General features: G+C 53.9%; 1 protein-coding gene across 4 annotated transcripts; it reads right to left on the reverse strand.

The window, feature by feature from the left end:
• Positions 1–284: 284 nt before the first annotated feature.
• Positions 285–90,484, reverse strand: ANO1 (anoctamin 1). Of its 4 annotated transcripts, XM_089914365.1 has the most exons (27): positions 90,012–90,184; positions 83,113–83,445; positions 68,412–68,510; positions 67,506–67,657; positions 65,932–65,986; positions 62,684–62,735; positions 60,319–60,384; positions 59,776–59,831; positions 56,204–56,245; positions 50,080–50,144; positions 49,144–49,278; positions 44,776–44,936; positions 34,044–34,126; positions 32,087–32,098; positions 31,390–31,461; positions 29,242–29,319; positions 28,250–28,324; positions 24,832–25,033; positions 24,547–24,658; positions 23,338–23,395; positions 21,495–21,595; positions 20,792–20,937; positions 17,852–18,004; positions 10,555–10,607; positions 8,327–8,511; positions 3,991–4,096; positions 285–2,226 (listed from the first exon to the last, which is right to left on the reverse strand). In XM_089914365.1, the coding sequence occupies exons 1-27, from the start codon at positions 90,117–90,119 to the stop codon at positions 1,978–1,980; spliced, it is 3,009 nt and encodes a 1,002-aa protein (XP_089770491.1). In that variant the 5' UTR covers positions 90,120–90,184; the 3' UTR covers positions 285–1,977. The 4 variants fall into 4 exon arrangements, with proteins under 4 accessions (XP_089770491.1, XP_022446855.2, XP_089770492.1 ...); XM_022591147.2 differs by lacking the exon at positions 60,319–60,384 and having other exon boundaries at positions 90,012–90,211; XM_089914366.1 differs by lacking the exons at positions 29,242–29,319; positions 32,087–32,098 and having other exon boundaries at positions 90,012–90,484.
• Between the last annotated feature and the right edge of the window lie 51,519 nt (positions 90,485–142,003).

The following is a 142,003-nucleotide window of genomic DNA, read 5'->3' on the forward strand; positions in this document are numbered from 1 at the left end:
ATAGGTAATGAATTAAAGAAAAAGTGCCCCCACTGGCCCAAATGAAAGCACTGGCAACCCTGGGATGGTCCCAAAAAGGTTTGGGGGAAATTTTAGGTCCACAAAATCCAAAATACTAAGAACTCTGTCGGGTTGCAGGCACCAGGGGTTGGGATCTGGGTATCGTGGAAGAGGCTGCTGGGAAGGTGTGACCACAATTCCCCCCTCCCCGGCGCACATACGGGTACAGGCATGCACACACACAGACAGAACAACACAGAAACGCACATGCACGCAAACCACACACGTGTGCACACACACACAACCCATGCACATAATCGTGGACAGACAACGTCCCAGGAACATCCTGAAGAGCCATGTGTCTGGGGCTGAGGGTGTGGAGGTTTATGGGTCCCTCCACATGTGCAGGTCCAACCACGGGGCTCTGGGCTTGGCCCCTCGAGTTTCCGGGGGCAGAAGTCACGTGGACAGGCTTTGAGAGGAAGGTGTCATGTATGCAAATTTATTCAGACGAGCGTTCAGCCACGGTCCTCTGTGGATCTGTGTACACTCACTTTTTTTAAAAAAAGAATGGTTTCCATAAAAGGTTTTTTGGTAATCACCTCATTTTTAATACAATGTTTATATACAAAAAACCCCATTTCAAACCACTTACTGTACAAGAGAAAGTAGAAGCATCAGATTGCATGACTTTAGCAAATAACAAAAATCTGCTACGCCTGCGGACTTCCCCCCTAGTTGACAGCTCACAGGAATGTCAGCGTCTCACTGACCACACGTTCAAGACAGACACGTTTATCTTTTCGTCCCTCCCTTTGGTGAAACATTTCTTTTATGTTTCTCTGGGTGCTTGAGAAATTTCAGATCATTGGTTAGTATAATGGCTGCAAATTGAGATCATTCTTATCGGCTATGAGATTTGTTTTCACAAGCTTTTAAAATGATAATAGTCCAACAGTAACATTCCTGTAAGTAAAAATATAGAGAAGTGTTACCAAAATAGAAGCCTTTATTAATAAAAATCTTTGGTATTAACAGTATTTTAAATTCCTCTCAGTGATATTTGGTTAGCTAATAAAATAAAAGCCTACCGCCTTTGAGCTACAGAGAAAAAACCCTTACATCCACTGTAGAATTGATTTTTAAAAAAGCCCAATAAATATTCTGAAGCTGCAAAAGTACCCCCCAGAAGCCTTAAGACTTCTTGCAACTCTGAAGCCGTCTGCAGAAATGCCTCGGAGGTCATAATCCCTCACCGCCCGTTTTTCTGTCACCCTGAGGTGGGGGAGGCACGTGGCTGCTGGTGGGGACCCCAGAGGTGCCGGTCACTGCTCATTCAGGACACCTGCACCCCGCTAGTTCTCCAAGAGTAAATTCAGAGCTTCCTGGCCCTCTGAGTGGACAGAGCCAGGGCACCTCTCTTTCTGACCAGTGTCTCGGTTTCTGAATCCAGGGAAGGAAAAGGTGATGAAAAATCTCACTTTTCCAACCTAGAGACAGGTGATGTCTTTTGGAACTGATGTCAGCATCGTTTATTCCTTATCCACTTCTCTGTTTGCCCTCAAATCTCGCACCAGCTTTTGTCTAATGCCTTGGAATACCACCTCGCCTCTCTCTTAAGGCATCAGGAGGATTAAAGAAGATGTCTTCTGGGAGCTGCTTCTCACCGCTAACGGCCAAGGAGACCCCAGGCTCCAAGCATCGCTTCCGCAACGCGCCTGCATCCGCTGTGTATCACCCTGTCCCCAGCAATCATTCTGATTAACCTTGAATCCTAAAGATAACAGAATTCCCTGCCTAAAGGTTTTGTGCAAAAACAAGAAAAAAACAAACAGAAAAAGATGGGGAAATGTTGTCCTATCAGAAGAAAGTGGTCTTCCAGGCCTGCCACAAACCCAGGAGCCACTGGGCCAGGGGGCTGTGAGAAGTCGCCTGCCCCGGGAGAGGGCGCGCATCGTCGATGGGGATGCCCGGCAGCTACGGGGCGCCCCCGGGGAAGTCGGGGCTGTCCGGAGGGGCAGGAGGGGTGGGGCTGTGGTTGTTGAAGGGCTCCGCCTTCTTCCGGTCCTTCTCCATCCACGTGTCCAGCAGCTGCTGTTTGCCCTGCTCCTCCCTCATGAACAGCTCCACCATGAGCACCTTCTCCTTGTGCATCTGCTGGCTGATGTCCTTGGGGATGTCAGGGATGACCCAGTCCACAAAGTCGCTCATGAACATGACCAGGTTCTGGAAGGAGAGTCGGCATCAGGCGGTGGGAAGGAGGACCTGGGAGGCACTGCCACTTCCACCTGCACCCCAGCTGGCAGTGCCTTGCCCCGTCACACCCCGGCCCTGGGACCTCAGACACACCTGGACTTCCCAGGCCTCGGTTTCCCGGAAGGTATAAATGAAACAGGAAACCAGCCAGGGGGGACCTCTGGTGGCCGACTTTCTTGAAAGAATCTGAGCTCAGTAAATAGGAAACGTCTCTGAGTGATTCTGAATCTCTTGGCTGGGAGGCTTGAGAAATGATCTGATTGGTTACCCATCACCAAATATAACAAGTGTTAAGGCTTTAAGGGAGAATAGTCAAAATACAAAGAGGCCAGAAACGCAGGGAGCTTAAACTGTCTCTGATGATTCCGCAGGCCCTTCGGCCATTTGTCAGGTCTCCCGGGATCACCCTGAACGTCTGCCGCTTCCCTGGATGCATTTCTGGTCCATAGGGTGCAAATGAGTTGGCTTTTGTGGAAAAACGGAAATCTCTGGTTTTTAAACTTCCGTCTGACCGGCACTTGTTAGTACGTATGGCTGAGTTAGTCACCTTGTCACGGAAGGTGCTGGTGCCCCCCCATCCACCATCACCTTTCTGGGTTGACGCTCCCCAGCTGTGGTGGGTGCTGGCCTCTAAAGCTCACAGAGGCTCGTCTCCAGGGAACCGTCCCCCCAGTCTCCCTGTTCCCAGCCTGGATGGTTGCAGCCAATGACTGGCCAGGTGGGCAGACTAAAGGCCCTCTTTTGCGTCAAGGTGGGCCCACGTGTGTGGTGGGATCCATGCTCCAGCCCAGACACCCTCCCAGCTGAGCTCCGTGCCCCCTGCCCCTTGCAGGCCCTTCCCTCAATGACCGGCTTGCACCAGAATCCTTGACTCAGGCTCTGCTTCTGGGGAACTGGGCCCCAGACACTAGTTCTGGCTCCAGAGGGTTATGGAAAGCTGGCGGACAAGGCAGTGGGGCCTCGGGGGCCGGAAGCCCTGCCAGGGGCCACACTGTGTAGAAGGGGCAGGGCTGGGGCTTGAACCCAGTTCCTGGATTCCAGGTTCTGGGGGCCACACAGGAGGGCAACCCCAGCATGGCCTCCCCGGCTGGGACCTCAGGGCCGCGTGCATCATCTACTCCCCAGCCTGGGGTCCTGTCCACTGGGGATCGCTCGGGCCTCAGAGTTAGCCCCACTCCCCAGAGACTGGGCCAGGCGGGGCCAGGTCCCCCGCCTGCTGTGGGGGGGCAGGGGGGCGCTGGTATCAGCTGGGAGCCCACTGCCCTCCCGTCCCTCCCTGCCAGCCCAGAGACTGGGCCAGGTGGGGCCAGGTCCCCCGCCTGCTGTGCGGGGGCAGGGGGGCGCTGGTATCAGCTGGGAGCCCACTGCCCTCCCGTCCCTCCCTGCCAGCCCTGTCCACTGGGGCGCGTCTCCTGCTGCACAGTGACAGGGGAGACTGAGGTCTCCTTCAATAAAGACGCCTTGCATTTAACTAAACCTGCGTTCCCTGAACGACCCCAGTCCTTCTGGAACCCCCCTCCCGCCTTCCTTTAACTGAGGAGGGGCTGGGACCTGTCCTTGCCCAGGGCCTGGGGTCACCAGTACTCCCCACCCTTGGGTGCCCAGGGCAAGTCCTCCAGCCCCCGAGCCCCCGATGCCGGCCAGCTCCTGTCCTCCTGACCCTGTTCTGGGCATAGAGCACCTCCTCGGTGCCTCAATTCCCAAACCTTCTGGAAGGAGACAGGACCCTCGCACCTGGAAGACGATGACAAAGGCCAGCCGGGCGGCCAGGACGGCCCAGAAGTCCTTGGAGACGTCGTACTTGTGTTCCGACCATGGTGGCTCCCGGTAGTCTTTGTACCTGCAAAATGGAGTTGGGTCTCTGAGAGGAACTGGGGTCTGGCCGCACAGAGGGGCTTGTGAGTGTCAGGAAAGCCTGAGTCGGACCCTGGGCCAACTGTAGGACAGCACCCTCCCTGGAGGAAGAGGCCCCTCTCCAGCCCACTCACACGCCCAGGGAGTCTCCCCATGTTGGAGGGGGTGCCAGCACCCACGTGGGCTGGGCAGGCCAGAGCGGCGTCCCCATAAGTCCAGCCGTGGGCCCACAGAAAGAGGCTCCGGGACCATCTGGTCCAGGGGTTCCAAACTTTTGAAGGCAGTGGAGCCCATTTTCTAAACAGAAATCCCACCTGAGACTCTGGTAGGTCACACAAAGCAAGTGGGGCCTCCCTGGTTGAAGAGGGGTGGGGTCCCTAAGCCTAGAGACTCAACCCAACCCCCATCATCCACAAAACTCCAGGCAGGGCTCCCTGAAATCCAGTTCTCCAGTCTCGACCTTCTCTGTAGGGGAAACTATTGGAAAAAATGAAACGTTTTCTCAAAGTAGCCCTTGTACGACGTTAACCATGCAGTTAGTGTGGTCGGGGCACCAGGGAACTGTCCCCAGGCCCGCCCTGCCCCACGGGGCCCAGCGCCCGAGGGGCATGTCTCTCCCTCTCCCAACTGTTAGCTCCTTATCTCCGTGTAATAAATACCAGCCCGGCCCTCTTCTCATCACTTCCAGACATTGCCCATGAGCGCCTGCTGGGAGACAAGGTTGCTTACTTCCCTGGCCCCCAAGGTCCCACCCCTGTCCCTTGTGCAGCGGGCGTGGTGGGTGCCTCCGGGGCTTTAGGTCTGCCGTTTTCTCCGAGGCCCAGAGATGCCTGATGTGGGGCAGAGTGAGGATGAGAACCCGGGTTCTGTCCCCACCAACCGCCCCAAAATTTGGGAGGTGCTTGGTTTTAACGGGGCTGACCCCCTCTGTGTGCGAAAAGCTTCCCTAAAGCCGTGTGAGGAAGCCATGGCCGGGGCGGTTTCTAGGTGCTGGGTTGCAGCTGTGCCCTGCTGGTTACTGAAAAGCTGAGGCCCAGGTGGGGAGACCAGGAGAGGAGGCACCTAGCTCTGTGGGCACAGGCCTCGCATAGACCCAGAGCCGGCTCCCGCCTTGCTGTGCATCCCTGCTCCATCGCTTGGCCTCTCTGGGCCTCGGTCTGGCATTCCCTCACTTAGTCATGTCGCAAGTATTTATTGAGCAGCTACTGCATGCCCCTGCATTCCAGGGGCAGAGCTTGCTGGGGGCACAGACAGGGCCCCTCACCCACAGAGCTTTGTGTCTGAGGGAGCTGGATGGGAGCCTCGGAGGGCCTGTTCAGAGCTAAGCTGCCAACCCCAGAGACGGGATTGGGCTGGGAACACACCCTCTGGTGCCAGCTGCTGAGCCACGCAGAAGATGCACCACCTGATCTCCGATGGGAACAGGCATCCCCTGTTCTCCCAGCGTCAGAAGCCACACACATTTTCTCTTCCCTCTTCTTTCTGTTCTCAAGGCCAGTTGCACCAGGATGCTGGGAAATGTGTTTGGGTCACCTGGCAAACTCCTATGCATCCCTCAAAGCCCACTTACATAAGAACCGTCCAGATGCCAACCCCCACCACCTGCACTGGCCTCTATCAGAGATGATCTTACAGCTTTCCTTGCTTTGCTCTTGTGCTAAGCCTGCCAGCTCTCCCTGGGGAGAATAATAATGCCCTCTCTGGGGCTGCTGTGAGCATTCAATGAGACCACGTCTGTTTCAGTGCAGGAATAAATGGTAGCCAGCAGGGGTCACAGCGCTCAGCTCTGCTAAGCTGCCTCTCCCATTCCTGCTGCCCCAGGCTGGGCTGGGTGCTGCTCCTTTGGGAGGCAGCTTGACAGGGGAGCGGCCGGCAGCACGGAGCTCACGGCACCTACAGCACTTAATAGTGGGCAACGGTCGGGTGGGCCTGGCTAAAGCCCGAATCCCAGGGAGCAGAGTGGACTGGCCCATGGCCTTCCTTCTCTGTGGGGGTAAAAGTAACAAGGTTCTCACTTAAAAACCAGGTCTCTGCTCTGTCTCCTTGGCCTCCCCCTCATGGCCAGGACTCCTGACCGATGCATGGATGGGGAGGTGCTTCCGGGGGCTGGATGCCCGATGCCCGATTCTTACCCAGGAAACACCAATACTGACATTTCTGAGGGAATTTATAATAAAATGACCACCTCTATCCCTGCCTTCTTTGTTCTAAATCATTCTTCCTCTAAAATTCATTTTGAGTTAAATAGGTCAGCCTGAGTGTGTTCTTGGCGTGGGATGTTCAAACAAAACGGGAGTAGTGCAGCGCTGGCTGAGAAGCGGCAGGGGTCCTGGACCGGAAGCTCGGGGGTCTCTGGGGCCCGTGCCTGCGGAGGATGGCGAGGAAGGGACCTTGAGTCCCTGCCCTTGACCCCCAGCTCTCCAGGCAGACCCTGCCCGAGGCGACCACGCAGGGGGTTGAAGCAGCTCACCTGGGCCTTTCCTGTGATGTACGTGCTCACGTACATGTGCCTTGAAACATGCGGTGGGTGGGATTCTGAAAAGCGGGAAGCATGTCGTGTTGCCTGTTTGTGTGTCACCTGCCCTTTCTCGTTGGCAGGCCTGGCTGTACTGGGTCCCAGAGTAGGTGTGGTCCCTGCCCTAACACAGAACACACGGCACGTCGTGTAATTTCTCTTTAAGCACTCGGGGTCAGCCGGGCACATCTGCTGTTGCAAAGCCCTCAGTAGCACCTATGCCGGACACGTCTGCCTGCCTGTTCCAACGACCGCACGCGGTGCTGGTTTTCCATTTCTTGGGCCAGTTTTTTTTTTTTTTTTTGCAAGCAGCCACATGTCACCGCTTGTTGCTGTCAGCACCCTGGACCCTGGCTCTAGTCTCCTCCGCTTCCTGCTACTAGGGCAAGGGTACGAAGACAGACAGGTAAGCTTGACAGAATATGGGCAAAGTAAGAGTAAACAGCCTTGGGGTAGATTATCCACCCTACGCAGAAAGGGCTGCGCATCGCGTGGGCTTTGTGACACGCGCTCTGGCCCTTGCAGTCTTTCGTGTTTTGAATCTCAGCGGGGCTGGAGGCGGCGCGGACTGCCCACAGATGCCGGGTGTGCCCCACTCTGCCTCCCCGGTCTCAGCCTCATGGCAAAGCCCGTGGCCAGTCGCTCCACAGTCCTCTGTTTCTTGACCCGGGATGCCGTGCCCCTGCCCGCACCTTCAGTCCTACCGTCCACGTTTCCCTTTACGCTCCAGAACAGGCTGTAGTTTCCCACCCACAGGCGCCCCTGCTCACCACTCTTCTTTTACCCGCTTTGCCCCTCCCCTTGGAGTGAGCCCTACTGCCTACACCCTCTACCCGGGCTTCCTGCTACTATCACCGCTTTAACTCGATCTGTTTATGCTTCTGTTGTCCCTGCACAAAGTCCCTGGGCAGCAGGGATCATGTGGCCCATTCCCGAGCCCCAGCCCTGAGCCCCCGGCCCCTAACCCAGCCAGGCTGGCACGTGGAAGATGCACAGCGAATAGCCAGGCCTGGCTCTGCCCCTCACTCGTGCCCCCACCCTCTTCCCCGCCTCCGTCTTTCCTGGGGTGCTACCTGCCCGCCCTGAGTGTCTGGCCGGCTGATGGGGCCCCGCAGGTTGGACCCTCTCAGACATCTGTTGCTTTTGCCTGCCCAGCACCCAGCACCCCAGTTTTCCTTCGGGTGCCCCCAAATCTATGGCTATGACTCCATACCCTGGCACACGACCCAGACCTAGCCAACAAGATCCCCGCACACTCTGGCAACAGTGATTGGTTCAGGGATGGGCCTCTGACCCGAGACAGGTCATTGAGACTCAATCCTAGGACTTCTGCTGACGAGTGGGAAAGAAAGCCCCCCTACTGGGACTGCTGAGCAGAGAGGACTGCTGGGGGACGCTTACTGCCTGTCAGGAAATGACGCCCACATGCAGGAATGTATAGAATTGGGAGGCAGTGTCAGAATGGGGCCGGATGACAAACGGCAGCCCCTGGATCCAGCCATGCCGGAAGCCTCTCATGGGCTTCTTAGTTAAAGAACTAATAAATCACATCCTACCCCTACCCCAGGGATATTTTTTTTTCCCCCTTGAAGCAAGACTGAGCTGTTCTGTGATTTGCCCTGAAAGAATCCTGGCTTGAACTGGGGTTTTCGCAGAAGCCCACCAAATGGGGCTCTTTAAAGAGAGCTGCCTGGGCGGTACCTGCAGATCTGCACTTCGTAGCCCAGGTCTAGGGGGTCGTTGGGGGCCGTGCCATTCTGGAAGTCGCTGACATTGAAGGAGGAGAGGGTGTGGTTGACGAAGCCGTGCATGGTCCTGTTCTCACTGTACATGTAGAGGTACACCAGGCGAGGGATGAAGTCCGACGTGAAGGAGATCACGAACGCCTGGGGCGGGAACAGAGCAGTGAGTGCGGATGCCAGCTGCGAGGGGGAGGGCACGCACCCCACCTGAGCCAGGGCAGCGCTGGCCCTGGGGCCCGGCCACGTGACCCAAGTTGGCAAACATGACCCCATGGCCTCGGCTTGTCGAGTGACAAACGAAGGGTTGGGGGCATTCCTGTCAGCCCCTCCAGCACCTTGAGGAGAGGGCCCGGGGGCTGGGAACAGGCCGCCCCGAACGAGAAGGCTTGGGGACAATGCTGGCTGCCTCTCACTGGCTGTGTGGCCCTGGACAAATCGCCTGACCTCTCTGTGCCTCCATTTTCTCTTGTCAAACAGGGCTAACAGCGCCCGCTCTAGGTGCTTCTCCTTCCTGGCTTGTTTGAAAGAGAGTGAGGCAGGGAGGGAAAGTGCTTTGTGGATTGTGAAGTTCAGACCCAGCTCACCCTATTCTAGAGCAGTCCCCGGGGCAGTGCAGTGTAAGGCCAGTATCAGAGCATGGACCCGACGGCCTGGGGTAAAGTCCAGCTCTGCCTCTTGTTGGCTGTGTGACCTTGGGCAAGTCACCTGACCTCTCTGTGCCTCGGCTGTATCGCCTGCAAGATGGGGCAATAACCCTCTGCCTCCGTGGGCCGTGTGTGCACTAGTGGGTGGGTGCACTGAATGGGCTTAGAAGGGCCCGGAGCATTCTAGATGCTCAATAAATGTTAGCTGCTATTATTATTATTGTTGCTGCTGGCTGCCCTCACGAGACGTCCAGCTTGTTCCTAGCTGCTCTGCTCTCAGCGCCCCCATGCTCATGCCCCACAGGGGCTGTACCTTGGTGTTTCCAGCCTCTCCCCATCAAAATGTGCCCCCCAGCTCAGCCCGGGTCGGGGTGTGGAGCTGTCACTGTCCAGTGTGCAAGCTCAGCCCACGGCCTCCCTTTATAAGTGGGGTTTCAAAGCCTTAACCCAGCGGGACTGGGTGGCTGACAGGGAGCTGTCGGCCAGCAGGGAAAGCAGGTCCAGGGCTCTGAGGGTCCCTTCTCCTGGGCCGAGCATCACTTCCTGTGCCGTGGGGACTGAGTGTCAGGGCCTCACTGTGACCCTGACCCAGCACTGTGACCATCTGCTCCAGGGAGCTGCCTGCCCGCCCCCCGCTCCATCCCCGACCCTACAAGGCGCAAGGTGGCAGCTTCTGGGGGGCTCAGGCTTGGCCGGCTGGTGGAGGGGTTAGGGTCACAGGGCTGAGGCGTTGCAGACCCCCCTGGGGTTCTCGTGTCAGGAAGGCGTGGACCAGATGCTGGGGCAGGGCCATGGAGCGCGGGGCACTGTCCTCAGCGAGCTCGTGTGTCTGTGCGTGCCTGTGTGCGTGTGTGTGCGACTGGCAGGTTCCTCTTCTCTCCGTGTTTCAGTATTTCTCAAACTTTCTTTGAAGAGCGGGCATGAGTTTCACATAAAGGGGGAAAGTTAACTTTTTTTCTTTGGCCGTGTCGCGTGGCCTGCGGGGTCTTAGTTCCCCGACCAGGGATCGAACCCGTGTCCCCTGCAGTGGAAGCACGGAGTCTTAACCACTGGACCTCCAGGGACGTCCCAAAATTAACTTTTTAAAAAAAGAGCAGAAGAGTTGCTAATGAGGTATCTCCGTGTCTCTCTCTGTCCCTGTGTCTCTGTGTGTCTCTCTCTCCCGCCCTCCCTGTCTCTGTCTCTCTCCCTCTCCCGCCCTCCCTGTCTCTGTCTCTCTCCCTCCCTGTCTGCCTGTATCTCCTTCTCTTGTTTGTTCTCAGGACTTGGGAGAGAGGGGACTTAGGGCCCAAGGTGGGTACAGTGGAGGGTTTTGCCCCCGGTTTCAGAGAAAGGTCGAGGAGATTTTGTCATTCCCACCAGAGCCCGCCCCACCCCTCAACAGGACGAAGGGATGCTTCTGAAGAGGAGATGCTCCTGCCAGCTGGGAACCGCTCCGAGGCTGGAGGTACGGACCAGCTCCCTGGAAGGGGAAGGGGTGCCCGGCCGCATGGCAGCTCGGCCGGGCTTCCTGGCCGAGGTCCTGACGTCACCGGTCACTTACGTTGATTATGACGGCAAGCTTCCCGATGCCTCTGAGGATATCGTACCAGATTCCTGCGGGGAAGGGAAGCACAGGTTTAAAGACCCCCCTGCCCTGGATCTCAGTAACTCGGGCTAGCAGGCAGCAGCCCGGCCTTCGCAGGGGCCGGTCTGGTCCTTTTCTGGGGCAGGTCAGACACGTGGTAACAGGGAATTGTTTGGGGAGGACCTGGGGGAGCCTGGCTGACAACAGAGCCCATGGCTTATAGTGGCTCGTCAGCTGTTTTTAAGCAAACTGTGTAGCTTCTCAAAGAGATGCTTAGAAACATCTGGTCCCTGGTTCTGAACAGTCTCCCGCGAAGCTGTGTAAACTACTGATCGGCTTGGATGGAGCCTTTTTCTAGAGAGACAAAGATTCAATTTGGACGCAGCTCCTGCCCCAAAGAGCCCACGCAGCAGTAACTGGAGACTGAAACCACGAAGTTTGATGTCCTATGAATTTTCCGTAGCTCTAGTGCCAGGAAAACTGAATTTAGGGACAGGCCAGATGCAGGGCGAGTGTCAAGGAGCAAAGCCAGGGCCCCCGGCTGGTGAGGCTGGGACCATGGCCTGGGTATAATGACTGAACAGCAGTGCGGTACAAACCATTTCCCGTCTGGATGCTCCCTTGTTCCCATCACCCCAAGGTGGAGCACTGTACCTAATTGCAGGTGGACAGAAGGACGATTACACAGCACCTGGAGAATCACGCGCTGCTCCACTGGCCTCCCTCCCAGCAGAGACAAGAACCAGAAAGCCCGGGACGGAAGCACTTTACCCAGGGCTAGCCCCACTCCTTAGGGCCTCAATGCTGCGACTCCTGGAAGGGCGCCCAGTGCCCCTGCCCCCAACCTGACCGCGCTCCTATGAGGCTAGGCACACATCATCGAAAGCTGGGGCTGGAATCCTGTCCCAGGCACTCTCTCTCCCTGCCCGGAGCCAGATCTGAGTGATGACAACGGCACTTCTCGGGAAGGGCTGGAGGGGACAGTGGCCGGTGGTTGGGGGTCTCTACCCAGGGCACATAGAACTGCTCATGGGCGTTCCTGCCCTCGCAGCGAGTGCCCGTCTCGGGGGTGTATGCTGGGGGTCTGCAGAGACAGCAGGAGTTCAGGCCCATGTAGCCCAGAAGCTGGAAGCCGCAGGCTGGGACCCAGCACCCGAGGTCTGCCGTGAGGGGGCTCCCCAGCCGGCGCCGGGGACCCCACTCCATGAAGCAAGCATTTACGCTGCCCGCTGCAGACCCTTCTGCGGGGCCTCGTGGGAGTAACGCTCACCTCCCTGCCCATCAGCCACCCGTGCAGGCTATCACCGAAACGGAGATGCGAAGTTCGTCCCGGTTCTGTTGGGTCTTCCCACGAGGGCAGCGGTGTTTGATTCACTTCCGCGCTGGAGCAGTGGCAGGGCGGTCACGGGGCCTGCACTCCTCGGGGCGCTAGATCCACCACCCTTCCTGTCTCTCACGAAGGAAGCACTCGAGGTGCAAGTGAGCAAGAGGCATCTCCTCGGACGACGCATCTGTACAAAGTCAGCGCTGTGCAGGGCCCACCCTCACGGCTGGCCGCCTCGGGGGCTGGGAGCCCTTCTGGAGACTCCACGCTCCCAGGGAGCACATCCTTCATCCCTCCTGGGTCTAGCACGCAGCCTGGCACGTGGGGCTGGGTGCTGTTGGCTAAGTGTTGGCTGAGTGACTGTATGAACGTAGAAAGCCCTTCCAACTAGGCTTCACGCCCGAGCAGAGGTTGCCACATCCAGGTGCGTGGGTGTTTCCTCGAGCTTGCCCGCTACTTAAAAAATGCTGGTGGGAATGTAAATTGATACAGCCACTATGGAGAACAGTATGGAGGTTCCTTAAAAAACTAAAAATAGGGCTTCCCTGGTGGCGCAGTGGTTGAGAGTCCGCCTGCCGATGCAGGGGACACGGGTTCGTGCCCCGGTCCGGGAAGATCCCACATGCCGCGGAGCAGCTGGGCCCATGAGCCATGGCCGCTGAGCCTGCGCGTCCGGAGCCTGTGCTCCGCAACGGGAGAGGCCACAACAGTGAGAGGCCTGCGTACCGCAAAACAAAACAAACTAAAAAATAGAACTACCATATGACCCAGCAATCCCACTACCGGGCATCTACCCTGAGAAAACCATAATTCAAAAAGAGACATGTACCAAAATGTTCACTGCAGCTGTGTTTACAATAGACAGGACATGGAAGGCAGGATATGGAAGTGTCCATCCTCGGATGAATGGATAAAGATGTGGCACATATATACAATGGAATATTACTCAGCCATAAAAAGAAACGAAATTGAGTTATCTGTAGTGAGGTGGATGGACCTAGAGTCTGTCATACAGAGTGAAGTAAGTCAGAAAGAGAAAAACAAATACCGTGTGCTAACACATATATATGGAATCTACGGAAAAAAAAAAAAGGGTCATGAAGAACCTAGGGGTAAGACGGGAATAAAGACACAGACCTACTAGAGAATGGACTTGAGGGTATGAGGAGGGGGAAGGGTGAGCCGGGACAAAGTGAAAGAGTGGCATGGACACATATACACTACCAAACGTAAGGTAGATAGCTAGTGGGAAGCAGCCGCATAGCACAGGGAGATCAGCTCGGTGCTTTGTGACCGCCTAGAGGGGTGGGATAGGGAGGGTGGGAGGGAGGGAGACGCAAGAGGGAGGAGATATGGGAACATATGTGTATGTATAACTGATTCACTTTTTTATAAAGCAGAAACTAACACACCATTGTAAAGCAATTATACTCCAATAAAGATGTTAAAAAGAAAGATACAATGCAAATAGAAAAAAAAATGTTGATGGATGTTCACAGACCGGGATGACGTATTTTTAAAAAGCGAAACTTGCTGCTTCTAAAGGAGCCTCAGCTCTGGGTCAGCATCGGGCTGGCATCTCCATGACAACAGTTGGCCGTGGCTGGCAGTGGTGCCTCCTTCAGGCCACAAAATGCACTGCAGGTCTCTCTGTACCAAGGCAACTCCCTTTGTCACCACCAGTCGCTTAGAGAGACATTTAACCAAACCCAGACCTGACTAAAGTGGGGAGACAAAAAAACCCCGAGGGTTGGGTGTTTCATGGGAACAAGCACGCCTGCTGTATATGTTTCGTCCACTCCTTCTTGCGGCCCTGCCTGGCCCCGAGGGCTCTGAGCTTGAGAACTCCGAGTGGGGGGCCGGGGTGCCGATGAGCCGGGCAAGTTGAGGTTTCCGGGCAGGGGGCTGCCTCGGGAGGCGGCTCCTGAGCACAGCAGGAGGAAACGAGTCTGCGGTGGCCCAGGCAGCGGCCCAACGGGCTGAGACAGGTGACAACAGAAAACGGGGCTGCTGAGGTGGGAGACGGATGGGCCAGCGAGGGCTTTCCACGGCCCGGGGCTGAGCCGGGCTTCCAGGTCCTGCAGTGCCTTTATGTCCGGGCCGACGGTCCTCTGTGTGATCCCCACCCCAGAACCGTGGGCTCCTGTTGCAAAAGTGCAGAACCCGGACGCCGCCCCGGCCCGCAGGATCAGCCTCTTCTGGAGCCTTGACCCTCCAAGTTATTCAGACACACACTCTGCACTCCAGGATAAGAATCATTGCTCTGACGACCTCGAGGTACAAGGGGCTGATGCTGTTTGGGACAAATCTTGGCTTCGCTTATGAAAATCTCGCGGGGGGAGATGCCTCATTTCCATCGGCCTTCTTCAAGGCATCACTGCTGTCCCAGGAGACGCTAAGCCCCGTTTCCAAGCACACGTCAGGGAGGTGTTTAGACACGCTTGTCAACTCTCAGCACCCGGGAGCTGAGCTCAGGCAGAGTTCCTCACTCGGAAGGCTCTGAAGAATGAGCATGAGGGCAGGAAGCATGCTGGTCTGGAGTCAAAGGTCCAGGACTGCGATGCTGGAGCCGGTTCCCACGTGCGCACGCGGCTGGGTCACTGCAGCCACTCGCCACGCCCCCCCTCTCCAGGGCCAAGCAGGGCAGTCGCGGCGCCTGTGCTTTGTGGCAGAGCTTCCTCCAGACACCCCTGGCACCGTGGGTGCAGGTCATGGGGGCCACTGGGGCCCTCTGTCCTCTCAGGGCCCTGAACGGATCACAGGAGGAATACAAAAGCCTCTTCAAGGAAAGGTTACCGTGGAGGAGGCCATAAACAAACCCAGATTATGCTCCAGCTGACCAGGCAGGAACCAGGAAGGGAGCAGCCAGTCCGTAAGGACTGGGAATAATCGAGGAGCCGCGATCAGAAACCCTGAGGATATGATCCAAGCCCTGCTCGTGGTGGGAACGACAACACCCACCAGGGCTGCGGAGGGCCGGTGGCAGCGTGGCGCCCTGGTGCTCCCTTCCACCCTGGGGGGGCTGCAGGCTCTCGGTGCTGCTACAGGACATGGCCATGGCTCTGCCAGGCACAGATGCCAAAGCAAACTCTGGCCACCGTGGACACGCCTGGGGCCTCCGGGCGCCTGAGAATCGGGCCTTTGTAAGCAACAAGTGGTGGGAGGCGACGCTCTTTTCTTCACGGCCGCTGGGCACGGGCTCAGGATTCCCAAGGACTGTCCAGGGAGCGCCTGGCGGGATGACCATCTGCCCCATGCAGGCCTCAGGCGTGCACCTCACAGAGGTGTGCCAGGAGGGGCCGAGGGCTTGAGTGCTCCGCTTCCAGCTCAACTCCGCTAACCACCTGGCCTCAGTCTCCCCATCTGGAAAGTGGGACCGAGGATTTGCCCCAGCTTCCCCACGAGGCTCCTGGGGGGACTCGACAGCTGAAAGCCCCAGAGAAAGTTCAATGCCAGGCACAGCTCTCTGGGGTCGTCCTCAGAGCAGGGCGGGGTACGCTTCCGAGAGCCCTGGGTTCCACGTCACCTTGATCTCGAGGCGGGGATTTGCAAACACGGCCTGTGGCTCAAATCAGTGCATGGCTGGTGTTGTTGGATGACCCACGAGCAAAGAATAGCTCTTGCATTTTCAAGCGTGAGTGAAAAAAGCGTGAGAAACTTAGCCTTTCGGTGAGAATTCTGCACATCACCTCAGTCCACAGAGACAAAAACGTTTACTCTCCGGCCATTCATGGAAACGTGAGCCGGGCTCTGACTCAGTGCAGCAGCAAACCCACTGCTTTGGGCTGCTGTCCCCCCCGGCCCTGTGGCCACAGCCCTCCCGGCTACGTAGGGGTGTGGTGTGAGGGGCGAAGGCTCGCTCCAAGGCCACAGATGAGGCAGAATCAGGGACCCTGGGGGCCAGAAGGGACTTCACAGGGCCAGTGAGTTCTGGGGCCTTAAAATCTTTTAAAATCATCAACGAAGTCTAGGAGGGAGGACATCTGTTTGCCGGGTCTTTGCTGATTGTCTGGGTCGTCCAGATAGGAAGGAGAGACTAAAGTGTCAAAACACAGGGCGATGACCTCTGTACTGCAGCTGGGCTTAGACGTCCCTCCTGGTGGAACAGCGAGCGTGCCCGGACCCTCTCTAAGCCTGGGGCCGGCAGGTCACATCACGAAGCCCAGAGCACAAATGTGAACCAGGTGAAATCACCGATATCTGAGCGCATCTGAATCGTGAAAATGGTAATTTCATCCGGTTCAACCTGAGAGGCTGCACCGTGTAAAGCCGGACTCCAGGCTTCTCGGGGGGCGGGGGTGGATGGTGGAGAATCAGTGGGCCTGGCATCATCAGTGGGTGGGGGCCGCACCATGGGGCCCAGCACGGGCCGAGGAGCCCCTGGCTGGGGATGCAATGGCCTCAGGGGCGTTTTCAACAAGGGCGACCCAATGCCAAGGGTGAGAGAAGGTTTTGGAAGGAGTGATGAAGCATAATCTTGCATTTTTGCAAGATTATATTTGGGCTACAAAAGCCCAACCCAGACTTCTCTGGTGGCGCAGTGGTTAAGAATCTGCCTGCCAATGCAGGGCACACGGGTTCGAGCCCTGGTCCGGGAAGATCCCACGTGCCGCGGAGCAACTAAGCCTGTGCGCCACAACTACAGAGCCTGTGCTCTGGAGCCCGCGAGCCACAACTACTGAGCCTGCGCACCTAGAGCCCGTGCTCTGCAACAAGAAAAGCCACCACGAGGAGAAACCCATGCACCGCAACGAAGAGTAGCCCCCGCTCGCCACACCTAGAGAAAGCCCGTGCGCAGCAACGAAGACCCAACGTAGCAAAAAATAAATAAAAATAAATAAATTTATTAAAAAAAAAAAAAGCCCAACCCAAAGATCTATCTCGCTGGTGTGCAAACCTTATTTTGGTAAAATGACAGGTAACATCCCTAACACACAATTCAATCTTGTTTGTTCTAGGGACCACCACAGAACTAGCACAGGTGCTGCGGTAACTAAAATTGCGTTCAATAGGAGATAAAACGAATATATTTTGTAATTTTCCATCTCATTTCAAGATAAAATCCCAATAAAGACTTTTTTGTTTTCACCCTGAAAATTGGGTCCCGGATTAAGCTGATTCCCTTTAAGATACGATGAGCATCGTCCTTGCTGGTGTGGGCCAGCTGCGGCCAAGGCGTGCATGGGGCTCTGAGCCCTGCCTGCTAGATCCCCCCACTCCTGGACAGACGGGCACCCACATATGCTTAAATGCCTCTGGTGACGGGGAGCTCACCACTCCACAAGGATGTCGGTTCCACTTTCGACACCTCTGACTATTCGAAAGTTAGTCCTTATGCTGGTGTTAAACGTCCCCCAGCCCCAAGCCTCTCTTCCACATGGATGAGGAGCCCCTTAGTGACTCGGGGTTAAAAAGCCCAGGCTGCTCTCGGCCCTGACCCAACAGGCAGGTGACACGATGCTCTTCCTTCATTGCTGGGAGGGGGCTCCCTCCTTCCTTTACTCTTCTGTGAACGTTAAATGACTAAATGATACACTCTGTAGGAAGGCACTGCTGAGCAGCTACTATTAGCTGGTCTGGCTCTGTGCTCTGGGGCCACGCAGACAGCCGGGGAGGGGCAGGGGTGCTGAGGGCCATCAGAGGGAATGTACCTTGTGGGCCTCCTGGAGCAGCACACCGGGGAGCAGCTCTGATATCCGAGACACGAGCTCTTTCCCAAGTGTTCTCCGTGGCCCACACATCTCAGGAGCTGGCTGTTCGGGGTCGGGTGGAGAGGGGCCTGGAGGCCCTGCATCCTCACCCCCCGCCCCATCTCTGACCCTGTCCCCAGGGCAGGCACAGTGAGGAGCCCGGGACCCCACTTTGCTAGCTCTGCCTCTGGCTTCCGGGGAGCAGCATGCTTTCCCCAAGCCCAGCATGTCCTCCAACCCCAGTGCCCAGGGCACTCACCGATGTCCTTGGCTCTGACGGCCACGGGTCTTCGGAGCTCGGTGATGAACTTCTTGGCGTCCAGGCGTATCTCAATGATGTTGTTCAGCAACGCAAAGAGCGGCGCCAGCGGGAAGGACGCAACGAACAGGGTGACAAAGCCGAACTGGATGACTGCGGAGAGGAGGGGGCGGTGGTCAGCATGCACTGTCCCTGTCCCGGGATGGCAGGACCCCCGCCCCACGCCCCCGGGTCGGACGGGGCCCTGCCTCCCATGTGTAAGAGGGGATCTGGGACACGCCCAGGCCGGGAGGGAGCTGTGGGCAAGGTTCCAAGTTTTGCTCTGGACCTGAGTCTTGTCTCTTGAATAAAGGTCGTGTACTCACTTATCATATGTCTGATCTTAAAAAATCACCAGTTAACGGGAAAAAGGTACCCGTGAGCACAAAGGCCCAGCCTCAGTCACCCTGTGTGCGGGCCGGGACGGTGCCCTAGTGCTTCCTAGGACCTGGCGGGCCCGCGAGCATCACTGCGCCTCCAACAGCCCCCAGCACCCCCCTCCGTCGGGCCCCGGGGAGCCGGTCGGGGACCGCCGCCCACTGTCTGGACAATCTCGCCCCTCTGCCTCCCTCCCTCACTGTCCCTCCTTCTGCTCATCATGGGCCGGCGGGGCAGGTCGGGGAGAGGGTGCTGAATGGAAGTGAGTGGAGGAAGCTGGCTCAGGAACTGCACGGCCGGACGTCGCCCAAGGGCGCTCGGTGCCAGGCGGGAAACAGGGAAGCCGGCAGAATGCGGCCCCGGGCCCAGCGGGCTGAGCGTGACCATTGTTAGCGCGGCGGGGTGCATGGAGGCTCTGTGTGATCCCTCGTCCCAGAGCCATGTCCCTGGCCCCTCACGTGCCCATGAGGGCTCCGCGGGATGCTTCTGTGGATGCTGGCCTCGCCTGAAGGCTCTGGAGATGATGGACGGGATGGAGGCCACTGGATAAGCTCGGCGTCGGGGCCAGGGGGCTGCTGAGCCCCGAGGCTGCGGGTTCCCCGACTCCCGAGTGACACTGCCTCCCCTTGCAGGGACAGCAGTGGGGAGGGCAGCAGGAGGCGCGGGTGGGTCACGCCCACTGGGCCTTTTCTTCCACCTACCCCATCCCAGCCCGAGTCGGCCTGGAGGAGACTGCCAGGCACAGGGTGGCTGCTCCTTGGGTGGGCAGGAGGGGCCTCCCCCAGGAATTTCATTTCACTAAACCCCAGAGGACCCAGGGCTCTCCAGCCACCATAAAAGTTAAAATCTGGGGACTTCCCTGGTGGCACAGCGGTTAAGAATCCGCCTGCCAATGCAGGGGACATGGGTTCGAGCCCTGGTCCGGGAAGATCCCACATGCCGCAGAGCAGCTAAGCCCGTGCGCCACAACTACTAAGCCCACGCGCTGCAACTACTGAAGCCCGCACATCTAGAGCCGGTGTTCCACAACAAGAGAAGCACCTGCTCGCCGCAACTAGAGAAAGCCTGCGCGCAGCAACGAAGGCCCAATGCAACCAAAAAAAAAAAAAAAAAAAATAGTAAACTTAAAAAAAAAATTAAAATCTGGGGAAATGACCAACTGCAGTCTCTCAGCAGATCATAGGCTGCTGTTCTCGGTGTCCATCCGCCCACGGGGTCAGGCAGTGGAGACCCTCCTCCCAGGCCCCACGATGAGCATAAACAGCCGGGCAGAGGGCAGGCCTGGGGAGGCGGCACCCACAGGGCGGGGAGCTGCCCGTCTGCCTCCGGTTCAGCCTGGATTTGATTCCGGGACAAAACAGAGGATGTCACCCAGACACCACACCATCTCCTTGTCTTAAGTCTCAGAGTGTTATGGCACCGGCGTCCGGGAAGCTGGGAGCGACTTACTGGAACCAACTCTGCCAACAGGGAGGGACGCGCCCGCGGTACAATTAAACAGAACTGCTTCTGAAACCCAAGGCCACCCCACTCCTGACCGGCCCACCCTGCAGACCAGTCCCTGGCTGGTTTGCCCAGGTGCCTGTTGAAACGCAGAGTCCTGGGTCCCACTCTGCACAGACCAGGATTGGGCCCGGGAACCAGCATTAAAATTTTTTTTTTTTTGCTGCACTGCGAGGCTTGAGGGATCTTAGTTCCCCGGCCAGGGATCAAACCTGGGGCCCCGGCTGTGGAAGCCCAGAGTCTTAACCACTGGACCGCCAGGGAAGTCCCCCAGCATTTAAGATAAGCTGTCCGTGGTGGTTAGGGGGCACGACACTGGGACCCCTCTGCGTGAGTCTCAGCCTTCACTCATCCATTCATTCAGGGAGCACATATTGAGCACCCACTGTATAGCTGGACCTGTGCTAGGGGCAGGGGGTACAGCAGTGAAGAAAAAAGACCTGCTTTCATGGAGCTTTGATTCTACAGGAGAGGCAGATGGTGGAGGAATGAGAAAGGGTTGGGGACTAAAGATATCAGCTGTGGTGAGAACCAGAGAGCAAGGGGAGGGGCTGCCCTTTTTAAACCCTGTGGTGGGGAAGACCCCTCTGGTGGGGGACATTCTGAGCAGAGCCCTGGAGGAAGGGAGAGAGGGAGTGACGCTCATACCAGGGGAAAGCGTTCCAGGCAGGGCACAGCCAGCGCAAAGGCCCCTCGGCAGGAGTGACCTCTGTGAGTTTGGGTAACAGCAAGGAGGCCAGCGTGGCCCAAGTGGAGGGAGAGGTCGGAGGTGGGGTCAGGGAGGCTCCAGGTGGCTGCCGTGCAGGCCACACCTGGCCTGTCCCCTCTCTCTCTCGCCCCACTCTTGGGAGTCATGTGCCGCCTCTGGGCATCCTCCCATCCAGCGGCACAGCTGCAGGTGACACGGCTGAGTCCTGGGTGTGTCCCGCTCCGTGCAGGGACCGCAGCGAGCCCCAGGCGGCCAGCTGGCCCTTTTCCGTCCTGCCCCGTCTCCCAGGACAGGATTCTCCCGTCACTCACTCATCTCCATGTACTCCGGAGTGAGGCCCGCGAAGGGTTCCAGCGTGTAATCCACCTCGTACCGCTGCTTCTTCTTTACGTACTCGTCGTGGTCAGAGGGGCTCTGGTGCTTCAGCCTCAGATAACGGATGAACTTCTTCATTTTCCTGAAAGACACATGACGTCACCTCGGTTAGGTTTCCAGGAAGGTGGGCTCGGGGGTCTGGCACCTCCAAGTTGTTTTTCCAATTCTCTGAGCCATCGAGCGTTCTCAATCCTGAACTAACATCTTGGTGATGACCCCTCTGTTGATGATTTCCTTGGCCGTTTTCCCCAGGGGCAGGGGGCAAGCATCACTGCTCTGTTTGTGACATGAGGAAACGGAGGCCAGGGAGGGCCCCTCAGGGGTCTGTCCATCCCCAAGCAGACTTGGCTGCCTTGGACCATGGAGGCTGGCACGTGGGTTTGGGGCCACCTGTGGGTACCCTGCATCCTCAGCCAGTTGGGAGCAGGGGTCATCCTGGCCTCGTCCCTGGCCTCGTCCACTAGGGGTGGCTACTGCCCATCTTCCTCCCGTGTCCTCACCACCTCCCTGTTTCCGGTGCCCCCACCCTGGTCCAGGCCCCGCATCACCTGTCACCCAGACTACTGCAGAGCCTCCCGAGCGCCCCAAGGCCCTGATCTCCCCCTTGCTCCGCCGTGACCTGAAGCTGATGCTACTCACGGGATGCCGATCTCAAACAGGTTGTTCTGGATCAGCTGCTTCCCCAGCATGATAATGCTCAGCTGGATACACAGCTCCATCAGGCAGCCCCCCGGGGCACACTGCGGCACAGAGAACGGGCGTCAGCCCCCGCCCCCGCCCTGCCTATCGGGAGAGACGACCCCAGCTCCCAGCGAGGGGAGGTCGGCCCTCGTGCTGAGGGTTGAATCGTGTCCTCCACGTCGAACCCCCGGAACCTTGGAATGGAACCTTATTTGGAAATAGGGTCTTTGCAGATGTGACCGGGTTAAGATGAGGTCGAGCTGGCATAGGGTGGACCCTGCTCCGATTGCCGGTGTCCTGATAAGAGGAGGAAACACACAGGCACACCGAGGGGAGGAGGCCCCGTGAAGACGAGGCAGAGGTTGGAGAGGCCCATCGATGAGCAGGGTGAGGCCAAGGATCGCCCGCGGCCGCCAGAGCTGGGAGAGAGGCCTGGAGGAACCCTCCCTAGAACCTTCGGAGCGAGCGTAGCCCTGCGGACACGTTGAGTTTGGACTTCTGGCCTCTGGACCCATAAGAGAATCAATCTCTGCTGTTTTAAGCGACCTGGTCTGTGGTATCTTGTTACAGCAGCTCCGGGAAGCTAGTACAACCTGGCCAACAGGCTCTCGGGGCTGCAGCAAGGCTCAGAGCGGAGCACACTGCCAGGGAGTAGGCAGCGGCGGGGGCTGGGTCTCAGGGCTGCTCCTGCCCCAGGGCCACGCAGGCTAGGGCCGTGCAGCTGGGCAGCCGCGGGGTGAGGGAGCCGGCCACCCCTCGGAGGCCGAATGCCTTGTGGGTTTGTACCGGGGGCCGGGCAGGCCGTCAGAAGCTTAACTTGTCCAAGTGAAGGGAACTCAAGGGACACTGGGTGACACTCTGGGGCACAGCTCACTCCTCTCTGAGTCCTGAGCAAAACTTTATATACCATTACCAAAGAATTTATCTGGGACAGCCATCAATCTCATTAAAAAAAACAAAGACGTCCTCCGCTTTATTCTACTCCACAAAGGCATTTCCCCAACTTCTCCAACCATTAAAGAGCTTAACAGGGTGTCTGTCATCCATGTAAATGATGTGTTGTATAGCGGGGGAGCACGTCGTGGGCTTCTTGCAAACATCCCTTACTGCGGATGAGGCTTATGTCTTGGGATGTTCAGGGGTCGGCATTTAGGTGGTTGAACTTCTAGACTGTGCCCCAGGCAGCCAGATGACCCTGTGCCTGATGCCCACCCCAATCCTCCCCACCCTGTTTCACAGAATCTTTATCAAGAAGACCCTGATAAAAAAGAGCCTTCTTTTCTGATATGCTGAACTATTCTGGAAGTTGGAAATTTGGACTGGTTTCCCTGAGACCTGAAGCCTGGCTTGGTCTGACGGAGCTGACGGAGCAAGTCTGGGGGCCAGGACTCAGCGGCAGAAGGCAGACCTGGAGTGGCCGGAATCACTGAGCAGAAGCCCAAGGTCACCAGCATTCCGCTTGGCGGGGAGAGAGGTGGGCATTTCAATGTTAAAGTAAAAGAAGCATAGCTGAGTCCTGTTTTTTCCTCACTAATTCATCTTAACCAAAGAGAAAAACATTCAAGGTCTTACAGAAAAAGAAAAAAAAAAAAAAAAAAAAAAGCGGGTGTAACTTTTTGGCTTCCATGACCCTGAAGAGACGTTCTCCTTTTAGGGTAATCCTATATGGACAGGCCAAAGGAGATCGAAGCCCCATCCCTGCAGCTGGAGAACAGAGCAGGGGTCTCTCAGGGCAGGGAACCGTCAGGTTTGCTGTGAGGACGGAACCAAGAAAGCGGAGCAGCGCGTACGATCTCGTTACCTCTTCCATCCGGAAAGAACGGAAAATGTACACGTAGTCGCCTGGGCGTCCGACAAACCTGCAACAATTGGGGGTCATTCAGAGAGGGGAGAGCGGGCTCGGGGAGACCCCCAGGTGGGGACTGGGCCGTGTCATGATTCCCCAGGTCAGAGCCTCCGGTGTCTCACAGGCTTTTCCCTCCGCCCACGTCACCGACTAAGAATCAGCCACAGGGCTTTTCTGTTGGTCGAATGCGCATGTGATTCCCAAACCAACAGGTGGGCAAGAAAACACAGCTTCAACAGGAAACCAAGAGGCTGAAGGGCAGATAGAGGGGAGGAGCCCAGGAAGGGAAGAAGGTACAGCAGCCTAAGGGCAGAGGGTGCCACCCGCCGTGGCAGGGTCACGGAACCACGCTGGGGACTGTGGACCGGCTGGGGTGCGGGTGGTCCCTGAGGCCGCCTCTCAGCCTCCTGTGGGATGAGGGAGTAGGGGGCCTCTGAGAGCCTGCTCCGATGTGGGTGTTCTCAGCGGGGCCTGGGCACCTCGGCCCAGCTCCAGGACCCCAGGGTGGAGTGGTACTTATAAATCACATCATGCCAAGGAAGGTGACTTCGGAAGGGGTTCTGGGATCAGCCCTGCCAGCCTCTAGGCGGAGGGGTGGTGGGGAGTCTTGGTGGGTGGGCCACAGGCCCCGATAAACCCAGGACGGCTCCAGAGGGTCAGGGCATGGGGTTCACCCCCCCCACCAGCCTGGAACACCAGCGGCTGCCCTTCCTATATCTTCTCCTGCAGCCCTCATCCCCCGCACTGTGGGAACCCCTGGAGCTTGCTGCCTGGGATCCCTGCTTCCCAGGGTTCTGTTCCCTGAGGTCCTCAATGTCTAGGGTCCCTGCTTCCCGGGTCCCTGCTGCTTGGGGTCCCTATTCCCTGGGGTCCCTGCTTCCCAGGGTCCTTATTCCCTGGGCTCCCCGATGTCTAGTGTTCCTGCTTCCCAGGGTCCCTGCTGCCTGGCGTCCCCAACGTCTAGGGTCCCTGCTTCCCAGGGGACCCTGCTCCCTGGGGGCCCAGCGGGAGCCAGGCCTCTCCCCAAACTCGGCGGCAGTGGGAGCCACAATGACTGCTCTGCCCTGGGCCCAGGTGCCTCCCACCTGAAGAGAGATGAGGGAGGGGAGCCTTCTACTGGACTGCGGAAAAGCAGTGTGTTTCAGTCACTGAAGAAGCCCCTACCGGCCTTTGAAGAACGCCACGTAAAAGATGGGGGTGTAGGAATTCACGAACTTCAGCAGGAAAGCCTTGAAGATCAGCCTCTCCTCGAAGCTCTTCTCCGTCTTTGGAACCTCTAGAAGGAGTGAGACATGCGCTGCTGAGCCACTGCCCCGGGCCAGGCTGACCACTTCCCTCAGCTGTCACAGCAGTGAGGCTCAGAGAGGGTGAGTGACCAGCCCAAGGCCCCACAGCCGGAGGGAGGCGACCTGGGGCCGCCTGGCTCCAGGGCTTGGCCAGGGCACTCACCGATCTTGGTGAGCCACCTGGCTATGCAGCCGTACACCTCGTCCAGGAGGATGATGACCACCAAGTTGATGATGACCGCCGTGGCCGTGACAGTGACCCGGATGTTGGACCGCACGGAGGGGGAGGAGTTCATGGCTAAGGCGGCGGCCGTAGAGATTCTGTAGATGATGACCCCGAGGACGATGGCGAAGGTCACTGCGATCTGCGGAGGGAGGAGGCGATGCTCTTGGCTGGGTCCCCTTGGGCCCATCGGAACCTCCCCCGGCTCCCTGGGCCCAGCTGTCCCCCCACCCAGGAGCACTTCCGCTGCAAAACCAAGATGGGTGTTTCTTGTCACCCACCAAATGCCATGGGTGTGCCTACCAAGCTTGGAGGGCAAGGTTCTGCCACTTGCTATGGGGCATCGTGACGTCTTGCCCACTGTCCCCGACACGACTTAGGGTCGCTGCAACCCCAGAAGCTGCCTGGCTTGTGTGACGGCAGGCTGACTACAGGGGGGGCTTCCCCCCAGCCTGGATGACCCTGAGTGGAAGCAGTGACGTTCTCCATGCTATTGCAAGAGGTGGGTGGGGCGTGGGATGGTCTGGTCCCACTGGCAACGCTGCAGGCCTGGCTGGGACAGATGGATGGGGTCCCTTCTCCCAACCTCGCCAGGAGCCACCCACACCCGTCGGCTTGTCCCTGGGAACGAGACCCTCATCTTGCCCAAACCACTGTGGGACCAGAACATTCCCTAAAACTTGGACTGGCGGTCGCTTGAGAGGCCGGGCTAGGCTAGGATGACAAGTCTGTTCTGTGTGGAGCCGTGTGTCTGCCTGGGCTCGTCTTCCTTATCCCCCAAGGCCCTGACTCGCCCTGGAAGACCTTGTCCTCACTCTGTCCTGTCCTAACAGTGAGGATGCCTGCAAATCCCAGTCCCGAGGGGACACTGAATGGAGGGCAGTTGTGCAGGGCTGTCACCCGAGCCCGACTACACTGCACCCTCTGTGTGTCCAGGGTCCTGGGCATGTCACTCCCGCTGAGGCTGTGCAGGGCGGCCCACCCCTGACAGAACGGCCCCTCGAGGCTCCCAGGACAGCCCTGGAGGGGCACTGAGCCATGCTGTGTGCCTCTGATTGCAGCTTGGAAGGGCTATGGCTGCTTCACCCCAGAGGGAGGCCACAGCGACGGGCATCTCCCAGGAAGCTCTTATTGTAAATTTCGGGCCAGTAACTCTGTAGCTGTCCATATCTGCGGGCGACTGAACGGTGACCACACACGCCCGGGGAACGTCCTGATGAAGTGGGGGGGCCCTGTGGTGAGGTGTGGGTACCTCTCCCCGCCAGCTCCCAGCTCCTGGAATGCAGGCTTTCCTGGGAAAATCCCTCGCTCCTGCCAAGAGGCCCCTCCCAGGGGAAGGCACCGCCCTGGGCTCTGGGACGTCCCTCCTGCCTGTGTGTGGAGGTGCAGACGGGGCGCCAGGCCTGCAGGGTGACTCAGCAAGCTGTCATGGGGGTGCACCGGCCTTTCCCTGTCAGAGGGCCGGTGCACCCCCATGACAAGCCCTATAGCTGTGTCCCCTCCTGGGTGCAACGCCCCCTCTGGAAGGAAAGGGCTGTGAGGGCCAGGGTTTGGCCACTGTGTTCATACCAGCATCTCCAGGGTCAGGAGCACGGGGGCACCTTGTAGGTGCTTGACTGCTATTTGTTCGGGGAAGGAAGCTCCCGAGTGCAGGACAAAACCGATTCATCTGTGATGGGGTCCCCAGGACCTCAAGGGCCAGCTAGTTCCCTAACCCACTGTCCCACATTTGCGGCAGTGACAACGTGCCCATTTCCCCGCCCCTCTGCAGACAGGGGGGGCCAGATGCAAGCAGAGGTGTGGGCAGGCCTTCTGGGAAAGCACATTCAAAGAGGGGCTGCCTCCGCTGGCCTCTGTCTCCTTCCCCTTCCTCCTGCCTGGAAAGTGGAGGTGATATTGGAGGTGGGGCAGCCACGTTGTGACCAAGAGGGACACAGGCACAGGACAGGTGTGCAGAAGGCCAGAGAAACCTGACGGAGGTGCCAGACCAGCCCTCCACTGCCCACCATCTTGATCCTTATTACGAGAGAAACTCAAAACCGCCTGAAGACTATTCAAGGAAGTGACCCGTAACACGAGGGCTCTTGCCCGAACTTGCCGTGGCGCAGAAGGGCCCACAGCCTCCCACCTCCTGTCACCCCCTCGCTGGACCTTCTGTGCTGACATTGCTTCTTCTCTGCCAGGAGGGGCTGAACCTTGGTGCCTGAGTCTTCTATTTCCCGCACCCCGTCCGCCGTCGGGTGAGCCCCGTGGATGCTCCAGGCAGGGACCACGTCATCCTACATTACCCCGCCAGCACTCCTGTGCTATTTGGGGAGTGTGCTCCAGGATCCTCAAAACACGGCTGGGCCCACTGCCACCCAGTCATCCTGACAGCCCAACGGCCCTCCCCCCACCCCCCAGTGGCTCCCAATCCGTGGTCTTGGGGGTCCCCACCACACATTTCTTTACATCAGAGAGGTCCTTCTTGCCGTGTGAGAGAGTGTTAGGGGAAACGGAGTCCTCCCTCTGCTTCCAACTATTCAGGTTAGGGGGCCTCAGATGCCACCCCCAGTGGAAAACCAAGGCAAGCCCACCTGTGTGTCTCCAAGTTCATACGGAAGGGCGGGGGGTGTCTCAGGGCAGACTGTCTGCCTGGCCTCTGGCCTGGGGAGGGGGTGAGACCTCTGGCCTCCGTTTCCTCAGCAGCAGGAGGGGGACAGGCAGGTGTGAGGCCCTCAGGCCACTGGGCACAGCCCAGCCCTTGGTCCACAGCGGCCATGCGGATGACCTTGATAGCAAGGTCATCGCTACAGTGACCACAGGTGGCCCTGACCCATTGTGGGGGGAATGAAAGCACGGCTAGCATGGGCCTGAGGCCTTCCAGGGATGCAGCCCAATTAACTGGGGATTAAAATCCCCCAATAGAGCCGGCCACAGTGTTGGCAATTCATTCAAATCAGCAGCGTCCGGATGAACCTGGCGTCACCGGCCCTCTGTCACCTGAGTGGCATCGTCCTGATTTTTGTCCTGTGTGTTCTTCACTTACTGGTTTTCTTTAAAAGCCCTCCGTTTTGTCTTAAATAATACCTGTGAACTCCTAGGTCTGAATGACTAGTTACTTATATGTGGCACTCTCAGAATGAAAGATGTGTGTCAGGGACGAAAGGAAACCACCGCACAGGCCCTAGGGCTTGGGAAGCCCCCTGGGGGGGTCACTGCAGAACCCTGGCCCCTCCCCAGTTTAGGGGGCTGGTGGAATCCCCCCACCACCCTGCCTAGCCTGGGATGAACACAACTGCCACGAGGATGGCTGGCCCCATCCAGGTGAGCACTGCACACCTTGGTACACCTCCCTCCTTTACCTCCCAGAGCTCACCATGAAGATGATGGAGACCAAATTGGTGAAGTAGGCTGGGAACCGGTCTTTCCAGGTCAGCTTCACCTTGTCTGTCTGCAACACGAACAGGGCTGGGTCAGCGGTGGGGACCATCCCAGTGGAAAGATGCGTGTGTGCACGTATGTATGGGCGTGAACAACTTGGACAACAGAAACACGGTTAAAAAATAATGATGAGCGAATGCAAACATCTGGCATCCGGGGCCTTATTCCCGATGAAATGATGCTACGAAATGATAGAAATAATAGTTGTCTAAAAAAGTGAGTCCTCTGTGTACGGGGCGTGATGGTGCCAGAGGCTTTTCTAAATTAGATGATCAGACCCCCGCCTGGGAGAAGCCTGGACTCCTTTTCGTGGCTGAAGGTCTCATTTCCAAGGTCAGAAGATCTAAGCTGTTTTCCTTCGCCACCCAGACCATAATAGTAATTTTCCTTTGCAGAGCAAGTTGAAACAAGCCACCAGCGCTCTAAGTTCAAAGGCTGCCCGCCACGTAGCAACGGCGGAGAGCGGGGACACGTGGTCGGAAGGCTCTGGCACAGGGACAGCAGGGTCTGGAGGGACCTGAAGTGGACGCTTGTTGCTAACCTGGGATGTTTCAAGAATGGGGTGGATTTTGAATGGGAAAAATGCATGGACGAGGTCAAAGAATGCTGGCAGGCATGACACCCGAGGCCACGCATTCCAGGGCAGGTGGCATGCGTGTTAATGAGACCAGGGACCACTGGCAGGCAGCTGTGACAGGCACGTTTCACAAGCTCCAGAGACAGCCGAGCTCCCCCCACAAACCCACCACAGCCATGCAGAGACACCTCAACACGCATCACAGCCCGTGGGTGCCGAAGGAAGGCAAAGCAACGTGGGTGTGAATGTTAAAAGGATAATACAGCAGTCAGAGTCGGTTGAGGAAAACACAGTGGACTTCGGTCATCTGCAAACACTCAAGCCTCGCGACGGCCCGACGTGACATGTACCAGTTTCACCCCCGCCATGGCTGTCTTAACCCTCTGCCTCCATTTGTTTGCTGGCTCCTCTGGAAGGTGCCGGCGCTTCTGGGGCGGGTGGAGGAAACAAGAGAGCACCGTGGGGTGAGACCGCCACCCAGGCTCCCATCGGCCCCCTGGGCAGCCAGCGCATCCCTGGCTGTGCCGGCTGCTGGGGCTGATTCAGGCTCTGGGCATCTTAAACCCATCAGAGGTGGCAGAGACCCACATTCTAAAAGAAAGGCTGCCACAAAGGTAATGGAAATGAAAACTCCAGCCTGGAAGCTCGGTGGGCTCCAGGGGGCCCCTCTCACCAGACGGTGGCCGTAATTCAGACGGTGCATCTTATGCAAAGGCGAGGATGACCCTGAGCATTTTACGCCAACGTGAAGGAAGCCACACTCAGAATCCTAACACGTCAATGAAGGGGTGGATCTTTTCTTTCCTAAACAAATTCGGTGCCATAGCTGGGGGAAGAATTAAAACCACAAAGTTGGGAGCCAGGGAAATGGAGGGGAAAATCAAGAGAGGGTGTGGCCCCACGGAGGCATTCAGGGCCTGGCGTCACCATCAGAGGCTGGCAGAAATGAACCCCGATCTTTGTTGCTCTTGTGATCAAAGAGCTCGGGTCAGTGACCGGGAATCTGGCATGGCTGCCCAGGCCCGGCACTCGGGCTTGGTCAAGCCCCTGACTTAAGTGGATGTGACATGGGCCACTGAGCCCTTTTTTCCTTAGGAAGGAATGAAATCCCATCCACGTTCATGCTACGAGGGGCCACCGTAAAGCCGTGGGGTGGATGGTCAGGGGGCAAGGATGCTGCACTGCACGCGGGTCGTGGTGGCTCATCATGGGGGCCTGGGGGCTTCAGAGCAGCGGCGACCACGCCTCTCCCTTTAGGAGAGGGGACGCAGCCCATGGGGGGCTGTTGGAGCCCTTGGTTCAAGGCCACAGGGCGGCCGCGCTGAAGGCAACGTGCTTGGGACATGCGTTCTGATGTGTTAAGTTAAAAGGCCAGTCTCCTCATTTGGGGTGGGGACTCACGCTTTTGTGGTTATTTTCTCTGCACCCTCGGTCCCTCTCAGACTCTGAGCTCAGGGAAGTGCACCCGCTTTCTGGCTGCAGGAGGACTGGGCTGGGCTTTTTGCTCTGTTACGGGAACTGGGGCCCGAGAGGGGGTTTTGCTGCACCCACTTTGCCCCCCAAGGAGGGGACTTTTGATAATTGGGACCCCCAGCCACTCTGTACCAGCAAACTCTGTCCATGGGACACAATGACAAGAAAAGATCGATGCAGGGGTTTGCTCCGGTCACTCCCAGAGGCTGAGGGTGCAGATGTGACGCAGCACACCGGGATCCGGGAAAGGTGTCCTACAATTGTTCCCCATCCCTTCAAGACCTGACTTTCCAGCCTCAGTGAGAGGTGGACAAGGGCCCGGGGGCTCTGTGCTTGTCCCATGTCATATAAAAAACCTCCGTTAAAAAAATAACCAAAGCACCCCCAGAGGTTTGTGAGAATTCAGGCTGCAAACATGACTGCCAATTTGAATGAGAGGTTTTGAGGAAAAAGAAAGGCATTTGTTATAAAAAAAAAAAAAAGGTGACGGCTTCAGGAACATCACAAAAGCACTTCTCTCTCTCATTCTCACGGTCTGTGGGTGAGACAAGGAACTGGCCAGCAGCTCAGGGACCCTGTTGGGGCAAACCCTTCCAACCATCATTCAGTGTAGAACTGGAGGGCTGGACATAATGACCACCCAGAGCAAAAAAGCTGCAAAGCTACTCGGTTCTTGATGTTGAAATGTTGGCTGAAGTTTGAGATCACCCTCAGGATAGATCAAAAAGGTAGATCTCTACTCTAGCAGGTTTGACAAATCGGCCCCTTGCTTGTTTTATAAATAAAGTTTTATTGGAACACAGCCAGACCCATTTGTTTACCTGTTGTCTATGGCTGTTTTTATCCTACAATGGCAGAGTTGAGTTGCTATGACAGAGGGCTGCAGGGTCTAAAATATTTACTATCTGGCCCTGTCTGGGGGCCGGCCCCCCAAATACACAGTGTTTGCCGATCCCTGGTCTGAAATGTTGATGCATGTAGAATGTTTTACTGCTGGGAAAGCCAACTGGCAGCGGCCACCGTACCTCTTTGCTTTTGGATTCTTTCCTAAGAGACTTCTCCAAAACTCTGGCCTCATATTCGGCTCTGGGATGGTCCTGCGAAAGAAACCAAGTCAGCGGGGAGTCTTTGTTAATTCTGTGAGTTTGAGACCCTCAACAGGAGCACGCATGGCAAAATCAGCCCAGACATTCCCTTGGACACCCTTTGGGGCCAGTTCCTAGCTGGCTGTTGGTACCATTTTCAATTTAGAACTCATTGTATGCAGTTCATCCAGGATTCTCCACCTTGTGGGGAACCCTAGCCCACTGGGAAGGCCACAGAATCGGGCTCTGTGTCCTGCAGGCAGGTCAGTCTGCACCAGGCTGCAGCCCATCCTGCAGGCCACTCACTCTGAACACCCAGCCATGAACTGGCCCCTGAGAATATCCTATCTGGAGCCGTGGGGGTCAGAAGAGATGGCAGGAAGTGTCAGCAAAGCGGGGGCAGACCAGAGGCACCAGACCTCGGGGGAGCCCAGAGCAGATCAGCGAAGGGCACTGGAACAGAAGAACAGGGGTTAAGAGAGACCCAGAGGTGGGGGAGGAAACGGAGACCCCTGCACGCCATGGAAGAGCTGCAGGGAACCGCTCAGCAGAAACAGACGGATCAGGTGTGTGAGAAGGTCCCTCTCCCAGGGAGACAGGCTACCGGAAGACAGAGGAGTGACAAAAAATTCCAAACCTTGACAGCCTCCTTCCGGGAACCAGAAACGTAAAACAAAAACAAAAAGATTTCATTACTTGCGTTGTTTTTTTAAGAAACAGGCTACGTCTGCTAAAGATGATCTACTTAAGAACCTGGATGAAGGTAGTTGGACGTGGGTGCATAAGGAGGGCTCACTAAAGGCTGATGCTACTTTAGGGTGACCGTGTGTGTTGCTGCTTCTGCAGGTCACATGGTCTAGGTAATTCCCGAGGGAGTGCTGGGCTGAACTGTCTTAGACTCAGGGAAGGAACACACAGGCCAGATGACTGGGTACAGGCTTCCTTCTGCTCCGAGAGCGGACATCTGGGGTCATGTCGTGGAGAGGCTGCCCCTTCGTGTCGGGTGATTAGCCCCAGAAGAGGCCCTGGCCAGCCGTGGGGGGCTTGCTTTCGGGGACTCATTCGGGGTCATTGGGGACCCGTGCCCAGTGGCTCTGATCGCCACCCCACCATCTAGGGTCTGAGCCCTCAGGTTGAAGAGTTCACGGGACGGGTCCCCAAGGGATCGAACTGCCCCAACCCCAGGGACATCATGAAAAGGGATGCTCTAAATCTACTTCCAAAATAACAAGACAACACTCTGCTTTTTATTCTATTTGAATCTTTAGAACACGCTCTGGCAGACAGGTGACCCAGGGCCTGTCATGGGGGATGGAGTTCCACGCCTGTCTCTGCCCCTAAGGAGCCGCGTGTCTCTCCTTGCATCAGCCTCGGTCCCGCCATTTGTGAAACAGGACGATGAGACCCACTGGGGAAGAGGTTGAACCCGGAGGTGGGAGACGGGTTAAGGGACACCCGCTGGTGCCAGGCCCTGCTTGAAGTGCTTTATATCTGCTGACCCAGGGAGACCCCCTCAAACCCTACTCCTGCACCCCTGTTTGAGAGGTGAGGACACTGAGGCACAGAAAGGTTAAGCAACTTGCCCCAGGTCACACAGCGAGGGCGGTGCAAGGACAGCCTGGTCCCAGAGGCCGTCTCGTCTCCACTAAGCTGGTGCCTCTTCCAGCAAACTAGCACCCTTGTCTGTTGACAATACTTTCAGCACAGAGCCTGCACAGGGGATTCTCAGCTACACATTTGGCTGAAAAGTGACCCAGTCTTCAAGGGAGTGCGTGTGCGGGGAAATACAATAATAGGGATGTTTAAAAAGATGATGGAAGAGATTTTCACATCACAGTGAAGATGGATGAGCAGTTTCTCTTTAAAAAAACTGAGCAAAAGATTTCATAACATGAAGCTGTGGTCGTTGTGGCCACACCTAATGGCTCTGCTATTTGGGAGGCCTTGTTCCTTTTTATTCCCACTCATATCACGGGGATTCTGGCTGAAGCTGGCAATTCGGGATGGGGCAGTGGCAAAGTTTCTCCTGAGCAACCCCGGGGAAGGGTGTCCACCCGCCATCGCAGTGGCCATTCGATCTCGAATGCCCCTCTCTTTGGTGCATGCAGATGCCCAGTACGTGGCTGCCCTCTATTAGTGAAGGATCTGCCCCACTTCTCAGCCATGTCCGACTGCAGGCCAAGAGCTGGCTCTGAGGATCGTGGGTTTGGCACCCGGGGCAAAGCCTCACGGCTGCCTTTGGGGACTCAGCCTCATGGGTGGCGGTGATCGCCTCCCCAGACCCGCGGTGCTGCCCGCAGACAGGATGAGGTCAGCATGGTGAGCCTTGGCCTGAGTCCCCAGCCACGCTGCTGGGTGGTGCGTCCATGTGAGCGTGGAGATCAAAAACACTAGAACAGACATCATACGGTTGCCCCGGCAACTGCGGGGGATTCAAACAGCAGGGATGGGAACTGAGAGGCAGGCAGGGAGCAGCCTCGCCTGGGCTTTAGGACCAGGGCTTCCGCGTGAGCCTCCCAGAAGCAACAGGGTGGGGGCCGGGGGGGGACACGCGGCGGGGGGGGGGCCGGGGCGCAGGTGCCAAGCCCACTCACCTCCTCCTCCTCGAAGCCTGTGAGGTCCCAGCGGTAATTGAGCCGCATCTGTTTCCGCTTCCAGTGCTCCATGAAGGTGGCGGCTGCGGGGAGGGAGGAAAGCCAGGAAGTTAGGGGCTCAGAGGCCCCACGACCTCAGATGCCATGAAAGCATTCTCCCCTTCTGCACCATCCGGTAAGTGAGGGCAACAAGTGCTGGACCAAGAACTTCACATGAATTAAACTGTTCAGCTCTCCCACTGACCCCGCGAGGCAGGGATCATCTATTGCTCATTTAAAAAAAAAAAAACTTATTTATTTGGTTTATTTATTTATCTGGGTCTTAGTTGCAGCAGGCGGGCTCCTTAGTTACAGCACGTGGGCTCCTTAGTTGCGGCTCGCCGGCTCCTTAGTTGTGGCATACGAACTCTTAGTTGCAGCCTGCCTGTGGGATCTAGTTCCCTGGGCAGGGATTGAACCCGGGCCCCCTACACTGGGGGCACAGAGTCTTATCCACTGCACCACCAGGGAAGTCCCTATTGCTTACTTTACAGTTGAAAAAACTGAGGCACAGGGAAACCGAGTCCCAGCCAAGGTTGTTCTGCCAGCCGGTGAGGGGCTGGGCAGGCTGGTCCCAGAGCTTTTGCTCTTAACCATCCTGCTCCATCCATCTTGGGGACCCCAAGTCACAGGTGGGGTCAGAAAGAGTGAAAGGGGAGCCAAGGTCACTCACTCAAGTTTCAAACCCCTGCAGGTGGCCTGACTTTAGAGCTGCAGTCTTAGCTGCTACATCCTGCTTTGTGTTCGCAACAGACGAAGCATAGCTCAAATGCCACCTCCTCCAGGAAGCCTCCAATCATCCCCCTCAGTGTCAGGGAAGAAACCAACTCGTCTTGGGACCTCTCCTGCTCATGCTGTTCATGCCACCTTCCATTATGGTCCCTGTCCCATGTCTCGCGGCCCTTCTGGGGTGTGGGGCAGGGATGGGGCCTTGTCATCTGGGTCCCCCATGGAGAGCCCAGTGTCAGGCACAAACAGGTGACTCAAGAGAACTCACTGAATGAATGAATGGCTTTTATGAGTAGACACTTGCAAATGGAGATACCACTGACTGAAACATTTATCATTAATTCTTCCCACCCACAAGGGAAAATCAGCAGAGACTGAGGGCTGGAGTAGCAATAAGGGTGGCCATAAAGTTAACCAGAGCTCCGGATTCTTGAGCTGCTATGTGCCAGGTACTGTTGAAAGAGCTATCACATGAAGTATTAATCTCATTTAAACCTCATAGTAATCATAGGAGGGAGCTGCTAGAATTTTCCTCATTTTACAGATGAGAAAACTGAGGCTCGGCGGAATTAAATGGCTTATCTGATAAGTGGCAGTGTCAAGATGGACATTCAATGAGGACTTTAGTGCAAATTCTCCAATGTCATCCTTCACCGGGAAAGAATACAGGCGTTGGACCTGGCAAGAGATGGGTCTGAATCTGACTCACCTCCTGGTTCAGAGAACATGCCCACCTCCCCATTAAGGTGAGGTGAGAACAGGGCCTCTGAGCTTGCACATATCTGCGCATAACGGGTACCTGCTCATCAAGTATTAGCTACGGTGCCAACCAGGTCCAGCCAGGAAACAGGAACCTCTTAGGTCTTCCGGACTGGGGTAATTTAATCCTGGGACTTGGCCACGTAGACAATGGAAGAGCTGAGAAGACAAGCAGTGGACGGTGAGACCACCCAGAGATTAGCGATAGCAGGAAGCTGCTGCCTATCTAGGGGCGGCGGGACCATGGGAGGTGGTGTCCCCAGAGCCAGAAACTGGAGCTGCCCAGAAGAAGCTAGGATCATGGAGGGAGGGCTTTCTGGAGGGAGGTAGAGCCAGGGAGAAGGCAAAACCGTTGCCAGAGGTGCCCCAGGAAGCACAGGAAGAGGAGGAGAAATACCCTGACTTCTCTCCCGCCTTCTGATCCCCCATCAGGGCTTCCCATTGGCTGAGCCTTCCAGGAAATGGTACAGCAAGGGAGCCTGGGAAATGTAGTTCCCTGTGATACAAATGTACTCTCGCAGACACATATGGCTGGTGGGTGTAGCCTGCACCGCCTCCTAAGAAGGAAGGTGTGAGGATGTTTCCTCCTGTCTCTCTCAACGTGTCCCTGGGTCACTGTAGTGGAGGCCCTTGGTTGGGGCCCATTCCCACACCACCAGCAGTTCTGGAAGGCCCGTCTCTCCTTCACTGTGTTCTGACAGCTGTCTCTCTCCGGCCTCCTCTACCTGCCCATGGCAAGGCCTCCTTTGAGACCTTGGGCTGAGTGGGGGAGGAGGGCTGGCTCCATGCACAGCAGGGAAGCTGGCCTGTTAACCTTCCCTGTCTCAGCCTCCCCATGTCTCCCCATTCCTAGGCTCACCGACCCACACCTCTACCTCCTGGACCTCCCCCTCCCTCCACTCACCAGCCTGCAGTGTGATAACTGTTACCTTTTAATGAGGACTCGGCCTGCACCAGGCTCTGTGCTAGTGATTTAGCGACACCAGTTATACGAACCCTCAAAACAACGCCATGCAGTAGGAGTGATTTCCACTCACTCTTTTACAAATGAGGACAGAGACTCAGAGGATTAAATGCTCTGCCCGAGGTCAACTTCAGGTTAGCAGCAGGAGTGGGATTTGAACCGAATTCTATTTGACCCGAGTCTACACTTAACCACCATACTTGACCGACGTCCTGCACAGATATTTGCTTTTCTTTACGGGAATAACAACTATAGTCGTCAGAAGCCTGAAGATGACAGCAAAACTTGTACTGCCATTTTATGGATGAGGAAATGCAGGCACAGAGAGGTTAAGTAACTTGTCCAAGGTCACACAGCTAGGCAGCTGGTATTTAAACCCAGGTATTCTTGCTCTAGAATTTTACTGTTAAATGTCTTAAGATAGATACAAGGGCCCTCTCCCAGCGGTATCTGTAGGTTGACCAGGACCGAGACGGGAAGCCAAGGAGTGGAGATGGTACATAGACAAGGCTTGTTGTGCTCGGCTATGTTTAAGAAATGCAGGCCTTTTATATAAAATCATGAGTTTCCTGCTTCTCCTTTAAAAATCAGAAACTCTGGCACCAGAAGGCTGGAGCCGAGGAGTGACAATCCATTTGTCAAGGTTTGGGCGTGCCTTCTCTGCTGGGCCACAGACCCCACTATGCCTATTGCCTGGGCTCTCGGGCTCCGAGTTTGCCACGCCTTTGCTCTGCAGCAAAGGGGCGGAGCTGTGACATTCAGGCTTGGCCAGTAGGACAGGCGATGGGAAGGCTCTTGCTGAGTTGGGGGCAGTCCTGAGGTCTCAGCTCAGAATCAGGCACCTTGAGCAGTGTGAAAACTCACCTGCTACTGGACTGGGCACAGGCAGGAAGAAAACCGAGGGCCCCTCCTTTGCAGCTGTGCTCCTGCAGCCCTCCCTCTCTATACCAGCCATGTGGACAGCAGCGGGTCCTGCCAGGCTCCCATCCCTTCCCTTCAAGGTACCCAATAATAGTTCTCCTGGCTGACGTGCCAACTACATCACACAGACGTAACACGGTGTCTACCTGGTGTCAGGTGCTGGGTATGCTTGGGGCATCTCCTTTCATCCCACCCGCAAGCCCTCAGCGCAGAGATAACGCACTCCTTCACACCGATGGGTAAACTGAGACCCTGAGGAGTCAGGTGACTGGTTAATATACAGCAGAAACCTCGATCCAGGACTTCTGACCCCAAGATCGACTGGGGTTAGGGGTGTGGCTTCCCGCCCACATGAGGACAAGCTGTGGGCCAAACCCGGTCCAGGGTACAAAAGACATGAAGAGATGGCCTTGACCCCAGCAGCCATACGAAGGGGCCAAGGAGACAAGACCATCCCCCCAAAATCCAGAACCCAGAGGGCAGTGCAGCAGGTAGTGAAGAGGGAACCCAGGCCAGGGTGCAAGCAGGTGTTTGAGCTTCTCGCAGCAGGAATCGCAGGTAGCGAAGAGGGAACCCAGGCCAGGGTGCAAGCAGGTGTTTGGGCTTCTCCCTTCAAACACTTGTTTTAATGACACAGTGTTAGACAAACACGTTCTTGTAGAGGAGCCCAGAGGCAGCAGGTGAGCGATGGACCCTGGATCTACCATGGCTCGAAGCAGGTATGAGCTTGGGCATGGGCCGCGCCCCCCCCCCCCACCTGCCTGCCAGACTCGGTCTCCACGTGTGTACAATGGGCTTGATAACAGTGCCCGCTGTGGGGCCTACGGTGAGGCACCCATAAGCCGATGCGCCGTGGAGCACAGGGCAGGGCCCACCCGTGGCAAGGGGCTCGACGGAGGAGCGGTCCCACGACCTGGCTGCACCTGAAGGATCTCCACCGCTTCTCATTAAGTGGCTGACGATAGAACAAAACATATGGTTGGTTCCATTTATAGAAAGCACCCAGAATACCTACAGATAAATCCATCATAGAGGCCGAAAGCAGACTGGTGGTTGCCAGGGGTGGGCACAGGGGGAAAGGGACAGACTGTTAAATGGGCACCAGGGTGCCACCTGGGAGGACGGTGGTAATGATGGCAGGACACGGTGAGTGTACTAAATGCCCCGAACTGTGCACTTAAGACAGTTAATTTATGTAAATTTCACGTGCATTAACAAAAAAAAGAATCACAGAACAATGGGTACAGATTGTGTTTATGGGCTTCAGTGCCCCTGCTGTAGGCCGGAGCTGCAGAGAAAACGGACCAGGACACACCCGCATGCTTCCGTGGGGAAGGGGCAGTCTGTCCATTCCCACCACCCCCCCGGATTTCTTAGAGTGTGGGCTGTACCGGAAGCCCCACCGCAGGGGGCTTGCTGAAATACAGACCCCTGGGCACCACGCTGAGCCGGAATCTCCGTTCTGGACGAGCGCTGCGCGTGGCGCTGTCCACACAGGCGTCTGGACGCACTGACCTACTCACCGTCTGTCCTTCCCTTCCGTCCGTCTCTGTCCACCAGGCGAGCTGCTGGTCTACCCCCCGCAGGACCCCGGGCCTCTGCTTCGGCTCTCCTCCCAGGCCGCACCCCACCCTACCTCCCTCGGGCCCAAACTACGTTCACTCCCGGTCCGAACCCCAATTTCCCCAATTCCGGTCGCTTCCTGGGCTGGCTGCTGACCCCCCCCCCCCTTTCTGAGCTTTCAGCCTCCCCTGAAACGCTGTTGCTGACCCTGTGGCACAATCTTGGACGTGTCATTAGACGCTCCCGGTTCGGCCGTCCCGTGGTCTTTTGTGCCCGTTGGAACCTCACAGGCTCTCAGGCCTGCCGTGGGAATCTCACAGGCCACGGAGGGAAGGCTCTGATGGATGCTGCGGCGCTTCTGCGGCTGCCCGGAGAACAGCCCCGTCTCCCTGGTGAGGTCCAAGCTCCTTATGGGCCGGGGTCTTGTCTCCCAAACCTGTACCAGGCACTCTTGAGCCGCGGAGGCCCCAGGGGTTAGGCAGGGCCGCACCCTCCTTAAAACAAGACCCCTGAGAGCAGAGACCAGCTTCTCAAACCTCTGGCTCTTGACAGTCCGACGTCTGCTCAGCACAGACTCCTTTCTCTGAATGTGGAGATCAGAGATGCATGGCCTCGGGCTGCAGGAACCGGACAAGAGAGTGACCTGAAACTGAGCGGGGCCCTGTGGGGCTCCCCGGCATGGAGGCCCTTTTGGTCCCCCATTTCTTATAGGCAAGACTGCAGCCCCCATGACCGTCCCTGAATTCCAAAGGGTGGATTCAAACAGCTGCTAATCAATGGAGAAGAAGCCAAGCAACCACCCGAAGCAAGATTAAAGGGACCAGAGAAACTCATCGAGATCAGGAGACGACCGCTGGCCTTCCCTGGTGGTCCAGTGGTTGAGAATCCGCCTGCCAATGCAGGGGACGTGGGTTCGAGCCCTGGTCGGGGAACTAAGATCCCACACGCGGTGGGGCAACTACTGAGCTCCGCGCCTCAACTAGAGAGAAGACGGCGCACCGCCACGAGGATCCCGCATGCCGCAACTAACGCCCGAGGCAGCCAAAACTAAAATAAATTAAAACATGGGGAGACGACCACCTGAGATGAGATTAAGGGACGGCAGGCCCTACTCGCCACACCCTAATCTTGTCAGAGAATCCCCCGCCCCCGCCCTTTGAACCGCTGCTATAAAGCCCTTCATCAAATCCTCTGGGGGGGGGGCACACACAGTTTTTCGAGGCAGAACCGGTGTGTCCCCCTTTGCCTGGCAAAGCAATAAAGCTCTCCTTTTCTACTTCACCCAAAACTCTGTCTCCGAGATTTGATTCGGCACCGGTGCACAGAGAGGCCGAGCTTTCGGTCACAAACCCACCTGTCGGCCCACAGGGGAGACAGGGCTCCCACACAAAGGCCCCCCGCCCTTCATTTTCTCACTGATTCTATTTATTTATCCCCTGAACAAGTGTTCGCTCACAAACCCGCTGCTGGCCTTTTAATTCCAGCAGAGACTCAGTCTCTCTCCCTCCGTCCGCACTGGGTGACTCAGCCGGTGACCTGCCCATTCCACTCAGAGTCTCGGGGGCAGAGCCCCCAGGAGAGATTTCAATCACACCTGTCACTCCACTAATGCCGGGACCATCTTTCTCCAGCTCCTTGCAGGCAGGCTCGAATCAAATAACCCCCTTTGTTCTGCCTGGAACTGACAAGGCTTTAAAACCCCATTATTATGCTATAATTTCAGAAAATTGATCCCGGCGGGAACAGCTAAATGGAGCTCAAAGTTTCTTCGTGTGACACCTTACTGAATGAAGGCTTTGCGTTGTCATAAATCCCGGGCAGGGGAGAGCTCAGCCAGAGCTCTCGGCTCCAGGACCAGCGGGTCAGCCTCTGGGCAAACCAGAGCCCACAGTGGAGCTGAAGCAACATGGAAACAGCGGCCAGAGGTGACTCCTGGGGCGGCAGAGCCCCGCTACTGTCAGTGTCAGGTTTGGGGTTGCTCTCTGTCACCATGCGAGCAGAAGCCTTCGCAGCTGGGGGACAGGAAAAGAAAGGACACAGTGGGATAAGAAACACCAGTGGGAAAATGATCCTTTAGAGGGTAATGAACAAGTAATTGAATAAGGGACTAAAAAAACCCCCTCAACAATGGCAAGCTCCTGCTAATAAGGCCTGACAGAGTAAAGTGTGAAAGAGCCCGGGGTCCATGGAGGGACTGAGGCTCCCTCCACCCTGGGGGCAGGGATGGATTGTCAACAGGCACCTCTCAGCCCAGCAGGCCCTTCCTGTTGCTTCTGTCTTGATTTATAACAAGCTCCTCTTTCCCTAACTGCTTCATGAGAGTGGTTTGGCTTTTTTGTTGTTGTTTTTTTCTCCCCCAAATGGGGGTGTGTAGACTGAACTTGCCCTTGACAGACAGGCACCTCTGTTGTCTCCTACGGTGGAAGTGGAGCTGGAGGATGTGGGGACACACAGATTTGCCCGTTTCGCTGCGTCTTGGATAGGGAAGGATGGGACCATCTGTTTTTCTCCCAAGGATGGGGCTGCTGGGAAGGGCTGGCCAACACCTTTGAGGCTGTGAAGTGGTACCCCTCTGCACACAGTAGGTGCTCAATAAAGAAGCATGATGTGACCAAGCTGGCTTCATTGAGGGGGTGCACAGAATTCAACCGACTCCCTGCCTCCTGGCGGGTTGAGTGGCATTGCTGCCTGTGTGCCCCTCACCGCCTGCTCATGGTGAATCTCTGCTCCCCCAGGAGGGCACAAAAGGGGGGTGGAGGATGTTTGGATGGAGAGGTGAAACCAGGGCACTAGCCTGGACCACGAAGGCCGATGGGCCAGGCACGGATCTATCATGTCTGCTACAAATCTGCTAGCTGTGTGATCTTGGGCAAGTCACTTAACCTCTCTGTGCTTCCCTGTCCACATCAGAATAACAGGGTTTCTCTCCAGGGTTGTTGTGGGGACCAGTGAGGTAGCCTGTGCAGAACTCTGTGCAGAGCTCTGGAGGGGGAAAGGGAGCCTGTTTGTTTGGAGGGAGCTGGGGAAAGTATTCCAGGTGAGAGAATGAATTTAAGGTAAGCCTGCCAGGAATAAGCACACACGTGAGCTAGACCTGATTAGTAACAGAGGGAGTAAAGCCCAGGGGTCAAGTATTTGGGGCTGGGGAGCCAGAACGCTGGGGTTCAAGTCTTGCCTCTGCCTCTTGTTAGCTGGTGTAACCCTGGGAAAGTTGCCTCAATTTTTTCATCTGCTAAATGGGGTAGTAAAGCCTGTTTCCCTCCTATAGTTACTGGGAGAATTAATGAGTCGCTCACATAAGATGCTCAGGACAGTGCCTGGCACACACTAGGAACCAGCCAACCAAAGCTAGCGTTCTTTTCTGAAGGAGATGAAGTGACATAATTCACAGAGGCCCCCAGGCACAAGGTGACAGGTTAGATCTGAGCTCCAGCCTCCAAGGGTCTAGGCTGTTTTCACGTTTTCAAGAAGCAAGGGCTCACTGATCCGAGGCAACAGCTAGCACGACATGACAACTAGCACCAGGTACAGCCCTAAGACATCACAAGACGTGACTCATTCGACATTCCCGACCACCGTCTGCATTTTACAAACGGGGAACCCAGGGCCCAGAGAGTTGAAGCAACTTTCCTGAAGTTGCACAGCTGGCAGGTGACAGAGCTGAGAGCTGGACCTGAGTCTGGCCCAGGGACTGGCACTATTACCTGCTGACTAGCCATCCTGGCTCGCAGCCAACGCGGCTGGGTATTGAAGTGGACCAAACCGTCAGGCCGGCAGCTGTGCAGCTGGGCTCCACCGTGGGCGTGAATGCTGCCGGGTGAGCCTCCCCTGCTCGGAGCGGGGGAACCGGGAGGCTGGGTGCCCAGCCAGGAGGTGTTCCAGCCTCAGCTTGGAGCTTCCTGGGCCCCGATCAGAGAGGAAGGAAGGGAGCCAACCAGAGATCTTGAGGAAGGCCAGGGAGGCTGGCAGGGAGAGCAGAGGGTGGTGGGAGGCAGGGGGGTGGTTCTGATAGACGCAGGGTCCAAAGAGACAGGGGTGGGCGGGGGAGGCGGAACAGGCTCAGGGCAGCGTGGGCTCCAGTCCTGGCCCTGCCAGTGGAGACCCACTTTCCTCATCTGTGAAATGGGGACAGTTTCTCAGCTGTGGGATAAGGTGGGATGAAGCGCAAGTAGCATCCAGCCCAATGTCAGACACATACACATCAGCTCAGTGAAGATGGCCATTGAGCCTAAATTTATAGTCAGGCTGATCCCAGAATTGATCATCCGAGCTAGAGTGTGGTGCGGGGAATCTTCTCATAAGCCACCATGAACCACACACAGACATCGCCTCCCCATGCTCTGTGGTAGCCCCGGCAAGGACTCCTCCAACCTCAGCTTGAATGCCTCCTGAAACAGGGTGCTCACCACCTGCCGGGCCAGCCCAGCCCAGCACTCACTGCTGGAAATCTCTCCCTTACGCTGAGCTGGTGACCTGTGACTCTCATTCTCAGCCTTGTTAGGAGGGCCATCACGTGCCCATCCCCAGGGTCCTCCTGTTCCCACCCCCACTTGCTCCCTGCACCCGCACCACAGGGCCTTTGCACATGCTGCGCCCTCCTGAATCTTGGACTAAGTCAGTGGATGCAGTGGTTTTCCCTCCCATGGTTTCCCCTGTGCCCAGCACAGGCACTTAGTAAATACTGGTTGGTACGCATGCTACACGCAAGGCACATCACCTTACTCAGTCTCAAACCCCCGCCGTGTGTCAGGCAGCCCTGCCTGTGGTTTGTGGTCACAAGGGCAGGACCGTTTACTGAGAGTCAGCCATGTACGTGCTAAGCATTGGCTGAGATTTTGTGCCCGCTGTCTCTGATCCTTATCACACCCTCAATTTACAGGCGAGGAAGCTGAGGGTTGAGTTATGTGGGGAAGGGCAGAGCTGACTTCCCTCCCCCAGGGTTCCTGTGTGCAGCTCCATCTCCTACTAGCTGGGAGCCTCTGAGGGCAAAGACTGGGGCTCTGGTGCCCAGGGGACGGCTCTGCACGCGGTTGCCCGAATCCTGAATGCCCTGCTGGCAAAGGCTGTGTCACGGGGCCACAGAAGAGGAAACAGGCTTATCTTCTGCTAATCCAGAAACGTCTGCGGAAACGCATCCAGCCACCACTTACCCACCTCCCATGCCCCCCAAGCCTGAGATGGGTACCAGGTAGGACCTGGATTCAGGAAGAATACTGGAGGAGGAGCCGTCTGCCCTGGACTCCAGGTAGCAGTGGAGTCCAGCAGTTAAGGGCACAGGCTCTGGAATCGTACGTTCACTCCTCACCTTGGCCGCTCAGGAGCTGGGTGATCCTGGGCCAGTCACATCAACTCTCCCTGGGCCTTGGCTTCCTTACTTGTAAAATGGGCATGTGACACCTGCAGGGGTGCTGGGGGATAATGAGAGCTGTGCCCCAGGGCCTGGGCCTGGTCGGGAGGAAGGCAGAACCCTCGGCACTCCTTGTTCTAAAGCAGCAACAAATCCCGGCCCCAGGAAAGAGGTCCCGGTTCCGGGAGCAAAGCACCTTCCTAGGCTTTTCATGCCGGGTCAGATGCATCTGTGGGTCGTGACCCAGTACAGACCCCAGTAACCTGCAGACAGAACGGGGGATTCTTTCTGCTGACCGTTCCTCCTGTGTGCATTCCTGGCAAACGGTCCTGAGGGTAGCCTCAAGGAGAGGGAGGGAATGTCGGGACCCACCCTCTGACCCACAGATGGGGTGGCGGCGCTCGTCTTACCCCAGAGGGCCATGAAGATGGAGAAGAACACAGTGGCGGGGTTGTCGAAGAGGTGGCTGGCGCGGGCCGTGGCGCACGCAGAGCTCATCTTCCAGTAGCTGCAGGTCTTGTCACACAGCGGGCACATGGTGATGTTGTGTCTCTGGTCACACATCTCCATGCTGGAAGAAAGGGAGCAGCCCAGAGTCCCCTGGCCGATGGGCAGCGTCCCTGCCGGCCCACGTGGACTGGAGCCTCCCGGAGCCATGTCGGGTGGGAGAAAGTGCTGGGGGTCCCCGCCGTTGTGGACATGGTCTGGCTCATCAGCCAGCTTCCGCCGGCGCCCACATCCCTCTTCTCCATCCCAGGTGGGCTTCAGGGATGTGTGACAGGTGCTGCCACACAGGGGCCCCAGCTCGGTTTCACACTCTGTCCCCCCTTAAAGCCTTAATGATTTTTGAACAGGGCCCTGCATTTTAATTTTGTACCCAGCCTGCAACTGGGCGTAGACCCATCGGACTTGGCTGTGTGGCCGGTGAGCGTTCATCTCTGAAGCCGAGGTCCCAGCCAGCCTCCCTCTGATAACCAGGCACCGTCAAGGTTGTGCTAAGAGTGAATGCTGTCCAGGTCCTGACTTGACAAGGCCCCGGAGACCCGAAGGAGGAATGGGATCGAGGCACGAGAACGCCACGCCTCTCCTGAGCCCTGGCCGTGAGCCTGGCACCTGCTAAGCGCCGTTCCTGCGGGCTTCAGTCCATCCCTGTGGGGACGCCGTGGGACAGCTGGCCCCGGGCAGGCCTGGGTACCAGCCTGTGGACATCGCTGGGCACTCTGGGCCCCTAAGAGGATGGAGGAATGGTTCTCCTGGACCTCCTCCCGGGAGACGGGTGGTTGGGTTGGAAGGAACACACCCACAAGCTGCCTGGGGTTGGGGACCCACCACGCCGGGCTCACCCCGAAAGTTAGGGGCAGCTCCTGCTCAGGATACTAGTCCGGCTCAGGGCAGGCTTTTATTCTGCTGAGTCTGGGGCTCGAGCCCAGGGGGCGTGGCTGGACAGGATGGGGAGCTGCGCGATGCCCAGTGGCCTGCCTCGTCCGCCCTGCCCAGCACGCAGGCTGTCTCCTGCTAATGCTGAAAAATGCAATAACGGCCATTAGCTGTGTGAGCAGAAGCTTGCGCCGAGCGTCCACCTGGCCTGGACCAGCTCTGGGGCCATTACAATCCCATCTTCATAGATGAGGAAGTGAGCCCAGAGAGGGCAAGTCACTTGCTCAGGGCCACACAGCAGAGTGGGGATTGAGGCCTGGGCTCTGTCTGTCAAGCCCGTGCCCTGCACTGCTCTCAGCTGATGCCCAGAGGCCACAGGAGGGCTCCCTGCCGAGACCAGGGGGCGTGGCCCAGGTCCTTGATGCCCTCTGTGCCCCCGACCCTGTCCTTTAGCCTCAGACTCAGTTTCTCCTTCTGGAAGATGAGAAGGGAGGCCAGAATTAGGCCCTGCCAACTCTGCCCTGCCCTGCCCTGCCCTTCTCCCTGCTAACTTGGACAAGATACTGAGCTATTATTAGACACCGGGCAGGAGTCTGATTCCCAAGGGTTAGGTGGCTATCGAGGAGGGGGCCGAATTGGGTGGTTGTTTTTGGCTTTTAAAAAAAATTTCTGGATGCACAGAATCGTGGCTGGGCCACAGCCATTGGTGTTGGAGAAACATTTGCTGAGAGGCTGTGGGGGACCCTCCTCTGCTAGCACTGTGGGCATTCAGCTCAATTCTCTTTCACAGTTACTCCTACCAAAGACTCATTAAAAGATTGTGTACATGCTGTATGTGCCAGGCATGGTGTCAGGCGTGGGAGAGGGAAAGATGGACCAGTTGGTGCCATGAAGCATCTGGGGGAGTGCGTGTGTGAGCACGCGTGCGTGTGCCTATGTGCACGTGTATGTGGGGCAGGGAGAGGCACACAGAGGCCGTAGGGCACCGTGGACTCGGGAGCCAGCCAGCTCTGGATTTGAATCTGAGCGCTACCGCTTGTGAGCTCTGTGGCCTTGGGCAGGTTGCTCCAACTCCTTGGGCCTCACTTTCCCCATCTATAGAATGGGGATGCTGAGAATAGAGAACCCATTTTTTTTTTAAATTGTTGTTTTTTTTTTTTGGCTGCGCTGTGCAGCACATGGGATTTTAGTTCCCTGACCAGGGATTGAATCCATGCTCTCGGCAGTGAAGGAGCGCAGCCCTAACCACTGGAACACCAGGGAATTCCCTGAGAACCCGTGTTACTGGGTTGTTAGGAGGATTAAACAGGGGAACGCACGTGAAGCCCTCGTAAGGGCCCTGGGACTCATCCTCCCGTTCACCATCATTATTGTGGGAATAATGGAGCCTTGTCCCTCCCTGAGCTTCCTCTCTTCTGGGGGCCTCTCCTGAAAGGCAGAGGGGCAGGACATCGCACCCGTGCAGGACCCCAGCCCCTCTCAGGGAACCTGTGGATGGAAGGCCCCCTCCACCATTGCCACGGTGCCGCCTGGGTCCCCGAGGATGGGAGGGGCCGGGGGGGCCAGAGCCCATGTCTCTGCCTGCCTGCCATGGCTGCCCAGCCCTCCTCCCTGCCAGTTTAAACAATATCAACCAGTCAAAAAGCCTGTTTCTGCTGGTTTTAAACCCTTAGCCTCTCCCTTCACTGCCTTCAGCCAAAATAAAGACAAGCCATGGGTGGGCCTGCTCTTTGGGGCAAATAGAGGGGCAGGGGCGGCAGGGCAGCATCGTGCGGGGCGCAGGGGGTGCGGGGGCACTGGCTATCCTACAAACTGGCTTGGGCCACATTCCAGGGGGAATGCACACTTCCTGCTTTGTTCACGGCACCAAGTGAGCAGAGGCCGAGGTCAGACGGGGCTCCAGGATTCCCAGTAAATGCTGTTTGCATCCCTGGCTGTGTGACAGCGCTGGCCTGGCCTGGCCTGGCCTGGGGATGTCGGCGTCCTTGTCAGGGAGCCCGCGCCTGCCTGGGCAGAGCATCCTGGACGAGGCCACCAGCCCAGCTTCCCCTCCAGGACCGGCAGGAAGGCGGACGGAGAAGTCTCCGTGGGGGGCCCCTCACCCTCCACTCAGTCCCCTCTGTGTCTGGGCTACTTTGATCTCTGCGTTCCTCAAACCCAAGCACAGTGAGCTCGTGTCATTAACAAACAAAAGGGACAAGCTTTCTCCTGCCTGTGCCCAAAATAACCCTAGAGGGACATAAGCCGGATTCCTTTAACGTTCTGATTCCGGGTGGGTGGAATAGTTTAGGTGTTATTCATGTATTCACAAATCGTTTGCACAAAATGACTGGATGTGGCCTTTCTGCACCGCTGAGTCCTAAGGAGTCAGTTTCTCCACCAAGTAAAAGACTCCTTCACTGGCTCTTTTCTGATCAGAACCACGGATGGATTGTCTAAACCACAGCTCTGCTTCAGAGACACTGGGCTGAGCCGTAAGAAACGTAAACTGCGCTGATGTACCGGGACTGTCCCTGACAGACCGCCAGCCCCCAAGAGGCAGGGCCAGGGGCGTCCACTTTTCTATCCAGCGTTTTGCCCATCGGCACACTGCTCCTGATGGAAGTTAGGCCTGAAATCCTGAACTCATAACACAATCAGTTATCCCTGGGTCGGTATTAGCAAGTCTAGGAAACCACTAGAAAAGAGGGGAGACGGTGTCCTCAAGCTCCCGCTGCTTGACTCACGCTCTGGCTGCCATTCTGGGAGAACCACACCCGGCACGAGGCCGGGCTGTCTCTGGGGTCCTGGCCTCCTTCCAAGAGCCCCCCACGCCTGGCCTACCCCTTGGTGAACAGTAGCAGTGCTATCAGCCCTGCGTTCAGAGACCAGGGCCTGTTGCACCCGGTCAGCTCTCATGATGGTCCTATTGTTGCAACATCTCCCAAAGCCGCGTGGCCAGGGGACGCGGCACGGACACAGGGCCTGGCTGGCTGAGTGCGCTGCCCCGAGGTCTCCAAATGGTCACATCCGTCTCATTTCCTGACCACACAGGGAAGTGGTCAATTTTCTTGTCACATAATGACCAAGAACTAAATGGGAAAAAAAGCTTCAAAGAACGAAAAGGAGTTGGATATTTATTTTATGTCTTCCTCTCGACAATAAAGCGTCTCCGGGGGCGATCGTGTCTGCAAAGGCCGCCCACACGCTCAGATGGCTATTACATACTTTGGACTGGGCGGCTCTCTTTCTGACACCGCCTGGCCTGGCCTGTGACTGCCCGGGGGCACTAAGCGGGTGCACGGCGGGGCAGGGGTTGGGGTGAGGGGCCCGAGTCCCAGGGAGTTCTGTTCCTGCAGCAATAGGAACGTGGCTCCTTAGTAACATGAGGATGTGTTCGGAGAGAGGGGCTGCCTGCCTACCTGGGGATGTTCTCGTCGACGGTGGCCCATCCGTAGAGGAAAACGATGATCCCGACCACGGAGGCGGGGATGAGCATCTGGGTGTAGACGCCCAGCCAGGCGAAGTACAGGCCAATCTTCTCCCCAAAATACTTCCTGCACCGCAGGGCAAAGCCAAACAGAGACACACTCTGAATCCACATCAGGGGGAATAAATTACACTGTACCCCCTCCCCCCGAGCGAGGAACAGCTCATAGGGGGGCCCCTGATTCTCTCAACCAAAGAAGCAGAGACTGGGGGCCCCCGAGCCAGGTCAGGTTTGGGGTGCTCTCTGCTTTCCCTATGCCAGCACTTCTCTACTGTGCCCCGAAGGTGGGCACATTTCCGCTTGTGATGCCCACGCTGAAGGACACGATGTCGCCCGGAGGCTGTCAGCTCTCTTCTAGCCCTGTTCAGCCTAAGAACAGGAAAACACTCCAGCCCCGAGGCACCAAGAGAACCAATCACGCTGTACGTTACGCGTTTCTGGCTCCTTGATGGGCTGAGTGCTGGTCTACGTGGCCCCATTGCCTGATCTGTTCGCCCCTTCCTGCCCCGGGATGGAGGTCCCCTCAGGAGAGGACGCATTGCCCAGAGGGGCAATTCTTACAAATTCCCAGGCAGCTCTTCCCTTCCTTTCACCACAGAAAGAAATCACACCAGATGCCTGGCTGGGTCAAGCTGGACCGTGAATTTAGGGGGAGACAGTGAATATGACAGATAAGAGCCCGTCCCGAAGTGAATTTGAATAAACTGTTATCTAAGGCTCAGCCAGGCTCCCGTCCTGCAGGGAGACCTTGGCTTTCCTACACAAGCTCTTCAAGTTCGAACAGGCCCCCATGCACTGCCCACTCAGCACAGTCGAAATGCACAGGGACATCTATCCGATCAGGCCTGCTCCCAGCGTCCCCTCTCACCTGACCAGGTCGATGGGCTGGTACTTGTAGAAGACCCCGTAACTCGCCCACTCTTCGTACAGGAGCTGGGAGAGAGGAAGTGGTGAAGGGCTGGGGAAAATGTAGCGCTCCCAGGTTACTCCCCAGAACACACAGCTGCTGGGCCCCCGCTGGACTGAGGTGTCTGCTCACAGCTACGTCATTCATTCATTCAACAAACACGTACAGAGGGTCAGCCCTGTGCTGGGTACCGTGGTGGACGCCGAGTTCTGAGCTGAGCACGGCAGACACAGCCCTGAGCCCTGGAGTTCCCGTTCTGGTCAGGGAGACGGACACGAGAAAACGGGTCAAAACTTTCAGCTCTGGTAAGGGCCTTGAAGAAGCCACGGGTGGTGGCGGGCTCTCCAAGGAGGAATAGGCTTATGTTTTTTTATTTTTATTTTTTTTTGCGGTAAGCGGGCCTCTCACTGTTGTGGCCTCTCCCGTTGCGGAGCACAGGCTCCGGATGCGCAGGCTCAGCGGCCACGGCTCACGGGCCCAGCCGCTCCGCGGCATGTGGGATCTTCCCGGACCGGGGCACGAACCCGCGTCCCCTGCATCGGCAGGCGGACTCTCAACCACTGCGCCACCAGGGAAGCCCTAGACTTATGTTTTTAGGTGACAGCGGGGATGGGAAAGAAACTTCTGGCATCATTATAGAGTCCTCACTGCTCACGATTTGATCTGGAATTGATCTCAAATGGCTGTCAGACACCTCACTTTCTTTGTAAAAGACAGACCCACCAGGCTTTGCAGCAGAGAAATACCAGTGGTACGATTTTTAAAAGTCTCACGGGACGCAAAGAGAGCCCGACGTGCGTCTCCTGAGATGGGCTATCTGATTAACACAGGTTAGTGAGGTCAATGAGCTCTACACACCCCATCACGCCCCAGGCTCCGGGCAGGACGGCAGTGAGCTTGGCGATTGGAAGCCTTGTATGAACGCGTGGGTATGGGGTGTCCTCGGGAAGACGCTGGGTTAGGACTGCTGGTTTTAATAAAGAAATCCCATGCATGTGGGTAATTAATGCTTTACCAACCTTAACTCAAAGCCTACGGTGACACTGCTGGCTGGAGGGGAGCTGGGCCCCAGCTGGGAATCCAGGGCCTCGGCTGCCCATCTCTGCTGGCAGGAAGCAGGGGTGGGGGACGCCCGTGAGAACTCACCATGGGCCCCAGGTCTCTCCTGTACACCGAAGCTTGGCTTGCATCCTTTTTCCTTTTCTTAATATTTGGACTTATAAACTTGGGGGGGTCTCCTATATACAGATTCTGCTGTGGCCCCCGAACACAGCCTTTTATATCATCGCCCAAAATACTCTAGACTATGGACTGAATGTGTCCCCCCAGATTCACAGGTTGAAGCCTTAGCCCCCAACATGACTGTATTTGGAGGTTGCGTCTTTCCGGAAATAATTAAGGTTAAATGAGGTCATGAGAGCAGGGTTTTGACCTGACAGGACTGGTGTCCTTATAAGAAGAGGAAGAGACACCAGAGCTTTCTTTTTTCACGTGCACACACGGAGGAAAGGCCGTGTGAGGACACAGTGAGAAGACGGCTGTCCGCAAGCCAGGAAGAGAGCCTGCACCAGAACCCAACCCTGCCGGCACCTTGATCTGGGACTTCCAGCCTCCAGAACTGTGAGACATAAATGTCTTCTGTTTAAGTCTGGTATTTTGTCATAGCAGCCTGAGCTAATATTACATTCTCCCCACTGACTTGGAAGATCCAGAGCTGATGGGATGGATTTCTATGCACAAAGATGCCTTCAACTGAGTCTCTGAAAATTAAAAATGTCTAAGAGGCTCACGGGGACGGGGCCAGCTTCCACAGACCAGAGAGTCAGGGGTCCCTAGAAATGACCTTCTAGCAAACTTTTCCATTTCCTCTCTCCTTCTGCAGCTCTGAAAATAATACCCAGGAGAACAGAGTTGCTGTGTTTCATCAAAAGTCAGCACACAGGGACAAAATAAGTAGGGAGGAAAAAACAGGGAGGAAAATAACATAGAAAAGCTAAAGCCATTCTTAATAAATTATAAGCGAAACTTGCTGTCAAAATCCTGGGTTTTGCCTGCTCTGATCTTTATAAGAGTAGCTTTCTTTAGATTTTAAGTCTCTCTGTAAGTGGCACAAGCAGGATGGGCTCAGCATGATTCCAAGTTCTGAAAGACTTAATGGCAAGTCTGGCTGCTGGTGGGGTAGCCTCTGTAGCTTCTGGGTAAGGAACTGGGATGCCCAGGGCCTCCCCCCATCTCAGAGGAGAAGGGGTCCAGGAATTGGAGCCGTGCTGCCCTGCTAGGACGGTGGCTCTGCTGGGTCTGGAGTCGGTGTCCTGGGCAGCGTCCCGAGTGGGTGATCTGAGCCAGGCCTTCCCCCTCTGAGCCCCACTGGGCATCCAGGGCAGACTCCCTCCCCTCTGAGCTCCATCACCTCCTTGATACTGAAAGAGTCTGTCCTTCCTCCCAGGTCATGGAGTGGACGCAGATGGGCTCATGCTTTGTGAAGCGAAGTGCTGGGGGCTTGTTATGTGCCATCTGTCTGATTACGCAGAAAAGGAGGAAAAGCCTACAGTTTTACTCTCTAAAGGAGAGGGCTGAGCCAGCAAACTCTGATGAGATCATGCAGCACCTCTGGAAAAGCAAAGCAGCCGTCACCAGTCACCAACCGGGCAGCTTCCTCCCTTCAGCTGAATGGATAAAGAAGATGTGGCACATATATACAATGGAATATTACTCAGCCATGAAAAGAAACGAAATTGAGCTATTTGTAATGAGGTGGATAGACCAAGAGTCTGTCATACAGAGTGAAGTAAGTCAGAAAGAGAAAGACAAATACCATATGCTAACACATATATATGGAACTTAAGAAAAAAAATGTCTTGAAGAACCTAGGGGTAAGACAGGAATAAAGACACAGACCTACTGGAGAACGGACTTGAGGACATGGGGAGGGGGAAGGGTGAGCTGTGACAGGGCGAGAGAGAGGCATGGACATATATACACTACCAAACGTAAGGTAGATAGCTACTGGGAAGCAGCCGCATGGCACAGGGAGATCAGCTCGGTGCTTTGTGACCGCCTGGAGGGGTGGGATGGGGAGGGTGGGAGGGAGGGAGATGCAGAGGGAAGAGATAGGGGGACATATGTATATGTTTAACTGATTCACTTTGTTATAGAGCAGAAACTAACACACCATTGTAAAGCAATTGTACTCCAATAAAGATGTAAAAAAAAAAAAAGAAAGCAAGCAAGCTGAAATTTACACCATAGACCAGCTGGGGGAGCATCAGAGCAGCGAGATGGGAGGGAGGGAGGGAGTGGGGAGGAATGAGGGCAGAGACCCTGGGATGGAAAGGGAGGGAGTGGAGGTTGCTGCGGGGGAGGGGAGGCACGGGACGGACGTTCTGGAAGGCTTGTCCTCGTCATGCTGGTCACCCTGTTCCCGGGCCTCCCCGCTGGGACTGGCCACAGCAGGCAAGCCACCATCCCCTGAGAGGTGTGGCAGATGGGGGCACACTTCAGCTTTCTACATAAACCACTTTACCTCGGTGGACTTTTCTTCCTGCCAAGAAGAGAACGTCAATCACCCTGTAGCTGTCAGCGTAAGGAAATGAAGCATCAGATTTCCCGGCTATGGTTGGCAGAACTCTGGGGGCCCCTCAGTCTGTGAGCAGGTGGGAGGTGTCGGGGGCCCTGGGGCAGGTCAGCTGGGCACCGGTGGCTCTGGTCACTGTGACCCTGGGAGCCTTCCAGCACCTGGACCTCAGAGGGATCCTGGTTCCCTCCACCAGCATCTCTCCTGCCCAGACCTCCCACCTGGGCCCATGTGGCTGGGCAGGTCCATCACAGCACTGACGCTGTCCTTAATTACTGTGTATGTACTCAACCCTTGCTGTCTCCCCCTAGGATGGAGGCACCAGGTTTGTCTGGTCTGTGTCATCCCCAGCTTCTCAAACAGGGCAGATAACAGGTTTCCAGTAAGTAATTGTTGAATGAATGAATGAATGCTGGGCCAGGGCCCCGTGGCTCTCAGTGCAGTACAGGAATGAGGTCACCTCAATCCACACCTGGAGTAACCCTCCCGCCCCCCAATCCTGGAGGAAGGAGCGCTTGGCCCCAAGGCCCCGAGCGTTTGTGGCCCGAAGATCAGGCCAATAGCTATGGCCTTGCTCAGCCCTGGCCCAGGCCTCCCTCTGCTGAGATATCCCTACTGTACCCCTGCTCTGCCAGCTCAGCACAGGACCAGGGCCTTGGCTTGGCTACGTCCCCCCTTCTCTCCTCAGGCACTTGGGGCTCCTGACACTGACGGGATGCCACAGATTTTGTCATTGTGAAAGCAAAATACTCAGAACCAGATCACTTTAGATGCGGCGGCCATGGGAGAAAGAGTCCTCTGAGTTAGATACAAACACGTATACAAACACGTTAGATACAAACACGTATCTGGGGCATTTCCCCTTCCCCCCTTCCTTCTCTCCTTCCTTCCATCCACCCACCACTACTCATCCATCCATCCCTCCCTCCCTCCATCCATCCATCCATCCACCCGTCCATCTATCTGTCAGTCCATCTGTCCACCCATCCACCCACCCATCCGTCCATCCACTCATCCAATACTCCCTGATCATGGACCAGTCTTTGTATTCATGGCTGGGACATAACGTTAAGTGAGGAGAGGGGGGGTGGAAAGTGGGCCGCATTCCAGGCAGAGAGCTTTTGGGTCTGGATAAACCTGGAGCTGTCTGCTGGGCCGGTACACTATAGTGGCCAGTAAATAGTTCCTGAGTAATGACTGAAGGAGACAGTCTTGGCACTGACGCGACCATCAGCCAAGTTGTCTTTAGATTAGAAAGGCGGCAGTGCGGCTGCAGCACGGGGAAGAGGGTGGGAGATTAGGGCGGAGGGGCCTGGGACCTGGAGGCTGAACGGCCAGAAGAGGGTCTCTGTGGAGGAAGTGCACCAGGCAGTGGCAGAGGGCTGCAGAGGGACGAAGGGGGCTGGGCTCTGAGGCCAGGCTTGGTGCAGGGCAGGCCCGTGGACGGGATGGAGGAGATCTGCAAGTCACGGGCTCTCAGACGAATGCCAGATGTTACACTAAAAATAACCAAATATGTAATTTTTGTGCTAAATCAGATAGCATCTTCAGCTGGATTCCCGGGCGGGCGGGCAGGCGAGTTGTATCAAGTACCGGAGGCTTAAAAACACATATGGGGGGCTGGAGGGAGGTGGGAACAGAGCATTCCACACGCAGAGTCTCCTGGGCCTTGCAATTTGGGACAAGGCCTCCATTGTGAGGTTCTCAGGGAAACATCCCTACCCAGCACCTTGGAAGGATCCGTTCTTGGGGAGCAAGAGATGGGACAAAGGGGGCTGAAAGGAACGCAGAGCCCAGGGAGGGCTGCTCCCTGAGGTGAGGGAGGGCAGGGCTTGCTGGGGAGCTGGGATAGGCTCATGTGGAGGCAGGGAGGCTGGGATCCGGGTGTGGGCACGCGAGGGAAGGAGAACTGGCTGTGGTGGCGTGGATGTGGGGTGGGTGCAGGACCAGAGCTTCCTGAGAGCCTGGGTGGGTGGAATTAGGGAGAACCATTGAAGAATAAAGGATCACTAGGCATTTCCCAAAGTGTGTCTCATGGGACACCAGCTCCATAACTTTCCCATTAAAAAGGGTTCCAGGTCAAGTGAGTTTGAGAAACTGGCTTGACCACCATCCATCGTGTTCCCGTGTGCTGCTGGGGGCCGGTGCACTCCAGGCGCTGGCCCCGTGGCTCCCAGAGTTATTCTCCCGGAAGCCAGGCAGGATTAGGCCAAAGGTCGGCAAAGAGCCCTGGAGGTTCTGACCGATCTGGTGAGACATGGGTTTTAAGCTGCCCAGGTCAGTGCAGGAAGGAAGGGCAGGCGGGGGGCACGTCCCTTCCCTTCACATGCTCGGACAACCTGCCAAGGATGCTTTTGAGAATCAGAGAGGAAAACAGTCCAACGAGGTGAGTTCACCAACCTTCTCACTCAGATGTGGGGCTGCAGTGCCGTGACCACCGAGCCCCTGTTCCCCGCTGGCCCCCAGACCCCCAGACCCCAAGGAGCGGTCTCCCGGCTCTGTAGCACCTACCTTCCTGTCGTTGAACTCCACGTTCTCCCCTTCATAGTCTCCCTGTAAAGAGAGAAAGGTGTCTTACTGTCCTGTAACCTTTCCAGACATGCACTCCAGCTGCCCCCACTACGCAGGTGAGCTAGTCCCAGGACAGAACTTCACACAGTGCGGAAGGGAGCCCAGGCCCCCTCCTCCTAGGATAAAAAGTGTCCCGGGAAAGCCCGAAGCGCCTTCCCCTCGACACAGAGACGACGTCCAGGATGGGAATGCGGTCAGGTCCTTGGAACTGGCGACACAGAGGAAAGGGGGCTTCAGGGGCTGGAGGGATTGTCAACAGGGTGAACATGCATCCCACTCTGCCAGGAGGGTCCTGGCGTCTCATCCCAGGTCCCACTAGGGTGGTGCCCCCTTTCCTCTCAAGTGTCCCAGGAGGGACCATGAGTTAGATGATCCCAGTGCATACAGATCGGTGAGTCCAATGCTCCCATTCTACAGATGGGAACACCGAGGCTCAGAGGAGCAAACTGACATTCCTGGGAGAGACAGAAAAATCCGGTCAGACCTGGGACTTGGATCTAGGTCTCCAAATCCAATGGAAGAGAAGGAGTGTCTAAAGGTCGAAAGCTAGCCCAGTATTCCAATGGGTGACACTGATGACTAGAAGACTGGCCAACTGGTCCTGAGGACTGCCAGGCAGATAAAGCTCTGAGGGCTCTGGGAGGTCTGCCTGGTGCCCGCTCCTCTCACCAGCTCCTTCCGTGACCCCCCTTCCGGCCCCGCCAGCCCCCTCCAGGCGGGGAGAACTTGACCACCAGGTGGGCAACCGATTCCTGTGGTCTTTGAATGAAGATGCTCTGGGAGCAGTTTAACCAAATTCCCCCCCGGGTCTTCAGGGGCCCTCTCCACCCAACCCAACCTATCCCCTTCCCAGAGTTGTCCCTCTTGTCTAAGATGGGCCCACGATTCCAGCAGCACCTCATTTCTGTAGAGGTCAGCTAGCCGGTGACCTTGAAGGAGGCAGTTGCCAACCAGGAAGGAAGCCAAAAAGCCACCCAGCAGTGGCTGAAATGCCAAGTCCTTCTCCAGATTCGAATGCTAGTTATGGAGTAGGAGGCTCTTCCTCTATGTGCAGTCCCAACAGGCTGCTGTCTGGTTGGCAACGACCCCGGCCCCTGGCCTGGCAGATGCTCTTGTGGAATGAATGAATGAGTGAGTGAACGCAGCAAGCAAGGCCCTGGAGAGGGTGGGATGCTCTGGGCCACGCACTGAGATGCGACCCAGGAGAGCTCAGGGGTGAGAAGCAGATGGTGAGAAGCGTACACGCGCGGGAGGGGCCTGCTGCCTGCCAGAGGCCGAGGTGCAGCCTCGCAACAGCCGGCATCCTCTGTTTAAGGCATGGGGTCCACAGGGCTAGCTTCAGAGGATTTATCTCCCCAAATATTTGAACATCAGCTCTGGTACTTAACGGGGTGTGTGTCCATCAGCTGTACGGAAAATTCATGGATGTAAAATCTCATATTCCCTCGAGATGACCGAGATCCATCATCCCGCTGGAAAGAACCCTGGAAGCAGAGCCAGAGGATCTGGGCTCCACTCCTTGGCTGTGTGCGTGTGGGCAAGTTGCTTGAGCAGTTGCAGCCTCAGTTTCCCCATCTGTAAAGTGGGAACAAACCCCACGTGGCAGGCTTCCCTACTGCTGTGTAAGGGACAAAGATGATGGTGCGCAAGGAGTTTCTAACATGAGGATCTTGGAGGTGCTTTTTGGGGGCTCAGTGGAAGTCTTGTACTCATCGGTTTAAACTGCTGCTAGAATTGATTCCTAAGACAAATGTGGCAGCGAAGCCTGAGAAGAGGGGTGCGTCGGCCTCCAGGGGAGGACGCAGTGGTGGTGCAGCCAGGGGTGGAGTAGCCTGTTGTCAGCCAGGGCTGGCTTCTGGCCCCAGCTCCTCCACAGGGGCTGTGTGAACTTGGGCGAGTCACTAAAGCTCTCTGAGCCTCCGTGTTTGCACCAGATTGAATGAGATAAAGCTCCTACTAGACACAGTTCTTCGCATACAGTAGGCGCTCAGAAATGTCGATCTTTCCCCTTTCCCTTTCAAGACTTAAAGGGCTGAATCAAACAGGCAGGGAGGCCCTGAAACGTTTCGGCTTCTGTCCCTGACATCTTGGCAGGAGTGACAGCTCAAAGGCCAAGTAGGGCTGAGCAAACCTGAGTGGCACAGATGGGACGGATGAGCGAGGCGCCTTCTAGGGAGAAGCCGGAAGCGCCAGCCGGGACCTGCGGGGTCTGAGTCCTCCCTCGAAGCATTCATCCCGCAACAGGTCAACCACCAAGACACCTCGACTTAACCCCACGCTGAATTTATTGAGCGCCTACTAGGTGCAGGGGCTTCCATGAGATGCACGCGTAATGAATGGCGGCCAAACAGTGTTGTCTTTGTGGGACAGGGAGCTTGGAGGTCCAGAGGGGAAGACTCAACCGTGCCGGGGAGGCGGGGAAAGGAAGGCTCCATGGGGATGCTTTGTTTGCCCTGGGGAGGGGTTGTGCAGGCAGAGGAGGAGGGAAGAGCACTGCAGACAGAAGGAACAGCATGAACGGAGGCACAGAGGTGGGAAAACGGGATCAGTTGAGCCCAAATCCTTACAGTGAGTGACGGGGGACAGCGGCAGTTCGGCTGAGCATCTTTCCCTCTGAGTCTATGGTCCGGGTGGACAGCCCTTTGCTGTCCGGCCCCACCCCCCGTTCATCCAACGTCTTACTGAAAGCCCTTCTGTTTCTGAATTCCTGCTAACACCCTCTGCAGCCCTGGCAACTGGACAGGGCAGGTATTATTTCTGACTTGCAGATGGGGGCACTGGGGCTCAGAGAGGACAGGGGCTGCCTCTACTCAAGGTCACAGAGGCGTGAGCAGCCAGGACTAGAATCTGGGTCCCCGGGCCCCCATGCCTGTCCTCTCTCTCTCCTAGCCTTTGCAGTAACGCACATTTGGAAAGTTCCAGAGATCCTCTGTCCGGAGTTCCCACACTGCTCAGGCCCCATGGCCCATCCCCAGTGCCCTGTTGAACTCTAGTCCTTGTTTCCATAGAGACAATAAGAAGAGAATCTTCTCTCTCTCTATCCCAAGCCAAGACAACGCGGCCGTGGCCACAGGCTATATTTGTCAGGGGGATACCAGTGGGATTTGGAGATTCGGCTCAGGAAACTGGCCACTTGCTCTGCAGAAATAGATACAAAACAGAGCTCTCTGGTCATTCTGCCAGAGCCCGGGCGGGGTGGGGTAGGGGAGACAGAGCCAGGGAAACTTCTTGTGGACCAGCTGGCCGTGAAGTTCAGATATGGCCGTGCAGAGTTTCTACCACAAGTGCCCCTGTCTTGGTGGAATGATTCAGTAAGAATAGATGGCTCTGTGTGTAACTCTGGTGCCCACCTGGGGAACCAGGAAAGGCCGGGAGCGGCTGACATTTACAGGAGCGCCAAAGCAGGAAGCCCCGACCACAGGCTAACGAGAGCTCCCTGGGGGGTGTGGCCCTCGGGGTTTGGAGAATCAAATGATGCGCAGAGATGAACTATGTTTGTCAAGGTTACTTACATCGTGCAGTGGGTAGGCTGCCGAGTAAACGCCATTGGCCAGCAGGCTCGTGATGCCTTGAAAACAAAGGCAGAGAGAGGATTACGGACCAGGCCGGTCTCCAACGGCTCCGTGTTCAATCAGAGCGGTCCCAGGGCTGTCTCAATCACCGAGAATTTTCTCAAAGCGAGCCACACCTGCTTGCACAGAGCCCGACCACCTTTCTGGGGTTTCCTCCCCGGGTTCGACTAGGAGATGATAAAGACATGCTCTATTGGCAGAATTAGGAAGACACAGAGGAAACCCCAAGAGGAAGTTACATCTGGGAGGAAGGAGGTACCCCCAAACCTGCGATTCACCAGCTACCCCCGCCTGCTGGAGGGCAAACCTGCAGGTGAGGAAGGGGGATTGTAAGTGGTTAGAAAAGCTGAATCATGAGAAAAATATGGATGGAAAAATTGATGGTGTCATAAAACACACATACAATTTGGAATTAGATTTTAGGTTGATTGGAAAAGCCAAAGAGGAGGCCTGCGTGCCCCACGCAGGGGCAGAGGCACTTACCGTATTTACCACATTTTCGCCTTTTACTTAAAAGGGCAGAGTCCTTCTTTCTTCCCTCTCCTTGCCCTGTTTATACATCCGGCTATTAGTTACACGCAAAAGGGCCTGAAAGGATCAAAGCTGCACTTGGGGGGCAAGGCGCTCACTCACAGTCCAGCACCCCTGGGGGCAGGGGAACGATGGCCGGGCCCCTTGTTTGCTGCCTGAAGCCCCGCGCTGGGAGCAGGATAAAAATAACCACACCTGCGCCTCCTAGAATTCAGAGGTGTGGGCTCGGGCACCCAGCCCCAGAAGACAGCGTCGTGAGGGGGTAAGGCAGAGCCCGGCCACGCATGGGTCTGGGGCTTCCCAGAGATCTGATCTTGCTTCGCACACATCCTTGGGGGCCAGGGCGGCCCAGGAGTTTCCACGAAGCCCTTTGCTGGTCACAGAACCCTCTGCCTGGATGAAGAGGCTTTCTAGGTGGTAAGGGGTCAGATTTTTCAGTGGCCTGGCCAGTCCACTCTTGAGCTGTGACACTGGTGGGAAAGGCACTCCCTGAAATCCACTTAAAAATAGACCACCTCCTCAGCTAGTGATCTGGAATGGTCAGGGCACCTAGGGACGCTTAGAAATCCAAACCGGAGCCAGGTGGGAGCTCGTGGCCAAAGCCCCATGAGTGGAAAGTTCAGCTGCAGTAAAAAATGAACAAGGGGCCGGATTCAGGTTCACTGGGCCCCCCACTGCCCCTAGAATGCTCTCAACTCCGTGCTGCCGCAGGTGCGCCCTCTATCCGGAAGCCTCACCCCTCCAATGTCATCTCATCAGAAGGACCTCTGATCACTGGCTCTACATCCCCCATCGCTCCCCATCTCCCTCAGCCTGCAAGATTGTCTTCTGGTTTACGTTGTCATCACTCGTCTGTTTCCATCCTCCGGAATGGAAACTCCCTGAGGGTAGGGACCTTCCTGGCACAGAGGCTGGTGGGGGACCGAACCCATCCATGAATCTGGAGGTCAGGAGGGCTCTCAGACAAGGCCAGTGTGAAATGGGGTGCAGAGAAGGCCCCTCCATCTCTCTGCTTCATCACTGGCTCTGGGAACCAGCGCTGCCAGGGAACTGGCCACAGCATGGCCCGGGGCGGGGATCAGCTCTAGCTGAGAAGCGCCAGACCCTGGACTCTCTGCAAACCTTCACAGCAACCGCACGAGTCTCCACCAGAACGGACCCTACAGGGACGCTAAAGGGAGACTGACTTCTGAGATGCATCGCTGGGACTAGACCCATGCTTCTCCCCACTTCTGGTGGCTGGGGCCCCCCTGGAGGACCTGCTCCATCGGGGACAGTTTTCCTGGCCTCCTCTCGACTCCTGAAAGTGTGTCCCCCGCCACGACTTAGTACACGGGCTTAGAAATTTCAGGCCCAGAGGGTGGGCCCGTGACTGACCACTGGCCACCCTGGGCAGCCTGGCTGAGCATGGAGGTGTCGTTCCCCCCTCCACCCCCCGCTGCATCCTGGGCCTGCCCCAGACTTCAGCTGCGAGCATCTGAGTCCTCCTGTACTTCGCTTCCTTCCCTCCCGGGAAGCCAACAGGCAGGGCATCTCTCCTGAACCACAGGCTCGGAGCTTCAGATGCTTCCAGAGCATGAAGGATTGTGCCGTGAGCTCCGCTCTCAGCGGGGCATAAAGCGGCTCAACAGGAAGGGGGGAAAGACCGGGAAAAGGCATCACTTTGCCCTGAAACGTTTTGCAAACGTTTAGCAAACTCAGCCTGCGGCGGTGGGCAAGGGACCTGCATGGCGGGGCGCGGGGTGGGGGGGATGGTTCCCTCCGCACGCTTTAATCGAGAAGGTTTTGCACCTGTGGTTGAGGTGTTCTGTAAACCAGTACCCGAGGAGCCCAGCGGGGCCAGTTTTGCGGCAGGTTCCGCCTAAGGGCACACGTCGAGGGGCACCCCTTCCAGCAAGGCCACGGCCCGGGTGGGGCACCTTCTAGACTGTGTGTGTGTCTGGCTGCTGCATCAGGCTGCTGCCCCGGCTGGAACCCTAACTACCTCCCCCTGGACTGTGAAGATCAAGAGAGGGTCAGAACCCCTTGGTCACCCTCCAGTTTCCAGCAGCCAGGATTTACCGCCTCTGCGTTGAGAGGCTCCACAGGCCACCACAGATGCCTCAAGCCAGAGAGGAGGATCCTTTTGTGCTTAAAAGGGTCGTAAAACCGCCCCTTGGTCCTGGAACGGCCCTCCTGCCTGAGACTGTTACACCAGCCTTAAATCAAAACCCTCTAAAAAACCCCAGGCCGGCCACCCGCCTCCCACGGAGAAGATGGAGAGGCAAGATTACACCGCGAGAGGAGCGCTGAGCTCAAGCCCCAAGCACGCCCTTACCCATGCTGTACTTGGCTTTGGTACACGTTGTTCTCTTCAGGATTTCGTAGACCTGTTGTGGAGACAAGGGGGGGACCAGAGCTACACCATCACGGGTCACCGGGAAGGGAGGTGGTGACCGTTACCGGCGCCAGCCTCCTGCGTGCCCCAAGGATGCGGTCAGGATTGGCGTTCTTGGGGACAAGGTCACCTCGAAGGGCCCACGCTGCGCTTGGGCTCAGGAGTACGGGGGTCCTGTGCACTCTGCTGGTGGGTTTCCGCCCCTTTTGGCTGAGAGGTGAGCTGGAATTCAGAGGCATGGGGACTCCGCTGATATGACCACTCTCGGGTGTGGCCCTGAATGTTCTAGAAACCTGTGCCCCTTTTACGAACAAAACACTTCGCCGCCTCAGGAACCCCGGCTTGGGGAGACCCCAAGCCTGGGTCTGCGTCCTTGTAGCCGTGTGGTCTTGCGCTAACTACCTCGTGCCCCGTGCCTCAGTTTCTCCACCCACAAAATGGGGTGAAAAGAAACGGCCCTGTGCCATAGACAGGTGGGTCAGGGCACTCTAGCCCCTCGAGACTCCCCCGAGGTTCCACCCTCCAGTTCCCCCCAGGCCCTGGGCCATCTGACCTTCTCTCCTCCTCTCCGTCCGCCCAGCCCTGTCCCAGCAACCTGGCCTCCTGGCTGCCCCCCTCACTCGCCAACCCTCTCCTGAGGCCACAGGGCCTTCACCATGGCTGTTTCTTTGGCCAGAAGTGCTTCTCCCCTGAGAGCTAAATGGCTACAGAGCCACCTTAACAAACAGGTCACCGAGCAGCCACCGCCCCTGTTGCTCTGCCTTCTAACTTTGCTCTCTCTCTCTCTCTCTCCTTTTTTTTTTTTTTTGCCGCCCCACTCGGCTTGAAGGATCTCAGTTCCCTGACCAGGGATGAACATGGGCCCTGGCGGTGAAAGTGTCCAGTCCTATAACCACTGGACCTCCAGGCAGTTCCCTAACTCTGCTCTCTTGTCCCGGATTACCCCACCCCTGCCATGTGCCTGTTGCCTCCCTCACCTCCTGCCGATCTTGGGCAGACACCATGTGCTCAGTAACTGACTGATGAATGAATGAATGGATGAATGACCCAGTTAGCTGGCTCTCTCCCTGGCACCTCTTGAATCAAATCAGTGACCTCATCCTGACCTTGCTGATTCTCCCATAACCACCTCCTCCCTTCCACGTGCAGCCACAGCCCCCCTTCACAACCACCCCTGTGATCCCACACCCACCCTCCATCTGCCCTTCCACGACCGGCCACTGGCAGTGATCTTTCTAGGACCTTGCTCCACAACCATCTATGGCTCCCTAGTGCCTACAGGCTGAAAATCCAAGTCCTAAGACCAGCACCTCAGGTCCTTCCCCATTGTTCCTTGCTGATCCCGACTCCTACCCGCCTGCACACAGGGCTGCCCCGATATGCTAGCAGCACAGGGAAGGAGACAGGAGGGGCTGTTATATCTTTGTCTAGAAGGACGTTGGGTCTCAAGACCACAGGGTCCAACTAACCAAGGGCAAAGTTTTGAGTCACCAAAGAGTTTCTCTGGAGCATTGGTGTTTTACAAACAGGCCTTCAGGGTCTCTGGGAGAGAATGCCCCCCACCTCAGAGGTAATCGGAGTCATGGATCGTTCAGCTAACACTTACTGGCTCAGATAGAATTGCCTTCTGTGACTTGGGGATCATGGTCTGAGCTCAATTTTAAAGTGGATTCTCCACGAGACGGGGCCTAGAGCTTCCATTCACATATGACCCCAACCCCAGGCCACCACCCCGACAGCAAGAGTGGATTTACGGGGACTTCCCTGGCAGTCCAGTGGTTAGGACTCCGCACTTCCACTGCCAGGGGCCCGGGTTCGATCCCTGGTCGGGGAACTAAGATCCCGCAAGCCACATGGTGTGGTCAAAAAAGTAAAATAAAATAAAACAATAAAGTAAAAAAAGTGAAAAAAAAGAATGAATTTACGAATCTGCACCCAGCCCTGTGCTTCCAGGAGCATCCTGGTGGCTCCAGATAATGTAAAAACTGGGGTGCACATACATATGGAAATACGGCGCGTGCCTCAGTTCCCCCAGCTGGCCATTCCAATTCTCTCCCATCCCAAAATGACAGAGAAAAAGAGAAACCGTTCAGGTTCAACTGCGTCTGGTTCTCCTGAGCGGTCGGTTTCCAAGAGGGAGAACTCAGCTCTCCTGGACCACATGTCAGCCTCGAGCTACATCGGCTGCTGACGTTTTTGCATAAACGAGTTCCTCATTGTTTATTATAAATTATGAGATTTAATTGCTAGCTTCATCAGTAACATGGTCAACACAGCAGCGGCTATGTTCCCGGCACTGCATCCAGGTTACCCTTGGTGTGGGCGCACGGCTGCCCTTTGGGCAGGACACCACCTCGTCCCGTTTGCGAGTCGCGAGGCTGGGAGGGGACACAGGGTTGATGGGACCGGGCTCTGTCTGTCCAGGCAGTGGCCTGAGCCCCCCACGCCAAGGCAGCCTACACCGCTCGCTGTCCTGTGCCTGGGTGCCCACCCGTCTCAGGATGTGGCTGTGAGGGGCAGTTATCTGCTCAAGGTCAAGCGGCCGCCTCCTGCCAGCCCCGCCCCTCTCCTCGCCAGGCTGGGCTTTCTGGGCCAGGAAGAGAGAGAAGCAGCAGCTTGGCTGAGAGGTTAATACTTGTTTAGACAGAAGTTGGGTCCTGAGCGGTGCACAGCCCAGCTTGGCTGGTGGACAACTTGGCGGCCGATGGATAAATATTAAACCAATACCTGGAGTAGGGCAGGGCGGCCTGGTCAGATTTCAAGCCACAGTTTGCTCGTCTGGCGAGGCTCTGGAAGTCTACCCAAACCCTCGTCCCTTTGCCTGCACCACCCCATCACTCCTGCCAGGCCTGTCTGCTCACAAACCCCCAGAGAGATGGGGACGTACAGATTCCACCAAGGGCAAGTGGCAAGGAGGCTGGAGAGGCGTGCTGGGAACTGCAAAGATGCGGGAACGTTTTGAAATAACCCAGTGGGTCTGGAATCCCTCTGCTTCTTCCCTGCTGCTCCACCCCCGCCTTCCCCTGGGCCCCTCGCAGCCCGCTGGTTTCATTATTCTAATTATTTCTGTCACAGACAATTACAGCCCCTTTCACCCAGAGGAGCTTGGCTGAAATGAAATTATCATCCCGTTTCCCGGGGCCACCTTGCTGGGGAGCTATGGATTCCCACGAGGGAGCGATACTTACTATCGTGCTCCGGGTTTTGCTGTCGAAAAAGGAATCCTTGTCAGACAGGTCAAATCTGTTGAAATTTTGGGAACAAAAAGAGACACAGCTCACTGGAGTCAGCGCTCCCGGTTTCCGAGGCCTTGGGGGACCACACTACCCCCGTGAGCGGTGACCATGAAATTGACGAAGCTCTGTCCGCACGCCGGGTGTGATCCGACCCTGGGCATTTGGAAGAGTCTGTACATCCTCTCACCCCTCGGGGAGGCTGGGAGACCCCCGTGGGTGGGAAGTGACCCCAGGGGCAACTGTGGTCAGACCTCCCTCGCCAAGGACCCCTTTTCCTTCCGATGACACCCTCGGGGGCAGATTTTAGTCTCAGCCGCCGCACTCCTGGGGTGATCCCACCATCGGACACTTTACTGTTTAAGGCAGCCTCCCTGTAATTTCCAAAGGGTTTCCGTCCTGAGGTCCTGGGCCACTCAGAGATTTCCTAAGGCTTCCTGAGGGCAGAGGGATGTCTCTGGAACACGTTATTCGATTCCCAACACACTCAGCGTACAGCCGGGGAGGGCGACTCGGGGTTGGGGGTGGCCCAGAGCCTGGAGGTGAGCCAAGCCTGGCAAGGCAGGGGGTGCCAAGGGAGGTGGCCAGGGCCCTGGGGGTCATGGAAAGAGGGCGTCTCCCTCTAATGCGCGGAGGCCCGGGTCCTGGCGCTGGTGGGAGGAGTTGGGCCGGAGCCACTTCCTTCTCTCTTATGTCTTATCCCCCGGAGGATCGGGAAACAGCAAGTGAAGCATGTGGCCCCGGCCCTGTGACTAATGCCCTGGCCAGGGCGGAAGCCCCAGTTCTGAGCGGAGGCTCTTCATGTCTTGTGGGACCAGGAGTGTCCAGGAGCCTCCCATCCCCTAGAGCTCGTCATCCTATCCCCACAGGATTCCCAGACTCCAAGCTTTCCATTCCCACCCCTGCCCTCGCTCCAGCTCTGCCCAGTGAGGCCCCACGGAGGCCTTGCAGCTGCCACTGACCCAGGTGGCTACGCCTCGCTGCCCCTCAGTAGCAGGGGAGGAGGGAAGTTTCCAGAATGGGTGCAGCCCTGCCAGGCAGCCGCGCTGGCTGCGAGTCTGGGGCCTCAGGACTCCAGCCAGGGCTGCTTCTCGGTTCCTGGCGCCCAGAGCTCGGCAGCCTTCAGGAGGTGCAGCTAACCAGACCCGACTCCTCGGGACACATCCCAAGAGGGACAGAGCGGGGCAGGGGGAGGGTACCCAGGCCACTGCTTTGGGGCTTTAATCCCAGGCCCAGGCCTTCCCTCACATGGGCTCAAGCTAGTTTTCCCAAGTGTCACCCAGCAGGACAAGACTTGTTGTCCCCTTAACTCCTCAGTTAATAATGACCTTGGAAATTATTTCCAGGGCCTCTTCTGTGCTCAAGAACCACAAGCTCTTATGAGAATATGCTCCAGGGGCTGAAATCCCCACTTCATTGGGGGTTGGAGAACTCCCTCTGGCCTCAGAGGACCAAGTCCAACACGGGGTGGAATCACCACACAGCGGGTGGCCCTCGGGAAGGGCAAGCAGAGGGGGGTCCCCACTCACAGGTGCTTCTTCTCCCGGGAGAAGGGATAGGAGAGCCTCTTTGTGGTCTGGGGTCTGTGCTCCGCCACCTTGGGCTGGATGGGGTCCGTCATCTTCTGGAGCACAGAGTTGATCTTTTTCAGGAGGCCACGGGTCTCATTAATGTGATACAGCTGCGGGCGAGGCAGGGAAGGGGGACGCATGTCATCTGCTGAGCCATGACTCTGGGAATCTATTCTGAGACGGGCAGGGAACTAGCCCCCTGCCACAGAGACGGCCCGGCCTGGGAACAGGGGGCGGGGATGGGCCACGATGCCCCCTCCACATCCGCGTTTCTAGATGAGCCTGAAAGCTCAGAGTTTCGGGAGATCCCAGCCAAAAGGGCAATTCTAGTACATTCCAGAGAACTTCCCCCAACTTCACTTTTGTTTAAAAAGAGGTAATCCAAAGGATTCTGGAGGCTTTGAGAAGCTGGGAGCTGACTCACTCCCGAGAACAGCTTCGTCCCCCCTGCTTTCCTCCCCAAGGACAAAAGTAAACCCCGACGCCTCGCTAAGCTCCTTGGACGCACTGGCAGACTGCTTCCCAGCCTGAAGTTGCCAGAGATTAAGAAGAAAAGCCCCAGCAAGCGAGGAAATGGAATTAAAATGAGTCTGATAAATTAGCTGAAATACTGGAAGTACGAACGGTCAGAGCGGGAAGTTTCACTGTGTTTGTATCTATGAGAAGTTCCCGGGCTCCTGTGGCATCTCTGGGGGAGCGGGTTATACTCTCCGCCCGCAGGACACGGGAGGCCTCCTGCCCTCCCGGGGCGGGGTGGGGCTGAAGCTCCCTTGGGCTTTCGTAACAACTCAGACCCTCCCGATGACGTTCTCCTGCCGGGCAGCCCTGAAACGACCCCTGTGGAGTAGGGACGTCACCACTCACCTTCTTCGTCGGCATCTTCAGTTTCAAAAACTCAGCCTCTCTGCACAGCACGTTCCAGGGTGCATGGATTTTTACAAATCCAACCCCGTGAATTTTCGTCTAGAAAGAGGGGAGAGGTCCTTGGTCAGCGTGGGTAGATGTTTGGGGCTGAAAACCATTTTCACCTTCGGGGACCAAACAGTTTACTGGGCAGCTGCTTCTGCCTGTCACCTCATGGCTCCTCTGACGACACTTTGAGGCACTGCTAGAATCCCCTCCTTCCAGATGATAGAAGAAAGCTGCGGGGCTGAGAGGGCTCCCCCAGGTCCCACGGGAATGATAAACAGCCGGGAGGGTGCCTGGAGGGAGGTCCCCGATACCACAACACCTGGGAAGTTCTCAGAGGGGTAGCCGAGGGGCCTCAGAGCAGCCTGAGCCACAGAAGACCTTGCATAACTGAGAGCCCAGGCCCTTCGACTGAGTGGACGTACTTGGTGTCCCCGGGGTGCCCAAGCAGAGATGAGGAGGTGATGGTGAAGATGATCCCCTCTGGACATCTCTGTGGGGTCAGGACACACCTCTGTCTGGACCCGGCCACCCTCTGGGTTCCCTGGGTCAGCACTGCCTTTATCCTAATGTGAGAGGACTCGAGGCAACCCTGCATTCGAGTCCAGCCCCCCGCCCCCACTAAGCTGCTGTGAACTTGGACAAGTCATTTCTGGTCCAGCGTGTCTGAATGACAGGACTGGGCAGCTGAGGGCCCCTGAGTGCTGCCCTACCAGGAACTGCACAAGCTAAGAGCTTCGAGAACTGACTCCAACGAACTCTATGGGAAAGGCAGGACCACTGCCCCCCTTTCACGGAGGGGAACACTGAGGCTTGAGAGATTAAGTCACCGCCTAGGTTCCTCAGAAAATTAAAACTAGAGCCACCAAATGATCCAGGCATCCCAGCTCTGGGTAGTTATCCCCAGGAAATGACATCAGCACGTTCACACCAGCACCCCCACGTTCACTCAGCATTACTCACGACAGCCAAGATACAGAAACAACCTAAGCGTCCTTGGACGGATGAATAGATCAAGAGAGTGTAGACATATACAGTGCAGTATTATTCACCCATCAAAAAGAAGGAAATCCTGTCATTTGTGACAACGTGGATGAACCTGGAGGACATTCTGCTACGTGAAATGGGTCAGAGAGACAAGCAGTGCATGGTATCACTTATATGTAGAATTAAAAAAATGCTGATTTCATAGAAACGGTGTAGAGTAGAATGGTGTTTGCCAGGGGCTGGGTGGGGGGATGAGAATGGGGAGATAGGTCGGAGGGTACCAGCTTTCAGTTATAAGATTAAGTTTTGAGGACCTAATGAAGAGCAGGGTGACTCTAGTTACTAATACGGTATTGTATACTTGAAAGGTGTTGAGAGATCAAAGTGTTCTCAGAGCGTGCACGCGCGTGCGCACACACACACACACACACACACAGAGGTAGCTGTGTGAGGTGACGGGCGACTTCATTACCTTGATCTGGGCAACCATTCCACGGTGTCTGTGTAAATCAAGTCATCACTCACAGTGTAGACTTTAAATATACACAATTATGTTTGTCAATTACTCCTCAATAAAGTTGGGGGTGGAAAGTCAGGGCCTGGCATCTGGCAGCTGGCGGGTGTGGGAACCCGGGTTCCCATGCGGGCCATACACACTCTTAATCGTGGGTGAGACCACGCACATCCCAACAACTCTCTAGGTTTCTGGTTTTCTCTGTCCCCCTTACCTTTCGTGTTTAAGAGATTCCCTTTACTGAGCGAATAGCATCAATGTGGCGATAACACGTTTCCCCACCTAAGACGCAGGTAACACCAGCAGACTTCCCAATCACCCCGAGATAACTGGGGTTCCCCATTGCAACAAAAAGCAAAGAAACACAACATTCCCCTCAGACAGAGCCGCCCTACGGCAGTGGGGTCCTCAGTCCACCAGCCGTCTCAAGGGGACCCCCGGGGGCTTGGAGCCCACGCTGGGCCCCCAGGTTGAGGTCCCACTTCACCTTTCCACAATTCCAGGGGTCCTGGCAGAAGGGAGCCAGGCCACGGCAGGGGGTGTGTGTGGCCGGCACTCGGGACTTGGTATGGGGCTGACTCGGGTCTGCGCTGGGCTCTGAGCCCCAGGTCCCGTCACCAGCCTCAGAGTGTACACAGCTCATGGGATCACTGCAGGTTTTTGGCAAAAGGCAACGGAGTCAAAGTCACTTGGGACTGATTTTTAGGAAAAAATCCTCCGTGGTCCAAACACACTCATCCAGCGCCAGCCTCGGGCCCCAGTGAGACGTGGGGCTCCTGCCTCACCTCGAGAGAAGGGCCACACCTGCTGGGAGAACTCCAGCTCATCTCTCCACCTCTGATGCAGAGGCGCCCATGCCCCCCACAACCAGAAGAGCGAGCATCTCCCCGGGGCCTCAGTGTCACCGCACAGGCCTTGTCTATGTGGCCCCAGCAGGCAGGCGAGTCCTGTCCGGAGCCTCCCAGCTCACTGGCCCTGCTGCCCACGTCGGGGCAGTGTAGATGCTGCACGTGTCCACTGAACGAGCGGATGAAGTCCCCTAACGATGATGACGGGGTGTGGGGAGAGTAGGCTGGGACCCACCGGGCGCTCACTACGTGCCAGGCCCTGCTTCAGGCATCTGTGCGTATTAACTCATTTAACCCCACGACAGGCCCGTGAGGGTGATCCTGCCACTGTCCTCACCTTGGAGCCCAGAGGTTCACACTCTGCAAGTTCACTGTGAGTGTCCAGGGCAGGCTGCAGCCAATGGCCACAGACTGAGCAGCTTTAACAACACAAATTCATTCCCTTCCAGTTCTGGAGCCAGAAGTCTGTGATCAAGGTGTGGGCAGGGCCGCGCTCTCTCCACAGGATCCAGGGGAGGGGCCCTCTCGCCTTGCCCAGCCGCCGGGGACCCCAGGCCTTCCTGGGCTTGTGGCCATATCACCCCAACCTCTGTGCCCATCTGCACAAGCCTTCTCCCCTGTGTGGCTCTGTGTTTCAAGTCTCCCTCTCTTTTCTCTTCCAAAGACACCTGTCATTGGATTTAGTGTCCACACGAATCCAGGATGATCTGGTGCAGAGATCAGTAACTTACTTACATCTGCCAAGACCCTTCTTCCAAATAAGGTCACATTTGCAGATTCCAGGAGGATGGCTTTTGGAGCTGCCACTTGGCCCACGATACTCACCATGAAGCAGCAGGTCAGAGCCCCACAGGGCTTGGTGCAGGGAGCTTATCAAAGTGGCTGGAAGCTTCGAAGAAGCAGGTCCAGGAGCTGGGTCCTGAGGCTGCTTCCAGGACCAGGGTGCTCGGGCACAGGGACCAGATGCGCAAGGCTCGAGGTGTGCTGGCTGGCGTGAGGCACACCTGCAGGGAGCCTGGAGCCTGACACCACGGCCCAGGGCTGGGGACTCAGCGGCGCGTGGACTAGTGTGGACCAGAGGAGGCAGCCCGGGGGCTCGGGCAAGGGGAACCCAGATCTTCCTGCTGCCCTCAAGGGGCAGGTCGGGTGGGCACCGGGGGCGGCCATGGATTGGGTGGCCTGGGTCCGAGTCCTGGCGGGCTGCTGTGTTGTCTCCAGCAAGTGACTCAACCTCTCTGAACCCCCTTTTGCTCATCTGCAAATCTTTGCAGTACAAGACTTGCTTCACGGCTGGGGGAGTCCCTGATGCTCCTAACACTTCCATCCAGCCCCGTGGCTGGGGCTATGGCTTCTCTCCGTGACCCTGAGGCTGGTGAGACCACGCCTGCGTGGACTCCTTTGGCTAAGAAGCTTGAAGCCGCCTCCCCAGCTCCAGGAAGCCCCGGGGGCACCATGAAATGACCGAGAAGTGACCATGGACGGCCCCGTGAGGCAGACCCCCTCTTTCCCATTACAGCCCAAGTTTATTTCTGTGCCCAGTGTTCAGTCGCATGCAAAGACCCAAAATATATTCTTCCGAGTCCGTGGCGAGCTCTCTCGATGGTGGTCAAGGACCAGTGCCCGGGCTGGCCTCCCTGGGAAAACACGCTCTGCTGTTTACGTGAGCAGTGGGGTCCCTCCCAGGGAAATATCTGGCAGGATTGGGGAAAGGGGTCGTGGGACCAGTTGGACAAGAACACATACAGGATGTTTTAAACATTGGTGCCCGGCCCGACAGCAACCCGCCCCTGCAGGAAGAAATCGTGAGATGCCGGGTCCCCTCCCTGAGCCAGATGCCCCAGAGCCGTGGGTTCTGTCCTGACTCTGGTCCCTCTGGTGTGGGGAGGTTGGAGGCCACAGAACTGCCGGGGCCGCGCACCACGGCGTGGGTGTGGGGAGGGCCAGGGGTCAGGGTCCCGCAATGGCCTGCCACCAAATGCTGGACAAAATAAATAAATAAAATAAATGTCACGTCTTAAAGTTGCTGAAGACCTGAGAAGACCCAGAGAAGCAACCAAGACCATGCCATCCAAGGGGTTTCTACCGATGCAGACACTTGGCCTGGAGGGGGGAGGGAGGTTTCTGCCCCAGGCCCGCCCAAGATGGGAAGTCTAACAGAAGACCCTCCCCCATGGAGCCGGACCCCCATGAGATGACACTTTCAGGTGACCCAGAAAGGGCTCCCTCCTCCAACCCTGGGAATTACAAGGAAGGCAGTCCTGGCGCTGAGCAGGAAAGGGAGGGAATGAGGACCTCCCCAAGAAGTCCTGGTCCGAAAGGCCACGGCCCCAGTGGGTCTGGGAACCTCAGCCTGTGACCTTGGCTCAAGGTGGTTCTGTCTATAATGCCCTCAGATGTGACGAATGCAAGCCTTTCTGGACAAGGGCATCTTCCTCCTGGGCTTGGGGAACTCCCCCCCGCCCCGATCATGGGCTCCATAAGGGTGGTGGTCAGTGGGCAAGGGCACCAGGCCCACCAGGAACAAAGACGGCTGGAGGAGAACCAGCAGAAGTGACGTCCTCAGCCTCGGGATTCTGCGAGGATTAGATGGATAATAAATCAACTGTGCTCACCTTGTTTAAAGAAATAAACCTCAGGACAGAAAGGTTCTGCAAAGGACAGGAAACTATTAAAAAATGACACAGCCAACTTGGAAAAGAACCAAACAGAACTTGCAGAAATAAAAAAGTGTCATAATGAGAAGTGAAAATTCAACAGACACGTTCGAAGGTACTTGACCTCTCCAAGGAAAGGGAGACACATGGGCGTACAGCAGGGAGTTGCCAGTAAGGAGATGCCAGTAAGGTATGCAACCCTCCACAACTCCCCTGCTCTCAGGAAGAAAAAACCAACCCTGATCTGTAGCTGCAGCATTTGCCAATTTCCACAGTGTAAATACTCCCGCCATGGCCTATTTCAAGCTACCAAAGTGTTAACACCCGGCTGGCAGAATTCCTGATGAGCCAGAAAGAGCTGACTCCGGCACACCACGGGCCTAGAGACACTGGAGGACGTCAGAACTGCAGCCAGAGTGGCACAGATTTTAGCCCACCTACTTGGGACCTGGGCAGAGCTGCCCTTGGGGAACTTTAAAGACATGACTTTTAAAAAGTGTCCAGAATATACTTTATAGCAAGTATGCTTCCGCAAAACCAAGACAGACCCAAAGGAAGTCAGGTGGGGTGTGTAAAAGCCTCAGCACTTAAGACTCAAGAGACATAAAATCTTTAGGGCCAAAGAAATGAATGCGTAATGGTGGAATTGTGGAGAAATGAGAGCTTCAGGACTAGACAATGGCCCCTAACATCCCACTGTAGGAGAGGCTCATGGCAGAGGCACTAAGCCTGGGGATGGGAGTGGGGGGCTGAAGACCACATGGTTCAGGGCAAAGAGCGTGACACTGGGAGCCACGACCCAGGTTCAAGTGCTGGCCCTGCCCCTGTTGGGCCCGGTGGCCTTGGTCTCCTTGCCCCGCCTCTCAGAGCCTCAGTTCCTTCCCTCTGTAAAGGGATCTGATCCCTGTGCCACACAGCAGGTTAGGGCGCCCACACCAGGCGGGATGGGGTTTGCTTCCAAACTGACAAGTCCCTGAGAATGTCTGTTGCGCCTTTGTCCCTTATACATGAGGATGTCGGGATTAGACCTCAGGTTCCTCAGAGTCAAGGACCCCCACCCCAACGCCCAGCCTGCGAGGAGGGGCCGCTCCTCTGTGCTCATCGTCATGCTTATCCAAACCCCAGAGACGCCTCAGAAACCACTCATGCCTGCAAAAACTCAGCTGGAAACTGCAAGAAACACGTCCCCCTGCCTGTGCCATGACCACCCCTCCGGGAGGAAGAACGGGCCATCACCTCCATCCCTAAGATGGGAAAACTGAGGTCCAGAGGGGGGAAGCCACTTGCCTGAGGCTGCTCGGCCAGGAAGTGGCTGAGCAGGGTCTGGACCTGCACACGTGGCCCCGACAGGGCCCTGAGCCTCATTGGGAGCTCAGATATACTCACCACCTGACGGTGCATCCCAAAGTTTGTTGTGGAAGCAGCACCCATCCTCCCTCAGTCAGTTCCTCACTTGCTTTTCAAAAGCAACATCCACAAAGATGGGAAACAGATGTCATGACGGCCCACACCAGCTTCGGGTAGGAACACGGAGAAACGACAGCCCACCAGCCCCGGGGCGAGGAGAGGAGCCCCGAAGAGCAGCATGAAAGCAAACTGATTTTACAGGGTTTGCGTGTCCGCGGCCTTAACAATTCTGCCAAAGCCGGGGTCAAGTTCACCGTCAGGGCAGTGCGGGCCTTGGTCACCCCCAGCACACAGCCAGCATTTTAGTGTGTGGCCTTCTTGGCAATCGCCAATGGACATAAATAATGTCCCAGCTTTGAGGCTGGACTTGAAAACTGCTGATGGATTTCAGTTGCAAGGAAACATGTTGGTCACAAGCTGCTCTTGTCCGTTTACTGGGAACCCTGGATGCTGACCCCACTGCCGTTGGGGGGTAGGGTGGGAGGAGGGGCTCCTTGAGAAGGAAGGCCTGGGCCGCCTGTCTCCACGACCTTTTCCTCCCTCATTTCCTATCACGTGTGTTGTCCCAGGGGGTCTCTGACATGACGCCCCTCTTGGACCCTCATGTGTGAAACCCACTTTGGGGGCCGTCCTCTGGATCAGGCGCCAGACCCTACCTTGACACCCAGGGCCCCTCTCTTGCAGGGAAGCAGTATTCACACTGGGTTCCTCTGAGCCTGCGGTGCCCGGGGGAGGGTGGGAGCAGTGGGGAACCTATGGTTAGAGCCTGTTGGCCAGGCTCAGTCTCTATCCATCCTGTAATCAGGGTTATGGGCACGTTTCTTCCAGACCCATCACTTCCCTCTCCACGGTTCTTGGCCCAGTGTACCCAGTATGGGGGTCTCTGTCTGGGGCTACCTCTGGGGCACTGGATAGTGGGTCAGGGGCTTGCGTGGATGTTGGGGGCCCCTTCCCTGGGATGTTTCTGATGGCTCATGGGGAACAGGCTTGCACGGTCCTCACGCCTCCAAGTATGGTCCAGGGCCGGCCGCTTCATATGCCCTGGGAGCAGGGTAGAAGCACAGTGTGAAAGCATGCAGACCTGCCGAGTCAGAGCCCGCATCTTGGCAGGACCCCACAGGGTTCCCGTGCACATCCCGGGCCCTGCACCGAGGCAGCCAGGCCAAGGCTTTGTCCCCCCCAGACCACCTGCCCCGCTCTGCCCTCCAACCACGAGCCATGCCTCCCCCACCCACTGCTGTACCTCTAGGGGTCCTGCACGAGCCACCCGACTCCTGGGGTAACACCCCTGTGCAGAGTCTCAGCTCTGTAGTGCGGTGAATGGTACCCCCCAAAAGAGACGTCCACATCCTAACTCCCCGTATCTGTGAATGGGACCTTATTCGGAAATGGGGTCTTTGCAGATGTAATCAAGTTAAGATAAGGTTATACTGGATTAGGAGGCGCCTTAAGCAGAATGACTGGTGTCCTTATGAGAAGAGGAGAGACGTACAGAGGAGGCCATGTGAAGACGAGGCACAGGTTGGAGGGACGTGGCCACAAGCCCAGGGATACCCGGAGCCCCCCAGAAGCTGGAAGAGGCGAGAGGAATGCTCCCCTAGAGCCTTGGGAGGGAGCACGGCCCTGCTGACACCTTGACTTTGGACTTCTGGCCTCCAGAACTGGGAGGGAATCAACTTGTGTTGTTTTAAGCCCCCCCAAGTTTGTGGTCGTTGGTTCCGGCAGCCCCAGGACACTCACTGTTCTGTGTCCCTAAGAACAGCCCCCCACTGTGCCCTGAGCCAGGCCGGTCTTCCACTGGTCATCACGGGATGTCTTCACAACAATAAACCTCCTGACTCGGGAGAAAGGCTCGCACGGCACACAGGGGCCCCATCCGTGTGGGGCTCGTGGCCCACGCTGCCCAGGAGCGGCTCAGTCTCACACACCCGCTGGCCCCTGGGGGAGCAAAGGCAGCTCACACACCTCTGTGCTGCTGGTGACCTCCATGTGCTGCCTGGTCACAGCCGGGCCAGCAGAGAGTTGAGGAGGGGTTCCCAGGTGTTCAGGAGGCCTTATTTAACTGCCCCCCCATTTCTCTCGCTCTCACTTCCCTTTTGCCGCCTCCACGCCCACCCCTCCACCCCCATCCGGCCTTTAAAGCAGGCTCTCAATATTAGCTCCCCGGGGATATTGGCGATGTCTGGGGACATTTTTGGTTGCGTTTAGGGATGTTGCAAAATACTGAATGCCAGCAGTGCCGAGGCTGAGAAATCCCGCCTTAAAGCAATGATGCTTCATCTCTTGGGCGTCATTGTTTGAGTATCTGATGGATTCCACGGATTGTTTTCTCCCCAGGAAAGTACACATAAGTCCCTAAATTTTGCTTCAAAGTGGGTAAGATTGTGCGATTGGGCTCTCTCTCTGAGGCTATCTTGTTCCCCAAACTGCAAACCCTTTCACTCCTTGTAATCAGAGCACACCCCGGGAATGAGTCATGAGCCGGGCATCTCTCTGCTAATCTCACTGGCAGGGGACCGTATACACCCGCAGACTGCACGCACCTGGCCGGCCGGCCCCTGAGTAGATTCTGGTCTCAGGTGAAAGCAACAGGCTGCAGCGAACGAAGGTCCTTTCAACAGCCTCAGGGCCTAGTTCACCTCAGAGGGAAGCTCGGATTGCAGGGGCCCGTGGGAAACTTGGTTATGATCTGAAAGACTACAGCAGGAAGATGGCTCACACTCAACTCCAGCTGCTTTGAAACCTTGAACTGTCTAGTTTATGCCACAGTAATATTTTCATTTAAAAAAGACCCAATCTGCATGAAGAACCTAGGGGCAAGACGGGAATAAAGACACAGACCTACTAGAGAATGGACTTGAGGATATGGGGAGGGGGAAGGGTAAGCTGTGACAAAGCGAGAGAATGGCATGGACATATATACACTACCAAACGTAAGATAGATAGCTAGTGGGAAGCAGCCACATAGCACAGGGAGATCAGCTCAGTGCTTTGTGACCACCTAGAGGGGTGGGATGGGGAGGGTGGGAGGGAGGGAGACTCAAGAGGGAAGAGATATGGGAACATATGTATATGTATAACTGATTCACTTTGTTATAAAGCAGAAACTAACACACCATTGTAAAGCAATTATACTCCAATAAAGATGTTAAAAAAAAAAAAAAAGAAAGACCCAACTGAAAAACTGAAACTATTTCCTCTAAGATCAGGAACAAGACAAGGTTGCCCACTCTCACCACTATTATTCAACATAGTTTTGGAAGTTTTAGCCACAGCAATCAGAGAAGAAAAAGAAATAAAAGGAATCCAAATCAGAAAAGAAGTAAAGCTGTCACTGTTTGCAGATGACATGATACTATACATAGAGAATCCTAAAGATGCCACCAGAAAACTACTAGAGCTAATCAATGAATTTGGTAGAGCAGCAGGATACAAAATTAATGCACAGAAATCTCTTGCATTCCTATACACTAATGATGAAAAATCTGAAAGAGAAATTAAGGAAACACTCCCATTTACCATTGCAACAAAAAGAACAAAATACCTAGGAATAAACCTACCTAAGGAGACAAAAGACCTGTATGCAGAAAACTATAAGAAACTGATGAAAGAAATTAAAGATGATACAAACAGATGGAGAGATATACTATGTTCTTGGATTGGAAGAATCAACATTGTGAAAATGACTATACTACCCAAAGCAATCTACAGATTCAATGCAATCCCGATCAAACTACCAATGGCATTTTTCACAGAACTAGAACAAAAAAATTTCACAATTTGTATGGAAACACAAAAGACCCTGAATAGCCAAAGCAATCTTGAGAAAGAAAAACGTAGCTGGAGGAATCAGGCTCCCGGACTTCAGACTATACTACAAAGCTACAGTAATCAGGACAGTATGGTACTGGCACAAAAACAGAAATATAGATCAATGGAATAGGACAGAAAGCCCAGAGATAAACCCACACACATATGGTCACCTTACCTTTGATAAAGGAGGCAAGAGTATACAATGGAGAAAAGACGGCCTCTTCAATAAGTGGTGCTGGGAAAACTGCACAGCTACGTGTAAAAGAATGAAATTAGAACACTTCCTAACACCGTACACAAAAATAAATTCAAAATGGACTAAAGACCTAAATGTAAGGCCAGACACTATGAAACTCTTAGAGGAAAACAGTCAGAACACTATGACATAAATCACAGCAAGATCCTTTTTGACCCACTTCCTAGAGAAATGGAAATAAAACCAAAAATAAACAAATGGGACCTAATGAAACTTAAAAGCTTTTGCACAGTAAAGGAAACCATAAAAAAGACAAAAAGACAGCCCTCAGAATGGGAGAAAATATTTGCAAATGAAGCAACTGACAAAGGATTAACCTCCAAAATATACAAGCAGCTCATGCAGCTCCATATCAAAAAAACAAACAATCCAATCCAAAAATGGGCAGAGACCTAAATAGACATTTCTCCAAAGAAGATATACAGATTGCCAACAAACACATGAAACGATGCTCAACATCACTAATCATTAGAGAAATGCAAATCAAAACTACCTCACACCGGTCAGAACGGCCATCATCAAAAAATTTACAAACAATAAATGCTGGAGAGGGTGTGGAGAAAAGGGAACCCTCTTGCACTGTTTGTGGGAATGTAAATTGATACAGCCACTATGGAGAACAGTATGGATGTTCCTTAAAAAACTACAAATAGAACTACCATATGACCCAGCAATCCCGCTACTGGGCATCTACCCTGAGAAAACCATAATTCAAAAAGAGTCATGTACCACAGTGTTCATTGCAGCTCTATTTACAATAGCCAGGACGTGGAAGTGACCCAAGTGTCCATTGACAGTTGAATGGATAAGAAAGATATGGCACATATATACAATGGAATGTTACTCAGCCATAAAAAGAAACAAAATTGAGTTATTTGTAGTGAGGTGGATGGACCTAGAGTCTGTCATACAGAGTGAAGTAAGTCAGAAAGAGAAAAACAAACACCATATGCTGACACATATATATGGAATCTAAAAAAAAAAAAAAAAGGTTCCAATGAACCTAAGGGCAGGACAGGAATAAAGACACAGACGTAGAGAATGGACGTGAGGACGCAGGGAGGGGGAAGGGTAAGCTGGGACAAAGTGAGAGAGTGGCATGGACATATATACACTACCAAATGTAAAATGGATAGCTAGTGGGAAGCAGCTGCATAGCACAGGGAGATCAGCTTGGTGCTTTGTGACCACCTAGAGGGGTGGGATAGGGAGGGTGGGAGGGAGACGCAAGAGGGAGGACATATGGGGATATATGTATATGTATAGCTGATACACTTTGTTATACAGCAGAAACTAACACACCATTGTAAAGCAATTATGCTCCAATAAAGATGTTAAAAAATAAAAAAGACCCAGTCAACTGCTGGAAAAGCTTCTTAAGCTCTAGAGCTAAATTATCAATGAAATTGTGGGTCACTGTGATCTTGTGATTTGTAATAATAGATTTTCAGCCTTTGTCCCCCGGTCCTGGCGCAGAGCTCCTAAAACTCTAGGAAATTCCTAAGTGGGGAGAGCAATAATGGTGTCTCTTGTTAGGTGAATGAGGTGACTTTTTGGAAAGAACCTCCTTTCCAAAGGATGGGGGCTGGTTGCCAGGGGAACCAACCGTGTAGTTAGAGGGTTGGAACTTCTGGTCCCTCCGCGGATGTCTGGGCAGGTGAGAAGGGCTGCAGGTTGAATCAATCGTCAACGGCCAGCGATCTAATCAGTCTTGCCTGTGTAATGAATCCTCTGTAAAGACTCGAAAGGACAGGGTCTGGAGAGCTTCTGGTTGGTGAACACGTGCAGATTTGGGGAGAATGGTGCTCAGAAATCATGGGAGCTCCACGCCCTTCCCTCACACCTTGCCCTGTGCATCTCTTCCATCTGGCTGTTCCTGAGTTATTTCCTTTTATAATAAACCAGTGATCTAGTAAGTAACGTGCTTCTCTGAGTTCTGTGTGTTGCTCTAGCAAATTAATAGAACCCGAAGTCCTTAGAACCTCTGAACTGTAGCCAGTGGGTCAGAGCACAGGTGACAACTTGGGCTTGCAAATGACGGCTGGTGGGGGGTGGGTGGCCTTGTAGAGCCCTTAACTTTGGGGTCTGATGCTACCTCCAGATGGGTAGTGTCCAAACTGAGTTAAGTTGTAGGACATCCAGCTGGTGTCGGAGAAGTGCTGGGTGGCGTGGAGAAAACAACCCATACGTGTTGGAATTGGGGGCAGAATTCTCATCACTTGTTGGGACAATTCAATCTTTTTTGGGGGCCGTAATCAATGTCTTTACGTTTGCTATTTATTTCAAAGTCATGGAGTTTTTAAAAAGATATGTGTGGTGTAGTATTTAATTGGACTTGGAAATGCTCTTTCTTCTCTCCTTCGTGAGCACGGCCATTCCATTTCCATATGAGCAAAAATATATGATTGAATATTCACGTCAGCCAATGAGAATTCCCTGACTGCCAGACTGAGTTAAGTACTTTATGACAATCCAGTGATATAAACACGATTGTTATCTCTGTTTGACAGATGGGGAGGCTTAATAAGTCTTGCAAAGGACAGGTAGAGGGTCTGGGATCTGGCCCGGAGAGGGAGAGTGAATTACCAGACCCAGGGGGCGGGGATGTCCTTTCAAACATGAGATTTCAGCGCTGTAGTCAGGAAAGTGAGAGACAGTAAATCTCTCGGTCGTGTAACACTGCGCCCAGGATCACAGCTCCCAGGAGAGGCCTCTGCCACCAGCCTCCCTCCAGCCTCCCCTGCCTCCAATGGAGGCCGTTCGTTCCTCCAATTATAAAGGACACTCTGAATTCAAGCCTGTTTAGCAGCAGTATTGTTTTGACAAAAGGCCGCGGGGCTGGCCGGGCGGGACAGGGAAAAGTCCGAGTGAATGACTGTTCTCTCTCCCGAGTGGCCTCAGCTCAGGTCTAAGACAAAGTGAGACAGAAACCTCCAGAGGACCAGCACAGGCCTGTCTGCAGCTGCGGCCCTCAAAGTCAGGGAGACAGGCTCTCCGCCACCCGGTCAGGATCCAACCTTTGCTTCCTGATCATCAAAGCGTCTTAAGGCCCCTCGCGCCCTCGCAACTCCAGTGGGAACCAACCCTACAGCCAGAGCTCACCCACACCTGCCGGCAGCCAAAGCGTCACCCAGAGGGGTGGTCCCCGTTGAGAGCAAGATGCCTCTACCACTAGCCAGGCCGAGGTAGAATGAGGCCCGCTGAGCATACCTGGCTGCTTTCGGGGGAAGTAACGTCATCTTGCGAAACAGCATTCACACCGGCTCCGCTATTGTAGCTTTCTGTTCTAGGTACCCCAAAAGGCTCCTTATCACCAGACCCAAAGCATTCACTAAGGACGCGGTGGTTCTCATTGATGAAAATAGCAAAACTAATGCCAACTTCTATTTTAAACATTCACGATGGACCCGTGGGTCCCTAAGTCCACCTGCTGACTACTTTTACTGCTCCTAATGTGTTGTAGAGACTTTGGCTGACTCTTGGTTAATCTGCACAGCCACAGTTCCTGCGGGCTAGAGGTCTGCCCCCCACTGTTCATGGAAGAGATGCTCCCCGCCCCACCGTGCACAGAGAGGTTAAGGAGCTGTCAGGGGAGCATCAGCAAACCCACTGAGAAGTTGAGGGGGCCGCCCTGCTGTCCCCAGGCCGCCAAGGTCAACTCTCCCTGCACTGCCATGCCTTCTGCCACCAGGGCAGCCAGCCGGCCAGGCGGCCGACCTTTTGCTCTCCCCAGAAAACTTCCCTTAGAAAGACTCTCAGGCTTTGCCAAGGAGAGAAGCTCTGGAAACCAGTGTTATGGTCACAGATTTCAATGCGCCGGGGCCCCCGGGCATCAGCCAGGCCAACCTCCCCCTTTGACAGATTGAGAAACTGAGGCCCGAGAAGCCAAGGTCAAGCGCCAGGGAGATTCCTAGGAGACCTTCGTCCTCCGCCCGTGAAACGGTCATCCGCCCATCTTCCCAGGGGAGAAACTGACCAGAGCAGGAAATGCCTTGACCCCGGAGGTCATTGCCGAGAAGGCCAGCCCCTCCCGGGGGCAGATGTGGGGCGGGCGTTGGTTCGGGCTCCCCACACTCGACCAGAAGGGCGCTGGCCTCGGCCCTTTTCTAAGAACAGGTGACGGTAGAAGGACCTGCCCGCCCACCCGGCCGCCCGCCCGGGAGAAGGGGATAGTTACGTCCTCGTCCCGCTCCAGCTCCAGGCCGGCCTCCATCAGGTTGCCCTCGTACTCCTCCCGGCGGAAGCGCTTGTCATCCTCGTGGTAGTCCAGCGGGGCCTCAGGCTCGCCCGCACCCACGGGGCCCGCCTTCCCGGGCAGGGGCTGGTCCTGCCGGGCACTGCGGGCGGCCAGGCCGGCGTCGCTGTGCTGGACCCGCCTGGCCAGGGTCCTGCTGCCCGAGGCCCTCTTGTGATGGTACACCAGGACGTAATCCACCTTGCGCTTGCCGTCCCGGAAGTACAGGCCATACTTGCACTCGGCGTCGGGGTCCACGGACAAGGAATTCAGCAGCTGCGGGGGCAGAAGAAGAAAGCCACTCGCCGTCAAGGGCTCAGGGACGGGCCCTCGGAGGGGAGCGCGCTTCCAAGACAACTGGCCACCCACCTGCCCTCCCCAACTCTTTCCACTCATGCCCTCTGATCACTAGGGGCCCAGACGGCTGATAACACTGCAGAAGGCCCTCCTTCAAGGAGCTGGCAATCAAGAGACGTCGCTGCTCACGGCACTTGAAGATGCCAGGCTGGGTGCTCACACGCGAAGGCCTCCCGCCTCTCCCCAGCGAGCTCACGTTGCCTGGGAGGGACCAGGCGGCTGGAATGGGCTGTGAAATCTGCACGGCCGACCCCCAGGGGTGTGCTCTTCGCACAGGCCCACAGGGTCCCAGGCAGAGCAGAGCTGAGCTCAGGTTCTGCACAGCGCGACCTCTGATGGCCAGCAGGCGTGGCAATGTCGTGTCAAGGTGGCCGCAGGACCGTACCGGCCCTCGCCTGGCCCGGCTCTGCCACTGATTAGCTGTGTGGTCGGGGCCAGGTAACCACTGTGTTAGTCTCGACTCTCCCAAGTCAACTCCCAGACCGCGAGTCGAGTATTCGGCAGCTTGCCTGGGGGGTGGTCTCAGGGGCCAGAGCGAGGTGGGGGAGGGAGGGCGGTGGCTGGTAGTGGCGGGATTCAGGGTGGGTCGCTGCACATACAGTCCTGCCTCGGTTTCCTTATCTGCCTGAAGGACTCCAGGGGGCCAAGGAGACGGGAGCCCGCCTGGGGTGGGGGATTCAAAGTCCAGGTCCTTCTGCTAAAGCCACACTCACTTCTCTAGCGTCCCCGTGGGATTCGGCTGGTTATTGAGGGTATTAAGTTCTGCTACAAGCTGGCCTCTTCGGAAATAAGAGGAAATAAATAAACTCACGCTGGGAAGAGGTCAAACGAGCAACTCTGCACCATTCAGAGTCTTCGGAGCTGCACCAGGGCTAAGGAGCCAGGCCCACACCCAGGCGGGCAGCTGGTACTGGGAGAGCTGGGGGCCTGGGCGGGAGGAGGGAGGCCCAGCCCAGAACAGAGACCATGGACCACCCCAGCGCCTTTGGTGGGTCATGTTGCAGGAGAGGCGGGAAAGAGTTGTTTGTATCAATTTGTCAGGGGAAACTGAGGCCCGGTGGGGTGAGGGGCACCCGAGGTGACAGCGCAGGCAGGCTGAGCCCAGCCTGGAATCCTGTCTGCACACCCAGGGCGCCCCTCCTCAACAGTAGCAGGGACTTGGGGTGACACTATTTCTCAGCATGGGGCACAGCCTTTCACGGAGTCCCCGCCTGAGGGCCCCTATAATTAGGGCTGCTTGACCCGGAGGAAGTCGGGGCTCACGCGGGCGAAGCGATTGGGCCCTTGCTCCCCGGCGGATCCCCAGCGGCCTGCTCCACTGGACACCGTTAGACTAAGTGTAGCTGCTCAGCCGAGCTGCAGCTCCACCCTCACTGTTCCTGGAACCACAGGTCAGGTGAGGGTGGAGGGGCGCTCTGGGCAGCGAGAGGCCTCAGGTAAGTCCAGGCTTGGTCCCTCTCCAGCTACGAGTCCTGAGGGGATACTCTGCCCTCTCTGGGCCTCGGTTTCCACCTCTGTAAAGTGGGTGGATAATAGAAGCCGCCCCCACTGGCAGCCAGGAGGACTGAGTAAAAGAACGTCTAGGCTGGGTGGACTCTCCCTCTAACTCCTGAGACAGGCATCCCGGGTCCACCCCGGTGTGAAGACAGTTGCTCATTCTCCTGGGTTATATCAGGAAGGGCAGAGAAATGCAGCGTCACGGGGAGCTGGCCGCTAAAGGTGGCTCCTCTCCTCGCAGGAGAGTGGGCAGCAAAGCCAGACCCGAAGGCTGCCTGGGGGGAACGTGGAAGACGCTGGCTGACGCTGGGGAGTAACGCTGCTGCTGACGGGCAGGGCAAGAGCATGGGAGGTGGGCAGAGCCAGGTGGACACGCGGGCTCTGGGCGGGCAGGGCACCCCGCCTGCCGCCAGCATCCTGGGCACTCCAGACTCTCAGCGTCTCTACAAGGGGTTCATCCCTATTTTCCAAACGGGGAACGCGGATCTTCTGGGCTGAGCCAGGGGCCGTGTGTCACTCTCGAGGGCTGGAGCGGTCATCCTTGTCTCCTGCCTGCAACACCTCTAGGCAGCTTCCTCTCCCATCCCGTACCCGGGCATACACCGGAGCCAGGACATCTCATCCCCTCCTCCCTGCCTTTGCACGTGCTGTGCTCCCCACCTGCACGCCTTCCTTTCTTCCTCTGTCCTTCGTAGCTCTCCCCAGCTTCCCCAGCACTGACAAATCCCCTGTCCTCTGGGATCTGAGGTCCCTGACCTCTCCAGATCTCATGTCCTGGGACTGCCTCGGAGCCGTCCATACATAAGCTCTTAACTCATGGGGGCCCCTCAGCAGGCTGGCAGGACACCAGGGGGCTGGGCCAGGAACTGCCCTTAACGCACTCCCCTTCAGAACCTGCTGCACACATAGCGGGCTCAGCACCTGGTGCGGGTCCCAGAAATGCTCCTGGTTGGCTGGAATAATGGCTGGTACTGAGCAAAGTGGACCAATGAGTCCTTAGTGAATGGGAAGGAAATTCAGAGTGACCCCCCTCAAGTCAGACAGCAGGGAAATGAATGTAAGGAGAGAATTCCCCACCAACACAAGACAAGAAAATGTTACCAGGTTCAAAACTGAATGCCCCTCCACCCACTGGGGCCTGATCGAGGACCCTCAGAGTCTGACAGTCTGCGGAGCACATAAACATCCCCTAAACATCTCCTGCCATTGGGGGGAGTGGTAGCATGGAGGCCAGACAAGATTGGGTGTCTTTTGCTTTCATCCAAAGACCAGCTCTGCCACTTCTAGCTGTGCTACCCTTAGGCACGTAGCTTAATATCTTTGTCCCTCTGATCTCTTCTTTGTAAAATGAGGGCCAGAGGGAATAAACAGACCTCCCTCAACTAATATGACTTCCCTCAAAGGGTTGTTGGAAGGATTAAACACGTTAATATATGTAAAGGGTTTACAGCAGGGCCTGGGATATGGTGAACCCTCAACAGAAATTTGCTCTAAAATCTCATGGTCGAAGCGGACCACAAGTTAAAGATGGTGGCAGTGGAAAAGGGAGCTGGTTGCACTGCCAGGTCCAGCAAGAGGCAGAACCAAGCACTGCTGTGAGAGTCCCAGATCCTCCCCCAAGGCCTGGCCCTGTCACTAATTTGTTGTGTGATCCTGGGCAAGTTGCTTTGTCTGTTTGCATCTTGGTTTTAAAAATTGGGGATGATCCTACCTGAATAAGTGTAAGGGGCGTGCAATCTTCAAACAGAAAGTATGGGCTCTCTTCCTAGTACATTCAACACAGGCTGGTAGGCCTGCAGGGTTTGGAGAGCAATTCTGCGCTGGGCTTAGAGGGAGCTGGGGAGGTAGATGCACAGCGAGGACCACAGAGACTGTCAGGGTGGCCATGTGACTTTTGGGGGCCCTTCCATGGAGCCAGAGTGGCTGCTTTTCTTGTGCAGGACAGGACAAGAAGGCAAAGATCTAACTTGGAGTGGGAGCGATATGGGTTAGACTGAATGCCTAACTTCCCAATTCAAAGGCTTGGGAAAGCTTCAGAATGTCCTTTCTGTATCCTTAGGGAAGGGACGGTGACCTCTTGCTGCACTTTTGCTAAGGGCGAGGGATTTCTCATTCATCTTTTTAATGCTCGGCACTGAACGCACGGCTCTGGAATGAACGCATGCATGGGGGAATGAATGACAGAGGTGTGGGGTTTGCACGCTGCTACTGGTAGGGGCCACCAGATCAAGGACACCAAAGCTGAGACCCAGCCAGACCAGAGCTTAAACACCACATCCCCCAGCTCCGAGCCTCAGTTTTTCCATCTGCGAGATGGGGACAAAAACATCTCCTCGACTTAGGTCACAGGATTCTTGTGAGGACCAAGTGTGATGGGAGAACTGAACGTATTTTGAAGATGAACCCCTGAGCTGTCCCAAGGAAGGCAGAAAGATGGCTGTCTGAGGTTACGTGGGAAGAGGTCAGGGGCCAAAAGTCCCCTTCACAGCAGGTGTGCCCTGACACAAATACCACAAACAGCGCGAGGGCAGTCTACCTGTCTCTGCAAACTTCCTCCCCAGACTCTTAGAAAAGGGCAGAAAAGGAGAACGGAGCCCTGTATCCACACCTTGGTCGCTGGACTGCGACCCAGTGCATTCTTTCTTTATATTTATTTATTTTTTATTGACGTATAGTTGATTTACAATGTTGTGTTAATTTCTGCTGTACAGCAAAGTGATTCAGCTACATAGATCTGTGCCTGCACAGAGCCACCTTCGCTGGGTGACTCAAAGTAATGACTGAGCAACACTTATTGGCTTGAGCTGTGCTGGGGATGCCCTCGGAGGCTCTCCCCGGCACACTGCCTGCCCTGCACAGACAGGCCCCCAGCTCCTAGAGCCACTGCTTCCAGCCTGTCTGTGGCCATTTCCCTGGTGGGATGCTGCTCAGCCCTCCTTCCTGCGGCCACGTGCTCCTGGTTCACAGCCCTCCAAGCCCGTCATACCTGAAGCCTCCCCACCGTAAGGCTTCTGTGCAAAATAAGTCACTAGTCTCCTCTGGGCTTTTCTGCTTGCTTCTGGGCTGTGAGAAGCTTGAAAGAAGAGCCGAGCTGACTCTCTGCAGACTTTGGGGCCCTCACCAGAGTTTGGGGGACTGAGAATTTCTGGATTGCGAGAGACAACAGGTCCCTGAACTAAAATTCCAGAGCCCAGGGGCCATTTATTAAGGGCTCCATTTTTTTTTTTTTTTTTTTTTTTTTTTTGCGGTACGTGGGCCTCTCACTGCTGTGGCCTCTCCCGTTGCGGAGCACAGGCTCCGGACGCGCAGGCTCAGCGGCCACGGCTCACAGGCCCAGCCGCTCTGAGGCATGTGGGATCTTCCTGGACCGGGGCACGAACCCGTGTCCCCTGCATCGGCAGGCGGACTCTCAACCACTGTGCCAGCAGGGAAGCCCAAGGGCTCCATTTTTAATTTCACAGCCCGTTCATTCTCAAGTTGAATCTGGTGTATCTTGGAGTGTCTGTTTCTCTCCATTTCCTTAGCTGCCACCTCTACCTCATGCCTCCTAACCGGTGTCCCCCTCATTCCCACCTCTGGGTCTTCAAATATGTGATTTCCTAGTGTGAAAGGCCCCACCCCACCCCATTATGGGTATAACTGGCCCCTTCTCCTCCAGAATGCTCATCCCTCCGACAGGCTGCCCGTGGTCACCTGCCTCTGTGTCTTCGCCCTTCCTAGCTCTCCTCCCAGCTGGTGGGTGACATGGGACAGTCATCTGCCCCCACCTGGCCTCAGTTTCTTCATCTGTGGTAACAGCACCTACTCCATATGGTTACTGAGAGAGTGAAATGAGTTAACACACAGCAGCGGGCCCATCGCTCTGGAAGCATCCCTTGTCGCTGTCTTGGGTAACTTCCACCACTGCTCCTTAAGCCCCAGCTGGGCGGGGCTCCCCGGCCCTTTCACTCTGGTGGTGTCCGGGATCCCACAGGGCCTGGTACGCAGCAGGCACACAGTGTGCGCTGAGATGATGATCCTAAACGTTCAAGGTCACCACCAACGCTGGTCCCTAACGTTGCCAGCATTTCTGCCCAAGCCCAGCTGTAGAGGACACCCCCATAGCCCACAGGAGCCCAGTCATGACCCCAGGGGGTGCGAGGCCAGAGGGTCTCTGCCTTTCCGGGACCGCACCCCACAGGCACCTCCCTGGATGCCCGGCCGGACTCCGGCTGAGGCCAGAGAGGCAGTCTAGGGCAATCCTGGGCTTGGTCAGAGGGAAACACGGGGCTGGGGCCTCCGCATCTCCTGGGGAGGGGCTTTGGCAGTGGCTGTGTGGGCACCAGGGAGAAAGGGGAGTCTGTTCTCTGGCCCCGGAACGAGCGGCAGCGGGGCTCCCCGGCTGAGGGCGCTGGTCTCAGCCCTTCCCCCTTCAGGCAAACTTTGTTCCAGCGTTAAGCCAAAACCCACATGGGCAAATTCTGACCTCCGGGGATCCTTGCGACCGCTGGGTCCCGCCCCAGAGAGAGTGGTAGGGGTACCGGGGACCCCAGACAGGGGACCCAACCACGTGGTCGGCCAGGCGCTGGCCCACGCGGCCCGGCTACCACTCGGGCCAGGCGCGAGCGCCGGGCTGGGGACCGGGACCAGCGCGGAAAGTCAGTCTCGAGCGACCGGCGCCCGCCTGCTGCCCGGGGTGTGCGGAACTCCCGTGCCGGACCCCGCGCCGCCCGGGGGACTCCGCGCCCCGTACAGGTCGGTCCCCGGAGGGTGGCGGCGGGGTGGGGCCTGGAGGCTGCCGCCCTCCCGGGGCGAGGCGGCTATCCCACCGGGGGCCCCAGCGGCCCGCTCGGGCGAAGCGGCTGCGGGCTGGGACGCGGGGCCGGGCGGGCGCGGGCGCGGCCCCGAGCCCCGCGGCCCTGGCGCGCCCCGCCCCCACCCGTCGAGCCCGTCCGGATCGCGGCCCAGGTGCGCGGTCCTCCCGCCGGATCGCGGCCGCCCGCACTCACCGCGCCCTCGGACGGCAGGTAGCCGATGTCCTCGATGGCGCAGATGTTGATGATGTGGACGCTGCGCTCCGCGGCCGGGAGCGTCGAGTACTTCTCGTTGACCCTCATCGCGGCCGCCTGTGCGCCAGGACCGCCGGGCGGCGCGCCCTCCCCATCCACGGCCCCGGCGGCCTCTGCAAGCGGACAGGCAGCGTTCGCGGCGCGCTGGCTCGCGGGGGGCCGGGCCTCCTGCTCCGCCCGCCGCCCGCGCCGCCCGGCCCCGCTCCCGGCCCCGGCCCCGCGCGCTGTGGTGCGAGAGCGCCCACCCTGCCGGTCCCGCGGGGCCCACACGCCGGCCGGCTTCCTTTGCCTCCAAGAAAGATGATACGCGCTGTGCGCCCGCTTATGGCCGGGGCGGCGGCCACGCGGGTCAGATTTTCCGTAGAAATTAAAACACAGGAAGAAAGTATTCCATTCCTGCGGGCCCCTCCAAGTTTTATTTTTATCCGGGGAAAGCGCCCCTTGGTGGCCCGATTTTCATGTCAGGGAGGAAAGGTCCAGTCGCCCCTACCTTACAGTTCAGTTGCGGGTCACCTTGCAGGGGAGACACGCTTCTGAGATAGAAGTCAGGAATGCTCTCCCTGCCCCTTCCCGCTCCACCCGCTGGCTGACTCCGGCCGGCTGTCACTCAGCTCTCACCTCCTCGGGGGAGCCTCCCCTGCTTTCTGCATGCCCGCCCTGTCCAGCTCCCCGGAGCCCCCTAAGGTTGCCCGCAGCCCCCACTTATGGAATGTTTAGTACTCTGTGCCCAGGCACGAGAAGAGTCTGGGACACAGTACATCTCATTTAACCCCACACCCTGGTCCTCCTTTTGCAGAGGGGGCTGGGGACTTCGGAGGCCAAGGAAGTGTGGGCCGGGGGAGCACGTGCAGTGTCGCCTGCACTCCTTCATGATGCTCTGCTGCCTCCCTGAGGGAGGGACAGTGACTTGGATGGTCTCATCCCAGTACTAGCAGGGCTCGGGCACACAGTTGGCACTCCTCAGGACATTTTTAATCCTCCATCCCTGCAGGAGGGGGACGCAGGTCTCTGGGGGCAACCATGCTGAGGTTTAGCCCTCGGGGGCCACGCTAGCAGCCCTGCCCAGTGGGAATGAAGTCTCCCGTTTTTCTGCCTTTCTGCATGCCGTTAGTTCCTCAAGGTGTGTGTGCCAAATGCCACCTCCTCCAAGAAGTCATCCTGGACTGCCCCTCACCCAATCACTGAGGCCCAAGAACCTGCCTGTACCTTGATGACAGCACTTTCTTTACTCCACCTCATTTTACAGTGGATTCATACAGTTGATACTCAATAATTACTTGTCAAATGGCCACTGAGGAACATTCAGGGCCTACAGAAATGATTCTAAAGAATGATTCTAAAGCTGCCTTCTAAGGCCATGATGTCATCAGCCTGCTGTGGTTCCAAGAATGCATTCTGGGATCAGACAGGATGGGGTGGGGGAGACGGGATGGGGTTGGGTTCCCGTTCCGGCACTTTCCAGCCCTGTGGCCCTGGACGAGGCTCCTTAAGGCTCACAGCGACTCCGCCTTCTCCCGTGAGCATCTAGCGTGTGTGAAGCTGCAGCTCAGTGCCGGGCACAGGGGCGGCTGGGCAGTGGCCACCACTGTTACTACAAAATATCCTCTTGTCATTGTCATGACCTTCTTCCCTCTCCCATTTAGACTCAAGTTCATGAATTTCCTGAACTTGGAGAAATACAAGAAGGTTACTCCATCCTTGGGCTGGCCTTGCCAATGGGAGCTGAGTGGCCCTAAAGGACTCTTTGTCTGCACCTTGGACAGCTAGAGTAGGTTTGGAGAAGTGCGCTAGGCTGCCGAAGGCCGGAAACAGTCCTCCACAGTTTCTGCCACGCCAGGGAGACCTTGCTCTTAAAAGTTCAAGTTTTCAGGGCTGGGAAGAATGACACAGACACACACACAGACACACAGACACACAGACACACAGACACACAGACACACACACACACACACACACACACACAGAAGATTATGTAACTTCATTCTCTTATCCGTGTTGGTAAACAACCAAGATTGTGTAACCCTAATGTACCATCTTTCTAAATTTATTTTCAAGTGGCAAAGGGCCTTGCCGAAGCCTACGAGATATAATTTATGAAGAAAATAGGAAAAATGTAATTCCTCAATTCTGGGTACATTGGCATTTCCAAACGTTTGGGGGGTGACACTTGACTGCTGACCCCGGGAGGCCTGGGGGCTTTGTGCCTGAGACCTTCTGGGGGCTGCAGGGTGGGGGACAGTCTTTGAGGCTTGGCAGCTCCCCACCTCCTCCGGAGACAGCGCCCCCTCTGGCCTTGCCCCCAAAGCTGTGTTTCTGCACTTGTTTCTGTGATTCATGCCTTAGCCAGGTTCAAGACATCTGCTTGCTTGTAAAGCATCACTTTCTTTGCCACATACAGTTGAGTTCCTTGCTTTGCCCTGCTCCCTGCATCTGCTTCCTCTCGCCCCCTCCCCTAAGCTTCTGAGGTGGACGGTGTAGAAATGCTTCATCAAGGGGAGGGGAAATGCAGGGTGGCCTCTGCACAGAGCAGGTGCAAGGATGGGCTAGCTGAGATCAATTCCATCCCCGGGCCACTTATGGCCTGGGCCGGGGTTGGGGGGTGGTTCCTGGGTCTTGGGATTCCAGGGACAAACAAGTAGTAAAAACATTCCCACCAAATCAGGAAGGAGGAATGGGACGCTTCTAGTTGAGATATCTCTTAAGTTAGAAGGACTTTAAAGGGTCCCTTTTGTTCTGGTGATGATTTCATCTCCTGGGTTCCCTGCCTTACACTGTCTCACGGGCCATCATGTTGGGATTCCGTCTCTACTCTGAATCGCTAACTGCTTATAAACAGATCCTCTAGATAAACTGTTGCATTACTTCTGTATTTTCTTCTTTTTGACTCAGTGATTCTCACCATTAAATATCCAAAGGGACTGATTTCACCAGAAGGATTAATTCCCCGCTCATGAATTAGTAAAAATCGGTCTCATTAGTTTAAGTGGTACCCTTTATTATGGGAAGTTCTGGGCCTCACGGCTCACCCTTTTCTGCCACCGTGTTGCCTTTTCGTGTCATTGCGATGTCACCCAGCATTAGGCACTTTCGTCTCTGCTGACATTTTAATAGTCACCAGGAGTGCAAGCACAGGGTGACAAGGGGCGCAGGAGAGGAGGCCAAGCATGCTCCCGGGTGAATGCCTCCTTTGTAAGTGGCTCAGGAGGGGGCCCTTTCCAGTGGTGTTTTCTTTGCAACGTCAGTTTCATCTCCTTGGCATTGTGCACGAAAGAAAGAACGTCTCGCACTGTTCCTGCTTAGTGGCACCAGTCTGAGCCTCACCAGGAGAGCAGGCTTTACACAGCGAGCAGAATAAGGCCATAGTGAGCCCGGGGCAGAGATTATTCCCGCAAGGGTCTCTCTGATATGGCGCTCTCCGGCGGGGCTTCTCACCTTGGCTCTGTCGACATCTGGCGCTGGATCGTAATTTGTCCTGTGCCCATCCTGTGCCCTGTGAGATGCTCAGCAGCATCCCTGACTTCCTCCCACTAGATGCCAGTAGCGCCATCTCCCTCCCAGTGTGACAACCAAGCACATCACCAGACATTGTTAGGTGTCCCCTGGGGGCAAAACCCCTCCCTGTTGAGAACCCTGTTCCCAGGCTGCAAGTAAGACCCAGGAGGCTGATCTTACCACCCCCATTTCTCTGATGGGAATGGAGGCCTGGAGAGGTACTTGGCTTTTTATTAGAGATACACGAGGTGGGAGTTATGATTTGTTTTTACAAAATACAGAGATGCCCCCCCCCCAGGGCTGCTCTCAGTTGGTGGAGGGGCCGGCACAGCCCAGGACACACCAGGCTGCTCTGTCCCTCGTTCTGGCCACCCCTGCATGGGGCAGCCTTCTCCCCAGGACAGATCTCTGCACTCAGAGGTGCTAAATAAACGCCGTTGACTCACGGGCAGCCTGGGTGGGGAGAGGAGTGCGGAAGAAGTGAGCGGCTCATGACTCAGGGCTATTGTGAGCGCCAATGGCCACCCATCCCCCGCTGGCTCTGAGCCCCCTTCGAGTATCTGGTGGGCAGTCCCTGTAGGAAAGAAACGAACACCCCACAGGTATATGACCTAACATGCTAAAAGCGACTCAGGGTGTAATTATCCCCAGGGAAGATGTGCCTGGAGAATTTATAACTGAGATACGGTGGGTGGGAGACTGGCCCCCTGTCATTTCCTTCCTTCGAATGATAGCAGAGCTCTGAGCAGAAGCTGGCAAGCTGCAGCTGGATGGGAGACTCCTTGGGCGTGGAGACTGCCAGCCCAGAGCTCTGGAAAGTAGCCCAAGCATGAAGTTCTGTCTGGGGGACATCCCCCACCCCCACAGCATCCACAGGTGTTGTTTCCATCAGAGGGTTTTCAGATGATTTATGTGTTTTGTTAACCCAAGGCCCGCCTTCTGAGAATTCCTAGGAACTCTAAAAACATGCCCAGGGTAAGTTAGAACCCAGCCCATCACCTCCTCCTGGAAGCCTTTCTGGCCTGAGTCAGTTGGCATGACTCATCTCTGTTCTGCTGGCTCCATCCAGGCACTCAGGCCCATTTCTGCTCCATCTTCCTCACGTCTCCTCCTACTTTATTTCTCCACTCTTAACCCCCCACACTGTCCCATCTTTGGCACAATATAGATTTCCCTGTTTATGTTTATTTATTTAACAAGCAGTGGGGCAGTGTTTACTACAGTCCAACACTGTGCTAAGCTCTCTACAAACAGTAACTTGAATTCTTATAGTGATTATAGCCATTTGCAAGTGGATTCACACAGATGTCACCCCTCCACCCCCGGCCAAGGTCCTTTCTTTGGAGGTTTGGGGAGAAGTCCAGACTGAGTCTCCAATGGCTGCTCCCTCCTCCCCAGCGACCCTACAGGCATCATGATATTAATTCCCATGACGACAGACACTTGGGCACCAGAAATCCTGCCCACCGGGGACGGGATGCAGGATGCAGCCGAGACAGCCTCTGGACCACCCTGCCCAGCAGAGGGTGGAGAGTCCGATCGCAGCGTGCTGGCTGCCCGCTTCTCAAAATGAAAGCCCCGCCCAGGGGTCTAACGCTTCTTCTTGGGTCTTGAAAGAATAGCAGAGCTTCAGCCTGCCTTGCTTTCATCAGCACTCCCCAAGAGAACAAAGGATTTCCAAGTCCCACGCACAGATCGCCTTCATCCGGGCTCACACCACACCAGGCAGAGCCTTCCAGATCATGGAGCTGCTGAGAGATAAGAGCCAGGTGCTCCAGGCTGAAGGTGGTGTGAGGCCCCCAGGCTGCAGAGCTGCCCCATGCCGTTGAAATGTGTGAACAGGAGCAACCGCTCTCACACGCACAGCCCAACCGCCTGCATCCTCCCCATGCACGCATGCGTGTGTTTTGGAGTGTATCACATGTGCATTATTGCTGTCCTGGGGTCAGTGGCCACACACAACCCTTAATTTCCCTAAAGACCCATCTCGCAGGAGGCTGGACCCTGACGTCACAGCCTAGGTCGGTGACCTGGGTCTCCCTCCAGAGCTGATCCTCTTGGACCACTCTGTGTGACCTCACACAGCATCCCCAAAGATCAAGCAAACCCAGAAATCCTTGGACAGAGGACCAGGCTTTGTTATCTTTATGGGAAGACCCTGATGCTTTTCTGTGAGACCCCAGGGCTGGAATCAAAGACCTTCTAGGTTTTGGTGAGGCCACGAATGGCCTTTCCCTGGAAACCTTGCTGTTCATGTGGTTGTACCTTCATGTGTGTATGATTCAGTGCAGAGCTTCTGTTTTGCATCAGGCCTCTTCTAGGTCCTGGGTCTCCGTCCTGCAGCCAAGCTGCCGGGCTGCAAGCTTCTCTCGGGTACAAGCTCACTGCATCCTGTGTTCTGGGGCCTGCCTGGCTGGACACCCAGCCCAAAGCAATGACCCAACGTTTTTGGGAGGCGTGAATGAGCTAATGAACCAGAAGCCTCACCAACAAGGCACTGGCTCTCCCTGCCCCGGTGCTGGGAGTCAGAACTACGAACCTCCTCCAGGTTTGGGGCCTCGGACCTCATCCTCCAGCAGAGCTTTCTGGTGTACTAAAGGAGTGGGTTCTTGGGCCCTACACAACAGCACTCTCCAACAGGAACGTGATGTGAGCCACTGGTAATTTGCGATGCTGAAGTAGCCACATTACAAGAATAAAAATCATCAAGGGAAATTGATAAAGTATTTTATGTAGCTTATTCTATAAATTGTTATCTTTTCAACACGGGATCAATAAAAAAATTATCGATGAGCTAGTTGACATTCTTTTACCCTATAACAATTTGAAATCTAATGTGTATTTTATACGTACACAGCACATCTTAATTCAGACAAGCCCTATTTCAAGGATCAGATCTGCCTGTGGTCAGGGGCGAGGTACTGAACAGGTTAGCTACAAAGCCTGTTCTCATTATGTAGGAAAACTACATTGGATGGCTTTTCTTTTCTGCTTTACACTTCTCTGTGTCTTCTAAGATTTCTGCAGTGAACACAAATTAGTTTTATCACCAGGAAAAGGGAAACTATTATCAAAAACTCTGACATACCATATAACCTGCAGGGTTACATGGTACCCTTTTTACTGTTTGAGGGAAAATGGTCAGTTTATTGGATTTTTATTTGTACAGCACCAATTTAGAGAAAACCACCTTTGCTTAGGGCCAATTGGAGACATGTTCCTAAAATATTTTGACAAAGTTTAGTCTTTAATTACAAAGCTTATATGATTACACAGCTGGTCACAGAGGCTTTTGAGTGGAGGAGGTGAGAGAGGTCTCTATTTGGAGACCCAGAGGGTGGCCACCTGGTCCACCTGAGGGCATCCTCCAAGGGTCCCTGTGCTAAGTGTTAGGTTCAGCAAACGTGGGCTGTCTGCCCACCACGGAGCACGGGAGTGGATGCTACCTGAGATGCCAGCCCAGTGCATGGGGCGGGACACCTTACCCAGCTGCCTTCTTGGAGGACTCTTAGCCCCCGGCTCTTCTGATAGTACTGCCTGGACTGGTGGGGGGTCATTCATTCACTCACCCATGATTTACCCACTCATTCACTTATTCATTCACTCACACATTCATTCATTCATTTACTCACCCATCATTCATTCATTCACCCATGATTTACCCACTCATTCATTCACTCATTCATTCATTCACTCACACATTCATTCATTCATTTACTCACCCATCATTCATTCATTCACCCATGATTTACCCACTCATTCATTCATTCACTCACACATTCATTCATTCATTCACTCACCCATCATTCATTCACTCACCCATGATTTACCCACTCAATCATTCACTCATTCATTCATTCATTTACTTATTCATTTACTCACACATTCATTCATTCATTCGCTCATCCACTCACTCTTTTGTTACCTCCCCCCACACCTTGTCCATCCATCTCTGTTTTTCCGTGCAGATTTCACCCCCCCCATCCACTGCATAATTCCCTTCATTGTCTCGTTTCTTGTCTGCCCCACCCCCTCCCTTGGCTAGAATGTCAGCTCCAAGCTATTTTGTCATGATTCATTCACTGACTCCAGATTTCCGTGCCTGAAAATGACACCAGAAGTAAGCCACCGAGCCGAGGACAAAGGTACAGAATTGAGCCGATGATTCAGTGAGTTTGGGCCCCAAAGCATTTTCTCTTAAGAGGTAAAATGTGGGGAGGAGGGGAGAGGGTGAGAGAGAGAGGAGCCTCTGCAAGCCAGGACGGTGTCTGACTTTGAGAATGCGTTAATAACCCACAAGGAATTAACTCAGCCCCTTCCATCCCTTTGCTTATGGAGACAAAACCCCAAAGTGCGTGTCCTGTAGAGTTAGTAAGTACACACACACACACACACACACACACACACACAGACCACCTGATCCCTAAAGGGTTAAAAATGGGCCCAAAGTATGTGACCTCCTCCCTCACGCTTGTACAATTTGTGGTCCTGGAATCCCCCCAGAAGCCCACCCCGACCACGGCCCAGATCCTCCACAATCTGTGATCCTGCCTATGCTGGAGGGCCCAGGACCGCCCCCTGTGTGGTGCCCGCGCCCCTGCACCGAACACCATCCCTTCCAAAAGCAGTGTCTGAGAGCCACCTTCCCTGCTTCTTGTGTGAGAATTATTACATCTGAAATCAGGCTTTCTGGAAAACCAAATGTCTTTTTTTTTTTCCTGCCCCTTCCATCCACCCCTACGTGGCAAGAGAATCCTTTGGAGGAGAAATTTTCAGTCAATTCATGTTTTATTCTACAACTCGATTCTCAGGGCAAGCGCCTTGAGATCTTTGTAACCATCCTCCGTTCCTTCCTGCTTTCCGCCCCATTTGGCAAGAGGCTGACCTCTGACCTCAGCCCCAGACCCCTCACCTCCCTGTAGAACTCACTCCCGGCTCCTTCCAGCCCATTTCGGAAGAGAAAGCGCATCCTGTCCTTTGTCAGGGAGGATGTCGGTGCCCCCAGTTCCTTCCAAAAGGAAAACAAGGGAGAAACATGGTGCCCTGAGGTGGATCCCGGCCTGTGTGAGCAGAAGCACGTCAATCGTTTCGTAAGGCAAAGTATGTTGAGGAGGTGCTCTGCTATCCAGGGGGGACCGAACCAGCCTGGCCCTCCAGCCTGAGAAAGCACACGGGCACATCGCTGTCGGCTGCGGCCCCGGCATGGATCTAGACGGGCCTCTGCGGCGCCAGTGACATTTGGGAACAGCTGGCAACGGAGGGGCCAGGTGGCAGACACCCTTCCTTCTCCCATCACGGCCTGTTGACTTTGGGGACCCCAGCAGGGGACTGTATTTCCTTGAATGAGGGCTGGGATCCCCTCTCCATGGCCAGACACTTGTTAATGGCTTCACAGGAGTTAACTTTCTCCCTGGGGTTCCTGCTCAGGTATCGCCTTTCCAGAAGGCCTTCCCTGTCCCCCCCACCCCACCCCCACCGGCTTTGCTTCCAAGCAGCACTTGTTACCCAACTGTTTACTTTCTCTCTGTGCCAGGAAAGCAGGGCCCTTGTCTGTCTCTCTCGGCTGTATTCTCAGCACCTAGCAAAGCACACAGCCAGGTGGCAAAAAAATATTAGGCTGGCCAAAAAGTTCATTCGCATCTTTCCATATGTTTTGGAAAAACCCGAATGGACTTTTTGGCCATCCCCATATTTATCGAAAGCACGAATGAGTGAAAAATGTGTGCTTCGCCAGTGTCCGCGGACTCCAGCGCCACGCAGAGCAAGCACTGTTACGAGGGGACAATTTTAATCTGACTCAACCAACCCCTGAGCTGTCTCTTGGCCAAAGGAGGTGTGGGATCTTCACCGACGGGTTCTCCCCAGGGGGAGAGGCTGCTGGGGTCAGGCTGCTGGGGCCGCTGGGGCCGAGAGTCCTGGGGCCACTGGTCCAGCCGCCACAGGAGCCCAGTGACCAGCCCTCATCAGACCTCTGAGCTGCAGGAGGGAAGCGCAGGGCTGGGCTCTCCAGGCAGCTGGGTGCCTCCCCTTCCCCTGGGCAATCAGTGAGTTTACTAAGGTCCTACTGTGTACAGCCACAGAACTGTGAGCCCCAGGCACAAACGGAAAGACAGACCTGCCCGCCCGGCGCTTACATTGCCGGGGAAAGTCAGAAAACCCAGGGAGAGGCCTGAGAAAGAAAGATCACGGTAGGTCCTGGAAGGTTCTCCAGAGCGAGTGGCTTTCAGCCAAGCCCTCAAGGGTGACCGGGAGCCAGGAGGGTGAAGAGGAGAGGACAGCCACTCCAGGCAGGGGAAAGGCCTGCGGGCGAGGGCGCCAGGGCTCTGGTAGGGAGATGGTAGGGTCTGGAGGGGAGGGCAGTGGCGAAGTGCGAGGGACTGCCGATTCATCCATCAGTTTCCCCAGTAGCGCTGCCGCCCTGTCCCTGTGAAGTTACAAGGTTGCCAGTGCAGCGTAGAGGGGAGGGGGACGCCCCCAGAGAGTGGGCTGGGTGATTTTTCATGGGTGGCCACGGTGGCCTCTCCGTGAATGGGGCATTCATAGCCACTCAGGAGAGAGAGACCTTGGGAAGACTTTGACAACCAGACTCTGTGTCTATGCAAATAAAAGGATTTCTAAGGATGTGCACTGGTGCTTCCTTTTCAAGAGCAAGGGCTCCCCTGCAGGGGGGAGTTGAGGGGGGCAGGAGAAGGGACCAAGCCGGGCTGAGCTGGTCTGGGGGTGTTGGCGCCTTCTCCCTCTGGACCGTAGTGAGGCTGTGCCTCGGGGGCCCCTTCATCCAGCATCCACGGCGGAGTGGAACGTCACGATGACGGGCTGGCTGCATCCCCGCACCTGGAAGTAATTAAAATTCCACGGGACAGCAGACACCTCTGCTGTGCCATTACCAGGTGAAGGCCGAAGTCAGGCTGCCTCTGCACATCCACCCACACCGAATCCCCAACGAGAGGAAGGTGTCATGTGCTTTGGCCCTGACGCACAGTATGTGCTCACAAATGCTCGTGGAAGGGATCGTCCCAGAGGACCCTTAGAAGTGTTGAGTTATCTATCAGCATGGCATAGGCTTCTTCCCTCCAGGGACCAGCGTGCCTGCCGGGTGACCTTGGACAAATTAGGGAGGCAGTCCAGGGAGGAACATTCCAGGTGGAGGCTGCAGCCAGGCGGGGCCTGAGCTGGGATGAGCGTTGAGTGAGGGCCACGAACGTGGAGGCTGCCGAGGCTGGTGGCGGACCTGGTCAGAGCAGAGGTGGGGTGGTCGGGCTGCAGGGCCTCGGCCCCTCTGGGTGGGGGAGGGGCACAGGAGTAGAGCGATGCGGTCCGAGCTCTTAGGCTCAGCAGATGGAAGGGTTGTGCCAGGGTTTGGCAGAGTGTGGGGACCCAGGACGTGCATTTTAGCCGAGGACCCCGGAGCCTCTGATCTGGCACCGCCCCTCGACAAGGTGCAAGGCCTCCTCTAATGACGGCTGAACCCAGGAGATCTCAAGCCCTGTGATGGAGGCTTCACTGCCTCTGAGGGCAGCTGACTGCCCCTGGGGCAGCTCTGAGGGAACCTGCTCCGAAAAGCCAGCCCTGCTTCCAGGCTTGGGCCACCTGCAGAATTACCCCACCACGAGAACAACATCTAAAACTTAGAGTCAGCCGTGCAACAAAGCTCCCTGTATGTCCTCCTTGCTCGGACAAGCAGCCACAGTTTTCTCTACTCCCTGTCCCCGGTAATGCCACGAATCACTCTCAACCGTGTATTTTCAAAATCCTTTGTTCTGGGGCTTCCCTGGTGGCGCAGTGGTTGAGAGTCTGCCTGCCAATGCGGGGGACACGGGTTCGTACCCTGGTCCGGGAGGATCCCACGTGCCGCGGAGCGGCTGGGCCCGTGAGCCATGGCCGCTGAGCCTGCGCATCCGGAGCCTGTGCTACGCAACGGGAGAGGCCACGACAGTGAGAGGCCCACGTACAGCAAAAAAAAAAAAAAAAAAAAAAAAAAAAAAAATCCTTTGTTCTGGAACATGGACACAGGCAAGTTAAGTGAGGGCTCAGTGTTGGCAGCCCAGTGTGTGAGTGCAGGGCTCTGCAGAGGCCCTCCTGGGTCGCATCCCCTCCATCCTTAACTCCTGTTCTCCTGGAACTGCCCCAAATGTCTCTATTGTGGCCCTAAGCTCTTCATTGACTGAGACAGCAAATCTCATGAGAACAGGCAAACTACGGATCTAATTCATACTAAGGTGTAAATGACTTTTTTCTCCCACGTACTTTTAATAGGTGAACAGGGCAACGAGCATCAAGTCCACGGACATCTGGGGATGGGGGACGTGGAGAGAGGGAAAAAACTTCCCAGGCAAAGGGAAAGGGGAGAAGGAAGAGGTTTGGGAGAAGGGGAGCAGGGAACGCCTTTACTTCCTGTTGGTCTGGCCCTTCACTGCCTGCTGACCTGACTTTGGAGGTCAGCACAACCAGGGAGGGGCCAGCCTCTGTCTGATCCCTGAGGGCAATTTTAAAGCTCACTTCAGTCCCAGGCTTCCATCTGAAAAATCTCTCCAGAGCAGAAGCAGAGCCAAGAACAAAGGAGAAAAAATTGTGAAGCCCACAACAAAGGGCGCATGGGGGACTGAGAAACCTGTTTCTCAGATATTCGTCTGGCCTTGGAGAAGTGCTCCTTCTTGTCTGCGGGGCTGAGGTCAGAGAACCAGCCCTGGGGGGCGGGGGTGAAGGAGACACGTGGTGCTCTTCTCGACAGATGGACAGACAGATGGACGGATGGTGCCTGAGAGGTGGCCATGCTTCTGCCCCTCGGGCACAGGCTGTGAGACCCCAACCCTGGCCCCGATCTACCCTGCAGGCTGGGGGTCCAGCCACCCCAGCATGATCTCGGGAGCAGGAAGGGCTCTGCCTGGCACTTCATAAGCCTCCTTCCCTCAACAAGCCATAAAGCTGCCATATACCCATTGTGGGAACAGCCTCTGTGCGCTGGGAAAGTGCTCCCCGCCTGTACGTGCCAATCCACTTCCAAAGCGTGAAGACTTCTAGTACAGAAGAAAGAGGAACAAAGAAAAGAGGGGAAGAAAAAAGAACTAAACAGGAGAATGAGGGAAATAAAGAGACAGCAAGATGCCCTGGAAACGTAAAGACCTGTATCTCAGAGAAGAGGGATGGGGAAGCCCCGAGGTCAGAGTCAGGACCTCCCCCCGCCCGTGTCATGTTGAATATAGTTATTGGTGATGGTTTGACTTTGACTCGTCAAAACTTTACCCAAATATCATATAATATTGCTTATATGTGGAATCTACAAAAATGATATAGATGAATTTATTTGCAAAGCAGAAGTAGAGACACAGACATAGAGAACAGTTGTATAGGTATCGGCGGGAAAGGGGGAATGGGATGAATTGGGAGATTGGGATTGACATAGATACACTATTGATACCATGAATAAAATAGATAACTAATGAGAACTTACTGTATAGCACAGGGAACTCTACTCAGTGCTCTGTGGTGACCTACATGGGAAGGAAATCCAGAAAAGAGGGGATATATGTGTACGTATAGCTGATTCACTTTGCTGTACAGTAGAAACTAACACTACATTGGAAAGCAACTGTACTCCAAAAAAAATTAATTTAAAAAAAGAACCTCTGTCTCTAAAAAAAAAAGTTATCAAAAGAAGGGGGGGAAAGAAAGACTTGCTATGACCAGGTCATGTTTCTCCAGAACCAAGGGGGTTGTGAAGCCCAGAGTGGGTGGGGTACGGAAGGTCCAATTTTCATCATCACATGTAATGAGACACCAAAAAAACAGTGGGCGAGACACTTGGGGACGGCTTGGCTTCCCAGGAAGGGGTACTAATGCCAGGTGGTGTGGTAAGACTTGCATTAGCATAAATTTAATCTTATCGTTAAGAAAGACGGAGGGCTTCCCTGGCGGCGCAGTGGTTAAGAATCCGCCTGCCAATGCAGGGGACACGGGTTCGAGCCCTGGTCCGGGAAGATCCCACATGCCGCGGAGCAACTAAGCCCATGCACCACAACTACCGAGCCTGTGCTCTACAGCCCGCAAGCCACAACTACGGAGCCCGCGTGCCACAACTACTGAAGCCTGAGTGCCTAGAGCCCACGCTCCACAAGAGAAGCCACCGCAATGAGAAGACCACGCACCACAACCAAGAGTAGCCTCCGCTCGCTTCAACTAAAGAAAGTCCGCGTGCAGCTGCAAAGACCCAGTGCAGCCAAAAATAAATAAATAAAATAAATACATTTATTTAAAAAAAAAAGAAAGGTGGGAATCGCTCAGCTAAAATGCCTGCTCATGCTGCCAGGTCACGGGTCAGCAGACCAGGGTGGAACTTGCTGGGATTCGAGGGGCTGAATGCTCCTGTCACCTCCCCACCTGCTCTCCACCTTCCCCTCCCAGCTCCCCACCCCCAACAAACATACAGTACCAGGCATGCTTGGGCCTATGGCAGTTTCTACCCCAGGGAAGTTCAGTGTCTGGACTAACATTTGTGTCGGGCTTCACAAACTGAGATTTTCAGCTGCTCCCAGGGGCTCAGAGGGCAGCTAAATTTGGGACCCACCTAGTCTCAGGGGGACAGACACGCACGCTGGTGACCGTGGTGCTGTGGGACAAGTAACCCTTTATGGAGACAGGCATGGAGTCCACGGAAACCCCGTGGAGGGAATGCTGAACAAAGCTCCAGAGGGAGGGCGGCTCTGGACCCTCTGCCCACCTCGCTCCAGCCTGATCCCTTCAGAACCTGCAGCGCCAGTGCACATTTGTTCCCAGGGCTCTGCCTTTGCTTACAAGATTCAGCTTACTGGGCAAGTGTCTTTAGGGTCTTCTGGAAGATGGGTCCCCTGGGGAAGGCTTCCTGGAGCACATACCCATCCTTTGCAGGTGTTTGTAAATATCTCTCAGGGGTGTGGTACCTCCACACAGCAAAAGGCTCTGGTCCTGATTCTGCCCCTGTATTCAGGGCTCACAGCATCTTCTTAATTAAAAAAAAAAGTCACATCTCTCTTCTCAAAGTACCCTTGGCTGCATTCCCTAAGACTCATCCTCACACAAAGTCTATGAAATACACGGCACAGGTGTCATTAGACCCATTTTGCAGATGAGGAAACTAAGGCCTCAGCAGATCCAGTGGCTTACTCAGGATCATGCATTTGGAAACAACAGAGGTAGAGGACCCTCCCCTGACCACCTGAGCCCAAGAGCATGCCTTTCCGCTGTTGTCTGAGAAGTTCCAACTCTCAAGGCCACGCTCTGTGTGTACACCCCTCTAAGGCATAAAAGGGTCTGCAGGAGGTAGCAGCTGGTAAGATGCATAACAGGAGCTCTGCTTCTGGTCACAAGAGTGTCAGAGTAATCTTTCTGCCAAGGACAGCTGTAGAAGCTGGATAAAAACAAAATCCCCCCAAAAACACCCCTAGGTATTGGAAGAAATTGGAGGACAACTGAGGCAGACAGGACTCAAAGGCTAAGACCCCAGAGAGGAGGGAACCATGGAGAAACGGGCTGAACATTCTGTTCACTTTATTCCCAAACTGCTCATGTACAAGGCTGAGCAGCTGAGAAGGAAGGCGGAAAGTGACAGGAAAGGACACAAAGGCACCAGAGATTTGGGCAAAGTCTCTTGATTCTGCAGAAGCAACAGCTGGAGTTCAGGGCCCGCCAAGAAAGGGGTGGGTCCTGCTAAACGGTCCAGCTTTCAGATGAGAACCCTGAAAGGCTATGTTCCCGAAGGAGACCTTCCTTCCCCAAATCTTGAAGTCCAGCCTCAAATCACATCCAACCCTGATAGAAACAAGCTGACCTGTCTGTATTCTGCCCACCGAAGAACCTAGAATCCTCTCTCTCGAAGCAAACATCAATGTCCAAGATTCAATGAAACACTACCACAAATGCCAGGAGGCAGGCTCAGATCATTAAAAACCAAGCAATACGAATAAACAAAGGAGTCAGAAGGAATACTCGAAAAGAGTTCGACCAAGAATTTCCCACAACTGCTGACAGACACCAGGCCACATTTAATTATGGATGTGGGAATCTCTATCAACGTCAAGAGGAGACACAAAGAAAACCACATGTAGCTACAAGTGTACCTTGTTTTACGGTGCTTCGCTTTATCACGCTTTGCATACATTGCATGTTTTACAAATTGAAGGTCTGGGGCAATGCTGCATTGGGCAAGTCTCGCAGCCCCATTTCCCAACAGCCTTTGCTCACTTTGTGTCTCTGTGTCACATTTCGGTAGCAACATTTCAAGCTTTTTCATTATTCTTACATTTGGTATGGTGATCTGTGATCAGTGACTTTGATGGTACTACTGCAAAAACGTTACGGCTTGCTGAAGGCTCAGGGAATGATTAGCATTGTTTTTTTTTTTGCGGTACGCGGGCCTCTCACTGTTGTGGCCTCTCCCGTTGCGGAGCACAGGCTCCGGACGCGCCCAGCCACTCCACGGCATGTGGGATCCTCCCGGACCGGGGCATGAACCCGCGTCCCCTGCATCGGCAGGCGGACTCTCAACCACGGCGCCACCAGGGAAGCCCATGATTAGCATTTTTTAGCAGTAAAGTATTTTAAAATTATGTACATTGGCTTTATTTTTTAGACATAATACTCTTTCACACTAAAAGACTACAGTATAGCATAAACACAATTTTTATATGCACTGGGAAACCAAAAAATTCATGTGACTCATTTTATTGTGATATTTACTTTATTGCAGTGGTTTGGAATCAAACCTGTAACACCTCTGAGGTATGCCTGCACATAACAGTGCCACTGGTGAGAACAAAGGACAAGGAAAAAAGATCTTAAAAGCAGACAGAGAGAAAAAGACACGGTTTTCAAAAGATCAATAATAAGGCTAATGGCTAACACTTGCACAGAAAAAATGGAAGCCAAAGACAATAGAATGGCATATTTAAATCGCTGAAAGAAAACAACAGCCAACGTAGGATTCTATATTCTAAGTATTTTTCAAGAATGAAGGTGGACTGTAAATATATGAAAGATTTAAATGGAAAAGTTAAACTTGCTCACGATGCCATGGAAACTCAAAGAAAAAAATATTCTTAAAATGTGACTATGGGTATTTTCTTTCTATGAATACAGACTGGATTTAATGTTGCTCTGGGGGTCTTAAAAGCTGAACTAAATAACGATTTGTGAAATAAGTTTAAAAAAAAACAATGAAGGTGGAATAAAGATGTCTTCTGATGAACGAAAACTAAAAGAACTCATTGCTGACTGGTCTGCTTGGAAAGAAATACTACAGGGAGTTTTTCAGACAGAAGGGAAATAATCCCTAATGCAGGTAGAAAGGAATGAATATCACGGGAACGGGAAAATCTGATGAATACTGATTGTTTAAAATGGCAATAATAGTGTCTTGCGGGGATTGAAATATAGATAGAATTAACACCCGACAAAAATAAGACAAAAGGTAAGGGGGTGAATGAAGTGAAAGGCATTTAAGGTTCTACATAGTCCAAAAGTGAACGGTAAAAGCACTATTATAAGACAGACTCAAAAAGCTAGGACGTATTTGATAAATACATTGTAACCACCAGCGGAAGAATAAAAGGATGTATAACCAGACAATAGAATAGAAATCGGAATTTAAAAACGATTTGATTAATCAAAAAGAAGGAGGTAAAAATGTACCCCCCAAAACCCAAATGGGACAAATGTGAAACAAAGAGTAGATGGTGGGTGTAAGCCCAGATATATGTCAACAATTACATTAAGTATAGATGGGCTAAATCCTCCAATTAAGCGGCAAAGTTATCAGACTAGATTTTTTTAAAACTTCAACTCTATGCTATTTACAGAAGATGCACTTTAATATAAAGAACCAGAATGATTAGATGTTGAAGGGTGGAAGAAATATATACCATGCAAACACAATCAGAAGGAAAGTTGGTGTAGCTATACTAATATCAAATAAGGTAGATTTCAAGGTAAGAAATTTTCCTAGAGATAAAAAGCGATGTCTTAGATCAATTCAGCAGAAAGACATAACAATTCTAAGATATGTTTACCTCAAAGTACATAAAACAAAACCTGACAGAATTAAAATAAAAAATAAATCCTCAATCATAATTGTATGTTTAACTGTGAACATTTAACTTTCAGAGAATGGTAGGATTGTAGACAAAAATATCAACTAAAACTACAGAATACAGATTCTTTTCAAGCACATGCAAACCATTTGCCGCAATGGCCCACGTGGGGCCATAAAGCCAATCTTAACATATTTTGAAGGACTGAACTGTCATTTTCTGATGACAGGGGAAATGAACAGAAACCAGTAACAAAATGACAATCCCCAAATGTTTGGAAATTAAGTGATACTCTTCTGAATAATCTATAGACCAAAGAAGAAATCTCTTGGACAATGTGAAGACAGTTTGGGCTGGATACAATGAAGATATGACATCCCATACCATGTTATCATATGTAGCTAAACCTGTGCTTGAAGACTGTACAGCCCTAAAAGCACGTGTAATCACAAAGAAGGAAGGCTGATATCAATGATCTAAGTGTGCATATCAAGAAGCTAGGAAAAGCCAGCACACCAAACTCAAAGCAGAAGGAAGCAAATAATAAAGATGAGAGTAGACGTCACTGGTTTAGAAAACATATGCATCACGGAGAAATGAGCGAAACTAAAAGTTAGTTCTTTGAAAAGACTGCTGATATCGATAAACCTCTATCAAGACTCAGGCCTGCCCCTAACAAGAGAAGACTGTATGCCATATATCTAATATTTAAGTTATAAATCAAGCTAACAAACTATTCAATAAAATATTTTCTCTCCTCCTACTTTGAGAAATATACCTTTGCACAACAGAGAAGGTAAGGCCCACATCTAGAAGTGGCAAAGTCCTCAGACATCTGTGCTGGAAGATGGGGTGATGGGGAGATGATGCCTTCCCCCCAGTCTTGTCACCCTGGTACCATGTCATACCATGAGGATCCTGCACATCCACGCTCTGACCACAACTCCACAGGCAGCTGCCCTCAGCCATCCAAGGGGCCTGCACGGCAAGCCCACGCTCTGCCTTGGAGAGGGCAGTCTAGGGAAGGGGCCCACGCAGGCTCTGGAAGTGGGCTGGGGGCCATGTGGGTAGGATCTTTGGAGCCTGAGTGTCCAAGCGTGGTATCAGAAACAGGTGTGGGCTCAGTGTGGGCAGTGATTTCACCCCATGGGGAGGGGTGAAAAGGAGGAGATACAGAGCAAGGTACATGCAGAAGTGGGTTCTGAGCAGGGCCCCTCTTGGCAGGGATAAAGAGAAGGAAGTCCATGATCACTAACAGAAACAAGAAGGCAGATATCACTACAACTCCCACGAGGGCATCGTGAATAACTTTACACAAATACATTGGAAAAGTTACACAAAATGGACAGTATTCCAGAAAAACCCAACTTCTTAAAGTTTTCCTATGAAGAGATACCCCCAATAGTCCTATATCTATAAAACAAATTTGATTTAAATCCTTTTCACAAAGAGAATTCTAGGTCCATATGGCTCCACTGGTGAAATTTTCTAAATATTTCGGGAAAAAATTATGCCGAGGTCTCACAAACTCTTCCAGGAATAAAGAGGGACTACTTCTCAATTCACTTTAACCAAGAAAGGACATTACAAGGCACAATATCTCTCTTAAACATACATGCAAAAACCCTAAACAAAGAGATTCCATTAACAAGGGTAATATGTTATGACTAAATTGAATTTATTTCAGAAATGTAAGGTTGGTGTAATATTTAAGAATTAACAAAGTAAAGAAAAAGACAAGTGATCATCTCCCTAGGTGCTGAAAAAGCATTTGGTAAAATTTAACACCTGTTTATGATAAACACTCCTAGCAAACTAAGGATAAATGTCTAAACCTGCAACAAATAGCAACTAAATAGTGAAATATTGAAAGCTTCGACCCAAGGTTGGAAAGGTTCGAATTGAAACACGTCTGCCATCTCCACTTCTATTCAATGTTGCCCTGGAGGTCCTAGGAATGCAATAAGGCAAGAAAAATAAATACGAAGCTATGGACTGGAAAGGAAGAAACAAAACTGACATTATCCACAGACAACATAATTCTGAATGGAGAAACCCAGGAGTACCTACAGATAAACCATTAGAATTAATAAATGAATTAGGCAAGTTCATTGAACATAAGATTAACATTTAAAAGTTAATTATTCTTCTGTATTCTAGGAGCCCACAAAATCTGAAAAACTTATACCTTTTAAAATAGCATCTGGGGGCTTCTGGTGGCGCAGTGGTTAAGAATCCGCCGGCCAATGCAGGGGACACAGGTTCGAGCCCTGGTCTGGGAAGATCCCACATGCTGTGGAGCAGCTAAGCCCATGCACCACAACTACCGAGCCTGTGCTCTAGAGCCCGCGAGCCACAACTACTGAGCCCAAGTGCCACAACTACTGAAGCCCGTGTGCTTAGAGCCCGTGCTCTGCAACAAGAGAAGCCACCACAATGAGAGGCCCGCACACTGCAACAAAGAGTAGCCCCCGCTCGCTGCAACTAGAGAAAGCCTGCACGCAGCAACGAAGGCCCAACGCAGCCAAAAATAAACAAATTTATATTAAAAAATAGCATTAAAAATGTGAAGTAGCTGAGAACAAACAAAAAAATATGCATGACTTCAACAAAGGAAACCAGGAAATCCATTCTGTGTTTATGTTTATTGGAAGACTCAATATAGTATTATATGTTGTCAATTCTTCCCAAGGTGATCTATAGATTCAATGTGATCCCAGTCAAAATGTCAGAAGGGGTGTGTGTGTGTGTGAGAGAGAGAGAGGGAGACAGAGAGAGAGAAGATTGACAGACTGACAAACTGATACTGACATTTATACGGAAATGCAAAAGGCCAACAGTGGTAGAGAAAATTTTAGTTCAGGGTAGAGGACTTATCCTATCTGACGTGAAGCCTTTTCAAGCTACAATATTTAACAGTGTTGTGGTGTGCAAGGATAGAGAAATAGATAAATGGAACAAACAGAGTCCAGAGACAGACCTACACATACACTGCTGTTTGACTTACTGCAAAATTGCCAGCGGGGGGAAGGGAGCATCTTTCCAACGAATGGTGTGAAATCAATGAATGGCGCGGACGGCCCTAGGGAGAAAGATGAACCCTGACCTCCTACCTCACACCATACACAAGCCAATTTCAGACAGAGGAATAGTACAACAGAGCTTCTAGGGATACTACAGGAGACTATCTTCACGACCTTGAGATGGAGAAACATTTCTTAAACAGGACACAGAGGACAGTAACCATAAAGGAGAAGATTAATACATTGGACTTAAAATGAAGAGCTCTTAAAATGAAGAGCTTCTGTTGATCAAAAAATACCATTGAGGGCTTGCCTGGTGGCGCAGTGGTTGAGAGTCCGCCTGCCGATGCGGGGGACACGGGTTCGTGCCCCGGTCCGGGAAGATCCCACATGCCGCGGAGCGGCTGGGCCCGTGGGCCATGGCCGCTGAGCCTGCGCGTCCGGAGCCTGTGCTCCACAGCGGGAGAGGTCACAACAGTGAGAGGCCCACGTACCACAAAAAAAAAAACAAAAAAGAACAAAAAACCATTGAGTCAAAAGGCGAGTCATAAAGCACGAGAAGGTATTTGCAACACATATATACCTCAAAGGACTTGTATCCAAAATATATAAACAAGTCTTATGAAGGAATCAAAAAAGACAAACAACCCAATTAAAAACCAAAACCAAACCCAAACCAAAACAACAACAAAAACAAACCTGTACAAGCTCTTCCTCAAAAGAGGCTTTCCAAATGGCCTATATGCATGTGAAGTGGTGAATCACCACTCTTGGTCACTTCCTGGCTAACTACCACTACCTTTTAGCATTTGTCTAGTGAGCTAGATTTAAGATAAGACGAAGATTTATAGAATCCATCCTTGGTGCCCGTAACAGTGCCCGTAACATAGGAAGTACTCGAGGCACCACCTGCTGAATGAGTGAACAAACTGCCATTTATTCAAGCAACTACGTGGCGGCACTGACTGTAGTTTACACCTGTTGCTTTGGGAAAATCTCTAGGCAGGGACTAGTGTTCCCATTTGACAGATGAGGAAACTGAGGCTTAGAGAGGCAAAGGAACTTGGCCAAGGTCAGGGCTTGGAACTGCAAAGCCGGAGTGGTGGGCACTGAGGCCCCCAGGATGCTGCTGTCTTGGCTGGGAGATTGGGAAGTTTCAGGCAGCAGGAGCTGACCTCCCTGCCAAGCCGTAGCTTACTCTGCTGAGCTGGATTTTGACACCTTTTTGGATGTTGGATTTTCACCTTCCAGGGGCTGCAGCCAACTCCTAACATAAGCCACCAGAATCAAGCAGGGGCTGTCGCCGGCGGCAACTCCTGTAAAAAGCAGTCATGGTTCAGGAAGAAAATATATCCTGCTCATCCGGGAACCGTATGCCCATGTGTTCACAGGACACACCAACCCGAAGAAACTAGGCATAGCCCTTGACATTCAAGAAGAACCTGTTTCCGCTGGCAAACACAGCACCTCAAATCCTGTCTATCCACTTTCTGGTGCGGTGGTGAGGCCCCCAGATATGTCATTTCCTGATAAACAGAGACTACTGCCAGTTTGGCTGCCTCCAGGGTGTGCTACACAGCACCTAGTGGCTGGCAAGGTGACTGCCACCTGTGTGCCACTCTGGGCAAGGGGAGAGAGTGGAGAGGAGGGGACGGGGGGGGGAGGGAGGGAGGAAGGGAGGGAATGAAAACCAAGGATAAAGTTTATTTCAAGTTTTGGAGTTCCTGACGTTCAATCTTACATCTAATCAATAAGTTCCTCCTCACTTATTGCCTAACCTCAAAAACTTGATTAAACACAAGCAGAGATGGCCTCCATAACCATTTTTGAAGCAAGATGGGGAAGAATATAAACTCATCTTAAAAAAAATGTTCTGGGTGAACCTTAAACTTTATTCAACCTTCAAAGAAGCGAAAACATCTAATAAATTGATACAGTTTATAGAAACTAGATAGATTATTAAATAGGAAAATGTTTACTATGTTTCAAAAATTCAAATCCACCAGTTCATCCATTGGGTAAATGTTTATCTAAAAGTTCAGGGGCAAAGTTAAACAGTTGAAATAAAATGGAATTAAGCCTTAATATTTTGTTTTACTTTGAGTACAGAGGGAAGACAAAAATAATATCTCATAAAATGGAAAGTTTCTATTTTCACCAAAATATTTGGAAAAGTTATTTTATTTTTAATTTGGATTACCTAGATTCCATGTAACTTTTGCAAGGGAGGTTTCAGCATAATACTGGGAGCTGGAGCCTAGCGGGGAAACTGGCTTTGGTTATTATTTAAAACATTCATTCCACAAAGATACAATTTGTTTCAAAAAGTGTCAAATCAGCCAGAAACTGCCTGTAAATGTGGTGCTTGTAAAATCCTGATGACTCCAGGGGAATTTCCATTCTCCCTTCCTTTCAATTGACTGTATATCAGGTAAAAAGGCTCATCCTGCATCTTCATACTTAGGTACTGCCCTACTAGATGCTGAGTTCTTCATTTCTGAGTTTTCTTTTTTTTTTCTGGGTCTTTTGTTTATGATGATGTTTTATACGCAATCATCAGAATTATTTTAATTATTTTAAAGAGTGGCACGGAAATGCGGTATTACAAGAAAAGGTCGTTCTAATTCAAACAATGGTACCGAAAATGTTATCTTTTCTCCTTGTTTGCAGTTGAGAAGAAGGTCTCCAGAGACCCAAAAGTAAACGAAGTTATTCTTCATAGAAAGCCCTTCTTTGGTCTTTTTTTTCCTCCGCCCCCAACTGCAGAGAAAGAATTAGTTTCAGCCTATGTTTCTGTCTTCTTCTTACTGTATCAAGTCTTGGCCTCACACATGTAAGCTTTCAGAGTCATATACCTTTAATGTCTTTCAATCTATCGTGGCCATTATTCTTATTTTTCCATACATTTTTGGTTTGTTTTAAAATAGCTTCAGATTTACAGAAAAATTGAGGCAATAGTACAGAGAGTTCCCATATACCCCGCCCCCCATTACTAACAGCTTATATTAGTATGGCGTACTTGTTACACTTAAAGAACCAATATTGATACATAGTTATTAAATAAAGCCAGGCTTCATTGAGATTTCCTTAGTTTTTACTTACTATCCTTTTTCTGTTCCAGGATTCCATCCAGGACACCACATGATGTCGTTATTTTATTATTATTTTTTTTTGCGGTACGCGGGCCTCTCACTGTTGTGGCCTCTCCCGTTGCGGAGCACAGGTTCGGACGCGCAGGCTCAGCAGCCATGGCTCACGGGCCCAGCCGCTCCGCGGCATGTGGGATCTTCCCGGACCGGGGCATGAACCCGTGTCCCCTGCATCGGCAGGCGGACTCTCAACCACTGCGTCACCAGGGAAGCCCATGATGTCGTTATTCTTTTTGATGCTCTTTCTGACTCACTCATTCAACTTCGAACATTTCTTTGCTGCCTGGTACAACCAGATGTTCCAGGCTCATTTTGATCCTTTCTTACCCTGGGGTCTGGAATCATCCAGTTCTCACAGGATCCCGGGTGGTCTCATTTGCCTTAACTTGCCATATTCCTGGAAAAGCTGGAAATCACAATAAGCCAGGTTGTGTTTGTATCTCCCAAATGCTAGAGCTGCTTTTGCAATATTCGTAGCCATTTTTTTTTTTTTTTTTTTTTTTTTGTGCTCTTTGCCCAGGTAAGTTTTGCTAAGCTCTCTGGACTAGAGGCTCCCGAGCCTCGCACATTGTTCAAGGGCTCCTGGAGATGGAGTCTTGGGTGGATGTCAGGTGACAACCAGCTACTGTGTGTGTCACCCTTACACTTTGCATCCCAAAGCTTGGATAAATAAAAAGAAACTGCTCCACAGGGGACCATGTGTGCTTTTACGGCATTTAAAGAGCAGAAAGTTGCCACTGCAACACAGGTGGGCACTGGGCATTTTCTGCAGAAACAGTTCTTTTTCATGGTTATCCATCAGAGCTTTCTTGTGCATTCAGAGTTTTCTGCTCTTCCCTGGGAGGCCCATGTTGGCTTGTGCGATGCCCAGACCGACTCAAAGATCGGATCTCAGTGATCTGGGGACTGAACTCCCTTCCCCTGTCTTGCACCCAGTTTCTGAACAGTCATCTAAGTTGATGTCACATATTCCAGAGCAAGAAAAGACTGGACTGGGGGGAAGGGAAGAGGAATGCTTTTTCTCCCAAGGCCAGTTCCAAACGAACAAAACCCTCACCACCTTGTATCCCTATCTGTCCAGATTCTGTATCACACACACAGTCCTCCTCCTTTCCATCTGAAGCTAGTCAGTTTGCTGTTTGATCCTCAGATGCGGGGGTACTTATCCAGAAGCGCTTTTTCCCAGGGATGGGAGTGGGAGGGGAGAGAGCTCTGGAAAGCAAAGCTCTTCCCTAAAACATCTCATTCATAAGATATTGAAAACAATCTGTTGTGCAAATCATGCTCAGCTCCACATCCGGATGAATTAGAAGCTCCATTAATTCATTAGCGACTGAACCTTGGCCCTGGTGGCCTGGCCTGGAATGTTTGTTGATGCTTTTGCTGGTGCCTTCCGTGTCTCAGTTATGAAATTTTAGGGCCAAGTGGAGGACGATAGAACCTTCTGCTCTCAAATAGCCTTATTCTTCAGATTTGTTTTCTTTCTACATGAACACAGCTTCTTAACATCCAGCCAGTTCCAGAAAGTCTGCTTTCAGAACACATTTGGGATGAACCATTACTTACAAAAAAGGAACAGTCAGTTCCAAAGTACTGAATTTTTAAAAATCTTTTTTATTTTGGAAAGAAATTTAATATTGAATAATTTCGAACACGTACAGAGGTTTCAAGGATGGTACAGGAATTACCTGAATGCCTTCTACAAAGATTCACTGGTCATTTCTGTCTGCCCCGTTTGCTTTCTCATTCTCTCTTTACCTACTTCCATTTCTATTTCCATCTGTATCTACAGAGTATTTCTTTCCTGAACCATTTGAAAGTAAGCTGGTAACTAAATACTTCCACATGTATTTCCTAAGAATAAAGACGTTCTCTTACATAACCACAGTACAATGATAAAAATCAGGACGTTTTACATGGATACAATGCTATCTAATCCACAGCGTATATTCAAATGTTGTCACTGTTCCAAACATGTCTTTAATAGCATCCCACAGCCCCACTCCTGATCCAGAATTCAATCAAAGACCAAGCGCTTGCATTTCACTGTCACATCTCTTTAGTCTCTTTTGATCTGGAAGAGTTCTCCAGCCTTTCTTTGTCATTCTGGATCTTAACAGTTTTTAAGAATACAGGCCAGTCACTATGTTTTCCTTTGTAATCAGGAAGAAGTTTGTTGAGAGAGAACCTTCTGACTATGTAAATGTTGTGTTCTTTATCAAGCATTCACTGTCAGCAGTAGCTTTAGCTACTTCTATATTTATAATTTAGGATTCAATGGTAAGGAAGAGCTTCCTTTTCTCTCTCTCTCTTTCTCTCTCCCTATGGACTCATACCTTTCTGTTTATTTAATGAATTACAATCTGTTACTGTAGTATTTATTTTGATGGTCCAACTGTTCTGGACTTGGCCAGTGAGAGTCCTTTCAAGCTGATTCCTTTTGCTAACAACATACAATTAAGTCTTATTTTTTGATCCAAATTGATAATCTCTGCCTCTTAAATGGAAAGTGTAGACCTTTTATATTTAATGTAATTATCAATAAATTGTGGTATAAATCTACCATCATTATATATATAGCAAGCATATATATATATATATATATATGCTTTCTTCTGAATTAATTGAGCATTTTTTATAATTCCATTTATCTCCACTATTGGATTACTAGTTATATAATTTTGTTTTACTTTACTTTTTAAGTGGTTGCCCTTAGGTTTACAATAGACATTTTCAACTATAATAGTCTACCTTCGAATAATATTTCACCACTCCACATACAGTTTAAAGACCCCACAACAACATGCTTCCATTTCTCTCTCTCATCCTTTGTGCTAATGTCATCATACATTTTACTCCTATGTGTATTGTAAACCCAGCAATACATTTTTTTTTTTTTGCTATAACAGTCAATTATCTTTCAAGGAGATAAAAAATAAGAAAAAAATTTACGCTAATCCACATATTTGTTATTATTTGTTAATTATGGTGCTTTTCACCCCTGTGTGTAGATCCAATCTTCATTCATTATCACCTTTCTTTTGCCTAAAGAACTTCCTTTATCATTTCTTGTTCTTCTGGTAATGATTCTCTCAGCTTTTGTTTTTCTGAAAAAGTCTTTATTTCATTTTTAATTTGAAATACATTTTTGCTGAGTGTACATTGTAGGTTGCCAATTTGTCTCTTTCAGTACTTTAAAGATGCTGCTGCACTGTCTCCTGACTAGCCTTATGTTTTGAGGAGAATTCTGTTAATTCTTAACTTTGTTCCTTTTTAGATGACATGTCCTTTTTCTCTGGCTTCTTTTAAGATTTTCTCTTTGTTACCTGTTTTCAGCAGTTTTGACTAGGATGTGCCTTCATGTGTTTTCTTTACTTTTTTTCTGCGTGGGGTTTGCTAGACATTTTAGATATGTGGGCTTGTGGTTTTCATTCATGATGGAAAATTCTTGGTCATTATTCCTTCAAATACTTTTTCTGTATGCACACCCCCCCCCCATTTCCTGGACTTTGACGTTGCCCCACAAGTCACTGCTGCTCTGTGTATTTTTTCCTCGTCTTTTCCCCTCTGGGCTGTATTGTGAAGCGTCTCTGTTGCTGCATCTTCAGCCTCACTGATCTTTTCTTCTGCAGCTCCTTATCTGCTGTTCACCCCATTCTCTGTGCGCTTCAGATCTAGAAGTTCTATTGGGATCTTTTTCATATCTTTCATTGTTTTCCTCATTTGCTAATGACTCCTTCTACTTTTTTAAATATATGAAGCATTCTTTTAATCGCTGTTTTCACATTCTTATGCTCTAATTCCGTCATTTGTATCAATTCTGGGTCTTTTTTGTTAATTGACTTTTCTCCTAGTTATGGGTTATATTTTCCTCCTTCTTCACTTGTCTAGTACTTTTTAAACTGGATGCCAGGCATTGTGATTTTATGCTGTCGGGTGCTGGATTTTGCTGTTTATTCCTTTAATTAGTGTTAGACTCTGTGCTAGCACTAAGTGAGGTTGCTTAGAATCAGTTGAATTCTTTCAAGGTTTGTTCCTATGCTTGGACAGTACAGGTCCAGAGCAGACTTGAATCCAGCTAATGCCCTGCTGTGTGATGCCCCATGTATTATGGGATTCGCCCACTTCAGCTGGTGGGAACACAAGCCATTCCCAGACATCTGTGAGTCCTCAGAAGTGTCTGATTTACTGCTTTCTGGTTCTTTCCCCGGCCTCAGGTGGGATCAGTCCTTGCCAAAGACTCAAGGGCACTCTCTGTCTCTCTCTCTCTGCTGCATCCTCCTCTCCGTTCTCTGCTTCACAGATTTTAACTGCCTTCGCCCCCTTCACCTCCGATCTTTGTATCCTCGACTCAGTGAGACTGCTGGGCTGTTTGGGCTCCTCTCCCTGCCCGGCAGCCTGAACACTGCCTCTAGGAAGGGAGATGGGGCAATTATTATGGGTTCACTTTGTTTGCTTCCCTTTTACGAGGAATCATAGTCCTGAGACGCCTGTCGTCCAAAATTTGAAAGCCACCGCTTCATAGATTAAAAAAAATTTTTTTATTTTATATTGGAATATAGTTGATTTACAATGTCATGTTAGTTTCAGGTGTACAGCAAAGTGATTTAGTTATATGCTTCATAGATTTTATTTCGCTTTCTAGTTGTTTAAGGCAGGGTGGGGACTGCTACGTCTGATCCCTCTCTCTCCATCATGTTCAGCATCATGAGTCCTGCCCTGTGTCTTTTAAATGCTCTCCTCACCTCCGAGCACATCCTTGCCCTGGTCTCATTGTGTACTTTCCTGGCCCCAGCCCTGGAATCAGCCATCTCTCTGAGAAGCCTTGGTTCCTTTTATCGGGGAAGGATATTTAGAAGCCAAGATCTAGGTAACCAGGTATATGCATCACTTCTGGTTTGTTGGCAAGTTTTTAAAAATAGAAATGAAACACCTATGCAGGAAAACAAGCAGGAACCTCAGGGGGAGCTCCATGTCCCTTTTTCTTGAAAATGAAACGTTGCAGAATAAAAAAAAAATTCCTTTCACGTTCTCCACTAATAGGAAAAGAAGGAACAGGGAAACTGCTCTTTCAACAAATCTGTGTTGAGAACTCCTGAATGCCAGGCTCTGTTCTAGACGCTGAGGATACAGCAGGTACCAAACCAGACAAAGACCCCTGCCTCGATGGTGCTTGCACACATGACCACTGCTATTATGTTGCTGTTGTAGTGTCTCCTGAGGTCACACCTTTTTTATGACAGTAAATGTGGCCATTTCCACATAGTTCCAACATCTGCTCAAATCTCAGCCATGTTAACAATCACTTAAATGTGTGTGCTTTGAATCGCTTAGATGCATGTTTCCCCGAGACTAATAGCTACATTTCAGATCTCAGGGTTATATTTGTAAATGCCCTCCTGAAAAATCAATGACATAAACCCAGATGTTAAAAGAATAAAAAGAATACATTCTGTCGTGAGGAACAACCCCTTGTTTTGTTAGGAGGGTCGAGGTTCTTTTAAAGCGTTAATTTTCTTGCCCTGTCACGTTTGCCACTGCAGCAAGGCACTCACAAAAATTCAGTTTTTACGGAGAACTTGAAATGTGATGTGAATGCAAATGTTGCTTGTGATTTAAGGGGTCAGCATCCTGTCCTCCCAAATGCCATACATGGGATCAGGCGCTCAAAGCATACGGCTCCATGGGGTCTCTGGGCTGTAAGGGGATTGAGACCCCACCTACTTCAGAACTTTATTCAATGCTTGAACCCGCAAGCTCCTGGGATGTCTCCACTGACAGAGCCCCTTGAGCTGAGATGCTTAGAGAGCTCTTTCTCTCTCTGGTCCTTTAAACACTAGTCAACTGTTTCTTTTTTTTTTGTTTTTGCGGTACGCAGCCCTCTCACTGTTGTGGCCTCTCCCGTTGCGGAGCACAGGCTCCGGACGCGCAGGCTCAGCGGCCATGGCTCATGGGTCCAGCCGCTCCACGGCATGTGGGATCTTCCCGGAACGGGGCATGAACCCGCGTCGCCTGCATCGGCAGGCAGACTCTCAGCCACTGCGCCACCAGGGAAGCCCCTCAACTGTTTCTTTATAATTTTTGTGCACTCCTCTATGTTCTGCCTTCTGAGGCCACGTGAACACATACAAGCCTTTCCTAGTCCTGCCCTTCAGAGGCGGCTCTGTCCCCCCGCACCGGCCAGCCTTCGCGGGACCTGGTTCTGAATCCTCTCACATCTGGCCACACCCAGCTGTCACGTTTCCATCCTCACGCTCAGTTGCCTCTTCTTTTACAGCATGAGGACAATTTCCTGCTTTCTCCTTGGGTTGGAACCCAAGACCCTGCTACAGGACGAGCTTGTGATCCTAGACGAGCTTCTTGACCACCTCAGTTTCCCCATTTGCAAATGGAAGTAACCGTGTGCAGCCCAGGGTTGGTGTGAGTGTCCAATGGTGATGCAGCCATCTGCCCACACAGAGCCCAGGCCCAGCAAGCCCTCAGCAAACACCAGCTAGTGATGCTGTGCTATCTGGTGGCTGTTCTACTACATGCTTTGGGTCTATTATTTCAAGTCTTCAAACAACCTTTTCAGGAGTTGAAAAGGAGGCTCAGAGAGGCTAGGTAACTTTCCTGAGGTCCCACAGCCAACACACACCCCTGCTTGCTTGACCCTAAAAGATATGCTCTTCCCGCCAGACCTCCTGGGTCAAACTAGCACGGCCCCTGATCTCCTGCCTGTTTTCCAAATGCGGGTGTTCCCAGGGTTGGCCCTCCTACCCCCCAAGTTTGTGCATTCTTTCTGGGTCATCATATCTCAGCCATTGTCCGCATCACCCCACATGTTAATTAACCCCCAAATCCAAGTGCTCTTTCAGCTTTTACCCTTCTCCACAGCTCCAGGCCCCTATTTCCAAAGACCACCCCCACGGCTCCACCTGAGTATCCCAGAGGCATCTCCCCCATCTCTCCTCCTCCCGTGGATCACGCCCCTTGGTGTGCCGCCTCCAGGTTAGCAAAGTGCTTTCACAGGCATCATTATTTAACACGGCCATTCAACGGATTTACCCAACAGGGCACTGGTGAGCCCCTTCTGCAGCCCACACACTGCGTGCGTCAGTGCTGGAGGGCCAGTGACGCTGGAGCACAGGCGCACTGGAGGCTATGCCCCGGCACGTAGCCGGAAGTCTGAGGGCGGAATTCTGAGAGCCATCCTCGTGAAGGGGATGCTTATTAGGTAGGATGGTGGGATACAGGGTGATGGAGGAGGGGGAAGGAGTCTTCCATATTGCTTGTTTGCTCATTCACCTACTCATTGAGTAGGTGTGTACTGAGCGCCAGCAAAGCACCAATCCCTGCCTTAGACGCTGGGAGGCAAACATGCCTGAGATGGAGCTCCCGGGCTTCGGGAGAGAAAACAGGTCAAAGACTAGGTGTAGTCGAATGTTAGAGCTGGTGGGGTGAGGGGGACTGGGGGGAAGGGTCCTCAGCCCTTTCTTTCTTCATCCCCAAGAGGAAGAGTCACCAGTCGCGCCTCAGTTACCAGTGGGCAGGACCGAACGGTGGCCGCCAAAAAATGTGTCTACATCCTAACTCCTGGGACCTGTGAATATAACCTTATTTGGAATAAGGGTCTTTGAGGATATAATTAAGGATCTCGAGATGAGGTCATCCTAGATTATCCAATGCAGGTGTCCTTATAAGAGGCACACAGGGGACAGACACAGGAGAAGAAGACAAGGCAACATGATGACAGAGGCAGAGGCTGGAGAGACACAGCCATGAGCTCTGGGATACCTGGAGCCCCCAGAAGCTGGAAGAGGCAGGAAGGATGCTCCCCTGGAGACTCTGGAGGGAGAACAGCCCTGTCAACACCTTGATTACAGCCTCCAGAACCCCGAGACAATACATTCCTGTTGTTTTGCGCCCCTGTTTGTGATTATTTATTCTGGCGGTGGCCCCAGGACATGCACACAGCAGTCATGATAAGTGAAAACGTCCCAAGTGGTAGGAGGACTTGCCTCCTTGCCTGCCCTTCGCACACTTAGCCCTCGGCTGTTCTCCTAACCTGGCAATACAATCTACAACCTGGACACAAGCCTCGTGTAGATCTGGACCGAAGCCTCATGCTTCTGTCCAGCCGCCAGGCAGCTCTGTGGGGGGCACAGCCCTTGGCTGGCTGGAAAGGGGGACCCCGTTTCCCCTCTGCCGCTGTCCCTCTGTGCACAGCACACTCGGGAACTCACAGGGAGAGGGGAGGCTCACCCAGTGGGGTCCCGCCCTGCCCTGGCCATCAAAGTGTCTAAGAGCACTGGGTGCCACGAGGGCCAAGCGTTAGGCCACTTGGGTGCAGAGAGGAAGGTGTGGCCACTAGATCCTGTTGTCCTGCCCCTTCCTGGTCTGGGATGCGTTCAGAGCAATACATTTGTCAGTTCAGCAAATATTGACCAAGAAGCCTATTCCCTGCTGGGCCTGGGCCACTGCCCACTGCTTGGGCTTTTCTAGCTCTGGTCTCACTTCTTTAAATTTATATCCCATTAGATGCAAAAGCCCCAATATTGAAAACAATTGCTTGTGCGGAAACTCTAAGTTTTCTGCATGTAGTTTGGAACGTCTTTGCTCCCTGCCCATCTTCTCGAGGTTTTTTTTCTCTTCTGAGGCAGAATCTTTGCCCAGATCTGTCCATCTGCCAGTGCCCGGGCAGCCCCCCTTTCCTGCGGCGAAGACTGCCCAGCTTGTGGCCACGATGGCAAAATAAACGCCAGGGGAGGTGGGCAGAAATCAGTGTGTTATTGTTCTTGTATGATGAATAATTTATGTTGGTTTTGGACACCGCATTGATCAGGGAAGAAGAAAGGCTGACTTTCCCTCTTGGTACAGCCGCGCACGAGCTGACCTTGTACTCTGTGCACGTTTGCCTTCCCACCCACACTCTGACGTCGCAGGCACCAAAAGCCCGTGGAGCTTTCTGGGTCCCTCAGCTAGGAGGGACTTCTCTGCCCTCTGAGCTCCCGACACGCCGTGCCTGCCCTCCCAGACGGCACGCAACACTTTCTACCTTGAATCTGTCGTGAGTTGGGTGCCTGTCTTATTTTCCAGACCAGGATTGGCCAACTTTTTCTGTAAAGGACCAGATAGTAAATATTTTAGGCATCGTGGGTCATACAGACAGGACTGGCTGCATAATTGGTGGGCCTCATTGCAAAATGAAAGCGCAGAGCCTTTTGTTAAAAAAGTTTTAGGGATTTCAAGATTGTGACAGAGATGATCAAGGTGGTGACATGGAGCCCTTCTAAGTGCAGGGCCTCGTGAGACTGTACAGGTCACGTTCTATGAAGTGGTCCTGCATATGGTCTCTGTAGCAATGACTCAACTCTGCCATTGTAGTGCAGAAGCAGCCAGAGACAATATGTAAATGAATGTGGGTGGCTGTGTTCCAATAAAACTTTATTTACAAAATCAGGAGGGGTTGGGAGAAGATTTGGCCCCCGGATAAGAGTTTGCCAACCCCCGTTCTATACAACTGTAAGTTCCTTGTAGACAGGGCATCTCCCACCCATACACTCAACCACCCATCCATCCATCCATCCATCATCCACCCGACCAACTATCCAAACATTTACCCATCCGTCCATCTGTCACTCATCCATCCACCCACATCCATCACCCATACATCCACCCATCCACCTATCCATCCCGTATTCATCCAACAAAGCATTACTATCACCTACTATGCTTCAGGCACTGCACTAAGTGGGAGGCTACAGAGAGAAGAAGCTGTTGCCTGCCTTAGGGACATCTCAGACTCTAGAAGGCACATAATCGTCTTGGTGCGATACGGTGTCAGAGACTCATGGTAGAGTTTGAACTGCACTAAGGAAGGATTTATTTTCACATCCTCCCAGGTCCTCATAGGCAGGAGAGGAATAAACATCAGTGAATGACTGAATGAAAGCCTGTTTGGATGATCTAGACTCTTGGTCTTGGAGGATTTGTTGGAACCCCGGATAAAAGCTGGGTGTGACACCATCTGCACCTTCTATGACTTTGGGCAAATGACTTAATCTCCCCGTCTTAGTTTTCTTGTCAGTAAAATGGGGGTAAGCTGGTCCCCTGACAGGGATGAAGGGAAGATGGAATGGGATAACCCAATTTGGAGCACAGAGCCTGACACCTGGATGCACATCGACTGAGTCTCCTTCCTTCCCCTGGCTCAGCACCCAGCAGGCCCAGAGGAAAACATGCTGAGCTGAAGCGTTGGAGATACAGGAAGATGCCGTTAAAGGGACCTGCTTATGTTTGTACAGACACAGAGAAAAGCCTGGAAGAGAGCCGTGCACGCTGTGTGCCGTAGTCGCCACCCGGGCAGACAGTCACTTATTTCTTCGGTAACATTTCAATTTCTCTTCCCTCCCTCCTTCCCTCTCTCCCTCCCTCCCTCCATCCTTCATCCTTCCATCCTTTCTTTAATTTCTCCTTCTCCTCTCCTTCCTCCCTCCCTCCCTTCTTTCCTTTTTTTTTTTTTTAAACAGTGAACTTGCATCAGTTTCTAATCTGAAAAAACAAAAGGCAGCCCTCTTCCATTCCCAAATGAACTGACTGGATTAAAACACAGGCACAAGGATCCTGGATCCATTCTTTCTTTTTCCAGATGAAGGGAAGCTGCAGAGTTTCTGACCTCGTCTCAGTAAACGAGACTGGAAACTCGGAAACCTCCACAGATGTCTCCCTCCCCTGCACCCACCTGGGAGGTTCTGTGGATTAGACTCTTCAGGTTCACCCCGAATCCACCCACCTCTCTCCACGTCCACTGGCCTCGCCCTGGGCAGGGCCATTGCCACCTCCCCTGTCCCCACTGGTCCTCCCGGCTCCTTGCTCCCTCCCCACCTCGTCCCTTTTTCCTACCCAGAGTGGCTTCTCAAGACACGACCAGATTGGGCCCCCCTGCTTCTTTCAAAGCTGCCTTGGTTCCCCACTGCCTTAGACATAGGTCCCCAGCTTCTCACAATGTCCACGCCCGCCTCATCGCCGTCTCCACCCTTCCTCATAATTGCTCTCCTGTCACGGGGGCCCCTTTCCTGGCCCTCAAACCAGCCAAGCCATTCAACAGCCCATGTTGCTCTGGCTGGCCTCTCTCCCCATCTATCTCTTCCTAACGCCTGGTCTGGGGTAACTCCTGGGTCCCCCTGTCAGCCCCATGTTTACATCCTTCACCACGCAGACCACAGTCGGAGCTGTCTAGCCGTCTGGTCCTTTCCTGCCACCTCCCTCACTAGACTGCAAGCTCCAGTGGGCAGGGCTCACATCTGTCTTGCTCTTCTCTGAGCTTCCGGAGCCCCAGAGAGCACCCGTCATGTGGCGGAGCCTCAAGAAATACCGTCGGGTGAACGAAAGCGAACGAGTGGGCAGTGGGTGAGGGGGTGGGTCGGGGTGGGAGTTTGTGGTCAGGGTGCTGCTCAGATTGCCCTGGCATCGAAGTTGCCTCCACAGGCAGAAAAAAAAGCTTCTGGGCCCCTAAGGATCCTTCAGGGCAGCGGGGGCGTGAGTCTGCAGCATGCTGAGTTGTGCTCAGGGCGCTGCTGTTCCCGCGAGCGGCTGGGGCAGCCTAGCCAGTACTAGGCAGGTGAAGCTCCTCCATCAATACCTGTGATGGTGGACCTTGTGACCCAGGGTGTGGCTGGGGTCTTCGGAGAGTCCCCTGCCCACCTCTTCACCCCTGGGCTTTCTTTGTTCCCCCACCTTAAACACGAGACCCCACCCTCCCTCGTCCAGTGTCTTGGTCTCCCGGACACCCACCTCTGGTTCTCAGTGGCTCCCCTCAAAAGGGGCCCTTCCTCTTCTCCTCCCTCCTCTCCCCAGCGGGGCTCCCTCCAGCTGGTGTCGTGGCCTTGGTCAGCTGGATGACGGCCCCTACAGATGTTTAGGTTGTACGTCCTAAGCGCTGAGACTTATGACCATGTCACCTTCTATGGCAAAAGGCGCTTTGCAGGTGTCATGAAGGCTCTTGAAATGGGAAACTATTTTGGATTATCTGGGTGGGTCCTAAATGCCATCACATGTGTCCTTGTAGGAGGGACATTTGACTACAGATGGAGACAGAGGCTGGAGGAATGTGGCCACAAGCCCAGGGATGCCTGGAGCCCCCAGAAGCTGCAAGAGGCAGGGAAGACCCTTCCCCAGAGCCTTTGGAAGGCGTGCAGCTCTGCCCACACCTTGATTTCGAATTTCTGGCCTCCAGACTGTGAGAGACTAAACTTCTGTTGTCTTAAGCCATCAGTTTGTGGTCATTAGTTCTGTGGTCACAGGAAGCCAACAGAAGGTTCCAGCAGGAGCCCCAGGATGCTTTCAGGGGCCTGTGCACTACCTTTGACCTTCACGGCTTTGACCCTTATTGGCCGAGACACGAGTCACAATCACGGACGTGGGTGGGGCTGTTTGCTGGAAGCGATGATGGAAGTCCCCCACCCGACACCGCAGCAGCTCCAGGGGGCTCTTGGCTCTCAGAAGCCCTGACGAAGGGTGCGGGGCTGTGAGCTCGGAAGGCCGCTGAGGGCTGTGAATGTGCAAGTCTCCCCACCCCCTCCCCCTGAGAGCAGGCGGTTTTTCCCCCTCACCCTCTGCCAAGTGGAGGCCGATCTCCCCACCGCAGCCCAGCCTCGGGCAGGGGGAGGAAAGTCCACCCTGTGAACTTGAAGGAGGAAGGGGTATCCCGTCCTCAGGTGCTCCGTTTTCTCACCCTGCCCACCGGCACAGAAGTGGGAGGATGCTCCTGGGTTCCAGCTGCCCTGGGACACGAGCCTCTCCATACACATGCCGCACTCACACACCTGCCCTTAACCTTAGCTCAGCATTTTGGAAATGAGAAAAGAGAACGATAACGGCTGGAGTGAGGGGAGAGGGGACCCGACAGACGTTTGTAAACCCCAGGCCCGGCCTGGCAGAAATCACAAGTTATTAGGGCTTCAACGAGACAGACCTGTCTTTAAAGACTCTTCATTTTTACACCCAACAGGTCTGAAAACGTATCAGTCTCTCTTTGGTAAACCTGGAAAAGTCTCTCTTTGGTTTGGCAGTACCTTAACTTTTAATGAAATGATCTACTTGTTAAGAAAACAGAAATACTTTCTACCCTTAAAAAAACCCATGGGTATATTTAACTTAATTGTTTTAAATACAAAAGAAAACCACAGAAGTTCAAAAGCCAGATGCCTTAAAATAACACAAATGCCAGAATGACATTAGACAGAGACCAGGATGTTCATGGCGTGCTTTAAACGGCGCTTTAAAAATGTGCAGAAATGGTGGGAATTTAACTACTTCCAGCTAAAGGTGAGTACTGTTGCACACCTTCACACTAGCGACCTGCATCCAAAGCGTCCCTGGGCATCGTCCTTCCCCTCCAGGTAGGACCACAACAGAGCATCCTGCCCAGATCTGCCTTGATCATTATTTCCACGTTACAGAAATGGCGAATTTTTCTGATTCAGCCACAAACAGCGGGCCTACTGTGTGTGAGGCACTGTTCCATGGGCCGAGGAAACAGAGTCCCCACCTCCTGTGGCCTACAAGTGAGTAGGGGAGATGGACAACAAACCACTCACTACATGGTTTGTCTGGGAGCGCTGAGTGCTGCAGAGAAAAGTAAATCAGGAAAAGCACATAGAAGGGGTCTGATGGGATGGAATTAGGGATGTTGCTGTCACACTTAGAGGCGTAGGGGGACACCTCTCTGAGCATCTGAGACTTTTGAATAAAGACCTGAATGAGGGGAGGGTATGAATCTTGTGGATAACTGGAGGAAAAATGTTCCAGGCAGAGGGAAGAGCAGCTGCAAAGGTCCTGAGGTGGAAACACGTTGGGTGTATCTGAGGAGTGGCAAGGTGGCCAGTGTGGCTGGGTGGGGTGGGGGAGGGGGAGGGTCCTGGGGCATGAGGTCGGCAGTGTGGGCAGGGCCAGACCCGGTAAGGTCCTGCAGGCCATGCACAGCGGACAGCCACTGGAGGGCTGAGAGCCAGGGAGGAGCAGGTTCTGCAGTGCAGCAAGGCTCAGCACCCTGGAGGAGATGGGAGCTCAGTGCTGATCCATTGTTTGCTCAGTTACAGCACGGTTTCTTGGTTTGAGAAAGTGAGCCCAGCCTCTTGAGTAACAGTAGCAGGGATGATAATAGTCACCATCACCACCACCGCCATCACCACCATCAGCGTCCCCTTCATTGTCACTGCCCTTATTGTCACCACCGTCACCACCACTGTCATAGCAGATATCAAGTATGTCCTACATGTCAAAAAGACTGACTACTGTTTCCCCTTTACAGTCACCTTACGGGCTGGGTATTCTGTCCCACGACCTCGTTCTGATGAGACACAGAGAGATGAAGTGACTTGTTCAAGGCCAGCCAGCTGCTGAGGAGAAGAGCTGGGCGTGGAGCTTGGATCTGAGGCCAAATCTGGGCTCGGAAACTGCACTCGTGTCTGTCTGGTGTCCTGAACAGCCATGGACAGGACTTTGTTCTTTTCCTGTTGTTTTCCCTCTAACTTAGACCCTCAGATGCTCTTCCACTGTCAGGGGAGCCCAGCATTTCATCACCGAGTCCTTGCAGCTGTCTGTCCCCTCCCTGCTGCCCACAGAATACCTGCGTGGGTCACTGGTGGCCGCCCCGGCGCTCTCTGCCTCCGTATGTGACTCAAGAGACCAATGTGCGGGCCAGGTCCTCCCCTCCAGTGGAGACAGCTCTGGCCACAGAGTGCACCCAGTCCGGACCCAGCTGTCAGCCGAGCCTGGGTGTCTGTGCACAGAGACCAGTCTGAGCACATGCAGCTCAGACAAGACACTGGTCACGGCAGTGGCTAAGAACTTGAGGTCCTGGGTCAGAACGGATGTCTCTGAACCTCAGTTTCCTCCTCTGTGACCTGGGTGGAGGGCCGTGAACCCCGACATCCCACAGCGGTTGTAAGAATTAAAGCAGACTGTGCTCGTGGGGCCCGTGGCACAGTGCCAAGTCTGTCAGACATGAGAAATCTGTGTTGTTATAGTTCTTTTGGCCATTGTCCGAGGGACCCCTTGAAGAGAAGTTATTCTCTATGGGGAGGACCCAGCCCCCTGCATGAGCGTCCTCTGCCAGCTTCTCTTCCCTGCCTTTGACACTCTGGTTTTCCTTGAGGAACCACTACCGTTCCCTCTCAGCCTACATGGTTCAGGGCAGTGGACCACCCCCACCCCCACCCCCGCCAGGGCTCCAGGAGTGGCCACAGGGCCTGCTTCTGGCCAGTTACAGCTTAGCATCCCCCAGGTCATAGTGACTCATTTAGGAATGATCACAAACCTGACCCAAGTCAGTACAATCAGAGCTAACCTTGGGACTCCAGCTGGAGGGCACAGAATGTTCTCAGTTCCCTGGAGTTGCACAGCGGGGAGGCCAGGAGGTGTGCTTATAATTTGGTTACCAAGAGAATCTTCCTCTGGGTGGGCCCAATCCAAAGAACAGCAGAGCCAAGAGATGGAGAAAGATAAAGTTTGGAGACATTGAGCCCCTGGATCCAGCTATGCCTGAAGCTTGTTTTCTTTCACTTACAATCCAAACAGACCTGAATAGTACAGAGGGGTTATACTGACCCACCTGTGTTCTCTTGTTCAGTCTCTATCTGGTGACAACCCCAAATTTAAAGCACAAACTAACTGCAACCCTGGTTTCTTCCTCATCTCCCTCATCTCCCTCTCAGCAGCCATCTTCTTTCTTTGACTCTCAGCTCACAGATGGCCTGGGGCAGAGACACACACTCCTATAAAGATTCTGGGAGAGAAAGCTCTACATGAATTCATTAACAGAACCTTTATTATTTTAAGCCATCTAGCCATGGTTTAAATATTTGGCATTTCTTAAAATAAACAGATCTTCCCATTTGGGTCGTCTTGCGGTCTGGGCATGAGGCTGTGACTCCATAACCAGAAAGAACAAAAGCCAACCTCCCCAAGCCCTGACTTTGGCAGAGACCGGGACATCTCGGTGCTGGTCCGACCTTACCCTGGAGGAAAACAATGTGACCTTGTCCTCATTCAAAGTGTTCCGTGGTCACCTAAATTTGGGGAAGTCTGCACTGCACCTTTCTTGTGGGCATTCATCATGTATGTTAGCATCAGAAAAGACATGCTATCCAGAAATGGACTCAGCTTGGTTTAATGCAGGCACGCCCAGACTGGTCAGCTCCTGAGGACGGGGGTTGTCTGTCCTGGTGCATGCACTCAGCACTGAAGCCTCAGAACACCTTTCCCCTTAATTCCTAATGCAGCGAGAGTTTCCTGGAGCTGTTGTAACAAATCACCATAAAACAAAACACATCTACTATCTTACAGTGCTGGAAGTCAGGAGTCTGAAACCGGTCTTGCTGGGCTAAAAGCAAGGCATCGACACAAATCTCTAGGGAAGAATTTGTTTCCTGGTCTTCGCCAGCTTCCAGAGGCTGCCAGCATCCTTGTCTCATGGCCCCTGCTTCCATCCTCAAAGTCAGTCACTGCCACCCTGACCCACTGTCACATCCCCTCTGGCTCTGACTCCCCTGCCTCCTTCTTTAAGGACCCTGGGATTCCACTGGCCCCAATCGCATCATGCAGAGTAATCTCCCCACCCCAAGGTCAGCTGATCAGAGGGCTTCTTCCTAGAGATTTGCGCCGATGCCTTGCTTTTAGCCCAGCAAGACCCATTTCAGACTCCTGACTTCCGGAACTGTAAGATATTAAATGTGTGCTGTTTTATGGTGATTTGTTACAAGGGCTCTGGGATCTTTTTCTTTTTTTTTTTTAATGATATTATAAGTGCTTTACTCAATAACCTGGGCGCGGCGCAGGTGAGGTGGGAACTGCACTGTCATAGTGCAGTACCTGGACGTTTGTGGGGACTGATTCCAGAGTCTCCTCTCACCCTTGGCTGCATTTGGGGGGCACCCAAGGTCAGGGCTCCCGGGATCATTTGGTCGAGCGGTGCCGAGGCCTCAGACCCCGGGGGGCGTCTTGGAGCCTTGCTTTACCTTCGGTTCCTTGACACTTGTATAGACAACTGTGCCCCCGAAACGTTTTGCCTGCGCCGGACTGGTTCCACATCCGGTACCAGCTGATCATAGCGGGTTGGGTACAGGGCCTGCTGCACGCATGACTGTGCTCTCAATATCCCCGTTGCGCATCGGATACTTTCTGCACACGAGGTCTGAAAGTCGGATCTGAGCGGTCGGTCCGTCTCTACCGCAATCTCTTTCCAGCGGCCACCTGAATTCTGCCTTTACACGTGATGAAAGATATTCACACGTTCCGGGGATCAGGGCGTGGACATTCAGGAGGCTGCTATTCTGCCCACCCCACCTGCTAAGTGTGGACACATCCAAATGTGGATAAAGAAGAAACCGGAGTTGACGATCTCTAGGGCCATTCCTGCATTCACTCATTCAATAAGTGTTTATTGAGTATCTACTGCGTTCCAAACCGATATGGGTACTGGGGATACGGCAGCCAAGGGGCGAGACCAAGTCCTACCCTCTAGGGCTTTTTAAAATAAAGAGGCTAAAGCACGGGATGACCCCAATCTCAATAGGTCGCAAAGGGAAGCTGGTGTCTTGCCCACCCTGAGGCCGTCTGCGGTCCAGTCTCAGAAAACCTTGTTTTTCTCCGGAGTTCTGCCTCAAAGTGACATGAAATGTCAAAGGGCCAGGATGGCACACCTGTGCTCGATCCCATTCCCTTGCTTCTTCTGACATCCAGGCTTTTGGGGGAAACAAGCTCTCACATGACGGCAGCTTGGGTTTTAAAATGCTCTGAGCAGCCTCTGGGATTCGGTTCACACGCTCCTGGCTTTCAATGTCAATGCCACCCGGGGACACAGGGGAACGGGACGGCGTGCAGGGGTCATGGGTTCTCACTTCACGTCTCTGGAGCCTCCCTGGGCAAGAGCTGGCTCCTGGGGCCTCGCCCAGCCACTGGCCGGCATTGGATAAATCTCACCACTGGGATTTCTCAGACGATTAACATGGGAAAACAGAGGGGGTGAGCAGGCCGAGGAAGTGGACGCATTAAAAATAATGAGGCTGCTCTAAATGGATGCAGGTTCCGGGGGAGAATGTGAACTAAGTTGTTGGTTTATTTTAAAATATACTTCATTTTCCATTCGGTCTGTTTAATCTCTTCTGATAGAGCTAAAAAAAACCCAAAAAACAAAACCCAAAACACTCCCTATTCTAAAAACTGAAATGTATATATAGTTGAAAAAAAAAAAAGTGGGGCTAAAATACAGGTCGAAAGAACACTCTGTGAAGATGGTGCTTCCTTGTGTCCAGAGGGGCCTGAGAGAAATTTACAATGAAGTGGAGGGTCTCAGCTTAAGTGGGACGACAGAAAGGTCCATCACTTTCCTTGACCTTGGTGACATGGTGAGGGAACACTAACAGGGGAGTCAGGAAGATCAGGGTTCGAATCTTACTCTCCCTTAGCAGCTGGGTGAGCTTGGGCAAGCCGTTTGACTTCTCTGACAAGTAAGTACTGGGCTTCTCTGGTGGCGCAGTGGTTGAGAGTCCGCCTGCCGATGCAGGGGACACGGGTTCGTGCCCCGGTCCGGGAAGATCCCACATGCCGCAGAGCGGCTGGGCCCGTGAGCCATGGCCGCTGAGCCTGCGCGTCCGGAGCCTGTGCTCCGCGGCGGGAGAGGCCACAACAGTGAGAGGCCCGCGTACCGCAAAAAAAAAAAAAGTAAGTACTAATTTTCACAGGAGGTGTCCCGGTGCCAGGGCTGACGTGTGTAAAGGAAGCAGCCAGCATCACGCCTCGCTCAAAGTAGCCACTCAATAAACAGACCAGTAGTAAGGAAAGGGCAGCCATTACGCCAGCAGCGTATCACAACCTCCTTGCCTGTGAAGGTAGCCCCTGGTTTCTTTGAATCATCGAGTCTTTTAATGTGCCTTGTTCTGATTTAAGCTAATGACTCCTGCTTGAATATTACTCAGCAAGGAGGTGGCCAGCACCCCTCTGGGGACCCTCAGCTGGACACCGTCCTCCAGGGTGGAAGAGGGCTGGAGTTACAGTGGGCAGGGAGAGGAGTTGTCTTGGGAGAAAGCTGTCTGCGTGAAGAGCTGCCCCCCTGCCCGAAGCTGGGGGGACACAATGAGAAGACCCCTTGGGGGCTTGGTCAGGTCCCTGGACTCGCAGGGAGGGTGCACCAGACTCTGCCCTTGTGCTTCAAAGCGTCTGTGGCAGAAGGCTGGCTGGGGTGTCCTGGGCAGCAGTGACTGTCCCCACTGACAGCGTGGGCGCGAGGGGCGTGAGGATGTTAGAGAGTGTCCTGTGGACTGGACGTGGCCCTTGGGAGGGAGCCCGCCAGGAGTGAAGAGACCCTGTGTGTTACTATCTCAGCTACAGATGCTCAGGGGGGTCTGCGTGGGATGTTTTCATTACACCAGGGTCCCAAACCCACGAAAGCCGCTCAAGAGAGTCAGCTTCAAATACAAGCCCAGCTGGGAGCCCCCATGCCCTTCCGGCCACTTTCCCCTCCCCCAGCCCTGGAGGGTCCAAGGGCCTAGAGACGGGTGGGCAGAGGGAGGGGAGGAACCCAGGAAATGAGAGAAGGCAGAGGCAGGGGTTAGGGTTAGTGAAGTCTCACAGGGGACCGGACGCTTTAATTATCCTCATGAGACCATGCTTTTGTGACTCAACAGGGCTGGGAAAGCTTTTCTTCTGACAGTGACCAGAAAGTCTTGGGGCCTCTGCCCTAGAATTCCCCGAGGGGCTGGGAAGAGCCAGTCCCAGACATTGGTGGGTGGTAAACGGGCTCCTGGAACCAAACAAATCAGACCTGATTTACAGCGTTTGCTGACGGCTGAGGTGTAAATTCTTCCACCCCTGCCAAGTTCAAGGTCCCAGTGTGACGTCACTGAACGCAGAGCTGGGAAGAGACACAGACAGTTGGCTCTTGTGAGTTGGTGTGAGCAGGTGTGAGCCAGCTCCAGCACGCCCAGGTTTGAAGGGGCGGTGGGGAAAACACGGGACCTTTCCTGCTGTCCCCTCTGGACTCCTGTTCCTTTAATGTAATGGTTTCCCTGCTTTATTTTCCTTTGGAACACCCCTCCTGGCCTTACGTTTTCTGCCTCCATGTGCATATGGGGGTAGGAAGGTCTTCCTTGTCTCCCCTGCACCCCAAGATACGTGAGAACAGGCGTGCTGTTTTGATCACGGCTAAATCCCCGCCGCACAAGCCTGCACAGATCTGGCTCTGCACAGGTTCTCAGTGTTTACCGAAGGAATGAATAAATTAGTGAATGGGGCCCCTCCTCCAGGAAGCCCTCTCTGGCCCCCAGGCAAGGACAGGTCTCCCTGCCGCACGCTTGCACTGCGCCATGGACTTCGCAGCACTTAATGTGACCGCATTTGGCAATTCCCTGGGCTCCAGGTGTGCATGTCCTGCCGGAAGAGGAACCGCTTCACGGCCGATTCCAAAGCGTCCTTATTTACGGCCACATCCCCAGCCCTGGCTCCGAGCCCGGCACTTAGCAGACCCTCAATAAATACTCCCGAACAGATGGCCAAATGCATAATTGGCGTGTGGCCTAAACACAACAGGGGTGGGCTTCGGGAGAGCCCCAGACTGCTCCCCACTCTTCCGAGCACCCTGGGGCTTCATCAGATAGGCAGGTTCCACCCAGCAATGAACAGCCGGTCCTCAAGCCATCGGATGGCCCTTGATTCTTGTTTGTGCTTCCACATCCAACCCATGTGGTCATGCCGCATCCGGGCAAGGGGACAGTCACCACCCCAAACGTTGCCGGGCACCGGCCGGAGTGGAGTCTAGAAACAGTCAGAAATGCTCCCGTCCAGAAGGGACCATGTCCTCTCCACTCACTACGTGAGAGCCAGGTGAGTCCACGGCCCACCGCTCACGAGGGGCCAGGAAGGCCCACCCATCCTCGTCCCCGGGAGGAGGGGGACCTGCTAGTGAGCACTGCCAAAGGCCACCTGACTTGTTCCTGAAACACAGGCGGGATCGGCAAGGGCGGGCGCAGTCCAGAGCAGAAAGTACCGGGGAGCACGGAGCAGCAAGCAGCCCGGCCTGGCGCTGCCTGCGAGCGGCTGTCGGGTGGAACCAGCCATGGGTCCTGTGGATTTCATCCCGGGGGTACGTCCCGCACAGGCCCCCAGGACCCTGGCTTTAATTCTCTGCTGCTGTCATCTTGAAATTCTTCATAATTTGTGAACAGAACCTGGCATTTTCACTCTGGCATGGACCCCACTAATTATGAAGCTGGTCTTAATTGTAAGAGTTGGCGTTTCACAAAGGGGTAAAGGAGGGTGTCTCGCAATCATGTGGGCCAGGGGTTACCACCCTTGACAATGGCAGGAACTGTCCAGAGCCAGCAGGGCCCTGCCCGGAGACACCAGGGGCACAGAGACAAATTTTACATGCAAACAGCTTCATTCAAATAGTAAATAGTCTCGGGGCTTAAAAAAGGCTCCTAAAGAGTTAGCTTTTATGATTCAGTGTAGGGGTGCAGTGCTGTCTCCTGGGGTCTTGCGGCGCTTAGATTTGCGAGGAAACACATCTGGGTTTTCACCTTTATATAGTGGCCACACCCCTCTCCCCGCATCAGGACCCAAGATACGCCTGGCCCGTGTGTTAATTCAGTTGTTGGACAAGGATTTGTTGCCAGGCATCTTTCTAGGGAAATAGGCAGTGAACAAAACAGACAAAAATCCTTGCTTGCGGTGGCTTGCGTTCTAGTGGGGAAGAAAGAGCAGGAAAAGAAAGTCAGATGTACAGCGTGAAAGGCAGGGGTGAAGCAGGCAGTGTGTTTAGGGGGCAGAGGGTTGCCATCTGGAAGTGGCCCGATCACTAACAGAACACGGTAGAGACCCTGCATCGCAGGCCCTGTCCGCTTCTCCTTTGCCCACAATGTCCAGGGTGCAGCCAGCCTGGCCTGGGCCTTGACCCCCTTTAATTCGTCCGCTGACCTGACAGCCGGGCAGAAAATCGTTCAGGAAGACAAATGAGGCTGACACTGAAAGGCACCCCCAGCTCTCCCAGGAGCTCCCAGGCATGGAAGGAGCAGAGCCAGTCCCTAATGCTGTCCTGGTTTTGCTCTCTCGTGCCATTTTCCGTCCTCAGCATCCCTGACCTGCCTCCATCCTTCCGCTGAAATCAGATGACTGAAGTGAGGCCGAGGGACGCAGGCTCGGACCACCTCCTCTCTTTGACACCAGATTCAGGGTCAAAGGCACAGACAAGCAGTCACAATTTTCTATCGCTCCTTTTGCTTCCCAGAGCCATCTCCTCAACTTCATCTTATTTTCGCTAAAATGCAAATTGGGAAAGCAGTGAAACCTAGCAGTGCATCCTCTGTGTTGATGTCATGTGAGCAGGTGCTTGGAGGTGACTTTCTCCCATCACCCTCCTGCTGCCCCACAAAAAGGGGCGGTGGGGGGGAATGTGTCCTTGGAAAGTCTCTGCAGCTGTGTGGCCGTGGGCGTGTCTCCTGACCTCTGTGGGGTCACGTGCCCTCTGCCTTGTTTCCTCCCTCCTTCCCTTTCTCTGCTCCTCAAAGGGCTACAGGGCGAGCAGACCCCAGGCGCCACGAGCCGGTGCTGCCTTGTGGTGGCGTCATCTTCCCCGTGATGAGCGGGACGAGAAGGATGGAGCCTGAGTGACAGAAGCTTGCTGGATGGCTGAGTTAGCAGTGGTGTGGGAAGCCGGGACCAGGCGTCGCCAGGAGCCAGATCACAGTGAGCTCAGCAAAAGCGGCAAAGGAAAGCTTCCATCCTTGGAAGTGCCAAGACCACGGTCTTCTCGACCTCCAGTGGGGGTCCCTCCCCATAGTGACAGAGCAGCACAGAGATGGGGCTCAATGTCTGCTGGGCCACATCCTGGCCTCGGCCCGGAGCCCCTCTAGATGGTACCCCCCTGAGGCCAGGAGCACATGTGAGTCCCCTGGATTATCCATAAGGGCCCTGCACATAGTAGGTCCTCAACATCTAGGAACTGGGCCAAAAGGAGATGGGGGAAAATTCCCCAAAAGTTAACTCACTGGTATTTCACCTGCTTTTCTCCTTCACTTGAGGATTTTAAGACTTTTTAGAAAACGATTACAGCCAGGAACACCCAACCGTGGGTCCAAGAGTGAAACAATGAAAAGACAGGAGAGACAGAGCGTAGCCCCAAAACCTTATAAATAAAAGGGGCTGCGGGCCTTTCATGAAATAAGGATGGTCTGCAGAGCCCTGGGCGCAAGGTTTACAAATTGTCATTGGTCCACACGTCTGGATCTCCTCGGCCACCGCCCTCTCTCCTCTGGATTCCGGGAGCAGCCCTATGCTGCCTCCCCACCCCGGCTGCCGTAGCCAATGCTGGTGGGAGCATCACTTGTAGAGCGATTTTGGAAAGTGTTGAGGCATAATGTACTAGAGCCCCATCTGAGCACACCTTTGACTCAGCAATTCCACTCCCAACAGAGATGCTTTCACGTGTTCACCAAAAGCCCTCACGGAATGCCCAGAGGAAGCAGCCCTGCTCTCCATAGCCCTCAATTCAGCCCGCCGCCTGCAGCAGGACCATCAGGAACACGTGGAATGAAATGAATGAGCTGCATGGCACATGGGCTACAAGGACATGGCTCACAGCACATGCTGAGCCAAAGAAGCCAGGTGCTGGAGTGTTTGCTGCCCGATTCCATTGGTAATGATTCAAAACCAGGCAAAATGTTCCATGGTGGTGGAAGGCACAGGAACGGCTGGGGGTGGGGCGGACTGGAAGGGGTCATGGAGAGGATATGGAGGTCACATTCTTTTTCTTTCCTGAGTACCAGTTACCTGAGTGCATTCCCTTTATGAAAATCCATTGAGTTGTACTGCTGTGGGCGGAATTGTGTTGTTCTCAAATGTGGGCACATGTGGAAGGGCACATGTGGAAGCCCTAACCCCAGTGTGACTGTATTTGGAGACAGAGGCTGTTTTTAAATTTATTTTGGCTGCACTGGGTCTTAGTTGCGGCACGCAGGATCTTTGTTGAGGCATACGGGATCTTTAGTTGCGGCATGCGGGCTTCTTAGTTGCAGCATGCATGTGGGATCTAGTTCCCCGATCAGGGATCGAACCCGGGCCCCCTGCATTGGGAGTATGGAGTCTTACCCACTGGACCACCAGGGAAGTCCCAGAGATAGAGTCTTTAAGGGGGTAATTAATGTTAAATGAGATCATTAGCCTCAAGGGTGGTGCTCTAGTCCTGTAGGGACACCAGAGAGACACACAAGAAAGGCCATGTAAGGACACAGTAAGAAGGTGACTGTCTGCAAGCCAGGGAGGGAGCTCTCACCAGAACCCAGCCTTGCTGGACTTTGATCTTGGACTTCCAACCTCCAGAACTGTGAGAAATACATTTCTACTGTTTAAGCCCCCGGTCTATGGTATTTTGTTATGGGAGCCTGAGCTGACTAATTAGCATACGCTTAGGACGTGTGCACTTTTCTCTACATATGGTATATTCAGTTAAAACTTGACTTAAAAGGCAAATCTGGTCCTAGCCCTCCTCTATTTGCAATTCTTCCCTGGCTTCTCATGTGCTCTTAAGATCAAGTCCAAATTCATAATGTGGTCGTGAAGACAGCATGATTGAGCCCCTCTTGGCCTCTCTAGCCTTGGATCACTCTGCCACAGCTTCTCTGACTTTGTTTCAGTTGCTTGAACATGCCAAACACTTACCTGCCTCAGGGCCTTTGTGCCTGCTCTTCCCACCACCTAAAACACTTTCTCTACCTTATTGCAGAGCAAACTCCTCATCCTTCAGGTTCCAGCTTAAGTTTGTTTTTTCCTTGGGAAAGGTTTTCCTGATCCCAAGCTGGGTCAGATTCCTCTAGTATAAACTCTCAAAGCACCTTCCTTTTTCTTCATTACACCCCTTCCAGTTGGAAATATATGTAATATTGCTGCCTGTTTTCCGTCTTCCCCACTAGATTGTGAACTCTTTGAGGCCAGGGGACGGTCTTGTTCTCTGGTGGGACCACAGTACCAAGTGTGAATGAAAGGCTGGATGGCTGGATGTAGAGTTGGATAGGTGGATGGTTGGATGGAAGGATGGAGGGTTGTATAGATGGATGGTTGGATGGAAGGATGGAGGGTTGGATAGATGGATGGTTGGATGGATGAATATATGGGCAAATGGAGAGTTGGATGGAAGGATGGAGGGTTGGATAGATGGATGGTTGGATGGATGAATATATGGGCAAATGGAGAGTTGGATGGAAGGATGGAGGGTTGGATAGATGGATGGATGGATGGATGAATACATGGACAAATGGATGGATGGATGGTTGGATGGACAGATGGTTGGATAAATTTATGAACAAATGGATGGATGAGTAGATACCAATCCCAATAAAAGTATCTCCAGCAGGCAACACTTCTGTTTACAACAGAAGCATCTGTTGAAACTTTGAGGTGCACAAATGAGTCAGCACTCTGTACTCTGCTAATTTTTAGGAAGTGACCTAAGAATACATCTCTCAGCCTTTCATCGATGAGGCAAATGGTGAACCTCTTTAAATATTTATGTTTTTAAAGTGCTAAAGTTTGGAAACACCCCTGTGATGTATTGTCTACCTTAGGCCTTCCAGCTCTATGGAAAGGGGAAAAGAAATGTTTTCTTTGGAAAATGGATGAAGGACATTTCCCCAGCACCAGAGTGGGGGAAGTGAGAAGATTCTGGTTCCTACACCCTAGGTGTGTGGGCAGCTGGCACGTGCCGGGGCGGTGGCTGCAGTGGGTGTCAGAAGCCCATCAGTGCTCATCTATGAGCTGCAGGGTTAGACATAGGTGGGGGTGTATGGTGAGGTGCTGGGTGTCCCAAGGCCTGCGTAACTCTTCCAGGTCACCCCCTCGCCCACCCCCAGCTGAGCCCTGTGTCTTCCAGTTCTTCCATCCTGCTCTCTCCCCTCCAGGTCTTTGCATATGCTGTTCCCTCCGCCTGGAACACCCTTCCTGAGCCTTTCCACCTGAGTAACGCCTGCTCTTCTGGAGGTTGTCACTTCCTCCAGGATGCCTTCCTGGGATTCCCCCCAACACACTCCATCAGACTCACCCCGAGTGTCCCTGTCCCGGTACCTTCAGCCCACATTCACAGAGCAGACAGGCGTCACTATTTGCGGACGGGTGTCGAGGCACTGGGAGTGGGTAGTGAGCAGGACAGCCCCCGCCCCCGGGAGCTTACATCCCAGTGGAGGGAATACTAATACCCGCCAAGAACACAGAGTGTAGTGGACCACAGCCAGACCAGCTGTGGACCCAGGAGGAGGGGAGGGGCCTCGCGCGGGTGGGCGGTGGCGGAGGTGGCTGAGGATGTGCAGCGGGACGTGGGCAGGAGGGACAGCAAGGACCAGGGCCCGAGGTGGGAGCGAGGGGCCTGTGCTGGAGGGACAGGCAAGGGGCCCATGGGCCCCTCCTGATCTATCCTGCTGTTGCTTGAGTGTCCGTCTGTCTATCTGTCTCATGACGGTTTCCTTGGGGCCCGCAGAGCAACTTCTGGAAGGCGACTGGGGCTCAGCCAAGCACCGGCAGGGTCTTTGTGGGCCGTGCTGGCTGCCCGCCCTCACCTACAGATGGAAGCCAGAGGGCCTTTTCCCCAGCTTGTCTGATTCCTTTTCCCTTTCCCTCCCATGACCCTGCAGTGCAGACGGTCCCCTGTGATGACGGAGAAACTCAGACCTAGAGACAGATACCGCTAGCTTGGTCAGACGTATCAGAGGCCCCCGCAGGAGGAACCGGGCAAAGCCTGCAGAGGCCGCAAACCTGCAGGCACCAAGAAACAGTCTGGGCAAGTGGGCAGGAACGGGGAGCAGTAGGGGTCCTGGGCTGTGTGGCTGAGACCAAAGCTCCATGTTACGGGCTGAATTGTGTCCCCTCAAAATTCCTGCCTTGGAGTCCTGACCCCCGGCACCTCAGAGAGTGGCTGTGTCTGGAGCTGGGCTTTTAGAGAGGCGATTAAGGTAAAATGAGGTCACTAGGGTGGGGCCCTAGTCCAATGTGACTGGTGTCCTTATAAGAAGAGGAGATCAGGACACAGACACACACAGAGGGACGGCCATGTGAGGACACAGGGAGAAGTCGGCCGTCTACACGCTGAGGAGAGAGGCCTCAGGAGGAACCAGCCCTGCCCACACCTGGACCTCGGATTCCAGCCTCCAGGACTGGGGACAGTCAATCTGGCTGTTTACGCTTTCCAGACTCTAGGACTTTGTCACGGTGGCCCTGGCTGACTAATGCATTTTCCTTTAAGGGGAAAAACAGACCTGACATGCAATCCTCCCTAACTTCTGTGACATCCAAGGAAAATCCTAAGGCTCAAATCTTTGGACAGGAGCTGCAGAGGTTATCCCCGGATCTCCTTCTGGAAGGCGTATGAGTGAGCAGGGGCTTTCTAATGTTCCGGGGAAGATAATAATAAAAGCAGGATTTATGCAGTTTGCTTATCTGCACTCACTTCGCAACCAACCCCCTCGAGGGGCGCCCTCCGACCCCACCTCACACCTGGGGACACTGGAGCACCGGGAGGGGGTAACTGTCAGTCCCACTGCAGGAAGCAGACCCTGCCCCTTCCTTGGGTGCAGCCCATGTCCCTTCCGAAGCCTCACTGGCATCGGTGGAGACTTCTAGCGACTATCCTGGCAGAGCTGTGACTCTCCTGAGAAAGAGCTGCATCCAGGGAGGCTCAGAAATCCCTCGGACAAAGTCCCTGCCCTGAACGAGACCCTCCCCATCAGTGGGTCTTGGCTTGTTGAGACTCATGCTGGCTGTTCCATAGGCCTTTGGTCCTTTGGTCCCCAACTGGCGTGAATTCTTCTGGGTGTTAAGAGAAGTAAATAATGAAACCTGCCAGGGCCACGTCATCATTTCCAGATGTCTGGGTTGCGCGTGGGAAACGCCTGTGGCGTTTGGATCCAAGAGGGCTGTCTGGGCGCCAGGGGCCCATGGCTCACTGCCTGTGGAACGCGACCTCGTCTTGCTGGAGACTCTGTGGCTGGGCCACGCTCTCCCTCAATTGCTTGATCTTCCCTCACTGAGATGTGCAGGATGTGGGATGCTGAGTGCTGCATTCACGTGGGCTTCCTGGAGGTGGTGTCTCGGCTCCTGGGCAGGGGAGGCTGGGGGAGGTTCCACTACGGACATTGACCCGACAGCGCTCAGGAGAGCACTTGGCACAGTCTCCCTTTGTAAGGTCTCTG

This window comes from Delphinapterus leucas, chromosome 7, assembly GCF_059928025.1.
Source record: "Delphinapterus leucas isolate spDelLeu-1000000601 "Yukka" chromosome 7, BTC_Dleu_Yukka2, whole genome shotgun sequence".
NCBI classification, from domain to species: Eukaryota; Metazoa; Chordata; class Mammalia; order Artiodactyla; family Monodontidae; genus Delphinapterus; species Delphinapterus leucas.

What these genes read in the sequence shown, in the direction of transcription:
- ANO1 (XM_089914365.1), bottom strand. Translation starts at nt 90,119, where the DNA reads ATGAGGGTCAACGAGAAGTACTCGACGCTCCCGGCCGCGGAGCGCAGC. An exon ending in TGAAGATGCCGACGAAGAAG is followed by an intron (nt 67,658 to 68,411) that starts GTGAGTGGTGAC and finishes CCTCGCCCGCAG; the next exon opens with CTGTATCACATTAATGAGAC. An exon ending in CAGCCTACCCACTGCACGAT is followed by an intron (nt 56,246 to 59,775) that starts GTAAGTAACCTT and finishes CTCTCTTTACAG; the next exon opens with GGAGACTATGAAGGGGAGAA.